We start from the raw sequence: 144,179 nt of genomic DNA on the forward strand, positions 1-144,179 counted from the left end.
GTTTATTTTTAGATTTGGTACAGGCCATAACCTGCTGTTGTGTATGCGTGCTCAGTACTGTCCAACCTTTGTGACCCCACGGACTGTAGCCCGCCAGGCTCCTCTGGCTCCCCATGGACTGTAGCCTGCCAGGCTCCTCTGGCCATGGGATTCTTCAGGCAAGAATATTGGAGTGGGTTGCCATGCCCTTTTCCAGGGGATTTTCCAAACCCAGGGATTGAATTTACATTTCCTGTGTTTCCTGCATTGGCATATGGATTCTTTATCATGTTAGCATTGGCCTCAAATTGCCTTTTACTCAGCCCTCACTGATCCATCCTCAGATAGGTGCTCTGGGGGATAGGAAAACAATAACTGATTCCAGGATCTTTTTTTTTTAATTTGAGATATAAATTATACATCATAAAACTCACATTTTAAAGTGTACAACTAAGTGGGTTTTTATATTTTCAGAAGATTGTACAACCACCAACACTATCTAATTCCAGAATATTTAATCACTCCCAAAGAAATCTGGATGGCATCAGCAACTCATGGAGATGAGTTTGAGGAAGATCTGGCAGATGGTGAAGGACCAGGAAGCCTGGCATGCTGCAGTCCATGGGATCACAAAGGGCTGGACATGACTGAGTGACTAAACAACAATAACTGAGAAATTTTGTGCCTATTAACCGTCCATTCCCACTTGTCTTAGTCTGTTAGGGCTGCTATAACAAAATATCATAAACTCTGTGGCTTTTAAACCACAACATATTTTTCTCACAGTTTTGATAGCTAGAAATTCTAAATCAGAGTGTCAGTCGATTGGGCAAGTTTCCTCTTTCAGCTTCCAGATTTTTCAGACTTATTGTATCCTCAGATGGCAGAAGGAATTAGAGAGCTCTGTGGAAAACTGGAGAAGGAAACGGCAACCCACTCCAGCGTTCTTGCCTGGAGAATCCCAGGGACGGGGGAGCCTGGTGGGCTGCCGTCTATGGGGTCGCACAGAGTCGGACACGACTGAAGCGACTTAGTAGTAGTAGTAGTGGAGTCTCTTAGAAGAGCTCTGATCCTATTATAAGAGCTCTACCCGTACAGCCTAGTCACCTTAAGGCCCTGCTTCCTAATAGGGAAGAATTTTAACCATGTGAATTTTAAGGGGGGATGTAAACCCATAATACCACTTATACTTTCTGTCTCTATGGATTTAATGACTCTGGAAATTTCATATAAATGGGAAAAAAAGGAATGACTTTTTGAATCTGATTTGTTTTACTCAGCATAATGTTTTTAAGTTTCATACATATCATTGCCTGAGTGAGTACTTTATTTTTTATGGTTAAATAATATTCTGTTGCATGGGCTGATAAGGAAGGATTTATATATGCTATTTCTTTTCTACTTGTCCTATGCTTTTTTTTTTTTTTTTTGGATCCTGTATTCTTCCATTACTGCTTTTTTTGTGTTAAAGATATTTCTTAGTGTACCATTTTAATTCCCTTGTCATTTATTTTACCTTTTTTTCATTTAATTCCTTAGGTATTTCCCTGGGAAATATCTTCACTTGTAATAATCTGGTTTGGATTGTGTGTGTTAAGTCACTTCAGCAGTGTCTGACTCTTTGCAACCCCATGGATTATAGCCCACCAGTCTTCTCTGTCCGTGAGATTCTCCAGGCAAGAATGCTGAAATGGGTTGCCATGCCCTCCTCCAGGGGCTTTTCTCGACCCAGGGATCAAACCCACGTCTCTTATTGATGTTCATTGGCAGGTGGGTTCTTTACCACTAGTGCCACCTGGGGAGATCAGTACCAACTTAATTACAATTGTATAAACAGCCTTGTTCCTATATAGTTCAGGTACCTCTCCCTCATTTGTGCTGTTATTGTCATAGAAATTACGTCTCTCTACACTGTGTGTCTCTCAACACAGATTTGCAATAATTACATTATGTGGTTTTCTTTCAATCATATGTGGGGAAAAAAAGAGGCAAGCAAAACATACACCTACATTTTATATTTATATATGTAATTACCTTTACCAGTGATCTATTTTTTTTTTTAATGTAGATTTGGGTTACTCTCTAGTGACTTTTCATTTAAGCCTGAAAGTCTCTTTAGTATTTTTTGTAGGACAAGTTTGCAGTTGATTGATCTGCTTAACTTTTGTTTACCAGGAAATGTCCCAGTTTCTCCCATTTTGAAGGATAGTTTGGCTGGATATAGAATTCTTGCTTGATAGTCTTTCTTTGAGCACTGTTACTATGCCATTTCCACTGGGTTTTGATGGGCTCTGATGAGAAATTGGCTGTTAATCGTACTGGAATCACTTGTATGTGATAAGTCAGCTCTGTCTTGCTGTTTTCAAGATTCTCTGTCTTTCTCTTTCAATAATTTGATTATGATTTGTTCCATGTCCAGTTCTACCTGTTGTTTCTTGACCTGCATACAGATTTCTCAGGAGGCAGGTCAGGTGGTCTAGTATTCCCATCTCTTTAAGAATTTTCTACAGTTTTTGTTGTGATGCACACAGTTAAAGGCTTTAGCATAGTCAATGAAGCAGAAGTAGATGTTTCTCTGGAATTTTCTTGCTTTTTCTATGATCCACTGGATATTGGCATTTTGATCTCTGGTTTCTCTGCCTTTTCTAAATCCAGCTTGAACATCTGGAATTTCTTGGTTTATGTACTGTTGAAGCCTAGCTTGGAGAATTTTGAGTGTTACTTTGCTTGCATGTAGATTCTTTAAATTATTCGTCTAGCAGTTCCAGTGTTGGTCTTCCATTTTTGTTTAATGATTTTTTGCTTGGTATGGCCATACTTTCTTTTTTCTTTTTCAAATATAGTTATTTTTGTTGAAAACTGAACATTTAAAATGATGTAATATGATAAATCTAGAAATCATATTCTCCTCCCCACTTAGGATTGCTGTTTGTTTGTTTTCTTTTTGCTTAGTATATTTTCTAAGCTAATTTTATAAAGTCTGTGTTCTTTGTTGAGTGTTGTCAATAAAGCCTATATTTGGCTAGCTTAATAATTAGTTAATGATTGGACAGAAATTTTCTGAAATGCCTGTAAACAATATCCCTGCATCTTGCTGAAGGGTGTGTGTGTGTGTGTGTGTGTGTGTGTGTTGCAGCAAACCTTCAACACTCAGGCAGTTAATAACTTTGCCTTCTTCCTTGGGCAGGTCTCAAGGTCAGCCTACAGTGAGAACATAGGGCCTGCTCAGATCTTTCCTGAGTGTGTGCACAGCCCTGGACATGTGTATAACCCTACTCATCTTGTGGGCCTCTAGATTCCCAGAAATATGGTGGGGCTTCTTAATGCCCCTGTGGGCATCTCATTCCTCAGCCTTTCTTTTTGAAATTTTTTGTTAGCTTATTCTTGATTGCAATGGTTATCCACTGCCTCATGCTGCCATGAAATTAATCAATTGCCTCTAGTTGTTTTTACAAATTCTCCTGGGAAAATAGCTTTTGCACTGAGTGAATTCTGAATCAGGTAAAATACCACAGCCTTGAATATGAGGTTTTTCCAAGAAACCATAAGAAGCATAGAATAATGGCATTCGTCTGGGAAAGAGGTTTTGATGGAGCTCCACTACCATTCTTCTCATTCTGGTTTTTGTTAGGCTGTCGGTTTACACTGTGATTGTAGGCTGTTGGTTTTCATCATGATTACTTTTAGCTTTTTAAAGCTGTCTCAAACCTGCAAAGTGAAGGATTGGAATAGGACAAGTAAAAATGCCACAAACCTTCCTCTTCTTACCAGAATTCAGCCATTTGCCTTGAATAAATGCTCCCAGCATTGATAAAACTTTTGGGCTTTTTTTCCCCAGAGTTTGGAAGAATTTGATTCTGAGTGTTTTCTGTTTTTGTCAGTGATTTTATGGTGGAGAGAATTTTAAGAGGTCCTAACTCTATAATTTTTGGTGACATCATCTCTCTAAAGATCTTATCATGTGACGATATAACATGTTCCAATTGATAATTATTTGAAAACATATTTGTAATACATTGTATTGCCTAAGACTGGAATTTTTCCAGCTGATTCTTTAAGTTAAGGAGTCAGAAAAACTCATTTCTTGGGTGTAATGTGCTCAATGACCTATTAGATGCAGAAGACTACTGAGAGAAAATTGAACATTTTTATTTCATTTTCAAAAATAAAGTGAATGGTTGTCTGTAATATTTCTTGCAGTTCTGGTTTCTATATGTTAAGAAATCATAATGGTAACACAGATATGCATATAAAATTAGAGTTTAGACAAATTTGTCTCATAGACAAAAGACAGGCTGTAGTCACAAATTATATCTTTGATTAATAAATTTATGGAAGTTGTTTTCTCAAGAACTAATGAAAGTGAAGTTTGTCTTATTGAAATTTTGCTTTTTAAAATTATCACATTAAAACTGCTACGTTTTGCTCTCATTCTTTTCAAGGAAAGTTGACAGAGCAGTAGAAATTAATTAACAGTTAAAAGAAGTTCTTGCCAGACTATAAAATATGGCAAGATTTAGATTTGATGTGTTTGAACTGTGGTGTTGGAGAAGACTCTTGAGAGTCCCTTGGACTGTATGGAGATCCAACCAGTCCATTCTGAAGGAGATCAACCCTGGGATTTCTTTGGAAGGAATGATGCTGAAGCTGAAACTCTAGTACTTTGGCCACCTCATGCGAAGACTTGACTCATTGGAAAAGACTCTGATGCTGGGAGGGATTGGGGGCAGGAGGAGAAGGGGACGACCGAGGATGAGATGGCTGGATGGCATCATGGACTCGATGGACGTGAGTCTGATTGAGCTCCGGGAGAAGGTGATGGACAGGGAGGCCTGGCGTGCTGCAATTCATGGGGTCACAAAAAGTCGGACACGACTGAGTGACTTAACTGAACTGAACTGAACCCAGTTTAAACTCTTGTTCCTGATGCTGTAACAGATTTAAAGGTTGTATTTTGATATATTGCTCCATTCAGAGGAACCATGATTTGACCCAGGGTATGACCAATGGCTATTCAAAAATGTATTTTTCCATTAGCAGGCCAGAATTTTTACAGGCTATATATTGAATAAAAATTAGAAATTACTTTATTGCTAACTTAAAGAAGATATCAAATCCTAGGTCCAATAGTTTAGCAATGGTTCTAAGACCCCTATGAAGATTTGACTTTGACCATGAGTCATGGGAAATTGTATTGTTCTAAGCCTGACTCTAAAAGCTCTAAATTGATTTTGGTGGTTGGAACTGAATCTTGGCATTTTAATTTAATTTTGGCCAGTGTGTTTCCTGTGTTTTCTATTATTGTATGTGCAGACTATGTATGTAACTATATTATATACATATACATGTATATATATATATATATGCATTTTGAGAGAAAAAAATGCAGAGACTTTTAAGTTTTGACTTTTTGTCACAAACAATAGCATCTTCAACTTGGGAGTTCTAAAATAAGTGTCAGCATGAAGGATGAAAACATCATAGGGCACATGCACTTAATTATATTATGCTCAGGGTGGTTGAAATTATGCATTAAAAAGTAAAACATAAAGCTGACTACACTGGGCCTGGTGCCCCCCACTTGGAGGGCTAGGGCACTATTCCAGGGCAGCATTGATGAGGCTGGGTTGCAGTGAGGACCTGAAGTGGAAGGATGAAAGATGTTAAAGAAGGTGAAACATCAACATTTTAAATTTATTTTTTCCCCACATAATATAATTCACTTCACTTAGACTGTAAAATTTTATGGCTTTAAGCATCAATTCCATTCTAATAAAATGAACTTTCTTTCCTGTCCATCTTCCTCAGAATAAATACTGTGCATTCCTCATAGATATTTTTAAATACTTCTAAAATATCTTAGGGAAGAAGTCTTCAGGTGGAGGGCTTAACACTAAAACTAGCACAAAAAGCGTTTTCAGACAGTGATTTAAAAAATTAAATTAGTTGTCAACTTTTATATGTAGGGAGTTTCTTCACGTGAAAATAGATTTTTAGCTTTTCTTGAAAGTATGGATGCTTGACCAGATGGATTATTTTATCATGAAGCAGTTCACTGGGGTTGTCCCATCACATCATGGCAAAGAGATGGGAAAACAGTGGAAACAGTGAGAGACTTTATTTTGAGGATCTCCAAAATCACTGCAGATGTTGACTGCAGCCATGAAATTAAAAGATGCTCCTTGAAAGAAAAGCTATAACCAACCTAGATAGCTTATTAAAAAGCAGAGACGTAACTTTGCCAACAAAGGTCCATCTAGTCAAAGCTGTGGTTTCTCCATTAGTCATGTATGGTTGTGAGAGTTGGATTGTCAAGAAAGCTGAGCACCAAAGAATTGATGCTTTTGAACTGTGGTGCTGGAGAAGACTCTTGAGAGTCCCTTGAACTGCAAGGAGATCCAACCAGTCCATCCTAAAGGAAATCACTCCTGGCTGTTCATTGGAAGGACTGATGTTGAAGCTGAAACTCCAATACTTTGGCCACCTAATGCAAAGAGCTGGCTCATTGGAAAAGACTCTGATGCTGGGAAAGAATGAAGGCAGGAGGAGAAGGGGATGACAGAGGATAAGATGGTAGGATGGCATCACCAACTCAATGGACTTGAGTCTGAGTAAACTCCAGGGGTTCATGGTGGACAGGGAGGCATGGCTTTCTGCAGTCATGGCATCGCAGAGAATTGGACATAACTGAGCGACTGGACTGAACTGAACTGAAGAATGTGGGCTCTGGATGGTTGGTTTGTATTTGATAAACATGCAATTTTAAAAAATTATACTATCTCCAGTAATTGACTAACCTTGAGATGAGCAGTCCAGCCATGATCAGCAAGGCTCTACATATCAGAGCATTAAAATGCAAAAATTAAATAAAATAAAATACAAAAAAAAAAAAAAGATTAGGTCAATACAGGGATTGTAAGTAAGTGATGGAGCTTGGCTACTGATTCCCTGACTCATCCCAAGTCCTTCCTATTCTGTGGTACTCATGGAAGAGCCTAGGTGAGGGATCTGAGGCCATGACCGGTGGACCTAGAATTGGAACCCAGTTCATTAATGACTATAATTTAGTTGAGCTGGTTTGTTGACTGAGACCGCAGTTCTGCCTCCCTGTGTATACACAAGCCTTCATATACTTGACGTGCAATTAGCTCTCCCCAGCAGACTGACAGAAGAGAAGTGTTGCGTGAGATTAGCAGAGGACACAGCAGAGATTCATAGAAGGAAGAGGGCCATGGTGAGTACGACCGGGCTTGGTAGAGACAATGCCCCCTGTCTCTCACAAGGAATTTCAAAGTCATCACTCGGAGGACTGTTTTGGACCCACTTTTCCAACATTTCCTAAAGTGAAGGGAAGTTTCTGGTCCTAATCGCTTCCTTTGAGGTCACCTCAGGCCTAGTGTGGGTCGACTTAGTCTGAGAAGAAGATGAGCAGGCCACAGGGAAGATGGCGCCATGCTGACTGTGCCCTGCAGCAGCAGCGTGGTTCCCCACAGCCCCCTCAGGCTTTCCTTTGTCACAGCAGCTGCACAGTCCAGGTTCATCGTCAGAGTCTCTGCCTCTTGGCCAGATGTTGTAAGCTTCACAGGATGCAAGAATTAAGGAGTGGGACCCCACCCTCAACAAAATTGCTTGTGCTTTTCTGAATTCAGGAGAGATCACCCCAGAGTTAGTTTAGAGAGAAAAATAACTGTAGCAGAACCTGCTTTTCATTTACTCTACAAATTAATTGCCTCTTTACACATGTAGCTCTGGATTGTTTACCAATATATGACATTCCTGAAATTTCACAAGCTCTCTTTAAATAGTACACTTTATTTTCAGGCACAATTGAAGAACTCAGTGAAAATCAATTTTTGCTTATAAAAGTAGATTCTATATTACTTATTTGCTATAACTCAATTATTTGTTATATGCAGCAATAACTTAAATATGTATAGTTGAAGAAGACTTTATTATCAATATGAACCCTGGTAAACAGGGATTTGTTTTAGTCTTATTTCATGGAATAGTAAGGTAATACCTTTTATATGAATGTGGAAGTAAGTATAAGTCACTTTTCAAAATACAAACAACATGATTTCTGGGGCTGGTGCACTGGGATGACCCAGAGGGATGGTACGGGGAGGGAGGTGGGAGGGGGGTTCAGGATGGGGAACATGTGTACGCCCGTGGTGGATTCATGTTGATGTGTGGCAGAACCAATACAATATTGTAAAGTAATTAGCCTCCAATTTAAATACATACATTTAAATTTAAAAATGTATAATTAAAAAAAGATATCTTTCACTAGAAAATTTGAACTCTAGAATGAAAGCTGCAGGAAATGAATATAATTCCTTGTAATGTGGTGAAAGATGGCCTTTAGAATGGAAATGGCAGATTTCCTCTGAATGAATCCTGGCCAGAAGATGGAGAAAATTTGCTAAAATGACAGTGATTAACTACAAATATCAGAGTCAGTTCAACACACTCTTAAAACAGAATGAAGTTCTCAGGGCAGCACGAACATTTAAATGATGAAGCCAAAGACTGACAACCATTGATTGTAGTGTGAGTTACTTTTTTTGCTAGTTTGTTTAGGCTTAACTATCTAATTTAGGTCAAATCTCTATTGTTTAGAACAAATTCTATTTTGTTAAGACTACTCCCTTAGAATTTTTTTTTTTTTTTTTTTTTTTTTTTACTCCCTTAGAATTTAATCGAAGAAGGATTGAAAGGAGATTTGCTTTTGTGGAATCTTCTGATGCAGGAGTCACTTTAAAAGGGACCCAGTGAGCATCCTATCTTATAGACCAGGCTTCCCTGTGGTTCAGATGGTAAAGAATCTGCCTGCAATGCAGGAGACCAGGGTTCTATCTTTGGGTCAAGAAGATCCCCCGGAGAACGAAATGGCCTCCCACTCTAGTATTCTTGCCTGGGAGAATTCAATGGACGGAGGAGCCCGGTAGGCTACAGTCCATGGCGTCACAAAGAGTCAGATATGACTGAGCTTTGACTTGTCGCTTCACTTTCATCTTATAGACCATTCATTTGATGGATGATGGGATTTGTAAACTGAAAAAAAAAAAGAAAAAAAGAATTGCTGGACCAAAGAGTGACTCCTCCCCTATAATACATATTTGCATGATAGTTCCCTGTAAAAATGTGCTTGATCTATAACTGAATTTTGGGTTGAAAAACTGTTAGAAAATTACCCTCTTTGGGGACTACTTGGCAGTCCAGGCATTTAAGACTGTGCGCTTCCACTGCAGGGAGCATGGATTCAGTCCCTGGTTGGGGAATTACCATCCTGCATGCCATGTGGCCAAAAAAAGAAAACTTGAAAAATTTAAAAAGAAAGTTACCCTCTTTGGAAAGACTACAGTGAAGAGCCAGTCCTGCATCCACAGAAGTGCTTTAAACATTTGCTTCCATTTTAAACCCAACTTGAGTCTCTTGTAAGATTTGGGTGGTATGGTTGAGTTTGGGGGTAATGGCTTCCTCACGTGTATGTTTTTGCTGGTGGCTTACTATCTCCAGACCATGGATGGATTTCCGTCTGGAAAGAGAACATCAGTCTTGAGTTAGAGGATCAAGCAGACTGAGGGAGGTAGGGAAAAAGAGCAATTCAGACAAACAGACGCTGGTGCAAAGGGGAGCTTGCTTCTCATTACTCAATGTCTGAATCCAGGATTAAGCTATTCTATTGTTTTCTGTTTTAGACCACGATGGTCTTCATAAATTTAAGACATATGTAGCAATTCTTTTGTAGTCTCTCAGAAATATACAGCTAAAAGGTTTTAATCACCTCCAGAAGTTTTAGAAAAGTTCCTGTGTAGTTTTCACATCACGTTGGTCAGTTAACAGGGCATCTCAAATTGGGGAGCATTTCAGTGGATGGTGAGGGGCCCCAAAACCAATCCAAATGTTTTATCGTTCGGCTGACTTTGACTCAGTAGAGACAATCCGTATCTATGCTCTGAGTAAGAAAGTCATGTCTTAGGAGTCCTCCCAGATGCATTTGTACTGCAGGGTCCTTGTTCACTGCAGCCACACATCTGTGATGTATCCATTTAGCTTTGTAACTTAGAGAGTGGCTGAGATGCCTCTTAGGAGTGGCGATGACCACCTAGCAAGAGAAACAATGCAAATGCTCCTGAGGAGACTGAGTGGAGACAAGCAGCTCTACCTTCCTGGGGGCCCTGGGAGCAAGAGAATGACTTGGGGTGTATTTCAAATTAAGAATGTTACCCATGGAAAACTCACCTATTCTTTTTGGTTGGATGCACTGATGTGACCTTGACTCTCTGCCCTGTCCCTTCTTTTCACTGTTTTCCTCTTGGTCATTCTCTCCAAATTTTCTCACCTATGAAATAAAATCCTACCATCTTGACACCCATTAACTCTCTGGTGCTTTTGGACACCCAGCAGCTATGCTCTGAGGCACATTAGTGTCTGATGTCATCCTCACTGATGAGATTCTTTTTTGTCCCTTTGAATCTCACCTTTTGTAGATTAAGTGTTTTCTATTTGTACAACGGGCTTCCTAGTTGGCACAGTGGTAAAGAATCCATTTGCCAATGCAGGAGATGCAGGAGATGCCTGTTGGATCCCTGGGTTGGGAAGATCTCCTGGAGTAGCAAATGGTAAGTAATTCCAGTCTTCTTGCCTAGGAAAATTCCATGGACAGAGGAATCTGTTGGGCTGCAGGCTGCAAGGTTGCAAAGAGCTGGACGCCACTGAGCATGCATGCAGTAGCATGTGTGCGATGCAATAAACACAGTTTGCTAATGCTGCTAGCTTGTTAGATCTCTTGTCACTCAGGAGAGTGTAAAACAATAGGATTTTACAACTTGGGAGGCTATAAATCCAAACTGCCTTTCTTTGTGCTTCATTTGGGTAAAAATAAGTGAGTATGCACGGCTTGTCTGTGCAGTGGTTTGTGGTGAGTATTGTCCTTACTATAAACATATGCTTTCTCTTTGAGTGTATGAGAAGGCATAAATAATTTCTCAACAGATAGAATGCTGTTTCAGCTTTTACTATACCTTTTTTGGATAACTAACCTATTATTTTAAGACAAAGAAGACTAGTGGGTATGTTTGGAAAGACATTTTCACAAACATTGCTCTTGGGAGTATAAATTGGTACAAAATTTATGGAGGGGTGTTCAACAATATATTTTAAAAGGCTTAGAAAAGCTCATACTCTTTGAACTCAATAATTTCACTGTTTTGAATTTATTCTAAAGAGAAAAAAGTCACAAATATGCAGAAAGATTTATATTCCAGGGTTTTTTGTGTCAGAGTTAAACATTATATAAACATAATAACAGTAAAACATTATATACCCTTCCTATTCCCAACAATTTAGAATGATTAAATTATGGTACACATATATATAATGAAATACACTAATGCATTTAAAGTCCTATTTATATATACAAGGCTCAAAAGAACAACCAACTCATAATAATTATTTCTTGGTAGTATTTCAGAACATTTTATTTCTTTTGTTAAATTTTTATTTATTTTACAACTTTTTCTGCCTTGAGCATTTATTAATTTTTAAATGAGGAATATAGTATATTCTGTGCTGTGCTTAGTTGCTTAGTCATGTCCAACTCTTTGAGACCCCATGGGCTGTAGCCCACCAGGCTCCTCTGTCCATGGGGATTCTCCAGGCAAAAATACTGGAGTGAGTTGCCATGCCTTCCTCCAGGGGATCTTCCGAACCCAGGGATCCAACCCAGGTCTCCCACATTGCAGGCGGATTTTTTTTTTTTACCATCTGAGCCACCAGGGAAGCCCAAGAATACTGGAGTGGGTAGCCTATCCCTTCTCCAGGGGATCTTCCCTACCCAGGAACCAAACCGGGGTCTCCTGCATTTCAGGCAGATTCTTTACCAGCTGAGCTACCAGGGAAACCCATAGTATATATACTGCTGCTAAGTCACTTCAGTCGTGTCCAACTGTGTGACCCCATAGACGGCAGCCCACCAGGCTCCCCTGTCCCAGGATATATATAGTATATACTATATATATAGTATAGTAATAGTATATATACTATGGGCTTCCCTAGTAGCTTATTATTACATGTGCTTTCCTGGTAGCTCAGACAGTAAAGCATCTGCCTGCAATGCGGGAGACCCGGGTTTGATCCCTGGGTCAGGAAGATCCCCTGAAGAAGGAAATGGCAACCCACTCCAGTATTCATGCCTGGAAGGGCTACGATCCATGGGGTCGCAAAGAGTCGGACACGACTGAGCGACTTCACTTCCTATTATTACATTGAACAATTAACTGTATTTCTAACTTGAATTTCTTAGGAACCGATTGTTATCTTTTTGACTATCTAAAAACTTTGGTTCTTTTCTTTTTTCATCCCTGAAGCTCTGCTCCTGTTGATTTCCCTACCTACTAGCCCAGTGATTTGAAGTGAATGAGGGGAGAAGAGGAAGCAGACTGATAGGACCTTCTTATAAGCTGGATTTGAATATAGTTTTATTAATGAGAGGTAAGAGAGTCTTTTCTTTTAGTAACAGGTTTTTTTTTTAACAAATCGTTTTTGTAGAAGTCGTTTAAACGTTGAGATTATTTGAGAACCAGTGGCAGAGTTTCCGAAGGGCTTCTTATTCTTTGTCCTAAAAGAGAAGTGAAAGCAGAGCATATGTGGGCAGGAAATCAAAGTGGTGTCCTCCTGGGTCAGGGTCGCCCCAGAGAGGGGCCCGGAGGAGAGGAGCTATGGACCTGACATGAAGCACTCAGTTTTGTTTGCATTGTCCTTAGTCTCTTTTTCCTGCAGCCTACTCTCTTCTGAAAGTTTCTCAGTCACATTCTGGGTATGTTGAATATTTAAAATGTTTCAACTAGAGCATACTGAGTGAGAATTCCTTCAGCAATTGCTTCATATAACGATGATGACCGTGAGCCTGATAATTAAATCCATGTGTTTGGTAAGAAGGATCATGTCCATATTGTGTATGTTCTACTTGTGAGGCACATAGATATTTCTGTTCCTGTCATCTTAAATAGACCATAGCATGGGCCTTTTCGTGCTTGGTTATTGGGTGTGAACAATGGAAAATGCAGTGTAAGAGATTACGCAAGGGCTCATGCTTCCTGGACTGGGCTTTTTGTCTTTTAAAATGTTTCCTGGTTAAAAATTTTTGTATTTTACTGACCTTTATGAAGGCTGAAATAAGCTGTTTTGTATCCAGTTGTTTAGCCCATGGGAAGTCATGGTTAATTGCTGCAGAGCTCAAAGCCCAAATTGTTTTATTAAAGTTGGAGAGTTTGAAATTAAAGTCTTACAATTGCTATCTCCTTCCCCACCACTCTATTCAGTCATGATTGCATCCAATCTGTGCTGGAAGAATGAACTTGTAGACATTTATAGGAATATGAAACTATCCTAGGAACGGCACTCTGATCCACCAAGACCCATTTAGGTAACATTTTAAAAAATGCATTGGCTACTATGTCAGATTGTCCTATGCGTACACTCAGGTATTTTAATGTCTTATTTTCTTTTTCTAATTATAGAAGTAAGTATTAGAAAACACATACAGGTTTTAAAATAGAAAATTAGAAATGCATGCTATTCCTAAGCATAAGGTAAATTTTGTTAGCATTCTGTTGTATTTTTGCTAGTCCTTTTTCCTCTGCATGTATGTATATTTAGCACAGTTAAAATCCTTAAGTATTGCATTTTGATTTTTTCATAAACAATAGTTTGTGATCATCTCCCTTAGCATTAAAAACCTTCAGAAATATATTCTTTATTTATAATATTTGATCAAGAATCTCAAGTATATCCTCTCCTTTCTGGACATTTTGGGTGTTCGTAGTGGTTAATTGTTATAAATAATGATGTATTGAACATCTTGTGCATACATTTTTGCTCATACACTTAGCTAATATTTTAGGACAGATTTTTAGAAGTGGAATTACTGAATCAAGTGATACATTTAAAAAGTTTAAAATTCATATTCTCTCGGATACTTCTGAAATCAGATTTGTAGAAAATCAGATTTACTTGTTAAGAAATGATAAGGCTGAAAGTGGAAAGATTGTAATTGTTCAACCAGAAAAATCTGGACTTCGTTCTAAGTTCCTGATTAAATGTAGGGTCCAGATGCTTGGCAATGTCACTTCGGGTCTCTGTGCCTTGATTTCCTCATCTTGAGGAACTGTTAAATAATACCACTCTTTTTCTTATTGCCCTTTTAGAAAACTTTAAAGTAGACTGATTGACAAGAGTTTTTAAAGTGTTTTGAACATTTAAAAAGGGATATGGAGGAACCGGCGATGACAGTCTGGTTGTTTACTTCGTGTTTGTGAACCAGAATCAGATGTTTGGACCTCTGTGTCTTAGAGGTTTGGCCGGGAAAGCAGGAGACAATGAGACTGGCCAAAGCAGCATTTACTGTTTGGTATAATTTCAAAGGTATGCTAAGAGAAAGAGAGCTCAGCCAAGAATTTATGACTCGGTCAGAGGCAAAGTTGAGAGCTATCACCTGCTTCAAGGAGGAGAGCTTTGGATGAGTTCATATATATGCATGGCACACTGCTGCAGTCTAACTTTATGACTTTTAATGACTCCGACCACCTAATCACTTGTGAAAGGATGTGCTGGAGTTTGCCTTCACTCAGCTTGACAAGGTGATGGGAGGCATATATCTTCCTTACATGAAAACACTTGTCAGTTGCATCATATTTGGTAAGACAAGCACCAATGTCACCTTGGGGGGAAGAAAAGTAACTCAGCTGACATCCAGTGCATATGAGTTTCCAATATGCTGCAACATAGCCTAATTTCAAGTGAAATATGCAAATACACCCTATTTTGTCTGTAGTTTTTATTTTCCTGATGCTTTCTCTAAGTGCCACATCTTCTGCTGATGGAAACATTGTGTAACTTCTTCTGAGCTGATGCATATTTAAATACGCAAGGCGAAGAATTTTCAGCCTTTGAGTGGAAGCAACATGGCAAACCAAATGCAAATCTCTCAGTCACCTGTTTCTGTTTGGTTTGTTTTCTATTTTATTTTGGTGCTTGGGATGCACTTATATAACCAGTTCATGTTAGTCCAAACTGCTGAATTTCAGACTTTTTATGGGTAGTAGGTCAGAAAGTGAAGTTGGCTTATTAGCTATGTGGGCAGCAGAGAGAAAACCGAGCGTATTTGATAAAGAGGAACAGATAAAGAAGTTAAGTCACAAAATGCATGTCTCTTTCCTGATTCCTTCATAAACTTTAAAGAATATTAAAGTGTTTAAAGAATATTAAAGTGTTTTGTAATCCTAATGGTTTTGGTTTCTAAATGACTTCTTCATTGGGACAGCATAACCAAAGTAGTCTAGGTATAAATGCCTCCAAGGGGCCAATATTATGGGTCAGGTGAATGTCCTGAATCATAATAGTGGGTCTGATGGCTTTCCTAAAGAAAGGAAAAGGTTAAATTGAAAACAGGACTGCTGTTGAAAACGCTTCAGTGCAAGCTTTGTCCATAACAAAAGAGAGCCATTAAGGTATTTTAGTGTGACTGCGGTGTTGATTGCTTGAACAGTGTCCCATAGAAAACTAAACAGCTCTTTGCACACTTTGCAGACTTTTCCTAATAAAACTCCCCTGTTTTATAAGAGGATAAGTGGTCTGTTTTGGAGGACAGATCTGCAACAGAGTTTAACTTGCATTTTCCAGGTTATTGGTAAATAACTTAAGTCCAAGATCCCATAGTGTGCTTTTTTCTAACCATGAATACGTTTATTATAGTTAGCATTTGCTAATAATAAGTCAGTCAACTGTTGCAAGTACAGTAGTCAAGGGTTCCATTTTATTTCATATATAGATTTCCTTCAGTAGCTGTTAGCTGCATTTATTTAATCATTCCTAGGAGGGCTAGAGTGGATTCTTTTTCCAACTGATTTGTGCAGTAAGATTCTGCCTATTGTGGTAGCAAAAATTGTGAATGGTTTGCTCATAAATGTGGAGCAAACCAAGGACTTGCTTTCAATTTGGTATTACTTTATTTAGATTTTACTGTTTCACACCATGGAGGAATGGAGACCAGGGGATGTGATGAGCCAAATTGTCTTCCCACCCAAGAAACAAAGAAAGTCTCATCATCTGAATCTGATTCTTCGTCTGAGTCTATCCACTGCAAATCAAAACAGTTGATGGTTACTTTATATAGTTTTTGGAAGATCGTAGAATAAAGAGTCAATTGCCTGTAACTGTCTCCATAGCAGCCTAAGAGAAACATGCAGGCAGTGATGTGGTGTAGTTACATTTACAATGCTATACATTCAGAGAGAGAGAGTTCTTGTACACTCAAGGAAAAGAAAAGTCCAAGTCTAGAATGGGATAGCCCATAGTGACACACTGTCCTTGCAAATAAGTAGGTACAAATCCCATTTGATTTTCCACTATAACTCAACAAGGGACAAAATACTGACTTTGTGGCCATCCACAAAAATACATTTTTCTTAAAACCATTTATCAAAACGTGACAGAAAGCCACATAGTTTACCATGTTAATGAAAACATAACTCTTTTGGAAAGGTAAGCTGTGTCAAAAAATTTCATTTTAAGTTTCAAACCTTTGTTCCTTCCTCAGCTCAACATTCATGACTATGTCACACTAGTTTTTCTTTCTTCCCATTTATTTTTCAAAAGTTGGTGAAAGTTGTGTTCCAGCGATCATCCAATTATGAGTTTGATTTTTTTTAAAAATTAGAAGTCATTTGAACAAAATAAGCAAACATGACTATAAATCTGAAATGAAATCGATGTTAGGAAAAGCACTTTCTTCTATCACACAATTGTCTCTTACAAGATGGCTAGGGAAAATGATCTCCTTTTAGCATTTATTATTGTATAGCTCCTTCTTCAATTGGTCCATCAGTTATAGGCTTCCTGCTCTTGCTATTGTTCAGTGGTGAAGAAGCAAACAAAGGAAACACACTGAATTGTCACATGACTATTTGGGATAGTCATGAGCAACATTTTATTCTCGTATGAAACAATAACATTTAAATTTTGTGGTTATGTATCATGAGTGTCTGACAGCAGAAACCATTGTGATTGGCAGGCAGTAGATTAAATTTATGGGTTTTAGGCTTTTTTTTTTTCTTAATAAGGATACCTTGAGAGAGTCCAAGGGAAATGAAAGTCAGTTTTGTCATCTCGCACAGATTTCAAAGGCAGGGGGCTACACCAGGGCTTGAAAGGTCTATATTACACTGCGGCTGTCTAGCCATACTTGACAATGAGACATACTGTATTTGCTCACGGTGCTGGAGTTTATCATGCAAGAAGAGTAATTATATTTGAATTGTGTCAGCCAGCCACCCTAAAATGAGGGAACGTCAACGAATGTTGCTCCAAGGAGAAGGAGATGATTAGTTATAATTATACTCAGTGTCCAAGAAAAATGCTTCATTCCCTCATTCTGTTTCGAAGAGGAGAGGGTAAAAAAAGAAAAAAACCAACAATTTTTTTTTAGTACTTCTCAGTGTTAAAAAAAAAACCAACAAAAACCTTTTAAGGTGGCCATTTATTAGAGAAATTTCAGATAAGTGCTCTGGTGTGACCATTTAACTATCTGAGGACTTGCTTGGTCTGTGCACAATTTTCTAGCTTTTGAAAACATAGCGTGTAGAGTTTTCTTCCTTATCATATGTAGACAATCTCCTAATGGGGGAAATGTTACACAATAGAAGTCAAATTTCTTAATTCACCTAACTGTGGTTTCATCTACATAGCGCCAAGACATAAAATATGGCTTTATAGCCATTTATAAATTTGATGATTTGATTTATAATTCTTGTCAAATGAATGGTTTGTTTGAGATGATAGGATGAATACCCTGGAGTGTTGATGCCTTTTTGGGTGTTTTTGTCAGTGAATGGTTACCTAAACTTAGCTTTCATGTCCTAAGAATACACGTTTTGAAGTTTACGCTTGGAGACGGTCAGACTTTTCAGGTGATGCATTTTGCCGCATATTCTCTTTTATTGGTTAGTGTTTCATATCTAGCTTAGAGTGATGGTTTGGTGGGTATTAGTTTGTTGGTCACCTCTAGAGTGGTTGATTTTTGTGACTTCCTATGTGTAACTTTTTTGGGGTAAAATTCTCACTTTAGTAATTTTTTTGATAATGTTAAGATGATGCTACGGTTGATGGGCTTGGATTATCTCTCGAATGATTTATTATTATACTTACAAGAATGGGCTTCATTTACAATTATTGACATTTTGTGTGGTTTCAGTAACTTCCCAAGACATTCTCATGAAACCAATGTTAGAAGTAATGGTAAGATGAGTAGAGATAATAGATTTAAAAAGGGGTGATATTTCCAAAATGTATTTGTTGAGAAGTCAAATTAGTACCAGCTATTTTTACATATTATTTAATTTGGCCTCCTTCTGTTATCAAAGTAATACAGTTTGGTTAACTGTTATGGATCACTCAGAATGGTTTTGAGTAGTTTAACACAATATTTCACTTTTCATAGAATTAGCAGACTCTAAGCAGACAATATGTAACATAACTATGTCTGATTCATGTAAAGTGATTTGGGACATGGCACAGTCTTCATACAGAGCAAACTCCACTATTTCACCTCAATGAAACAGCTAGATCACTGACACAGAATTTCATATATATTTATACACATATAAATTGCTCCTATTTGCGGCTGCTCAACACAGTCATGAAACTGTTGTCTGGTGTGACTGTTCCCAGTGGTGGAGGCCATCTCCATGATAACCCTGATTCCTTAAGTCACATCCCAGTGTGCCCTGTGAGCATGGTTGCTTCAGTGAACTCTTTAGATGGATTTTCCTTACTGTTATTTTATTTTTTTCATGTGTTTCTGTATAATCAGACCCATAAATAGATTTGCCAAATAAAAAATTTTCAGTATAGGAATGTTAAAATTTTTAAATCGTACTTGATGTATGTATTATAGCTTAAGAATGCCACCAATCTATAATCGTTTTTACAAATCATTTTCTTTCCCTTTATATGAATTTGTTTTAGATGTGGCTGGTTGTTTAGATATGTTGGTTTATCCCACTGCCCAGTGTCAATAACTATGGCTCCAAAGTCCTTTGTGCTTTTTTTGTCGAGGACACAAAACTGAGTCAATCATGGCCCTCATTCATAGCCTGCTATGTTATAGATTGGCTGGCACAAGCCTCTCTTTAAAAAAAAAAAACAGTCATTCACTTGACTGTGCTGGGTCTTAGTTGCAGCATGCAAGATCTTTAGTTGCAACCTGCGAACTCTGAGTTGCGGCATGTGGGATCTAGTTCCCTGACTAAGGATTGAACCCGGGCCCCCTACATTGGGAGCAGAGAGTCCTAACTACTGAACCACCAGGGAAGTCCCACAAGCCTCTCTTCTGTTTCATGCTGTTTTCTGATGTGTTCCCCCATCTCCAGTGCTGCTCTCTTTCCTGATAGAGTCTGCTTCAATGTACTTAATGTCACATTCTTGCAATTCTTGTCATGTATATGTATCTTGAATTGTTTTGTGTCTTGTGTAGCTTGTATTGTTTTGAGTATGTTTTAAGTATATAAATGCTATTATGCTATAAATATCACTCAATTTCTTGCTGGAAAAATGAAGCATTATGCTTTTGAGCTACTTCTGTATTGCTGAATTTAAGTCTGACTCATGAATCCTGCCTTTGACTTCATACTCACGGTGTGCACAGTTGATAGTTTGCCATTCCTGGGGATGGATATTGTGTTTCCTCCTTTATTTGCAATAATCAACACGTTTCTGTGAATACCCTCAGGCATATTCCTTTGTGGACTTGTGAAGGTATATGTTCAGGATTGCTGGGTTGGTGGGCCTGTGTCATTTCCTTTTGACAAAACCTTTCCATCTAAATTTTGCCCAGTGAATGAGCAAATGCTGGTTTGCTTCTGGGATCACCCAGAACTTCCCACACCCTCACTTGCTTAAATTTTAAAATCAAGTTAACAGATATTTTTTTGGAAGGAAAAATTTGACCCTATTTTTTTCTTTCATATTGGCTAATCAGAAGCTGTATAAAAAATGCCTCCAAGTACTGTCACTTTTTTAAACTTAGAAACAAAAATGATGGGTCTTTGTATTAAATTGTGTAAAATGTTTATTCTAACATTGTAATCAATAAGTCTGATTTTACAAGTAGAATGCTTATTTAATTTTTTTTGATGATTCTACATTTACTTAGATGACTGATAGAACAGCTTTAATTATATATTAACCATTTGAATACATTTCTTTACTATCTTGCCCCCTCATATAGTAAACAAGGAGCAAAAGAATGTCCAGGGTGCATAGCTGTGCTGTGTGTGTGCCTGAGATTTTCATTCTCTGGCTAGCTTGTCTTTATCAGAATTTATTCCTTACTTTATGCCCAAATTCTGTCACCCAAATTAAAACAGCAGTCCCAAATGAGAACTCCAGAAAGGAAGTGAAATGGATGTTAGAGGAATATTATTTGCTGACTGCTTTCGTCAAGCCCTGCTGCCCAAAGAACCCTTATTTCAGTGAGTCCTAGGCTGCATTGCAGAGCATCTTTTGTTTCCTGGTAATAGAGACCTTGTACAAGTTATCTTTCCATCCAAGTGGGAGGGTCTGTTTATATGGGAGAAGCAGTGACTAACTGGAAAGCTAACTGAAACTTTGTTGTCAGCGTCTTATGGGAAAATGTATACATTTATGAAATGCCTTTGTATGCATGCTCAGTTGCTAAGTCCTGTTTGACTCTTTGTGACCCCATGGACTGTAGCCCACCAGGCTCCCCTGTCCATGGGATTTCCCATGCAAAAACACTGTAGTGGTTTTCCATTTCCTTCTCCAGTGAAATGACTTTACGTGCTCTTTATTTCATGCTTCATTTTCCTATTTTTCCTAGGAAAAATATCTGTGTCCCAAATATCAAGAATTATAATAAACATGTAATTATTTTTTTCTTTGTAATTTTTTCTTTTGTATACGTTTTTCCTTTCTAGTTAAAGGAAAATGAATGTGCTATTTAACGGTCATAAGAGAGCTGTCATCTAGTTATTTAGATAAAACCTTAGTGACCACTTCTTAATTTAGGCAATTTGGTTATAATTTCAAACAATGTAATTTTTTTCCCTTAGAGATTCTGTTATATTGTTAGCCCTCCACCCTAACTTTATGTATTGTATAGAGACAGTAATTTCTTTTTATATTTCCATCATAACTTTTCTTAGTGTGTTTTGAAAAATTAGCTGACATGACCTGACATGACTCACTGATGTAAGATTTATTGAAACCATCTTTTAAAAACTTAAATATTTTAGAGGCTTCCACAGCAATAACCATAATAAAACCCCAATTTTTTAACTTTCAGTGCACATCTTTTAGTGATTCCTCATACTCTTATTTGAAATCGAACACACGTTGAGGCTGGGCGTGGTTATTTATTCATTAGGGAATGGTAGATACACTCTTCGCTCTTCTCCCTTCCTTTGGTCCTGGGAGCCAAGGAGGGAGAGGAGGAGGGATGGGGGTGGAGGGGGAGGGATGGGGGTGGAGGGGGAGGGATGGGGGTGGAGGGAGAGGGATGGGGGTGGAGGGGGAGGGATGGGGGTGGAGGGGGAGGGATGGGGGGAGGGGGAGGGAGCACAGTGAGGGGAAGAGGGAGACAGGGAGACAGAGGCTGAGAGGGAGACGATGACATTAGAGGTGACACATAGCTGTCCTGGCTTCCTCAGTCTGAGGGGAGAGTAATGAAGGGTTTTCCTGCCTTCTACAGCCTGAGGACAACCCTATGGCCACAGCACCTTTTCTAATCCCATTTTCTGTGTGCTGCATGTCATAATCTGTAAGGCACTGGTTCCAAGTGAGAACACCGAATCCAAACAGTGACTGTGTCTTGTATTTATTTGCACTTTAAAACTACAGTGTGTGGGAAAACTTACTCCTTAGGAAAAAAAAAATAGGAGGGCTGCAGCCAAACAGCTCTGGGAATATGTTGCCATTCAAGTGGAGTCACTGGACCCAGCAAGCCTTCAGATCTCAGTTCTGTGATTTACAGCAGCATTTCACCAGGGAGAGAAAAGTGTGTGTCTCTTTAAAACTTTTTGTTGAAATCTCCCCTCTTTGGATTATCTGTATTTCTTGCAGTTGAGGGTCCCGTGTAACAATAAGCAGTTCTCCTGGAGACTGGCTGACCCAAAGTACCCCACTGTCTATAGCAACATGGAAGGCTAGAGCAAAAAGATTCTGAGTGGAAAAAAGACAGCAGAGTTTTCCTAGATGCAGGGAGCTGGGAGGAAACAGGTCTAAAGCAGCAGGGTTATATCCTGTGTGTTGTTTTGGACATGAAGATCAATAGTAATAACCAGGAAGAAGAACCTGTACGCAGAGCACATTGAAATAGCCACTTGGTGACTTTCTCTGCCAACCTGGTGAGTAGGGCAGTCACTAGATTAAACGACTCTCATTCTGTAAAATATGAGTGTGTGCCATGTATTTATGGCGTAAGTGTGTGGAAGGGCTGTGTGCGCTTTTTTAAAGGTGTGAATAGCATTTGTAAACTTCCTGGGAATGAGAGGCAAAGAGGACCAGATAGGAGCCAGAGTGAGGAGATGATTCATTAGCCTGACAATAGGGAGGGCGGGCAAAGAGCATGGAAACGGAAACAGGCAGGTTTCCAGGGCTAGCATGCATATCGGCCTGTCTGTTGTGAGTGTTCTAACCAGAACTTAAGAAAGAAGCTATTTTAAAAAGCCTAACTGGGTTCGTTTACAAATATTGATTAATCATTATAGTACCAAATATCTTGCTGATATAGAAAGCATGTGATTATGGTTGAAAAAAATCATTATTTAGAACTGTAGTCATTCTAATTCTATGGGCAATACACACACTGTTTTACTCCTTCAAAACTTGGCTATTTGAAATGTGTTAAAAACATATAAGAACATTTTATTATGAAATTGCACTTATTTTTTACAAATATATAACAAAAATAACAATCCATTGGGAACTAGTTTAGCCTGCTATAAATAGGTTGTGACTATTGATCAATAATGTTATCTATATTTTAATAAAATAGTTAAAATACTAAAAAAAAAAAAGCTGCTGGAGGAGTGGTGTTTAAATGGATATTAATTTAGTTTTTAAAATTCTCTTTCTTCTGTTGACATTCTTTCATTTGCTTGTGGCCAACTCAGGTCATTTCTTTGTTCACTTTCTAGGATTACAAATTTATTCTATGTAATTATGTAAAAATTCGAAAAGAAAATATGTAGTTTACTTTTGGTTTTGATAGGACTACTTGGCTGAAGATTAGAGATTAAACTTTAAAATCCGCAAATGCATACTAAACATTTTACAGTAATTATGCCTATTGGAGCAGTAATAGGAGGCCTTCACTTTAAAAAAATATGAATTAAGGATATGGAGGAAAAAACAATTTGCCGATCCAACTAGGGACATCTACTAATTTGGTAAAAAATGCTGTTTGTTAGAATTCTCTAAATGTACCGTTTGGTTTTGGGGACTTCGTTATTATTAGATCTGGCGTATCAACTCAGAGGAAGAATGACGAGGTCATCCTTATCCTTAAGAAAACCATTTTTTAATCAGCATTTTTTTTACTCAAATTATAATTCAGCTTTCATATCTAATAGAATTTACATTTACTAGTTCCCACTTGAATATCATTATTTTTGCCCTTTTCTATCTGGTAGTTATTTATAAGAAAAACACAATAGCATTACAAAGAGATCATTTCAGGTCATTTATTATTGTTTGTTTTTGATGGAATTTTGGTTCATTTAGTATATCCTCATTTCAGAAGAATTAATGATACCCTAATGCGTAAATAAGCAGGATCATTTGTATGCTTTACTAAGCTCATTTCCTGTTTTTAAAATGATAATATTCTGGTGAGGTCTCTAGTCACTTCATCTCAGAATAATGTGAATACTGTAATAGGCATAATTTTATAATTTCTGGTAAATTATGGATGCAGACTTTGGTTTCATTCCAACACTGTCATACTAGCTGTACAATTTTGTACAATTTGCTTAATGTTATCAGACTTCAGATTTCTTACGTCTAAAGTGTGGTCAGAGGAAGAGGCACTACAAAATCCTTTTTCAATTCCAAAATTTTATGATATAGAAAGAATCCCCATGAACTTAACTGAGTACTGTATAGAAAGTGATAGTTAACCATGATAGCATGATTGAATCAAATTGAACTTTTTTGTTTTTTAGGATCTCAGAAATATTGTTGAAAAGAAAATTAAGTTATCCTTAATGATTCTGGCCATTTCATTTGATGTTGCTTCATATGATCTGATACTTGGTTAAAAGTAAAAAGATATACTGCACAGTAGATTGGAGTGATTTAGAAAATAATATCACACTTTTATTAATGAGGAATCTATTGATTGTAAGTGAGAGAATTCCAATTCAGATTTACTTAAGCAACATATAAGGAATATTCTGGAATCTGCAGTCATCCATCCAAGAATGGATCTACTTATGTATATAAGATATACTTATGTATATAAGATAGATTCAGGGTTTCAAGTAGCCTCCATAGAGCTTTGTTTCTCTACCCCTTTGCCCTATTTTCCTATTGATTTATTGCTTGGACAGGCAGGGCCTCAACCTAAGAGCAAAGGAAGTCCCAAGAATATATCCTTTTGAATTTTGATTAAAAGGAATAAAGACTGTCTCAATCCAAGCAACCACTCTGACCAGCTTTCATTAGGTCAGGTACTCATCCAATCACTGTGGTTGGGTTAAGGATGGAGTATTTTGATTGGCCAGCTGTGAATCATAGGATCATCCCTTAACCATAGGCAAGTCACTCCACCCAAATCACAAGAAATTGGCTTTCCCATGGAGAATAGGGTTCTATTTTTAGAATCGTGGTGGATGTGCAGAAACAACACAACAAAGTCCCAAGTCTAACACAAGTCTTAGAATGGATGCTTTTTTGGCAGCTGGAAAGTTTTAAGCAAAAAGATAAATTGTCAACACACTTGGAAAATAATAACAATAACAACCAGTAGCTGTGGCTTCTGCTCTTTCTTTAAACCATTCAGTCAGACAGATGTCAAGACCCTTCTTGATCAATTTAAAGTTGATCTGCCCAAAGATTCAGAACTTTGCTTTATTCACACATTTACTTCATTCTTTTAATAATTCATAGTGCTGAAGCTTTGCATTTCTCCAGGGTTCTCAAGACGAGCACCTTGATTTTCTTGCTTGTTAACATTTACATATTTCTAATATGGCTGCTCCATTCCTATCTATATGATAGAGTTGAATTTGAAATGGTTTTTAGGATTTTTTTTTTTTTTAAGAACAAGATGTTTTCTTTTCTTATGTGACAAAATGTGATTTAAACTTTCCATTTGGCACCAATTCTGATTGAATTTTATTCTGAATCACAGGAATATATTGAGTCACATGTTGTATAGATGTCTGTGCAATATTTAATTTTGTCATTTATCAGAAAAACATAGAGACTGGGGGACGTCACTTAATTCCTTATCAATTTTAAATGATTAGAACTGTATATCTTTTAATTGGTAAAAAGCTTTATTTAACAATCCATTTAATTGGATTAAAAAAAACTTGCTGGTGCTATGTCGCTAGATAATGATCAAGCCAACCAGTGAAGAGGAAAGAACATGTACTTTGGCAACAGATAGAGCTGGTTCTAAACCCAGCTCTTCCAATTACTGGTTCTCTGGTTCTAGGCAAGTGACTTAATATCCTGTGCCTCACCCTTATTTACAAAATGGGGAGTCATAATCCTTCTTCACAAGATTCTATCAAAATAAAAATGAGTCTAGGTGTCAATGTCTAGCATAATGCTAAAAATTTAATAAATACTATTTAGTTTTTCCTTCCTTACTGTTACTTCCTTCATTTATTTCCTCTCTTTTTCTCCTTCTTTCCTTTAAAAAAAAATCTAACCATCGTAGATTCACCCTTTGTCACTCATTTTAATTAAAGAATCAGTTCAGTTCAGTTCAGTTGCTCAGTTGTATCCAACTCTTTGCGACCCCATGAACCGCAGCACACCAGGCCTCCCTGTCCATCACCAACTCCCAGAGTATACCCAGACTCATGTCCATTGAGTCAGTGATGCCATCTAACTATCTCATCCTCTGTCATCCCCTTATTCACCTGCCTTCAATCTTTCCCAACATCAGGGTCTTTTCAAATGAGTCAGCTCTTTGCATCAGGTGGCCAAAGTATTGGAGTTTCAGCTTCAACATCAGTCCTTCCAGTGAATACCCAGGACTAACTTCCTTTAGGATGGACTGGTTGGATCTCCTTGCAGTCCAAGGGACTTTCTGCAACTCCACAGTTCAAAAGCATCAATTCTTTGGCACTCAGCTTTCTTTATAGTCCAACTCTCACATCCATACATGACGACTGGAAAAACCATAGCCTTGACTAGACAGACCTTTGTTGAGAAAGTAATGTCTCTGGTTTTTAATATGCTGTCTAGGTGGGTCATAACTTTCCTTATAAGGAGTAAGCATCTATTAATTTCATGGCTGCAGTCACTATCTTTAATTGAAATAATGATTGATTAAATACCAATTTACTTAAAAGGGAAAAAACCCATAGCTGATAACAAATAGGCAGATGTTTCTTTATGATAAATTAGGAATGATTTGGTTTAAATCATATGCTGTCAAGTGACTTCTTATTTTTTCCTGGACAGGAAAGTAGTCAAATAATTATTTTATTGATAAATCTTTACAAACTAATGGCTAATTATATGTTCATAGTCTAATCTAAGTGAAGGAAGAGTAAAAAGAGTCTAGTAAGCTAGTAAAATGCTGGAAGTCTTAAATAAATACATTTTAGCCTTGCTGTCTGAATTCTTCCATACAATTTGATGCTTGAAAAAGCTACAAGGAATGACAGAAGAGAATAAGTCTGTATCTTGGTACTAGAAATGGAAATAATCCTTACAAAGGTGATGTTCTACTAATGGAATCAACCCTGATGTATAGTGAATGCAAGAGTGTATTTAGTCCCCACTACACAGTAGTGAGTTGTTTTTTTTAAAAAATCCTTTTTTTCAATAATGGATAATGTCTTTTTTTTAATTGTTAAAGAAGGTAATGATTTGTCCTGAATCTTTTCTTTGATATAGGAAGAAAAAGCAGCTGTTTTTTGTTTTTGTTTTTTTTTTCCTTCCTGAAAGACTTTAAAAAAATGAGATTTCAAATAATGTATTTTTACAGATTACAAAAAGTTACTGACTTTTAAACAATTAAGCAGAACAAAGTCAAGTTCAAATGAGTTGTCTTCCATGGAAAAATGATATTAGCTTGCTAGACAATGGCATCAAAGTCAGGCTTCTATTAAGGAAATTGAAACTCAACAATTGTCCCTGCTAGGCTGCTGCTGCTAAGTTGCTTCAGTCGTGTCCGACTCTGTGCGACCCCAGAGATGGCAGCCCACCAGGCTCCGCCGTCCCTGGGATTCTCTAGGCAAGAACACTGGAGTGGATTGTCATTTCCTTCTCCAATGCATCAAACTGAAAATTGAAAGAAGTCGCTCAGTTGTGTCCGACTCTTAGCAACCCCATGGACTGCAGCCTACCAGGCTCCTCCACCCATGGGATTTTCCAGGCAAGAGTACTGGAGTGGGGTTCCATTGCCTTCTCCACCCCTGCTAGGCAGTGGGTAGGAACTGGAAATTGGGGTTTTAATTGCTGTTTTGTTCTAGGTCATGCCTTGCTCTTCCAACTAAATCTGGTGTAAAGAATCCCTGTTCTTCTTCTTCTTGCTTTTGATCACCTAATAGAAGAAGCCCATGTTCCTCAGGGAAATAACTGGGCAGTGTGAATCAATCTTTCTCTCTCTCTCCCCTCAGTAAAATCTAATTTTAGTGTAATGATAGCAAGTCAAATGTAAAAAAGGAATAGAATTGGTGTTCATTTCTCTGTGCCTCATTATTGCATTCAATGCACAGTTTTTAACCAGCAAGGGGAAGAGAGTTGATTTAATCTTAACAGTTTGAAATGTACATATAGGGAGAAAAAAATCAGGTGGAAATAAATGCTAAGTGCAGAAAGCACCTGGATTATTTAGCCCCTGCCTGTGTAGTTGAGTAAAAATAATAATTTGGAAAAAGTCTTAAGTTTTCAAATTTGTAACCTACTTCTTCTAATCCTAGGATTTTACTTATGTGGACTCTCAGTGGGCAGAAATACCAGCATCAAGACAGTTGCAGACTAGCACAGCAGGTGAAAAGTGTTCATAAATAACCCTAAACTCATAACTTATTATAAAAAGAGCTATAGAGACAAGCTTTCAGAGCTCAGAGAAAGGAGAGATGATTTCTACTGGAATATGAAGCAGGAGACGGTGAGGATTAGAAAGACCAAAAGAAGGATATTCAAGAAACTGATGATCTTTAAGCAAAACTGGGGGCTTCCCTGGTGGCTTAGACTGCAAAGAATCTGACTGCCAATGCGGGGGACCCAGTTTCAATCCTTGGGTTGGAAAGATCCCCCGAAGAAGGGAATGGCAACCCACTCCAATATTCTTGTCTAGAGAATTCCATGGACATAGGAGCCTGGTGGGCTACAGTGCATGGGGTCACAAAGAGTCAGACATGATTGAATGACTATCACTTTCACAAGCAAAACTTTGAAGATTAGTAAGATTTAAAAGAAAACAGAATTCCAGATACAATGTAATACATTAGAGATACTGGGCTGTGAGAAAAATTATGAGTGTAATTGAATTAATTTAAATGAGTTCTGACCATTTTTGTAGATGCTGCGCATGTTTTTACAGAGTAAAGTTAAAACTTTCTGTGTGTGCATTTGTGTCAGTGGATAGGGGTTTTAGAAGCCAGTATATGGATCTGATTATCAGAGTCTATTCTAGTTTTTATCTTCATGAGGAATTTTAATCTCTGCTTGTTCCAATCCTTTGCCAACTAAAACTCCAGCCATGATGGCTCCTACTCTGAGATTAAGCAAGCTGATGTTATAAAATTGGTGTGCCTAGGAAGGTGTACACTTAGAGGTATTTTTTACCATGTGGCCTATAAATGACTAATTTATTTAAGCTGATATCATTTAAATACTATTTGTAAGTGATTTCATATCCAGAAAAAAATGACATCAATTATCATAAACACTTAGCACATAATTCTTCTTTCTCCATTTCAACCCTAAGACATCACAGTTTGCCCAAATAAATATTTGGTGAGTCCTAAGAGGTTAGAGTTTGGTTTAAAACTTATTACTTAATGGGAATCTGTCCTGAATATTCATTGGAAGGACTGATGCTGAAGCTGAAGCTCCAATACTTTGGCCACGTGATGTGAAGAACTTTTTCACTGGAAAAGACCCTGACACTGGGAAAGATTGAAGGCAGGAGGAGAAGGGGATGACAGATGATGAGATGGTTGGATGGCATCACTGACTCAATAGACATGAGTTTGAGTAAGCTCCAGGAGTTGGTGATGGACAGGGAGGCCTGGCATGCTGTATAGTCCATGGGGTCGCAAAGAGTTGAACACGACTGAGTGACTGAACTGAACTGAAGAGGTTGGAGTTTGTTTTAAAACTCCCTACTTACAGATTTTACAAAAATCTCAAGTAACCTAAGCAAATAAGTTAATAACATCTTAGTGGATTCCCACCCCTCTCCCCACCCAAAAGAATACATCATAGTCCTAGAATAATATTAAGGGTAACTTAATTAGCTCACTGCTTTTGAAAGAACAAGTAAGGTTCAGATTTGTGGTTCAGAACAAAAAGTGGTGTAGTTGAGTTTAATTAGCTAGAGTTTAATTCATTATTTGTATAACTGAAATTTTATTTGAACTGTGATAAAGAACAGATAATTCTACAAAGGCATGCTGAGTAAAAATGTATTGGTTTACAGCTAGTGTAGCATAGGTGACTTTAAGGTAATTAAGTTCAGAGAGATACAGCTTTCAGTCATGCCCACATTTCCCAATGAGGCTACAGATGTGGACAAGTTACTCTTTTGGATCCTCACTTTCCTTAGACGTTGAATGGGAAGAATAATATTAATATTGGGAGGTTGTTAAGAATAAATGAAAGAGAGGATGTTAAGTGCCAAGCGTATAATTGATACTCTATAATTCATAGATTTTATAATAGGGCTGTATATAATCTTCAGAAGGAGTTTTGAGACTATCTTGGATCCTTGAGAATATTTGTTGATGTTCACTGAAAGAAGGAAAAATTCAGAGAAGTCCCTGTTACCAAGAGTGTTGTGAAACCAATTCTCACCCATTTCTGATGACAGAGCAGATTGGAGCATCTCTTGGAAAATGCCTTGGCCATTTGGTATCTATTGTGATGCTACCGGGGTACAAGAATGCACTATTTAAAAAGTGTGGGCTAGGAGAACTGAAAGGACTTGTAATGACTCAGTGGGAAAGAGGGAGTCCAGTGGAATCAGGAAACATGTTTCCGGTAAACACTGGAAAAAGGCTAGACACAAGAGAAAATAATTGCCAACCTCCACTGAATTAAAATCCTTCTCCCACTTTCAGCTCATGTTGACAGCATGACCTAACTCTTTGCAGAAGGCAGCGACTGTAGCAGATGGTGCGGTGACCACCTGGCATATTTGCCGTCAGAAACTGGGAGAGTCTAATTCTGTGGTCAAGATTTTTTCAGCTTACATTTGGGAGTCTGGGTCCTGTGCGCCAAGCCAAGGGATCAAAACACATTCTGATGAAAAGCCTTCCAGAGTCAGCACATTCAGGGAGTTCCACTGAGGCCAGGACCAGTAAATAACACCAACCCCAAGGAGTCACATGAGGCGTGTGATTGCGTCTTCCGGGCGGATGCTGCCCTGCCTTCCAGCTTGTGCACAATTCAGACATCTGTATGTGACGTATGACAACGATAGCTTCTTGTGTTATTTCTGTTTCCTGTCATCGCTTCTTGAGATAAGAGCTTGTCCTGTATTTTAAACAAAGCGAGCATGAGATGCATATTATCTACCAGCATTTCACAAAGCTGACTGACAAAGCCGTGACTTACCTAGATAGAGGCATCGCAGTAACAGATCCAGAAGATGTTTACACACTTTTGTTGCCATACTCCAGAAGGATCCCACTACCAGATTTGGAAAGCATGCAGAAAATATTGGGTGGGCCAAAAAGTTTGTTCGAACGAAAGAACAAACCCAATACATAACAAAGTTCAAAGGTCAACATTTTGAGATAGTATATATACCTCAAATAAGAAAAGGCTTAAGTAAATTAGTAGAATATTATGCTTCTAATAATATTACACATGTGAAAAATACCAGTGTCTTTCCCATGTGACAAAGATAAGGTACAATATTTGATATACATGGCACTTACAACAATATGCAAATCAGTCACAGAAAGAATGGAGAGACTATGCAAGCATCATAACATTTCTATTGGGTAGTATGCTTATGGGATTTTGTCTTACGTTAATTTCAAAATAAAGCAAGGAGACTTTTCCGATGGTCCAGCAGTTAAGAATCTGCCTTTCAGTGCCGGGGACTCAGGCTCCATCCCTGAGTCAGGGAACTAAGATCCCACATGCCATGAAGCAGCTAAGCTCATGAGCTGCAGCTGCTGAGCCCTGGTGCTCTGGAGCTGTGTGCCACAAAAAGAGAATCTGTGTGCCAACATGGATTCTGCGTACCGCAGCTAAGACTGACACAGCCAAATAAGGAAATACATATTAAAAGATAAAGACTTATTTATGCAGGATTTTTTTCTTTTAAGACCAACTCTTTATTATGCCTGTGTCTTCTGAAGAACTGTAAAGAGGGAGAGGAGAATTCAGTACTTTACTGTGAATGAAATACTCTTCACCTCACATTCCTAAGAGTGGGATTTATCTGAAAGTCAGTTATAATTAAATAAGGAACTAGACATATTCCAATGACTTTTAAGATTAAAAATAGAAAAAACTTTAAGGCATCAGCAAGTTAAAGATCTCAATCACACCAACTAGCTGTTTTATTTATGGCACAGTGTAAACACAAATTGTATATACTGGAAATGTGTGATCTCTGTCATCTAATATTTCTTGGCGAATTTTGCCTCTTCACCCTCGTCTGTGTTTCCAAAATAGAAAGTCTATCCTGATTCCTGGCATTACTTTACTATGCTGATACTGTTCCCCTAATTTTTTAAAACAGAAAATGATAGAGAAAATATCAAAGATTGTGTTTCCTAAGGAATATCCACCAGCTCTTAAGGAAAGTACGCCAAGTCAAAAGTCACAACTAATCAAATATGAAATCTCTTGGTTGATACTTGATGCCCCCAAGTATCATAGATATGCAAGGGAACATTTTATCCTTCTGTGCAGATTTATCATACTCATTTTTCATTTAGAATATACACACATGAAAAGTGCTCCTTCTCTGATACTTTTCCAATTAAATAACTTTGAAGACATTTTCTTCTTTTTTCCCTTTGCTTTTAAAGAGAGTGGAACCAGGGAACTTTTCCTCTAATCCCTTTGAAGGCACATTTCCAAGAAGCTTAAATTTGTTATTATTCTGTTGCTAAGTCATGTCTGATTCTTTTTGACTCCATGGACTGCAGCAGGCCAGGCTCCCCTGTCCTTCACTATCTCCTGTAATTTGCTCAGATTCATGTCCATTGAAGCCTAAATATTTAGGCACACAACTTGATAATCTGCCTAAATGAAGTCTTGCAAAGGATCATAGGATCCCTCTGCTTCATTTCCCCTTCTTTTCTGTGTATTGGATTAATTCCTAACAGGTTATAAACTCTGGCATAGTATATAAATAACTTAGTGTTAGAAATTTCCTTTATTTGGAAGCAACAATCTGAAACCAAAAGACTTGAAATTAGAGGTAGAATTAGAATCTACTGTACAGCATAGAGCTTATAGTTAATGATACTGTACCATATACTTAAATATTTGCTAACAGGGTAGATCTTATGTTGTGTTCTTATCACACAAAATAATAATAAATAAAGAGAGTGAGAAGAAACTTTTGAGGGTGATATTTATGGCATAGACTGTGGTGATGATTCATATGTGTATACTTAACTCCAAACTCATCATGTTGTATATATTAAATATGTACAGGAGGGAAATAATAAAGATTAGAGGTGGTTTGATGTTAAAGAATCTACCTGCAGTGTTGGAGACCCAGGTTCAATCACTGAGTCAGGAAGATCCCCTGGAGAAGAAAATGGGAACCCACTCTAGTATTCTTGCCTGGAGAATTTAATGGACAGAGGACCCTGGTGGGCTATATAGTCCATGGGGTTGCAAAAAGTTGGACACAACCGAGTGACAATATTTCACTTTCAGAGTGAAAATAAATCAGTGACAAAATATTCACTTTCAGAGTGAAAATAAATCAGTTCAGTTCAGTCTCTCAGTTGTGTCCAACTCTGTGACCCCATGGACTGCACCATGCCAGGCTTCCCTGTCCATCACCAACTCCCAGAGTTTATTCAAACTCACGTCCATTGAGTCAGTGATGCCATCCAACCATCTCATCCTCGGTCATCCCCTTCTCCTCCCACCTTCAATCTTTCCCAGCATCATGGTCTTTTCAAATCAGTCAGTTCTTCACATCAGTGGGCCAAAGTATTGGAGTTTCAGCTTCAGCATCAGTCCTTCCAATGAATATTCAGGACTGATTTCCTTTAGGATTGACTAGTTGGATCTCCTTGTAGTCCAAGGGACTCTCAAGAGTCTTTTCCAATGCTACAGTTCAAAAGCATCAGTTCTTTAGCACTCAGATTTCTTTATAGTCCAACTCTCACATCCATACATGACCACTGGAAAAGCCATAGCTTTGACTAGAAGGACCTTTGTTGGCAAACTAATGTCTCTGCTTTTTAATGTGCTGTCTAGGTTGGTCATAGCTTTGCTTCCAAGGAGCAAGTGTCTTTTAATTTCATGGCTGCAGTCACCATCTGCCGTGATTTTGGACCCCCCCCCCCAAAATAAAGTCTGTCACTGTTTCCATTGTTTTCCCATCTATTTGCCAGGAAGTGATGGGACACTTCAGAAGACAATAGAAAAGATCAGTGAAACTAAGAACTGGTTCTTTGGAAAGATAAATTTAACAAGACTCTCCAGGAAAAAAGAGAGAGCTCAAATAAAATCAGAAATGAAATAGGAGATGTTACAACTGATGCCACAGAAACACAAAGGAACATAAGAGACTGCTGTGAACAATTATACACCAACAAATTAGACGACCTAGAATGGGTACATTTCTAGAAACATACAACTTATCAAGACTGAGTCATGAGGAATAGAAAATCCAAACAGACTGATTACTAGTTAGGAGACTGAATAAGTAATCATGTCAATGTATGGCAAAACCAATACAGTATTGTTAAAAAAAAAAAAAAAAAAAAATATATATATATATATATATATATATATATATATATATATATATATATATATATAGGACCAAACAGCTTCATTAGTGAATTCTACCAAATATTCAAAGAGAATTAATACAAATCACTCTCAAGCTCTTCTGAAGTATGGAAAAGGAGAGAGGCTTTCCAAATTCATTTCATGAGGCCAACATTTCCCTGATACAAAAACCAGACAAAGACCCCTCAAAAAAAGAAAACTGCAGACCGATATTATTGATGAGCACAAATACAAAAATCCCCAACAAAATATTAGCAAACCAAGTTCAGTAGTACATTGAAAGGATCATGTACATTATCAAGTGGAATCTAGAATCACAAGACTGGTACAACATCTGCTGATCAGTCAATATGATATGCTACATTAGTGAAATGAAGATAAAATTTATGAGATTCTCTCAATAGATACAGAAAAAACATTTAGCAAAATTCAACATCCATTTATGATAGAGGCTGTCAACATTGCAGGTAGAGAGGGAACATACCTCAACATAATAAAGGCCATATATAAGCCTAAGTACACAGCTAGCATTATACTCAGTGGTGAAAAGCTGCATCTCTTCCTCTATGGTCAGGAACAAGGCAAGGATATCCCCCCCTGCCACTTTTATTCAACTTAGTACTAGAAGTCCTAACCAGAGCAATTAGGCAACAGAAATAAATAAAAGGCATCCAACTTAGAAAAGAAGTAAAACTATCACTATTTGCAGATGACATGGGATTATATGTAGAAAACCCTAAAGACATCATAGAAAAATGTTAGAACTAATAAACAAATTCAGTGAAGTTGCAGAATACAAAATCAATACACAAAAAACTATTGTGTGAGTACATTTATAAGAAACTGTCACAGAGAGGAATTATAATATCCCATTTATAGTCCCATCAGAAAACTGTAATACCTAGAAATAAACTTAACTGAGGAGGGGAAAGACCCGTATATTGAAAACTATAAGACAGTAATGAAAGAAATTGAAGAAGACATAAATAATGGAAAGATACTCCATTTATGCTCATGGACTGGGAGAATCAATATTGTCAAAATCTCTATAATGCCCAAAGCAATCTATAGATTCAGTGCAATCCCTATCAAAATGCACATGGCATTTTTCAAAGAAATAAATAATTCTAAATTTATATGAAACCATGGAAGACTCTGAATAGTCAAAACAATCTTTAGAAAGAAGAACAAATATGGGGGCAATATGTTCCCTGATTTAAAACTATCTTACAAAGATATAGTAATTAGAACAGTATGGCATTGGCATCAAAACAAACACAAATATCAATGAAACAGAATAGAGAACTCAGAAATAAACCCATGTATGTTCACATATGGTCATTTAAATTATGGCAAAGGAGCCAATAATATACAAGGGTAAAAGCACAGTCTCTGCAATAAATGGTGTTGGGAGACCTGGGCAGCAACATACAGAAGAATGAAACTCAACCACCATCATGCTCCATAAACACAAATTAAGTCCAAATGAATTAAAGACCCGAACGAAAGACCCCAAACCCTAAAGCTCCTGGATGAAAAAAAGTATGTGTTAGGCTCCTTGACAGAGGCCTTGGCAATGATTTTTTGAATCTGGCACCAAAGCCAAACAAACAAAAACAAAAATAAGTGGGACTACATCAAACTAAAAAGCTTTTGCACAGCAAATGAAATCCCTAAAACAAGGTGAAAGGGCAGCCTACCGAATGGCAGAGGTTATTTGCAAATCATACATCTGATAAGGGGCTAATATCTAAAATACATAAAGAACTCATACAAGTCAATAACAAAAAAATCCAGTCAAAAAGTGTATGGAGAATCTGAAGAAACATTTTCCCAGAGAAGACATACAGATAGCCAATGGATACATAAAAAGATGCTCAACATCATTAATCATCAGGAAAACACAAATCAAAACCAAACTGAAGTATGAGTGTGTCTGTGTTAGTAGCTCAGATTTCCAACTCCTTGTGACCCCAGGGACTGTAACTCACCGGGCTCCTCTCACACTATTAGAATGACATTTAGCAAAAAGACAAGAAATAACAAGTGTTGGTAAAAATGTGGAGAAAAGAGAATAGTGTATCCTGTTGATGGGATTGTAAGTTGGCTCAGGCACTGTGGAAAACAGTATGAAGTTTACTCAAAAAATTAAAAAAAATAGAACTACCATATGACCCAGAAATTCCTTCTGTGCATATTTATCCAAAAAAATCCCCAAGCCACTAGCTAGAAAAGATATATGCACCCCAGTATTCATTGAGGCATTATTTACAATAACCAAAATATGTAAGCAACTTAAATGTCCATCAGTGGATGAACAGATAAAGAAATTGTGGTATAGACAGGCATACCTCAGGGATGTTGCAGGTTCAGTTCCAGACCACTGCAATAAAGCAAATATCACAATTAAGCAAGACACATGAATACTTTGGCCTCACAGTGCATATGAAAGTTATATTGGCATTATATTGTAGTCCATTGAGTGTACAATAGCATTATGTTTAAAAGAGCATATGTCTTAATTTAAAAATGCTGTATTGCAAAAAATTGCCCAATTATAATAGTACCATCAAAGATTACTGATCTCAAGTCACCATAGAAAATATTGCAATAATAATTAAAAAGTTTGAAATAATGTGAAAATCACCCCCAAATGACACATATACACAGAATGAGCCAATGCTATTAGAAAAGATGGTGCTGATAGACTTGCTTGACACAGGGTTGCCACAAACCTTCACTTTATATAAAACACAATATGTGAGAAGTGCAATAAAGCAGAGTGCAATAATAGGAGTAATGCCTGTACATACAATGGAATATCATTCAGCTATAAAAAATGAGGCAGTCTTACCATTTGCAACAGTGTGGATTGACCTTGATGGAGTTAAGCTGAAAAAGTGAAACAGAAACTCATATATTCTTAAGTGTGGAATCTACAACAAAGAAAGAAGAGAAAAAACCCGGAAGATTGGTAGTTTCCAGGGGCAGGGGATGGGGGAGTGGTGGAGAAGTGGTTGAAAGAGGTCAGGAAGTGAAAAAGAAAAGAAATGTGAGTGGTGAAGATTTTCTTAGACCTGTCAGTGGGTTATGCATTCCCCACCCCAATGTGCCCCACAGTTGTATAAAGAAAGGACATGCTTCTGTTCCTCCTGGCCTCCCCGGTGGCCCCCCGAATAAACTCAGGTCAGTCTGACTCCAAAGCCCCAATTAGAATTTACTCTATAATCTACAACCTCTTAAAGTAATCATTAAAATTCCTGGTATCTAGACAAAACACATCTTTTAAAACTAGCCTGTAACTCACATACCATACAATTCACCCCATTTAAAGTGTACAACTTAATGATAAATATATTCACAGGGTTGTGCAACTGTTACCACAATCTAAATTTAAAACAGTCACCCCAGAGGAAGCCCCATAGTTATTAGCAATTTCAGGCATCTCTTAATCTTATTCTGTGACAAATCACTAGGTCATAATTGACTCTGAAAACAAAATGCCTCTATAAAATTTATGGTGGATGTTGGGAAGAATAATATTGGGATAAACATTTTCTATATCCTTTGTACTTTGCTTTCACCTGTCCTGTGTATTCATCATAGGCTTCTTGTTACCTCCCAGTGGGACAGTAAATCCATATTGTGACACTTTCTTAAAACAACTCCTAGGGTAACACAGACTGCTATGCCAACAATGCTAATCTAGGGTAATATCCTAGAGGAAGAAGGAAAAAAATATCAAAAACAAATGATTGAACAAATACACGAATGAATGAAGTACAGTTAATCATACCTCAATAGAGTGGTTTTTAAAAGCTACAAGAATTAGAATTTTTGGTTCATTCCCTTTTTAGAAGAAATTGAGATTTGAATAAATTTTGAGAACGTTTCTTACTGTTTATCATTCCTGTCTCCTGACTTAATGTGAAAGTATACTCATAAATATTTAGAGATAGATGCACGCAAACTTTTAAAATGTTAACTTATAAATAAATGCATTCAAACTTATAAAATCATGCATACTTCATGGAAGACTATGGTCAGGCTATTTTCAATAATTCAGCTACTTCAAGGCAGTCATCTAACAGAACTCAGGTTGAAATTTTTTATTTGAAAATGGAAAGTATGTTAGCAAAATTCAATGCTAGTTTCATCCATGAAATTAAGAGGTATCCAAAACAAGTGATACATTGGGTCTTATGAAAAAATGTGATACACCCTTTTCTACATTTTAGTATCAATATTTATTTTCTTTTTGGAATCTGTGTTCTGGGGTGATTGTTTGGGTTATGTCTACTGCTAGCTGAGACTTGCATTTTATCTGTCTCTTAATACGAGAAGCAATAGACAGACACAGTGACAATGCTAATATGAGTGAGTATTATTTTACTAATCAATTGGATTAATTAACACATGAATATATAATAACTTTTGGAAACCATTTGCAAGCTAATCTAGTAAGAAGAATGAACAGGTTTTATTTCAATGGAAACAAACTATCAAACCTCTCCTTAGTCTATTTGTTGGATTGCCTTCAAAGCTCCTGCAGTTTGCCTGAAAGGAAGAGAAAAACAATTGACTCTAAATTGAAATTTCAGTGAAGCTAAGGCAATGGAATGGCGACTGGTAAGGGCAGAGTTTCAGCAGACTGATTAATGCCCGTAAGTCTGTGATAAATACAGACTATACAGTCATAGATTTAAGGATGGAAAAGATCAGTGTCCTATCTACAGACTCTGCAGTATTTAAAATTTTTTTTTTTGTTGTTCAGGCCTATCTCAGGGAAAGCAAGTCTTTATTTTGACGTTTGGGAAGATCCCAATAATTGAAATTAGTTTATCACATTCATAGTGCATAAAATTTGAGACCCTATAAATAAACCTTCTCAGATCTTGTGCTCAGGGTCAATTCTTCACGCAGGACATAATTTCTTTTTCATCTAGTTGATGATGTTACCTCTTTACACACAAAGTATGAAACTCATAACATGAGTTTTCCTCAAAGCTGTTTGAACTTACTTTCCTAGAGTCAGAAATGAGATAGTGGAAGTTTTCTCGCTTGCTATATTACTCTTTCTGGACACGGAAGACCCACAGAGCCTTTCTTAATTTGCAGGTTCAGATCAGTTCAAACAAATTTGTCTTGAGGCTCTTCTTCCCTATAGTATTTGTCAGGTACGTGGCCAGACATGCCTAATGCTGGCAAAGTTATAGGTAGGAACTCTTGGCCAAGATACAAGATCCAGACATCAACAGCAACATTCTGAACTGAGCTGAAATTTTTGTTAAGTTTCAGCAGACATGCAAAATATTTATTCAAGAGGTTTCTCTTGTGTAATTTAGTTTTTTCACAGTTGTAATGTCCTATGCTGTTGTTATTTCAGAGAAAAATGCCTTCAGTTCACAAGCTGAAGTTTTCTTTAGCGCATGGAATATTCTTCTCTCTTAATGGTACAAGATGCTTCAGATGTCCTTTGAATTTCTTGATTTGCAATTCTAGTTGCCATAATTGCGTTATTTTTCATTGTTTCACTGGAGTCAGAGGAAAATCCACAGGCTGAGTGAGCCAAATGCAAAACTAGGTACTTTATGTTCTAAAACTCTAAATTTCCCCTTATTTGGTTCTTTGATGCTTAATTGTTGTTTTTTTATTTTAATTAAAAAATTTTATATAATTTTGAAAGGTTACTTTTCATTTATAGGTTCATTGTGGATTATTGTGACTGAGTTGTAAGCTCAGCCCAGTATTGCTACAGGACTGAATTTTATGCTTAAACATTCTAACGTGCATTGGGGATAATCATTAAATCTACCCCATCATCAATGCATATAAATCTCTAAGAAGAAGAGAACACAGTGCATAATCAGTATCTAAGATATACTGACTATTTTTATTCTAGAACCCATTTCACTTTGTGGTTGATTATGGTCCTTGTGGGCATTTTCCTTGTCAGAGAATGTAGGCACCATCAAATGTAGGCATCTTGGTTTTGTTCACTAATGTATCCCAAACATTTTTCAAAGTGCCTGGCAGAAAGTAAGGGCTCAATAATTTGTTAAATGAAAGAGTATTGACCTGGTTTCAATCAGGCTGCTGGTCTACCACCTCCCCTTTGACATCAACTTGACCCAACTAGGTTGGCAAATATGCTGGTGGGGTCAAACATGCTCCAGGAAGATGCTGTAAAGTCTCTTCTCTGTTCTGAGGAGCCATGATGACAGAAGGTGCCCATTTGTTTGGCTGAAGGTCATGGTCAAGAGAGTTCCTGGACCCTTGCTTTTTGTGCAGAAGGAGCATGAAGACTCTATAATTGATAAAGATTTCAGTGAAACTTTGCATGGTGGCTTTTGTTGGCTACATTTTATACTCTTTGAGTCTGGGAACTTTGCATTATAACTGTTTTCTTGGAGGGGAAAGTATAAACAAAAGGAAACCCCTATTTTAATTCATTTAAAAATTTATCATTTTTATAACAGATGGTAAAAACAGAGATAATGACAAAATACTAGAGAATTTAACAGATCTGGAATCTATCCTAAAGCAATTTTGGGAGCCTTTATCTTTCTAATGATGACAAAGGAATAGAAATTAAAGTCATTTCAGGGCAGATTTGCACTGCAATTTAATATGAAAATACTTTTCTGGTTCATATACTGTATATTTTCTTGTAGCCCCTTAGGAATTAACTTGTTGAATATTGAGAAAATAGCACAACTAAGCTGACTTGGATCATAAAAGTACAAATCTTCTATTTCTTTTGTGGTGCTACTCAGGAGAACATGCTTCAGTTAGACAATTTTTTGTTTTTTAATTCCAGTTTTTTAGAGCTTTCCAATTCTAGTCACATGTGAGATTTATGCTACCTTTTAAGTCTAAAGATTTTTGGATTTGTTTGGTGTTCTAAATAAATCCTGGATTTATTTCATTTGACTTCTTATAATCCCCTATGATTGTTTCTACTGTTACATTTACCAATTATTATCCCTGTTTTAAAGTGAAGTTTTCATTTGTGACTCAGTGGAGTAAGTAACATTATTAGTTTGCTCCATTTATTGTGTTTTGTACCTAGGCATGTACCTCCTACTCCTTAAATATTTTAACTTCTGTTAGTCATTGATTTAAATGTTCTTTCTAGTACTTTGGCCACCTCATGCGAAGAGTTGACTCATTGGAAAAGACTCTGATGCTGGGAGGGATTGGGGGCAGGAGGAGAAGGGGACGACAGAGGATGAGATGGTTGGATGGCATCCCTGACTCGATGGACGTGAGTCTGACTGAACTCTGGTAGTTGGTGATGGACAGGGAGGCCTGGCGTGCTGCGATTCATGGGGTCGCAAAGAGTCGGACACGACTGAGCGACTGAACCAGAGTCATTAGGGCTGATTGCTTTCCCATTGTAATCCTTACTATTTCCTGTCTCTTACTACTTCATGTTTCTATTGCTTTATTTTCCTATTAACTATGCCTCCGTATTAGTAGTGATCACATTGCATTGTTTTAATATATATATATATATCTCTCTCAAAGAGATTGTAAATTTCTTGAAGCAGTAAACCATGCCTTTACAACATTGGACCTCTATCTAGCATATGGCTTATAGTAGGCACTGGGTGCATTTTTGTTGAATAAATAAATAAAACTAAAATGTAGCAAGGTGGTATTTGTTATTTAAGCCACAGAATCTATACATAAGTATGGAGAAAAATAGCTATTACAAATATATATAAATAGTGTGAACTTTTTAAACATAAGTATAAAACACACCTCCAGTGGACCCTTGAAAACAAATTGGTCAGTCCTGCTTGCAAGAAGGACAAATTTAAATCTGAATTGAAATCATGCTGTTGTGAATCCTGAGACTTCCTATTATGGGACTATCTTATTGATGAGACTGACTTCAGCCGACATCCTCATAAAATTAGAGTAAATACACTGTTTTGGTTTGAGGCTAAGTCACATTTTATGGAATATTGTATCTTTTGTTTATTAGCTTTTATTTTGATGAAGTCCTTATATAAGTCCCTTCAATGGAACTGATTCTATATTCTTTCTTGATAAATATTATGATCATTAAAAAACAGTATTGTTATTTTTTAAAGTGAGTTCCTGAAGTTTGAGGATCTGGACTTGTGATAAGAATTACTTTTTTTGTGTAATGATGAAGGACAACTAAAATACTTCTTAAATGCCTTTAGAAAGTTATCTGTAGTCTTCCAGGTCCTAAGGAGCTAAAAAAGTGCCAGTTATTACAATAAAAATAAGTTAATTGTTTCTACTTTCACCTAGAATGTAAAAACCTGGAGAGAAAGCTGCTCCTACTCCCCCCACCAAAGGGGAAAAAATCAGATACACACCAAAATCGTAACTTTTCTTGAGTCCTTTAGAGAGCTAAGGTCACAAAGTAACATAAATTCCAGACTCAAAGGAATATGAGTGGTCTCAGCTAAGGGACGAGAAGATACCATAAAAGCAGGTCAGAATAAATACGCTAAAAATTTAACCAATTGTTCAAAGCCAAGTGTGGGCTGCCATACCAGTGTGAAATAGATGAGTTCTCACTTACTAGCAATATCTTTTCTTTTTTGAGTTTTATTTTATTGTTAATTGAGGGATAATTACTTTACAATATTGTGTTGATTTCTGCCATATATCAACATGAATCAGCGATAGGTATACATAGGTCCCCTCCCTATGGAACATCCTACCCCTTCCCACCCCTCTAGGTTGGCACAGAGCCCCAGAGTTGGGTTCTCTGTCATACAGCAAATTCCCACTGGTTATCTATTTTCCATATGGCAATGTATACTTTTCAATGCTTCTCTCTCAAATCACCCCATCCTTTTCTTCCCCCACTCTGTCCAAAGTTCTGTTCTTTAGGTCTGTGTCTGCTTTGCTGCCCTGCAAACAGAATCATCCGTCCCATCTCTTTGATTCCATGTATGTGTTAATATACAATATTTGTTTTTCTCTCTTACTTCACTCTGTATAAGAGGGTCTAGGTTTGTCTGCCTCATTAGAACTGACTCAAATGCATTCCTTTTTGTGTCTGAGTAATATTCCATTTCATATAGGCACCACATCTCCTTTATCCATTCATCTGTTGATGGACATCCAGGTTGCTTCCATGTTCTAGCTCCTGTAAATAGTGCTGCGATGAACACTGGGGCTCAGATGTCCTTTATGATTACAGTTTCCTTGGGGTATATGCCCAGTAGTGGAATTGTTGGATCCTTTTCTCCTTCACTGGGTGCTCAGGAGGGCAGGACAGGAGATTGCATTTCTCCTTGGGGGCACAGGCATGCAGGAGGTGACCTGTGCCCTCTGCGGAAAAAACTCAAAGCATCTCTGTTATTAGTTTCTTCTTGCCTATGAATAAAAAGGCTTACATCGCTGAGGAGAAGCAGCAAATATTGTCACTCACAGGCAGAAAGGGCCCTCCTCAGTGGCATGCACGTGAGGCAGCTGAGATGGGATATGGACACGGAGAAAAATTGCCCAGTGCCCTGGTCTCCAGCTGAGCGCAAATGGCAGTTGCAATCCACTGCTAGAGGAGGTCAAGGGTTGCTCTGAGTTTGGTGCACTGAGCTAAACCCGGAAAGAAACAACTCATCATTTGTCTAGATTAACTTAACCTCTTACTCAAGTAGCTTGACAGAAGAGGAGCATAAATATCAGCTACCTCAGACTCAGCTGTCCTACCTGTAATGATGGATATTCTTTAAAAAATTACAGGACAGAAACTGTGAAAAAATACCACCCACTGTCAAGAGGTAATGGAATCAAAGGATCCAGATGCAGAGCTGACAAAGCTGTTATTAACAGAACAGTCAGGTGAGGACTTTAAATAATGATAACAATTATGTTAAAGATTCTATTGGGAAAGGTAGGTGGATAACATGCATATACATATGGGAAATTTAAGAAGATGAAGCTATAACAATAAGCCATATATATATACAGAATTTTTTTTAAAAAAGAATATTAGAATTGAAAAATCCCTTTGACAAATTCTTTAGTATGCTTGATACAACTGAGGAAAGATTGAATGAGCTTGAGGATAGGCCCAGAAAAATTATGGAAGTTATTCAAACTGAATAATGTTGTTCAAACCGAAATGTAAAGTATAAAAAATATTTTAAAAGATAATATCCAATAATTTTGGAACAATAATAAGTGGTCTAATATGTGTGTTCTCGAGTTCTAGAAGAAGATAAAGAGAGAATGAGGTGAATGAAATATCTGAAGAGAAAGATTGAGAACTTTTCCCCAAACAATGGAAGATAGCAAACCACAGATCCAGGAAGCTTGAAGAACTGTGACAAGCATCAGTACCAAAACCAAAACAATTAAAGAGTAAGTAAACAGAAAATTTGAAACATTGTGATCAAATATAAAGAGATAATCATGAAAACAGTGAGAGAAAATGTTATTTTACAACTTTAAATAACAACAACAAGAAATTATGGTAGGCTTCTTATTAGAAATCGTGAAAGCCAGAAGACAGTGAAGTTATGCCTTTATGAAAGAAAGTTCTTCATGAAGAAGGGGGTATGAAAATAGGTGAAAACTTAGATTCATCAAAAAAAAAAAAGTGCAACAAAAATGTTAAAGATACAGGCAAACATAAGATATATTTTTTACTTATTTTAATCATTCTAAAAGCTAATTGACAGTTTAAAGCAAAAATAGTGAAAATGTATTATATATATGCTTTATAATATATGTAAAAATAAAATGTTAAGACAACGAAGCACAAATTATAAGAAGGAGAAACTAGAAATATGTTGCTTTTCTTATACAGTATGTGAAATAACAACATTGTTTTTAAACAGGTTGTGATAAATTAAAAATGTAGAGTATCAACTTAGGTCAACCATTAAAATTTTAAAGAAGGCAGTAAAACTAATAAGGCAATTGTGGAGAAAAAAATTTAAAAATGCACAATCTACATGGTTGATCAAAAGGGGAAAGAAAGGATCTGGGAAATAGGAACCAGAAAGACAGTGGATAGACTTAAAACTCACTTTATCAATAGTTATCTTAAATTATCTAAATATGCTGATTAAAATGCAGAGATTGTCAGGTTAGATGAAAATAAAAGAATCAATTGTATATTGTCTACAAAATACTATTTTAATATAACATAGATTTGTTAAAAGTAAAAAGATGGGAGAAAATATACCATATAAACAGAAATCAAAGGAAAGTGGAATGACCATGTTAAAATCAGACAAAATAGACTTCACTCAAGAGATATTACCCAGGTTTCAGAGGAATATCACTTACTGATAAAGACGTCAATTCACAAAGAAGACAAACAGTTTTAAATGTGTATTTGAAGCACAGTAGGACTTCAAAATACTCAAGGCAAAGCTGACAGAAATAGAAGAATCCGTCATTACATGTGTAGATGCCACCACTCCGCATATGAATTATCAATGAGCAGGTAGAGAGAAAGTAATTGAGAATGTATAAGACATAAACAACACCATCGGCCAATATGACCTAATTGACATTCATTAAAGTAAAACATATTCTGGACCATAAAACAAATCTCAATGGGCTTTAAAGAATTGAAATCTTAAAAAGAGTTTTTTCTGATCACTCAAGAATTAAACTAGGAATCAGTAACAGAAAGGTATCTGGAAAATTACACAATATGTGGTTAAACAAAATACTTCTAAACTACCCACGAATCAAAGAAGAAATCACAAGAGAAAAAAGAAAATATCTGAAATAGAATAAATAAGAAAATATAACATTAAAAATTGTGGGACTTCCCTGGTGGTCCAGTTGGTAAGAACCCTCCTTCTATTGCAGGGGACATGCATTCCTGGTCAGGGAACTAAGATCCCACATGCCACAGGGCAACTAAGCTTGCATGCTGCAAGTAGAGAAACCCAAGCTCTAGAGCCTGCTTGCCACAACTGCTGAAGCTGCCCACTGCAAATAGAGAGGTTGGCATGCCACGAAAAAAAGAGCTCACATGCCACAGTGAAGACCTAAAAAAATGTTTAAAAAGTCCAAAAAAAATTTTTTTAAAAGGCAAAAATCAAAAGTAAAGGTCAATTTAAAAACTTGTGTAAGAATTAAATGCATAAACTAATGAAAGAAAATGAATAAAAGGAAATTCTCAAAATTTTCATCTGCAGAAACTAGAAAAATAGCAAATTAAACCTAAAACATGCAAATAAAGCCTAGTTAGACAATCAAAATCCCGAAATCTGGAGTTGTTAATTTTGTTGAAGTGGGAGGGAGAAAGATACTTGAGTAGCTGACATTAAAATCTACTTGGAAATTATATGGAAAGAGCTTAGAATAGGCAAGACACTTAAAGAATAACAAAGTACGACAGTCTCTACTAAATATCAAGACTTATTATAAAAGGTGTTTTAACAGAACCAATGTGAAATTGGTGCAAGAATTAATAACAGGCCAATAGAGTAGAACTGCCAGCCTGAAGACCAACTCTCATGTATTTGATCCCTTAATTTATGACAAAGTTGACAATGGACAACAATAGGGAAAAGGCAGACAACCAGCGTGCTGGGAAAAATTTTATATATATGCAAAAAAGAAAAAGAAAACGTTGTGCTCCTACTTCCTACCACATACCTAGCTAATTTTAGACTACACATGAAAGGCAAGACAATAAAGCTTTTATAAGCTAACATCATCCTTATCTTCTCTAGATAAGGATGGAACACTGAAAAACATTTCCTTGAATTCTGTTAAGGGAGATATTATTTCGGCCAAGGTGGTCTGAAAAGCTTTTGGGAAAAGATGCAAGGTGAACTGGGCCTTGAAGAATGAGTTGGATTTGAACAGGTGCAAATTACAGGGGAGGACATTCAAAGCACAAATTAAATATAGTCTTTGGAGAACAATGATTAGACTGGTTTGGCTGGACAGAATGTCTTCTGTATTGAGAGGATGGAGAAGATGGCAAACAGTGGACTTTGAATGTCAGATATAGAAAGCTGATATTTGTCCCTCGGGACAATAGATGTGAATCTGTGACGTGATGCAAGTGCTAACATAGTGGCAGTGCCTAATACAGTTTGGAGAGAGGAAGTAAGAAAGATACAAGTGGCATATCTAACCCTAAAGTAGTAAGTATAAGCCTTCCTTGGAAAGATAGAGACGAATGTTCCCAATAGGGAGCCTTCCTATACGGGAGCCTTCCTTAGAAAGAGAGAGATGAATGTTCCCAATATTGCAAATAGATCACTGAATGTGGATATGAGTGAGGTGAGACAAAGATAATTAGGATTTTACCTTGCAGTATCTGTGGAAAGCTCTTAAAGAGATGGAAATACCAGACCATCTTACCTGTCCCCTGAGAAAGCTGTATGTGGGTCAAGAAGCAATAGTTAGAACCCTGCATGGAACAACTGATTGGTTCAAGATTGAGAAAGGAGTATGACAGGGCTGTCTGTTGTCACCCTGTTTGTTTAATCTACACGCTAAGCACATCATGAGAAATGCCAGGCTGGATGAGTTACAAGCTGGAATCAAGATAGGTGGGAGAAACATCAACAACCTCAGATATGTGGATGATACCGCTCTACTGGCAAAAAGTGAAGAGGAACTAAAGAACCTCTTGATGAGGCTGAAGGAGGAGAGTGACAGAGCTGGCTTAGAACTAAATATTAAAAAAACTAAGATCCTGGCATCAGCACTATTACTTTATGGCAAATAGAGGGAGAAAAGGTGGAAGTGGTGACAGATTTCCTCTTCTTGGGCTCTAAAATCACTGCAGACGGGGACTGCAGCCATGAAATCAGAAGACAATTGCTTCTTGACAAGAAAGCTATGACAAACCTAGACAGTGTGTTGAAACACAGAGACATTTCTCTGCCCACCAAGGTCTGTACAGTCAAGGCTGTAGTCTTCCCAGTGATCATGTACGGTTGTGAGAGCTGGGCTGTAAAGAAGGCAGAGCACAGAAGAATTGATGCTTTTGAACTGTGGTGCTGGAGAAGACTCCTGAGAGTCCTCTGGACAGCAAGGAGATCAAACCAGTCAATCTTTACTCGTTGGAAGGACTGATGCTGAAGCTGAAACTCTAGTATTTTGGTCATCTGATGTGAACAGCTGACTCATTGGAAAAGTCCCTGATGCTGGGAAAGATTGAGGGCAGGAGAAGAGGGCATCAGAGGATGAGATGGCTGGATAGCATCACCGATGCAATGGATATGAACTTGGGCAAACTTCAGAATGTGGTGAGGGACAAGGAGGCCTGTTGTGCTACAGTCCATGGCGTCACAAAAAATTGGACATAAGTGGGCAGCTGAGTAAAAACAACTGCAGGAATGGGGTGAAGAACGGTGGGAGATCACAGGGGAAAAGTTTTGGAGAAAATAATAACTTTGGAGCAAGCTTAAGGGATGAGAAACATAGTCCAAGTAGAAATGTTCAAGTGAGTATTAGAAATAGAGATGTGGGGTTCTTCAGGAGAGGTGATGTTTCTGTGTATGAATGAATCTAGTGAGGTCTGAAGCTGAAGTTGCGGATGAGATGTTAGAATAGGAAAGAGAACACTAGAGGGCTAGGGATTGTGTCTCTTGGAACACCCACATTTAGGAAATGGAAGAAAAACTGCTACTGCTGCTGCTAAGTCGCTTTAGTCGTGTCCGACTGTGCGACCCCATAGACGGCAGCCCACCAGGCTCCTCTGTCCCTGGGATTCTCCAGGCAAGAACAGTGGAATGGGTTGCCATTTCCTTCTCCAATGGAAGAAAAAGAAGGCAGCGCAAGAATCTGGGACAAGGTGATTAGAAACATGTGAAAAACCGGAAGAGGCTGGCTTTCAAAAAGAGGTGTTAAGGATTTGAATTGCTACAAACTGGTTAAGAATGAAGGCAGGGCAATTGCTTTTCGAGTCTGTGGTCGGGAGATCATGGGTAACTTTGGGGGCAGTCTCAGCGGAAGTGAAGGGAAGAAGACCAATCTTTAGGCCCCCAGCAGAGTATTAAAGGGCTTCCCAGGTAGTGTTAGTGCTAAAGAACCTGCCTGCCAATGCAGGAGACGTAAGAGAAACGGGCTCAACTCCTGGGTCTGGAAGATGCCCAGAGAAGGAAATGGCAACTCACTCCAGTATCCTTGCCTGGAGAATCCCAAACGAGGCTCCTGGAGGGCTACAGTTCACGGGATCTCAAAGAGTTGGACATGACTGAAGCAACTTAGCACACACCGACAGAGTATTATGTTCATTTCTGAACATTTTGAAGGTGAGAGAATAAGGATTATAGATTGAGGAAACAAAGCAGGTGGTTAAACTTATCTACAAAGATGGAAGAGGACTTCCCTGGTGGCTCAGACGGTAAGGCGTCTGTCTACAATGCGGGAGACCCGGGTTCGATCCCTGGGTTGGGAAGAACCCCTGGAGAAGGAAATGGCAATCCACTCCAATACTATTGCCTGGAAAATCCCATGGACAGAGGAGCCTGGTAGGCTACAGTCCATGGGGTTCCAAAGAGTTGGACACGACTGAGTGAATTCACTTCTACAAAGATGGAAAGGGGTAGTTATCTGAGATTGTCATCTAACAATGCCTGGGGCACCATGTTATATGGTCTTCAGGCCAGAGCACACCAGAAGATATTTTGTTATTGTTTGGACAATAATGTTCTTTAAAAATGACTTAGGTGTGAATGTTTAGAAATGAAAGGTTTTTGTTTTTGTTTTTTTTTCATAAAGAATCTGTGATTTCTAGCTTCTCTTGAAAAAAATTGGAAATTTGGCAACTGACCCTGTATTTCTGAATGTCATTCATTTGCTGGAGTTGAATAGTAACTTTCCCTTTGGAAGAGCATGGGTCCGTCACTTAGCCATGGGTCCCACTTGTATGTGGGTATCCCCATTAGACTACCAGCTACATCTTCATAGGTATTTCAGTGAGCAGTCCATAATTAAACCCAGCTCCCTCATTCTATAGAAGAGAATGAAATGGAGGGATGCCTTGTCCTAAAGTCACATAGCTTATCAGTGGGAGTCCACTTTAGAGCCCACATCTCCTGGTTCTTGTTTCACTCTGATTCCTACTCTATGAACGCATCAGGGTTTTCTCTGGCTGGGTAGCCTCTTGAGGACTGGCCCATGGCCATTTTCACCCCCTCCCCAGCTTATAGTACTGCCAGATGGTACCTACATGGTTTATTGGCACTGTCCCAACCAGGTTCTCAGTGCTTTTCATGTGGTCCAGATGATGATCAAAGCTATTTTTCCTTGAACACGAAGGAAACACTATTGGTCACCAAGTTCAAACTCACTTTTTTGAGAACTTTGGCATAATATAAGGCACGTAAAATTCCCCATAAGGTTTCTTTTCATGGAGATTTGTGAGGCCCAAGTGGAACGATGTTAAACAGTGACTATCATACATTTCTTCCCAAAGTGGAAAATTAAATTCAGCTCGCTGAAATGAATACCAGATCACATTTTCAAGCTTTTCCACCCCATATCTGTAGAGTTGGTCTTTCAGCAGAATTTGAATATTGTGTTTGTATTTATCTTTCTTTTGCCTTAAGAAGAAAGTTGTAAGATGATGGCCTTTTTTTCTTTCTTCCTGGTATAAAAATTCACTAAACATTCAAAAGAGGCCAAATGCTATTAACAAGTACTGCACTGTTAAGGAGAGCATAACAGACTCTAGCCCACTCACTCAGAAAGGATCTTCTTAAAGTCAGAATACAGCTGAATTAAGTTTTTCCTTTCTCCGCAACTCCAGCCTTTGCCCCTCTGCCAAATATGAATAGATGTGGCTTAACAATACAGCAGCTAATATTTAAAATAGATAACCAACAAAGACCTACTGGATAGCACAGGAAACTCTGTTCAAGGTTATGTGGCAGCCTGGATGGGAGGCGAGTTTGAGGGAGGTGAGTATATGTATGGCTGAGTCCCTTTGCTGTCCCACTGAAACTATCACAGCATTGTTAACTGGCTATGCTCCAATATAAAATAAAAAGTTTTAAGAATTTTTTTTTAATTAAAAAAAAAGAGCAGCTAATGATGTTTGGCTCGTGGATTTAAGATAGACAGTGTTAATCCTTAATGTTAAAGCTATAATGACCCTGTGGAAATTTGGAAATACTACTGGTTCAATGAAGTATGACTCCTGAGATGAAAATTGTATTATTTGAGTGTTCCAAACCAGCCAATTCTTTCCTGAATTCATCCCTTTCATTTAACGCATTGCCAAATACAGCCTATATTAACCATGATACCCTAATAACGATGTGATTATTTTGATTTAGGAGACTGCAGTACATCCATCAGATTATCACTGGTAACAGTTTTGTAGCATTTTCTCCCCACTGCACCACTAGATCACCATGTGTCCAGCCTGTGATGAATCAGCGTCTTTGCTGCCTAACTTCCTGCCACATCTTTCAAGTTCTGTGATGGTTTTCCCCATTGCTAGTCCCACTTGCTCAGTGTGGTTGGGCTGTCATTGTGCAATAGTAAACAAGGTCTTGAATCATAGAGTAACCAAAGGTTTTTTTCTCAAATCACTGTCCAGGGCAGTTGAGATTCCTCTCTTTCACGTTATGGTATTGTCATCTTCAATATATAATCTCCATGTTTGCCTGTATGAATGGTCATGCACTAGATTTTACAAGACAGGCATGAATGTGGTATATTACTTCTCTCAATATGTAATTAGCCAGACCCCAGTCTATACTTGAATCTAACCCAACTATAGGGAGCATTAGGAGTTTGTTCTTTTTTTCACTGGGAAAAAGAAAATAGAACGGGTGACTATATACCAAATCTTGCCATAACATGGATCTAAATATAACAATGCTTTAAACTGTGAATAGCTCTTTTTTTTTTTTTTTGTTAAACTAGAGGCTTCTGACCTTCTGACATAGACTTGGAGCTCTATAATTAAGTTTTATGATTTGACAAGCACATTAGATCATCCAAGGAAAAACTTTTGTTTGAAAGAGTCAGAGTCTCAAACATCATTTTCTTGTGATAGGCATCATCAAAAAAGAAAGACAATAGTATTTAAATGTGTATATGGACTTGTACGGAGAAGGCAATGGCACCCTACTCCAGTACTCTTGCCTGGAAAATCCCATGGACGGAGGAGCCTAGAAGGCTGCAGTACATGGGGTCGCTGAGGGTCGGACACAAGTGAGCAACTTCACTTTCACTTTTCACTTTGATGCATTGGAGAAGGAAATGGCAACCCACTCCAGTGTTCTTGCCTGGAGAATCCCAGGGACGGGGTAGCCTGGTGGGCTGCTGTCCATGGGGTCGCACAGGATTGGACACGACTGAAGTGACTTAGCAGCATGGACTTGTTTGAAATCTGACTGTTTGTTCCAGCAAGAATGTGATTACTGACAAGTCATAATCTTTCTCTATCTCAGCCATACATGTAACTTTCCAGTAGATTTCTATAAAAATGAAGAATTTCTTTGAGTTACTTCTGAATAAATAACTTGGCTGTAGCATTCAGTTCAGTTCATTTCAGTTGCTGAGTTGTGTCTGACTCTTTGCGATCCCATGAACTGCAGCACTCCAGGCTTCCCTGTCCATCACCAACTCTTAAACTTACTCAAACTCATGTTCATTGAGTCAGTGACGCCATCCAACCATCTCATCCTCTGTTGTCCCCTTCTCCCGCCTTCAATCTTTCCCAGTATCAGGGTCTTTTCCAGTGAGTCAGTTCTTTGCATCAGGTGGCCAAAGTATTGGAGTTTCAGCTTAAGCATCATTTCTTCCAATGAATATTCAGGCATGATTTCCTTTAGGATGGACTGGTTGTATCTCCTTGTTGTCCAAGGGACCCTCAAGAGTCTTCTCCAACACCACAGTTCAAAAGCATCAATTCTTCAGCACTCAGCTTTCTTATAGTCCAAGTCTCATATCCATACATGACTACTGGAAAACCATATCTTTGACTAGACAGACCTTTGTTGGCAAAGTAATGTCTCTGCTTTTTAATATGCTGTCTAGGTTGGTCATAGCTTTTCTTCCAAGGAGCAAGTGTCTTAATTTCATGGCTGCAGTCACCATCTGCAGTGATTTTGGAGCCCCCCAAAATAAAGTCTGTCACTACTTCCATTGTTTCCCCATCTATTTGCCATGAAGTGATGGGACCAGATGCCATAATCTTAGTTTTCTGAATGTTGAGCTTTAAGCCAACTTTTTCACTCTCTGCTTTCACTTTCATCAAGAGGCTCTTTAGTTCTTCTTTGCTTTCTGCCATAAGGGTGGTGTCATCTGCATATCTGAGGTTATTGATATTTCTCCTGGCAGTCTGATTCCAACTTCTGCTTCATCCAGCCTAGCATTTCACATGGTGTACTCTGCATGTAAGTTAAATAAGCAGGGTGGCAATATACAGCCTTGATGTACTCCTTTCCCAATTTGAACCAGTCTATTGTTCCATGTCCGGTTCTAACTGTTCTTCTTGACTGTTGCTTCTAACTGTTGCTTCTACAGCTTCTTGGCTGTAGCATTAGATATATATATTCAAATGATGGCCTAGTACAGTCAACTGTAGTATTATTCTGTTCACCAAGGAACTTTATTGATTTTGGAGATATTTTATTAAAATTAAAAATTTATATTTGGTAGGTCAATGATTTGAATTATTGACCTGAGGAAGTGTTGCAGTATAATAATTATAGAATGAGAGTGTCAATGATACAGAAAAGAAAATGTATGATCTTGTCCTCAGGGATTGGGATTAAGATGGTGGAGTAGGAAAATCCTGAATTTACCTTCTTCCACAGGCATACCAAAAGTGCAACTAAAGTTGACTTTGAACAATGGGAGTTTGAATTGCCTGAGTCCACTTATAAATGGATATTTTTCTTCTTTTCTTTTGGCCATGCAGTCTGGCTTGTGGGATCTTAGTTCCCCAATCAAGGATGAACCGATGCCCTCAGCAGTGAGAGCATGGAGTCCTAACCACTGGACATCCAGAAAATTCCCTCATATGTGGATGTTTTTCAATAGAAAATACTATGGTATTACACTGTCTGTGGTTGATTGAATCTGAAGATGCAGAGGAATCATGGATATGGAAAACTGACTGTAAATTATATGTGGATTAACCCCTGCTTTGTTAATTCCAGAGCAACTATCTCTGGGAATGACCTGTAAACTAGCAGGAAAGATTCCACCAATAAAGATATAAAGAAGTAGCCACAGTGAGATAGACAGGAAGGGAAGAGACACAGTCTGTTTAATGCACACAACCGCTGGTGTGGTGACTCGCAGAAAGGAGAAGTATCACAATTGCAGACATAACCCCTGAAGAGTGAGGCATCAGAGCCCCAAATCAGGCTCTGCAAACCAGGGGTCCTGTAGTGGGAAAACAAAGCCCCAGAACATTTGGCTCTAGAAACCAGTGGGCTGTACATTCAAGCGAACCACAGGGGTTTAGAAAACCTAGTCTATGCTTTTTAAAAGGCACACACAGCATCTCATATGCTGAGTCTCAGGTGCAGGGTCAGCAGTTTGAAAGGTGCTGAGTCAGACCCACTTGCTGATCTTGGAGCGCCTCCCAGAGAGGCAGGAGGTAATTGGGTCTCCTCTTGGGACTGAGATGCAGACAGCAGCCATTTGTGTGATCTCACTGTACTATGCTGATACTGCTGCTGCTGCTGCTAAGTCGCTTCAGTCGTGTACAACTCAGAGCAACCCCATAGACGGCAGCCCACCAAGCTCTGCTGTCCCTGGGATTCTCCAGGCAAGAACACTGGAGTGGGTTGCCATTTCCTTCTCCAATGCATGAAAGTGAAAAGTGAAAGTGAAGTCGCTCAGTCGTGTCCGACTCTTAGCGACCCCATGGACTGCAGCCCACCAGGCTCCTCCATCCATGGGATTTTCCAGGCAAGAGTACTGGAGTGGGTTGCCATTGCTTTCTCCAGATACTGATGCTAGAAGGTACCAATTTGGAATCCCCTCCCCCCTGTAGCCTATAAGCACAGTGGCTTGCCCCAACCACCAGCAAGCCTGCAGCAACCACACAAGTTAGGGCCTCATGGCCAATGGGGTTGAGGGTCAGATTAGCCTCCAGCATGCCCACAGTAGAAAGCCCCACCAAGACAGAATGGTGCATGCTGTCCACTCAGGGAAACCACTGGAGCATCTAGTTCTGGTGGCCAGAGGGGAGTGTGCTGCTGGGCCCCATAAAGCCACTTATCCAAGACTGGGAGATGTAATGAGATGTAACGGACATACCTAATATTACAAAGAAGAAAACACAAAGATTTAGACAAAATGAAGAGATAGAGGAATATGTTTCAAATGATGGAGCAAGATACAACCTCAGGAAAAGAACTAAATGAAACAGAGATAAGCAGTCTCCCTGATAAAGGGATCAAAGTAATGTTCATATAGATGCTCATCAAACTTGGGATAAAGATAGATAAGCACAGTAAGAACTTCAACATAGTTAGAAAATATAAAAAAGAACCAGTCAGAGCTGAAGAATACAATAACTGAAATGAAAAATAGACTAGAGGAAGTCAACAGTAGATTAAGTGATATGGAAGATCAAATCAGTGATCTGGAAGAGACAGTAAAATCATCCATTGTAAGCAGAGTAAAGGAAAAAGAATTTCACAAAATGTGAATAGTTTAAGGGGCCTCTGGGACAACATCAAGTGTACTAACATTCCCATTATAGGAGTCCCTGAAGGAAAAGAGATTGAAAAGGGCAAAGAAATTATTTGAAAAAATAGCAGCTAAAAAATTCCCTAACGTGGGGAGTGAAACAGACATCCAGGTCCAGAAAGCGCAGAAAGTCCCAAAGAAGATGAACTCAAGGAAGTTCACACCAGGACATATTATAATTAAGATGTCAAAAATTAAACAGAATCTTAAGAGCAGCAAGAGAAAAGCAACTAATTATGTACAAGAGAACTTCCATAAGACCATTACTGACTTTTCAGCAGAAACTTCCCATGCAGGCCAGAAAGGAGTGGCATGATATATTCAAAAGACTGAAAAGAAAAAAGGTACTCAACCTGACAAGGTTAGCGTTTAGATTTAGAGGAGAGAGAAAGAAATTTACAAATAAGCAAAAGTTAAAAGAGTTCAGCACCACCAGTGTTAGAAGAACTGTTAAAAGGACTTTTCTAAGTGGGAAAGAAAAGATACAACTAGAAATTAAAAAATTATAAAAGGAAAAATTCTCAATGATAAAGGTAAATATATAGTAAAAGTAGTGGATTAATTGCTTAAGAAATTAATAGGAAGGTTAAAAGGCAAATGTAGTAAAATCAACTATATCTATAATAGGTAGTTAAGGATGCACAAAATAAAAAGATTAAAAAAAAAAGGATATCCAAAACATGAAAAATAGTGAGTAGAATGAAAAAGGTTTTGGAATGCATTTAAATGTAGGAGATCATTAACTTAAAATAGGCACTTATATACATAGGCTGTTTTATAAGAACTTCATGATAACCAAAACCCCAAAACTTAGATATGCAAACAAGAAGAAGAAAGGAATCTAAGCATAACACTAAAGATAGTTATTAAATCACAAGGGAAGAGTACAAGACAGAAAGAATAGAAATGAAAACTATAAAAATAACCAGAAAATAATCAACAAAATGGCAATAATATCATCCCTATCAATAACTACTTCCAGTTCAGTTCAGTCGCTCAGTCGTGTCTGAGTCTTTGTTACCCCATAAATCGCAGCACGCCAGGCCTCCCTGTCCATCACCAACTCCCGGAGTTCACTCAGACTCACATCCATCGAGTCAGTGATGCCATCCAGCCATCTCATCCTCTGTCATCACCTTCTCCTCCTGCCCCCAATCCCTCCCAGCATCAGAGTCTTTTCCAATCAACTCTTTGCATGAGGTGATCAAAGTACTGGAGTTTCAGCTTTAGCATCATTCCTTCCAAAGAAATCCCACGGCTGATCTCCTTCAGAATGGACTGGTTGGATCTCCTTGCAGTCCAAGGGACTCTCAAGAGTCTTCTCCAACACCGCATTTCAAAGGCATCAATTCTTTGGCGCTCAGCCTTCTTCACAGTCCAACTCTCACATCCACACATGACCACAGGAAGAACCATAGTCTTGACTAGGCGGACCTTAGTCGGCAAAGTAATGTCTCTGCTTTTGAATATGCTATCCAGGTTGGTCATAACTTTTCTTCCAAAGAGTAAGTGTCTTTTAATTTCATGGCTTCAGTCACCATCTGCAGTGATTTTGGAGCCCCCCAAAAATGAAGTCTGACACTGTTTCCACTGTTTCCCCATCTATTTCCCATGAAGTGATGGGACCGGATGCCATGACCTTCATTTTCTGAATGTTGAGCTTTAAGCCAACTTTTCACTCTCTTCTTTCACTTTCATCAACAGGCTTTTTAGTTCCTTTTCACTTTCTGCCATAAGGGTGGTGTCATCTGCATATTTGAGGTGATTGATATTTCTCCCGGCAATCTTGATTCCACTGCATGATGTACTCTGCATAGAAGTTAAATAAGCAGGGTGACAATATACAGCCTTGACGTCCTCCTTTTCCTATTTGGAACCAGTCCGTTGTTCCATGTCCAGTTCTAACTGTTGCTTCTTAACCTACATACAGATGTCTCAAGAGGCAGGTCAGGTGGTCTGGTATTCCCATCTCTTGAAGAATTTTCCACAGTGTATTGTGATCCACACAGTCAAAGGCTTTGGCATAGTCAAGAAAGCAGAAATAGATGTTTTTCTGGAACTCTCTTGCTTTTTCCATGATCCAGCGGATGTTCGCAATTTGATCTCTGGTTCCTCTGCCTTTTCTAAAACCAGCTTGAACATCTGGAAGTTCACAGTTCATGTATTGCTGAAGCCTGGCTTGGAGAATTTTGAGCATTACTTTACAAGTGTGTGAGATGAGTGCAACTGTGCGGTAGTTTGAGCATTCTTTGGCATTGCCTTTCTTTGGGATTGGAATGAAAACTGACCTTTTCATTCCAGTCCTGTGGCCACTGCTGAGTTTTCCAAACTTGCTGGCATATTGCGTGCAGCACTTTCACAGCATCATCTTTCAGGATTTGAAATAGCTCTACTAGAATTCCATCACCTCCACTAGCTTTGTTCGTAGTGATGCTTTCTAAGGCCCACTTGACATCACATTCCAGAATGTCTGGCTCTAGATGAGTGACCACACCATCGTGATTATCTGGGTTGTGAAGATCTTTTTTGTACAGTTCTTCTGTGTATTCTTGCTACCTCTTCTTAGTATCTTCTGCTTCTGTTAGGTCCATACCATTTCTGTTCTTTATTGAGCCCATCTTTGCATGAAATGTTCCCTTGGTATCTCTAATTTTCTTGAAGAGATCTCTAGTCTTTCCCATTCTGTTCTTTTCCTCTATTTCTTTGCATTGATCGCTGAGGAAGGCTTTCTTATCTCTTCTTGCTATTCTTTGGAACTCTGCATTCAGATGCTTATATCTTTCCTTTTCTCCTTTGCTTTTCGCCTCTCTTCTTTTCACAGCTATTTGTAAGGCCTCCCCAGACAGCCATTTTGCTTTTTTGCATTTCTTTTCCATGGGGATAGTCTTGATCCCTGTCTCCTGTACAATGTCACGAACCTCTATCCATAGTTCATCAGGCACTCTATCTATCAGATCTAGGCCCTTAAATCTATTTCTCACTTCCACTGTATAATCCTAAGGGATTTGATTTAGGTCATACCTGAATGGTCTAGTGGTTTTCCCTACTTTCTTCAATTTAAGTCTGAATTTGGTAATAAGGAGTTCATGATCCGAGCCACAGTCAGCTCCTGGTCTTGTTTTTGTTGACTGTATAGAGCTTCTCCATCTTTGGCTGCAAAAATGTAATCAATCTGATTTCGGTGTTGACCATCTGGTGATGTCCATGTGTAGAGTTTTCTCTTGTGTTGTTGGAAAAGGGTGTTTGCTATGACCAGTGCATTTTCTTGGCAAAACGCTATTAGTCTTTGCCCTGCTTCATTCTGCATTCCAAGGCCAAATTTGCCTGTTACTCCATTGTGACCCACTCCAGTACTCTTGCCTGGAAAATCCCATGGACGGAGGAGCCTGGTAGGCTGCAGTTCATGGGGTTGCGAAGAATTGGACACGACTGAGCAACTTTACTTTCACTTTTCACTTTTATGCATTGGAGAAGGAAATCGCAACTCACTCCAGTGTTCTTGCCTGGAGAATCCCAGGGACAATCCCAGGGACAGAGGAGCCTGGTGGGCTGCTGCCTATGATGTCGCACAGAGTCAGACCCGACTGAAGCGACTTAGCAGCAGCAGCAGCAGCAGCAGCCAGGTGTTTCTTGACTTCCTACTTTTGCATTCCAGTCCCCTATAAAAGGACATGAAAAGGACATCTTTTTTAGGTGTTAGTTTTAGAAGGTCTTTTAGGTCTTTATTGTACAGTACAACTTCAGCTTCTTCAGCGTTACTGGTTGGGGCATAGACTTGGATTACTGTGATACTGAATGGTTTGCCTTGGAAACGAACAGAGATCATTCTGTCGTTTTTGAGATTGCATCCAAGTACTGCATTTCAGACTCTCTTGTTGACCATGATGGCTACTCCATTTCTTCTGAAGGATTCCTGCCCACAGTAGTAGTTATAATGGTCATCTGAGTTAAATTCACCCATTCCAGTCCATTTTAGTTCACTGATTTTCAGAATGTCAACGTTAACTCTTGCCATCTCCTGTTTGACCACTTCCAATTTGCCTTGATTCATGGACCTGACATTCCAGGTTCCTTTGCAATATTGCTCTTTACAGCATCGGACCTTGTTTCTATCACCAGTCACATCCACAGCCGGGTATTGTTTTTGCTTTAGGTCCATCCCTTCATTCTTTCTGGAGTTATTTCTTCACTGATCTCCAGTAGCGTGTTGGCAACCTACTGACCTGGGGAGTTCCTCGTTCAGTATCCTATCATTTTGCCTGTTCATGGGGTTCTGAAGGCAAGAATACTGAAGTGGCTTGCCATTCCCTTCTCCAGTGGACCACAATCTGTCAGACCTCTCCACCATGACCCGCCTGTCTTGGGTTGCCCCGCAGGCATGGCTTGGTGTCATTGAGTTAGACAAGGCTGTGGTCCTAGTGTGATTGGATTGACTAGTTTTCTGTGAGTATGGTTTCAGTGTGTCTGCCCTCTGATGCCCTCTTGCAACACGTACCTCTTACTTGGGTTTCTGTTACCTTGGGCGTGGGATATCTCCTCTCGGCTGCTCCAGCAAAGGGCAGCCGCTGCTCCTTACCTTGGACAAAGGGTGTCTCCTCAACCCCGCCCTTCCTGACCTTCAACGTGGGATAGCTCCTCTAGGCCCTCCTGCGCCTGCGCAGCCACTGCTCCTTGGCCACTGCCCCTGGTCTCAGGCGTGGGGTTGCTCCTCCCAGCCACCGCCCCGGCCTTGGACGCGGGGTGGCTCCTCTCAGCCATTCCTGCGCCGTCGGAGCCTGGCACTCTCGGTTGCTGCCCCTGACCTTGGACATGGGGTAACTCCTCTTGGCCACCGCCCTTCCGGCATGGGGTCCTCCTGGCTTCTGCCCCTGACCTTGGACGTGGGGTAGCTTCTCTCGGCTGCGCTTAGTGTGCTGGCCGTGGCCACCGGCGCTTAGTGCACAGGCGGCAGCCTAAAGATTTTAATTAAATGTTCCAGTCAAAAGAAGAGGGTGGCTGAATGGATAAAACCACAATACCCATGTGTAATGCTGTCTGTAAGACACTTCTAAAGTCACACACAGACTGGAAGTGAGAGAATTAAGAAAGGTAATCCATGGAAATGGAAACAGAAAGCTGGAGTAGCAGTACGTAAATCAGACAAAACAGATGATATAGAGAAACACTGTAATAAGAAACAAAAAAGGGCATTCTGAATGATACAGGGATTGAGCCAATAAGAATAACAGTTAGCTGCATATGTACTCAACACAGGAGCACCTAAGGGCATAAATCAAATACTGACAGGCATAAAGGGAGAAATTGACAGTAACACACAATAATAGTGGAAGATTTTAACACCCCGCTTACATAAATGGATAGATCAACCAGGCAGAAAGTCAACAGGTGACATTGGCCTTCACATTAGACCAGACTAACATGATAGGTGTATACAGGACATTTCATCCAAAAGCAATAGAATACACATTCTTTTCAAGTAGACATGGAACATTCTCCAGGGTATATCACATCCAAGGTCACAAAACAAGTCTTAATAAATTAAGCATCTTTTCTGACCACAATAATATACTAAACATCAACTGCAAGAAAAAACCCACATGTGGAGTCTAAACACATGCTACTAAAAGCCAGTGGATCATTTTAGTGATCAAACTGGAAATCAAAACACACCTTGAGATAAATGAAAGTGGAAGCACCACATTCCAAAATATGTGGGAGGCTGCAAAAGCAGTTCTAAGAAGGAGGTTTATAGCAATATAGACCTACATCAAGAAACAAGAAAGATCTCAAATATACAATCTAACCTTATACTTAAAGGAATAGAAAAAAAAAAGCCCAAAATTAATAGAAGGAAAGAAATTATGAAGATCAGAGTAGAAATAAATGATAAAGACTGAAATACACCAGGAAATAGCAATGAAACTCAGAGCTGGTCCTTTGGAAAGATAAAACTGATAAACTTTTAGCCAGACTAATCAGGAAATATTGTGCTGTTTTTTCACAATGGAGGAAACCATCAATAGAATGAAAAACCAACCTACTGAATGGGAGAATATATTTTCAGAGGATATATCCAGGCTAAACATTAAAAAATATATAAAGAACTCATACCACTCAGTATCCAAAAAATGAACAATCTGACTAAACAATGGGCAGAGGATCTGAGTAGACAATTTTCCAAAGAAGTCATCGAGATGACCCACAGATGCATGAAAAGGTGCTCAACATTACTAATCATCAGGGAAATGCAAAACAGTGAGTTATCACATCACTTCTGTCAGAATGGCTTTCATCAAAAAGATAAGAAATAACCAATGTTGGTGAGGATGTGAAGAAAACGAAACTCTTTGTGTACTGTTAGTGGGAAAGTGAGTGGGTGCCACTATGGAAAACAGTATGAAGGTTCCTCAAAAATTTAAATATAGAACTACCGTGTTGTTGCTGTTTAGTTGGTCAATTGCGTTTGACTCTTTTGCAACCTCCTGACTATAGCCTGCTAGGCTCCTCTGTGCGTGGGATTTCCCAGGCAAGAATACTGGAGTGGGTTGCTGTTTCCTTCTCCAGGGTATTTTCCCAACCCAGAGATTGAACCTGCATCTCCTGCGTTAGTAGGTGGAGTCTTTACCACTGAACCACCAGGGAAGCAGAATTACCATATGATCCAGCAATTCCACTCCTGGGTACTTACCCAAGGAAAACAAAAACACTAATTAAAAACATATATGCAAATCTGTGTTTATTGCAGCAATATTACAATAGCCAAGATATGGAAGCAACCTATGTTCATTGATAGAAAAATGGATAAATAAGATGAGAAGATGTATGTATGTATACATATGTATATATACACACATTCAGAAATAAAATAGAATGAAATATTGCCATTTATAACAATTTGGATGGATCTAGAGTTTCTTATGCTAAGTAAAATAAGTCAAAGTGAGAAAGACAAATACTTTATAATCTTACTTATATGTTTTGTTAAAAAAAAAAAAAAAACGAATAAGCAAACAGGGCAAAAACAGACTCGTAGATACAGAGAACAAACAAATGGTTGCCAGAGGGAAAGGAGAGAGGTGATGGGTGAAATGAGTGAAGGGAATTAAGATGTACAAACATGCAATTCTTAGATAAGTAAGTCATGAGGATGTAATATGCAACATAATAAATATAGTCAATAATACTGTAATAATTTCACATGGGGACAGATGGCTACTAGATTTATGATGGTGATCATTTAGTGTATTTAAAATGTCAACACAAGAGAAGACTCTACACATGGACATCACCAGAGGGTCAACACTGCAATCAGATTGATTATATTCTTTGCAGCCAAAGATGGAGAAGCTTTATACAGTCAACAAAAACAAGACCAGGAGCTGACTGTGGCTCAGATCATGAACTCCTTATTGCCAAATTCAGACTTAAATTGAAGAAAGTAGGGAAAACCACTAGACCATTCAGGTATGACCTAAATCAAATCCCTTAGGATTATACAGTGGAAGTGAGAAATAGATTTAAGGGCCTAGATCTGATAGATAGAGTGCCTGATGAACTATGGAATGAGGTTCGTGACATTGTACAGGAGACAGGGATCAAGACCATCCCCATGGAAAAGAAATGCAAAAAAGCAAAATGGCTGTCTGGGGAGGCCTTACAAATAGCTGTGAAAAGAAGAGAGGCGAAAAGCAAAGGAGAAAAGGAAAGATATAAGCATCTGAATGCAGAGTTCCAAAGAATAGCAAGAAGAGATAAGAAAGCCTTCCTCAGTGATCAGCGCAAAGAAATAGAGGAAAAGAACAGAATGGGAAAGACTAGAGATCTCTTCAAGAAAATTAGAGATACCAAGGGAACATTTCATGCAAAGATGGGCTCGATAAAGGACAGAAATGGTCTGGACCTAACAGAAGCAGAAGATATTAAGAAGAGGTGGCAAGAATACACAGAAGAACTGTACAAAAAAGATCTTCACAACCCAGATAATCACGATGGTGTGCTCAATCATCTAGAGCCAGACATCCTGGAATGTGAAGTCAAGTGGGCCTTAGAAAGCATCACTACGAACAAAGGTAGTGGAGGTGATGGAATTCCAGTAGAGCTATTTCAAATCCTGAAAGATGATGCTGTGAAAGTGCTGCACGCAATATGCCAGCAAGTTTGGAAAACTCAGCAGTGGCCACAGGACTGGAAAAGGTCAGTTTCCATTCCAATTCCAAAGAAAGGCAATGCCAAAGAATGCTCAAACTACTGCACAATTGCACTCATCTCACACACTTGTAAAGTAATGCTCAAAATTCTCCAAACCAGGCTTCAGCAATATGTGAACCGTGAATTTCCTGATGTTCAAGCTAGTTTTAGAAAAGGCAGAGGAACCAGAGATCAAATTGCGAACATCCGCTGGATCATGGAAAAAGCAAGAGAGTTCCAGAAAAACATCTATTTCTGCTTTCTTGACTATGCCAAAGCCTTTGACTGTGTGGATCACAATACACTGTGGAAAATTCTTCAAGAGATGGGAATACCAGACCACCTGACCTGCCTCTTGAGAAATCTATATGCAGGCCAGGAAGCAACAGTTAGAACTGGACATGGAACAACAGACTGGTTCCAAACAGGAAAAGGAGGACGTCAAGGCTGTATATTGTCTTCCTGCTTATTTAACTTCTATGCAGAGTACCTCATGAGAAACACTGGACTGGAAGAAACACAAGCTGGAATCAAGATTCCCGGGAGAAATATCAATCACCTCAGATATGCAGATGACACCACCCTTATGGCAGAAAGTGAAGAGGAGCTAAAAAGCCTCTTGATGAAAGTGAAAGAGGAGAGTGAAAAAGTTGGCTTAAAGCGCAACATTCAGAAAACGAAGATCATGGCATCCGGTCCCATCACTTCATGGGAAATAGATGGGGAAACAGTGGAAACAGCGTCAGACTTTATGTTTTTGGGCTCCAAAATCACTGCAGATGGTGACTGAAGCCATGAAATTAAAGGACGCTTACTCCTTGGAAGAAAAGTTATGACCAACCTAGATAGCATATTCAAAAGCAGAGACATTACTTTGCCAACAAAGGTCCGTCTAGTCAAGGCTATGGTTTTTCCAGTGGTCATGTATGGATGTGAGAGTTGGACTGTGAAGAAGGCTGAGCACCGAAGAATTGATGCTTTGGAACTGTGGTGTTGGAGAAGACTCTTGAGAGTCCCTTGGACTGCAAGGAGATCCAACCAGTCCATTCTGAAGGAGATCAGCCCTGGGATTTCTTTGGAAGGAATGATGCTAAAGCTGAAACTCCAGTACTTTGGCCACCTCATGCGAAGAGTTGACTCATTGGAAAAGACTCTGATGCTGGGAGGGATTGAGGGCAGGAGGAGAAGGGGACGACAGAGGATGAGATGGCTGGATGGCATCACGGACTCGATGGACGTGAGTCTGAGTGAACTCTGGGAGTTGGTGATGGACAGGGAGGCCTGGCATGCTGCAATTCATGGGGTTGCAAAGAGTCAGACACAATTTAGTGACTGAACTGAATTGAACTGAAGGTTAATTTTAATCTTTAAGAGTTTGAATGTGTGGGTACAGGATCTTTTCATATCTGAACAGTCAATGTGAAGTTGTAAATATTATCTGTAACTTTCTAGGACTTGAGTCCTTCATCTGTTAAGATAGAAATAATAATAATAATAAGATATTATTCATGAAGGAACTTGAAGAACAAAGTAAAGTTATCTGTATGCAGTGTATAGTGAGGTACAGTAGGACAGAGTAAGTATTCTGTTGCTGCCGTTGCTATGGGGGTGGTGACGTGATGGTGTGAAGTGAAGTTGCTCAGTCGTGCCCGACTCTTTGCAACCCCGTGAACTGTAGCCCACCAGGCTCCTCCATCTTATGGGATTCTCCAGGCCAAATACTGGAGTGGGTTGCCGTTTCCTTTTCCAAGGGATCTTCCCAACCCTGGGATCAAACCCAGGTCTCCTGCATTGCAGACAGATGCTTTAACCTCTGAGCCACCAGGGAAGCCCAGATGACTTGATGGTAGCAGTGGGCAAAAAGTTAAGCTAATGCTTTAGCTACAGAGAAGCATGCGTGTAGAATGGGCTTGCTTCCTCTGTTTCCTCAGAACATTGTTACTTTGTCATTATCCATCCTTCTTCCAAGAATCTTACTGTTTCTACTTTCTGGAACATAAAACTTGTCAATATAGTTTCAGAAAAGAATATCACTTCTTCCTCTAACCAGGACTTCTCTCCTATCTCTTCACCCTTTAGTTCCTGCCCATTTTGCTGATAATTCTGATGAGTGTTATTTTTTTAGGGCCTTGTCTTCTGTTGGTCCTTTGGTGAAAAGCACTGGGAATATAGGAGCTTTTCCTGTTCTAATTGATTGAGGGATCTAGAGGGAAAGGCAATGGTGCCCCATTCCAGTACTCTTGCCTGGAAAATCCCATGGACGGAGGAGCCTGGTAGGCTGCAGTCCATGGGGTCGCTAAGAGTCGGATACGACTGAGCAACTTCACTTTCACTTTTCACTTTCATGCATTGGAGAAGGAAATGGCACCCCACTCCAGTGTTCTTGCCTGGAGAATCTCAGGGACAGGGGAGACTGGTGGGCTGCCGTCTATGGGGTCACAGAGTCGGACACGACTGAAGAGATTTAGCAGTAGCAGTAGAGGGAAAACTAGGCAACTCTAACATTTGTCTTTGCTTCTATTTTCCATTCTCTCTTTTAATCATTGTGGGCTTCTGCTTTTCAAATTGATGAGTTATTAGTTTTCATTTTAAACATATTTTCTTTGTTTCCTAACATCTTTCATGATCAAATATTTTTTATAAGTGAAAATTTGCCTAGAAGGATGTATCTTCAGTATTTCTTAAGTGAAAGTGAAAGTGAAGTCGCTCAGTCGTGTCCAACTCTGTGATCATGGACTGTAGCCCACAGGCTTCTCTGTCCATGGGATTTTCCAGGCAAGAGTACTGGAGTGGGTTGCCATTTCCTTCTCCAGGGAGTCTTCCTGACCCAGGGATCGAACCCAGGTTTCCCTCACTGCAGGCAGACCCTTTACCTTCTGAGCCAGTAGTTCTTGCTTCCATTCTTTCTTCTCTTTCCTTTTTGCCTCTTCTCTTTTCATCCAGGGCCGCTTGGCTGCCCTGCTCCAGGGGGCAGTTTTCACACTGAATTTGATGTGAATGGTTTCCAGTGTCTTGCAACTATCCTACCCCCATCTAAGAGTGTTTGTCTTAGTAAAATAATACTCTTGCAGTATTGTATTAAATATTATTATGATAAAAATATAAACAAACTGGAAATTTCTATTACAGAGATATTGGAGAATAATAATATATATATATATATATATAAAATAAAGAGAGAGGATGTAATTTTATGACCTATGTGCATATGATAACTTTTTGCAGCTAAAATGACAGTAAATCCACCTAATTTCATTTTTTTCTCAGCAAGAGAATAAAATTTGAGCTTCTTGCCTTGTGGGTCTTGTTACTATTATATATTTACAGAGTGCCTCCCATCTTGTAGGCAAATTTATTGTAAGTTTATCAATACAGTTGGTGTTTAAAGTAATATTGTAGGTCCAGAATGGAGTCACTTATGCTAAGCTCTGCCACAGCAAATTAAAACAATTTAATTACAACGTCTGCTGTCTAAGAAACAGACTCTTAAACCAGTCAGTCAGGAATCATCTGATCAGCACTAGTTAGAAAATCTGCCTGACAGACCCCTGCTATTCCCTAAAGGAAAGAAACTTTGGAAGAACCAATCTGCTTTTTTGCCTCGTACTGTGTCCTTATGATACCTGGTCTCTTCTGTCTATAAAAGTTTTCCATTTTGTACAGCTCCACTGAGCTCTTTTTTATCTGCTGTATTGGATGCAGGCTGATTCAAATCAATATTTGCTCAAATAAACTCTTAAAATTTTTAAATATGCCTCAGTAAAGGACCTACCTGCCAATGCAGGAGACATGGGTCAGTCCCTGGGTCAGGAAGATCCCCTGGAGAAGGAATGGCCACCCACTCCAGTATTCTTGCCTGGGAAATCCCATGGACAGAGGAGCCTGGCGGGCTACAGTCCATGGGGTCGCCCAGAGTTGGACACAAGTTAACAACTGAGCATGCATACACACGATTTATCTTTCAGCGCTGTGGACCCTACCCCTTCAGAAACCATTTTCTCACATGTCTCAGTATGTCTAGAATCCCATGAGTGGTTGCATCACAAGGAATAACAACAGTAATTATTATTTTAAGAGTTACAAGTGGTGCGTTTGGACAGAGCTGTTATTGAGATAACTATAAAAATGACTCATACCCTCTCCAGCTTACACACTTGCTTTTTATCAGTGGCAGTTTCAGATGGTTAGTATTATTGCCTTTTCGACCACTTTGACATTTTTGTTTAGAAGTTTGCTAAGATGGTATGCTGCCTGCTCTTTTCAGCTAAGGTCAGTGTAGCTGAATTGCTAGAGTAAGCATTTCAGAAAGTGGTTGAAGATGTTTCCCAGCCTGCAAATGCTTTGTAGAAATCATCCAATCTTGGAAATTTTTTTGGTATGTCAGTTATTTCTATCTCAACCACATTGTCATGGATGTTTTTCTTACTTTTTTCTTAGTGATTAGGAGAACTCGGAGAAAATCAGTCCACTCTGTTTTTTATTTTTTCAAATGTATTTTTGACTGTGCTAGGCCTTTGCTACAGCACATGGAATTCTTCTAGTTGCGGTGAGTGGGAGGCTACTCTCTGGTTATGGTATGCGGACCTCCCACCACAGTGGTTTCTCTTTTTCAGAGCATGGGCTCTAGGGCTGTGGGCTCAGCAGTTGCAGTGCATGGGCTTAGATGCCCTGTGGCATGGAATCTTCCCTGAGCAGGGGTCAAACCCATGTTCCCTGCATCGGAAGATGGATTCTTAACCAATGGACCACCAGGAAAGTGCCATTTGCCCGCTTTGAATGCACTTCCTGTTTTTTGCATCATTGATGATAATGAAACAAAAGTATAAAAGGAGTTGCGTTACCTATCATCTTTCTTTTAAGTTTATTTTATGTTTGTGCGTGCTAAGTTGCTTCAGTTGTGTTCGACTCTTTGTGACCCTTTGGACCGTAGCCCACCAGGCTCCTCTGCCAATGGAATTCTCCAGGGGAGAACATTGGAGTGGGATGCATGCTCTCCTGCAGGGGATCGCCCCAACCCAGGGATTGAACCCGTGTCTCCTCTAGCTCGTGTAGGCAGATTCTTTATTGCTGAGACCCTGGGGAGTTTCAAGTTTATTTTAGACTTTTACCTTGCTTGTTTTTAGGTCTGGAGTGGTAGATTATGTCTGATTTGTATATCCCTGGCAGAGATCAAATTTGCATAATCAGGTGTTTGTATTGGTACATATTTAAATAATTAATATGGTAAGCAAATATTACTGGAGCACCTACATGTAGGCCCCTTTCCTATAATAAGACTCAAACTTCCATGAACAGTTCCTCCTGATGTGTGTGTGTGTATGTGTGTGTGTGTGTGTGTGTGTGTTGTTTTTTGGTGGTGTGTAAGGTCATGTAAAGATAGATAGCAACCAATATAAAGGGTATTGCTAGAGCTTGAGAAGTCAAATGTCACAGGACTTGAACATAGTAATTGCTCCGTGAAGATGATTTATTTATTTATTTTTAACTTATTACTTGAAATGATTCAGGCAGAGTCTTAGAAGAGCAGGGAGCTGAATTGAATTAAATGGCTATATTTCCTGTTTGTTCCCATCATATACCCTTTCCTCCTTTCTCTAGTTTTGAGAGAGAAAAGGTAACAGCCTGAAAAGGAGGGAGGCAGCAGAGTATTTCTGAGTAAAAAGCTAGGCGAGGAGGCCGAGGCAGGTGACAGAGGGAAGATGATAGAGGCTAACACAATGCAGGAAAAAGGAGTAACATAAGGTAACAGATACGGGGAATTTAATACTCAGAGTAGTAATTCTCTTCTGTGGAGAGGATGTGAGCTAATGTTTAATGAATATCTATTTCTCTGTGCTACTATTGCAGGAAGGGGGACCCCTTCCAGGGCCCGAAACTGGGCTCTTGTCTAACACTTGGAAATGAATTGTCCGAGGAGACGCATGCACTGACAAAGCAAGAGATTTTATTGGGAAAGGGCACTCGGGTGGAGAGCAGTAGGGTAAGGAAACCCAGGAGAACAGCTCTGCCGTGTGGCTCACAGTCTCGGGTTTTATGGTGATGGGATTAGTTTCCGGGTGGTCTTTTGGCCATTCTAATTCAGTCTTTCCTGGTGGTACACGCATCGTTCAGCCAAGATGGATGCTCGCGAGAGGGATTCTGGGAAGTGGATGGACACACAGTGTCTCCTTTAGACCTTTCCCGAACTCTTCCGGTTGGTGGAGGCTTATTAGTTCTGTCTTCCTTATCAGGATCTCCTGTCATAAAACAACTCATGCAAATGATTACTATGGTTCCTGGCCAAGGTGGGCGGTTTCAATCAGTGTGCTTCCTCTAACACTACCAGCTTTTCAAAGTTAAAGTCATAACTATTTTTTGAAGTAGGCATTATTCCCATTTAATGCAGACAACCAAGGCTCAGAAAGGGTGTGGGATCTGTCTTTGGCCATATGTGTGCACAATGAATATTTGTGAGGAGGACTTTTTCACTCTAAAGCCTCTGTGATTTCCACGACATTCATGCCAAGCCCTTAGAGAGTTAAGCGATGAAAATGAGTCCTAAGTGACTGTTTTGTTTGTGAAATAGCAGCCAACATTATTTAAACAATGGATGAAACATAGTTAGATATGTAAAAGTATTGCCTTTTGATAAATAACAGTGACTCTAGTCTCCTGGGCTTCCCTGGTGGATTGGTTGATAAAGAATGTGCCTGCAATGCAGGAGACCCAGGTTTGATCCCTGGGTTGGGAAAATCCCCTGGAGAAGGGAATGGCTACCCACTCCAGCATTCTTGCCTGGAGAATTCTATGGATCCATGAGCCTGGTGGGCTACTGTTCACGGGGTCGCAAAGAGCTTCAGGTACCACTGAGTCACACACACACACACATACACACACACACACGTCTCCTATTTCATTACATAAAGACTAACAATACAGCAAGGGCCTCAGAATCTTACTTGTTTTGTCAAGAGAACACTGGAAACATCCACACTCTTTAAGGCATTGTCTCCCTGGCAGATGCTGTGATGAGTTCTTGGACCATGGACCCAAAGCGCAGGCTGGTATGGCGTGAATTAGGGTCCCTGAACTCCTCACTCTCACTTTCTTCTCCTCCTCCAGCTAGGTCCTTTTGGAACCCGCTGCCTAATCTGTTTATTGTAGTGTATGAATACTATCCCTTTCTCTAAGTGACTAGATATGGGCAAGTTGGAAATTGCTGGCTTTAAATATTAATACCACCAGACCTAACTTTCTCCAGTAAGGTAAACATGAAATTCTGTAGGCAGATCCCAGATCTGGCTGAGTGCGTGGATGGGCTGAGGTTCTAGGTTGCTTGCATTTCCATCGTGTCTCACTCTTTTGATCCTGTGGACTGTAGCCCATCTGGCTCCTCTGTCCATGGGGTTTTCCAGGCAAGAATAGTAGGTTAACATTTCTACTCCAGGGGATCTTCCTGACCCAGGGATCGAACCCCATCTTTTGCGTATCCTGCATTGGCAGGCAGATTCTTTACCACTGTGCCACCTGGGAAGCCAGAGGTTCTAGATTAAGAATCTATTATTGTATCAGAGTACTATAAGTGGAACCAAACCAAATCGGTCAATATTTATAGACTGTTGGTTATAGCCACATTTGCTGGGAGGAGCCGTAGGCAAACATGGAGAGTTTCAGTTACTAAATCCAAGAGGATGGCTTAATTGTGAGAAGATAAATGTATTGGTTGCCCTTTCCCAGTGTTCTTAGGGCTGAATATTTACCTTTTAATTCTAAAGTGACAGATTTAAGGACCTTCTGGACTAAAACATCACATAGTTCACTGCTCTATAATTTTCTTTGATTAAATCCAGGAGTTTGATGTTCATTCTTAAAAATGCACACATTTACCATTAAACAAGCAGTTAATTCTATGAAGGCTGGAATCCATTAAACTATTGCTTCAGGTGAAATTGTCTAAAATAGGGTGGCTCCCAGGAGTATTGAAAAAAGCAATGAGACCTTGACTTGTCCAGACATATATTGTAAACCACGTCTTGCAGCCTATGAAGTCAAGTACTTACTTCCTCACAGGGGGCAGTTTTTCACTGGGATTTGTTTCTTGGCCTTTCTTCCCTTGTTGGATATTTCTGTTGTGGAGTGTTTTGGCTGTTGGTTTAAATTAGTGCTTTAAGGAACATCGTAGAATTTCTGGAATTTCTGAAGTTCTTTGGAACGCTCTGGCTATTTGCAGGAATGTTCCTGCTTCCAGCTTGATTGTTTTGCTGACAGGTGCTGATTTTCGCCAGGTTTACAACTTCCTTTAATGCTAGGGAAACCTGAATGTGTTATTCTCAGATCATAGTAACAGGTAACGTTTGCTCAGCACTGCTTTACATCTCGCGTAACTGGTTTAATCCTCATGAGAAGCTTTTGATCTAAGTCCTAATATGATCTCTTTGCAGATGAAGAAACCGAGGCTTTGAGAAATGGTTCAGTCGGCCTGGGTGACTCAGCTAACAAATGCTGGAAGATTCAGTGGTTGGTCTTCTCTGATACGTGAGCTTGAGCTGGCAAGTTTTCAAGCTTTATAAATGTTTGGTATCGTAGAGGAAGTCATGTATAAATAAATGTGTCATTTGTTGATTCTCCTGAGAAGCTAGTGATTCTTCTCTTAGTGGCTTGTGTTTCTTTGTTCCTTTGGTGTCTGCGTACCATGGCATATCTGACTGTGTCCTTCAGAGTGACTTCAATGCTCTGCTTACGTATGTTAGCCTGTAATTTCCGCCCCTGGGGATGCTGTCTCCTTCTCCTGACATCCGTCCTTTCAGGCGCCCATGCCCAGTCCAGCTGTTACCTTTATTTTGACACTTCTTCTGAATTCCCAACACTGGGTCAGTCTCTCCACATTCTTTGCTCTGCTGTTAACTCTTTTGGGCTTCCCTTGTGGTTCAGCTGGTAAAGAATCCACCTGCAATGCGGGAGACCTGGGTTTGATCCCTGGGATGGGAAGATCCCCTGGAGTAGGGAAAGGCTACCCACTCCAGTAATCTGGCCTGGAGAATTCCATGGACTATATAGTCCATGGGGTCGCAAGGAGTCGGACATGACTCAGTGACTTTCACTTAACTCCTTTAGAGCAGTTATCAAGCTACTGTATAATTGTTAGCATTCATGTCTTTTTCCTCAGTAGGCTCAAATCTATTTGAGGCAGAGGTGTTATCTATGTATCTTATATTCTCAACATGAACCACAGTTGTGAATATATTCATAGACAGAAAAATGGTAGGGGGGGGGGTCAGGAAAATGAGATAAATGAGAGGGATTACTGTCATTTAGTGAGATCTGAAAAATGATATCTCATTTTTATTATCCAGCAAAACACTTGAGTTGATAGTCTGTATTCCTAACATGGAAGAGCTAGTGAATAATTAATAGGATACAAGTTTGGGCAGGTCTGAAGCTTCTACAACTTTGGGAAACCCTCCTTAAAAATCTTTCCACAGGATTACAAACACAAAAGTATATAAAGAGTAAATATTTATTACAAACAGAAAACTGTGAGAATGTATGAATTGACAAAATCTGAGAAATATGACAAAAATTATAAATGTCAAAAACTGTGTTCAATTTTATAACTTGTTCCTCATAATGTCATGTTACTATTAAGATTGATGTCAAATTTTAGAAGACTTCTATCAGGTTTCATTCATATATGAGCTATATGGAACTGAGGAATTTTCCAGAAACTAGCTGTATCTTCATGTTACAATGCTGACTGAGTTGGCAAAGCAGGTAGTGGATGATAAATGGAAGGAAGTGGATGTTGAGTGGAAAACTGGAAACAGTGGGTATGGACTATACATTTGAGACTTGTATAAAGTAAGATGGTAGAAGAAAGATGGATAGGATTGAATAATACACTGAGTGGAAAAAGGCTGTTTGCATTTATAAGAGAGTTGCTTGAAGTCAGATTTGGAAATCTGTCTCACGCGCTCTGTGTTGTCTCTGATATAACTATGCTGAGGCGTGGTTTGTGGGAAAGGGTTAACCTGGCATCAGCCATCAGTGTGTAGAAATGTCCCCTGTGATTCCTTAGTGTGCATATGTCAATCATGTTTAGATGAGCCAATATTTTAAGTTATTCAACTTGTACCATCTTTCAGGGGAATATTAATAATACTTTCTATTAATGGATCACTTCCTTTTTTGAGGTACTTTCACATCATCATCTGATTGGAGCATACCTGTCCAATTATTTATAAATAAATAAGTTATTTACAACATATAAGAAAGAGAGATGAAATCTTAAATATTTTATAGATGCCAAGTGAAAGTTTAGAAATTTTCAGTTATCAAAAAATTCAGCTTATCAATTCTGGGAACTGAATGAAGGAAATGGCATTGAAAGCACCATTCCTGACTTGACAATATGGAGCTAAAGGAACAATGTGGATATTTGTGGGGAATTTTAAAGTAGTTTCTGCTGCAATATGCCATGTATTTCCCTTCCTCTTCTATATCTCTTACAGAAGGTTCAGAAAAACAAAATTTATCATTCCAATGTTTGTATTTATTTTTATTTTTTCCTCCAATTTTATTGAGATGCAATTGACATACAGCTCTATGTAAGTTTAAGTCATATATCATGATGATTTGACTTACATACGTTAACAAATGATTATCACAATAAGTTTAGTGAATGTCCATCCTGTCATACAAGTACAAAATTAAAGAAAGGAAAAAAAATTTTTTCTTGCAGTGAGAATGCTAAGGAATTACTATCTTAAAAGCTTTCATATATAACAGATAGCAGTGTTAATAGTATAATTACATTGTACATTACATCCCTAGTATCTATTTATCTTATAACTGTATGCTTGTACCTTGTAACCAGCTTCATCACTGTACAAAGATAGTTCCCATGTTTTTATATCAGAGGATCTTTAGGGGAATCATGATTACGTTTTGGGGTAAATGACAATCATTTGGATAGTGAGTTAAAATGAAGATTCCAGTTCAGTTGCAGCAAGATGGGATGGGGAACTGAGAGCAGTGTTGAACCCTGCATCTAGGTAGGCATGGGATGAAGGCTGGAGGAGGAGAACACGGGCAGAGCCAATGTCTGGATTTCACTTATTTTCCCTTTGATTTCTTCGGTGGTTGTATCTTCAGTGAAGTCATTTCTCCATTGGTTGTATAATAGCACACTGTTTAGTCGCCACATGTTTGTGTCTTTTACAATTTTTTTCTTATGCTGATTTCTAGTCTCATAGCACTGTGGTCAGAAAAGACACTTGATATAAATTTTCTCAAATTTACTGAGGTTTGTTGAGTGGCCTGTATGTGGCCTACCCTGGAGACTGGTTCAGATGCATTTGAAAAGAATGTGTATTCTACTGCTTTCAGGTAGAATGCTATATAAATATTAAGTTCATCTGGCCTAATGTGTCATTTAAGACCAGTGTTTCCTTATTGATTTTCTGTCTGGATGATTTGTCCATTGATGTAAGTGGGGGTATTATCGTCTCTTTCTATTGCTGTGTTACTTTCAATTTCTCCTTTTAGGTCTGTTAATATTTGCTTCGTGTATCAAGGTGCTCCTATGTTAGGTTTATGAATACTCCTATGTTCATATATCCTAAATAAATATATATTTATTTTAGGAACCTGAGGCTTTGAGAAATTAAATGCCCTTTGTTCACTTATAGCTGCTAATAGAAGGTGGCTCTGGGACATGAGCCTTAGGCTTCAGGCCTCCAGTCCCACTCTGTCTCTATAACTGTACCCTGAGAGATGGTGTGCCCGTGCGGCTAAGAGTGGGGAGTTTTAGAGTCTGAATCTTGGTTCTTCCACTTATTAACTGTATTATCTTGGGCAAAATCGCTCACCTCTGCATGCCTCTGTTTCCCCATTGGAAAATGGGTATAATTTGTCATAGAATTAAATAAGTTACTATTGCACCAGGCAACCGTTTGTAAAATAATTAAGAAACTCCTCCGTCACGGTCTCTGATGTAGAGAACAGTAATCTGCTTACTCATTAGTTTGCCCTGAGTGTGCATATTGCCCTTCAGCCTCCTTCCAGCCTGCATCCTTGCCCATGATGTAGATACATATGCTGGTTCCCCAGCACTGACTTCACTGAATCTTGTCTTTCCACTTTAAGAGCTCCAAGCGAGGACAGAGCAGCCCAGTTACATGCAGGCAGTAGCTCTCTTTTATGCAAAGCAGGCAACCAGAGGACGAGACATTCTATCTCATTCTATTGCATTGCCCTAGCTTGCATCTGCAGAGTTATCCAGGTTATAGTTTTTAAATCTTCTGCTAGGAAACAACTGAAATTACCCAGGCAAAGGAGAAAACTGGATTTTGTCCTTTGGATCTTCTGATAGTCTACTGTAATTGGCCAGTAAATTTGTAGCAGATTTTGCAAATCTGTAGTGATTTGCAAAATCTGCCCCCCCCCCCACCTTTTTTTTTTTCCAGTATTTTTAGAGGAAAAAATATTCTTACTTGCTAAATGTAGCTAGACGTTTTTTCCCCGGTCCTATTTGTTAAGGCAAAACAGATAGACATTTCAAAACTGAGGCTTTTCTCTCTGGTAGTATCCAGCAGCTCTCAATTGCCTTGTTATATTTGGCTGGTTTTCCTTCGATAGCCTGTGACTTCACGCTAGACGTGGGTGTTGCCAGCAGCTGTTAGCCATCGGGTGGGGCAGAAAGGCCTCCCAACAGCTGGATGTTGTCTCGTCTTTCTCTTGTGTCACAAAGGTAGCACTGATGAGAATGTTTTCGTAGACTTTTTCTATTGGAAGCCAAGGCAAGCCGCAGGCAAGCTGCAGCTCACTCGGCTGTAAAGGGCAGTGGGGCAAGCTTGCTTACACCCACTGCTGAAGTGCAAATCAGAGTATTGGTTCTGTAGAGAAATATGTCAATATTTATGTATACATAGTATGAATCCATGCATAGTACTTAATACAAAGTATGTGTTAATAACCCTTAAAAATGTGCAGTATCTGATTTAGAAATTCCATTTCTAGAATTTTTTTATATCTAAGGAAATACTTAGACAAGTGTGCCAAAGTATGTAAACAAGGATGTTTATAAAAGTGTTGTGACTGCAAGAAATTGTAAACAACCCAACTATTTCTGAACAGCAGATTGACAACTGACTTATGGTGTATTAACATATGGATTGTCAGGCAGCTATTTAAAACCATGGGATGGAATGTAATTATTCTATGTACTGTATATGAAAATATATTTATTATATGTTGCTATGGGGAAAAGGACTATAGTTTGATACATTTAAAATGTGCATATTTACTTCCATATGGAGTTTTATTTGCTTAGAAAAAGAAAATATAAACAACAGTATTACAAATCACTATCTCAGATTGTGGGATTTAGGGATGATTTTCATTTTCTTAATTAGTTAATTTTGTAAAATTTTCACACTAATAACATATGTTTCTTGTGTAATAAAAATGATTATGAGGAATGGTTTGTGTATGACAAAGAGTGTTACAAAGTATTCTACTATGTATCTCTGTTTAGAAATGTTTATACATTTGACCCTGTGCTAATCCCATTTCACTGTGTCAAATGGAGAAGAGAGAAAGATGGCTTCTTTCTAAGCTGAAATCCCCTCACAGAGCTGAGATTCCTCTAGATCTGTTATTTTGTTGATTTTAACAGAAATGGCTCTCCATGAAATTAGACTTCTGTTGAGTTAGCTCATGGGCCCTGTGTCATCACACTCTTGAATCTATGCTACAAAATTCAGAAGGACTGACAGTCTTCAATGCGTTCACAGTACACATGCAGAACCCTAATGAAATAAAAAATAAAGCCAAGCCTAATATGTACACTTGACCCTTATTTTCCTTGGAGAATATTCTACAGAAATCTTAGTGCCCAAGATTTCATGGCATTGTGTTCGCTTATTTGTGCCCTATGCCGTTTACATTATTGTTATGTCTTTATCTGCAACTTTATGGCCACGTTCTGAATAATCTTTTGGATGCCAAAGATTTTTACTGAATGCTTTCTCAGGTTGGATTTTAATGCTGTTTGTATAAGGAAGAACATATGTCACCATGTTAAGTTAGGCAACAAGATTTTAAATATGTTTCTGTAATTGACAGCTGTGTGATCTAGCATGATGATAATTATGCTGATGATGTAATAGAAGGTGTAATCATAGTAGTAGTAACTACTAGGTAGTAGTAGTAGTACAAGTAGATATTAGTAGTAACTACTGCTATACTGGCTACTACTACTAACAATAAATCTAGTAGCAATTTTATCTATCGATCCATTATTGATGTAAGGAGCTCTCCTCAATGCTTTATATCCATTGTCTTATTTAATCCTGAAATCTCCCTGATAAGTAGATATTACTATTATAATGACACAGGTGAAGAAATTGAGCTTTAGGAAAATTGAGTAATCTGTACAAATGACACAGTTAATCAGTGGCAGAGGTAGGGATCAAGCCCAGATTGTTTGTTACTTATCCTGTATTTATTTTCAGATATGCATACTATCTTCTTATATCTCTCATACTCCTCTGGTCTTTAGTTTGCTCTTAGTAAGTCGTGTCCAACTCATGGAGACCCCATGGACTGCAGCATTCCAGGCTTCCCTGTCCCTCACTGTCTTCCAGAATTTGCTCAAATTCTTGTTCACGGATGCTCTCCAAACATCTCATCCTCCACTACCTCCTTCTCCCCTTGCCCTCAATCTTTCCCACCATCAAGGTCTTTTCCAATGAGTTGGCTCTTCGCATCAGGTGGCCAAAGTATTGGAGCTTCAGCTTCAGCATCAGTCCTTCTAATGAATATTCAGGATTGATTTCCTTTAGGATTAACTGGCTTAATCTCCTTACTGTCCAAGGGGGGCTCTCAAGAGACTTCTCCAACACCACAGTTTGAAAGCATCAGTTTTTCAGCACTCACCCTTCTTTATGGTTCAACTCTCACTAGTTTACCATTAATTAAATGAGTATGTTAGGCTAAGAAGAAGTAGTTATGGTTTCCTGTAACTTTAACATTCTTGCTGTCTATATGCATTGCAGTAGAGAACTGTGGTCATTAAATGGATAAAACCAAATTGCCTGGGTTTGTAGCTTGGCTTTACACTTTGCTAGTTTTGTGAGCTTACCTATCTGTGCTTCTGTTTGCCCATCTGTAAAATGAAGCCTGTAAGAACTGCTCCATAAGATAGCTGTGAGGACTGAAAGAGACAATATAGGTATGTACAGTGTCTGACACAGAGAAGGTGTTTTATAAATGAATTCTGACCTTTACACATTTTCTCATATATATGATAGAAAATCTAATATTCTTTCCTTTTTAGTCCAATTCTTTCATATTCCGAATCTTTGATTCAGTACAGCTCCAAACAATTTCAAGTTCTAGAGTGGCTAGTTCATCAAGCATGTCAGGAAATTTTCCAATTTGAGCCCTGAAAGTCCCATTCCAGGAACTCCTCAGTCCCAGAAAACTGGGACAGTTGGTCACCCTACTTTTAAGTCTCTAGCCAGTCTCCAAGGTCCCAACTTGCAGGGCTTATCTGTCTCTTTTTTCATCTTTCCATTTCCAGTAGTCTTGTCTCTCCAGTCCATGTGGGCAAACTTCAGAAATCCATGCATTCATAAATGTCTTTCCTGCTTCACATCTTAATGTGTTTTCAAAGTGCTTAAGTCAAAGCATAGGAGAAGGAAATAGCAACCCACTCCAGTTTTCTTGCCTGGAGAATCCCATGGACAGAGGAGCCTGGTGGGCTACAGTCCATGGGGTCACAAAGAGTTGGACATGACTGAGTGACTAACATGCACACACACACACATACACACACACACACACACAAGTCAAAGCATTGCAGAACTTTTTAGCAGTGTCTTAGCCTAATTTTGAGGTATGACTAGACATAGTCCAGTTCAGTTGAGTTGCTCAGTCATGTCCAACTCTTTGTGACCCCATGGACTGCAGCATGCCAGGCCTCCCTGTCCATTATCAACTCCCAGAGTTTACCCAAACTCCTGTCCATTGAGTTGGTGATGCCATCCAACCATCTCATTCTCTGTTGTCCCCTTTTCCTCTTGCCTTCAATCTTTCCCGACATCAGGGTCTTTTCAAATGAGTTCTTTGCATCAGGTGGCCAAAGTATTAGAGTTTCAGCTTCAGCATCAGTCCTTCCAATGAACACCCAAGACTGATCTCCTTTAGGTTGGACTGGTTGGATCTCCTTGCAGTCCAAGGAACTCTCAAGAGTCTTCCCCAATACCATAGGTCCACTTCAGTTGCTCAGTCATGTCCGACTCTTTGCGACACCATGAATCGCAGCATGCCAGGCCTCCCTGTCCATCACCAACTCCCAGAGTTCACTCAGACTCAAATCCATCAAGTCGGTGATGCCATCCAGCCATCTCATCCTTGATCGTCCCCTTCTCCTCCTGCCTCCAATTACCCCCAGCATCATTGTCTTTTCCAATGAGTCAACTCTTCGCATGAGGTGGCCAAAGTACTGGAATTTCAGCTTTAGCATCATTCCTTCCAAAGAAATCCCAGGGCTGATCTTCAGAATGGATTGGTTAGATCTCCTTGCAGTCCAAGGGACTCTCAAGAGTCTTCTCCAACACAACAGTTCAAAAGCATCAATTCCTTGGTGCTCAGCCCTCTTCACAGTCCAACTCTCACATCCATACATGACTACTGGAAAAACCATAGCCTTGACTAGACGGACCTTAGTCGGCAAAGTAATGTCTCTGCTTTTGAATATGCTATCTAGGTTGGTCATAACTTTTCTTCCAAGGAGTAAGCATCTTTTAATTTCATGGCTGCAGTCGCCATCTGCAGTGATTTTGGAGCCCAAAAACATAAAGTCTGACGCTGTTTCCACTGTTTCCCTATCTATTTCCCATGAAGTGACGGGACCAGATGCCATGATCTTCGTTTTCTGAATGTTGCGCTTTAAGCCAACTTTTTCACTTTCCTCTTTCACTTTCATCAAGAGGCTTTTCAGTTCCTCTTCACTTTCTGCCATAAGGGTGGTGTCATCTGCATATCTGAGGTTATTGATATTTCTCCCGGCAATCTTGATTCCAGCTTGTGTTTCTTCCAGTCCAGCATTTCTCATGATGTACTCTGCATAGAAGTTAAATAAGCAGGATGACAATATACAGCCTTGACGTACTCTTTTTCCTATTTGGAACCAGTCTGTTGTTCCATGTCCAGTTCTAACTGTTACTTCCTGGCCTGCATACAGATTTCTCAAGAGGCAGGTCAGGTGGTCTGGTATTCCCATCTCTCTCAGAATTTTCCAGTTTCTTGTGATCCACACAGTCAAAGGCTTTGGCATAGTCAATAAAGCAGAAATAGATATTTTTCTGGAACTCTCTTGCTTTTTTCATGATCCAGCGGATGTTGGCAATTGGATCTCTGGTTCCTCTGCCTTTTCTAAAACCATCTTGAAGTTCACGGTTCTCATATTGCTGAAGCCTGGATTGGAGAATTTTGAGCATTACTTTACTAGCATGTGAGATGAGTGCAACTGTGCGGTAGTTTGAGCATTCTTTGGCATTGCCTTTCTTTGGGATTGGAATGAAAACTGACCTTTTCCAGTCCTGTGGCCACTGCTGAGTTTTCCAAATTTGCTGGCATATTGAGTGCAGCACTCTCACAGCATCATCTTTCAGGATTTGAAATAGCTCAACTGGAATTCCATCGCCTCCACTAGCTTTGTTCGTAGTGATGCTTTCTAAGGCCCACTTGGCTTCACATTCCAGGATGTCTGGCTCTAGATGAGTGATCAAACCATCGTGATTATCCGGGTTGTGAAGATCCTTTTTGTACAGTTTTTCTGTGTATTCTTGCCACCTCTTCTTAATATCTTCTGCTTCTGTTAGGTCCATACCATTTCTGTCCTTTATCGAACCCATCTTTGCATGAAATGTTCCCTTGATATCTCTAATTTTCTTGAAGAGATCTCTAGTCTTTCCCATTCTGTTCTTTTCCTCTATTTCTTTGCACTGATCACTGAGGAAGGCTTTCTTATCTCTTCTTGCTATTCTTTGGAACTCTGCATTCAGATGCTTATATCTTTCCTTTTCTCCTTTGCTTTTCGCCTCTCTTCTTTTCACAGCTATTTGGAAGGCCTCCCCAGACAGCCATTTTGCTTTTTTGCATTTCTTTTCCATGGGGATGGTCTTGATCCCTGTCTCCTGTACAATGTCACGAACCTCATTCCATAGTTCATCAGGCACTCTTATCTATCAGATCTAGGCCCTTAAATCTATTTCTCACTCCCACTGTATAATCCTAAGGGATTTGATTTAGGTCATACCTGAATGGTCTAGTGGTTTTCCCTACTTTCTTCAATTTAAGTCTGAATTTGGTCCAGACAACTGTAATAGCATGAGGCTGGAGACAAAGCTCAACCCATCCATTAGTGCAATGGTGCTCCTGGAGGCCAAAGCCAGGTGAAAAGAAAAGATGGTCCAGATTGTGGTATCTGAAGCCTCTGGTGATAAGCAATAGATGGTAGCCGTGATTCAGGGGAAGCAGCAAAGATACCAGGCAACTGACAGTTCTCATAGGTGAGCGTCAGATGGTAAAAGATAACTCAGGGGTGATGATTCTCAATTTCCTGTGGGGCAGGCAGGCCAGTTCATTAGAAAGGGGGATTTCAGCCACAGAACATTTCAGGAATAGACTTCCAACTAGGGGGCCACAGAACTGATCTTCTGAAGGGGACCAGGGTTTTAGGTAGCTTGTAGGCAGGGAGTCAAGGACTGAGACAACATCCCAATTATGTGGACTAAGATACAAGATGGAGACTGTGTCTTAACAGAAAGGTGACATTCACTGCTCAGACTTGGGACGCTAAGTCAGTGTGAGAAGATCAAGAAGGGTGACTTGGTGCTGAGTTCCAGAATCTTTAACCCTGTCTCCTCAATTTTAGTTGCTGCCTAATGTCAGGATTGGCACCAAAGTAGTGGTTCTCACTCTTTACTGTGATTGGGAATCACTTGGAGTATTTACAAACATCAACTTTGAATGATTGTTAAATGACTCATTCTTAATGATTCTGACCCACTAGCTTTGTGATTTGTCCAAGGACTGTGTGTTGTTTATATGGCCACACCCTGCCACGTGGTTGGCTAGGGTTGGCCAATGTGAGGACCGAGGCACTAGAAGATACATAGATGCCAACTCCAGAGGCAGGAACTGAGGTGCAGCCTGCGATCCCTCTACGCCGCAGCCCCCACATTGTCTCTCTGAACCTGAGGCCCAGATCCAGGACCAAACCCCATGGCTCCTGGTGTTGATTTGGCTGCTCTGTTGGTTGTGTGTAGGATTGCATGTCATGTATAAACAGTATCTTTTGTTTCCTTTATGTTGTCTTAAATATCTGCTAAGGCAATATGTCTTGTTGCATATTCCCCTATATCTCTGGGAATCCAGGGATTTTGGTTTGTTCCTAATAAGGAAGTTTCCTCATAACTCTGAGGAGGCACACACACAGGCGCAAAAATGCCATGAACGTATCTGTCAACAAATTTTTCTTTACAACCACCTGGCAATCTTCCAATGCTCTGACAGCCTAAACTTAAGCCAGATTCTCCCTAGAAATATGAGCTGGACTCTTCCTAAGCTTGGTTTGTAACAGAGGGAGGTTGGTTCAGCAGAACAAAGTCAGGACAACTTAGCAAATATATGTAGCGCTTTTTTTTTTTTCTTTTAGATATTCTAAATGTGGACTCTGAATGCACAGGTAATCTATTTGAAACTTGAAGATCAAGGAGTGAAGAGGGCCAAGTGCAAATTTAAGGAGTGACTTTAAGAAATCCCGGGTGTTGTGTAGATGAAAGTTAAGAACAGTTCTGGTTTCCAAGAGCTAAGTCTGACACATGTGTTCTTAATTTGGTTATAAAGCTGAGCAATGCTGATGTTTGAAAGGTAGGAAGGAATGCGGTGTTATATATGATGATGTTGGATTTGCAAAACTAAGAGTTTATTTTTAATAATGAAAAGCTAGTGTGATTAAACTGAGTACGTAATTAGCTTGTACCTTGTGAGAGACACAGAGGAAAGCATAGTTCCTGAGACCTCCCAGCCTTTTTAGAATGCAAAGAATTTTGGAGCAATACAGTAAAGTTTCCTAAGCTAAATAATCCCAGTAAGAATAAATATTATATGAGACATGCAGTTTTGAAAGCAACCTATAGGTTCTGAAATTCTCATGTGGTTTCCACATAGGTTGAAAAACAAGTGATTTTATTAAAATGTACTCTATTTATTATAATGTACTCATTATCTTCACATTTGCCAAGCACATAATGGAGGAAAAATGTGTTAATCTTTTAATGTGCTTAGGACATTTTTTCCACTTTTCTGTTACTCTCTCTCTTTCTCATTTGGTGGGTAATTTTCAAGGGGAACATTGCTTTGGAATAGGCTACAAGGCTTTAAAGATAAGGGAAGCTACAAACAGCTTCATCTCTTAGATACAGAGTGAGATATCTGTATAACACACACATACACACACATTTTATTAGCCTGGGAAATCAAAGGTCTCTTACTGATCAAAAATAATCTCTAGCTCTTTACTGGATGAATACAGTTGTATATATAAATAAATATGCAATTGTGCTTTAATGGCTATTCAATCTGATTAGAGAGGGTTATAAGTATTTCCAATAGAAGAGCCACTTTATTAGAGAGTAATTAAAATCTTGTATTTAATTCTACTCCTCAATTAGTTCCATGCTGTTCAACTAAAAACATTTATGAAACCTGTCCCGGGCAAAGTATGGGGTAGCTGCTAAGGATACAAAGATACAAGAGGCTTTTGCCTTTAATGGGTACTGAATCTAATGAGGAAAACGGACACATCAAGAGCTAAAAGTAAGTTATCTATTTGCAACATTAATAAAACGCCACATTCATGCAATGTTCATGGGTACTAGGGACTCATTTTCCTGGTAATTCACTAAAGAATGAGTAAAGTTTCAGTATATGGATTTATTGATCCAGTAGATGAAAGTATAGTATCCAGGCAAATATAGATAGCTACAGATATGATGAACAGGGTAGAGGTGATAAAAAAAAATCAACTTGATGCTTTTGATCGGAGGGAGAGTTTAACATATCAGTGTATCCTGAGCGTGGGATTAGGACAGGTGTGTCAGTTAAAGGAAAGACAAATCTTGGGCACCATAGGTGCAGGGTAGCAGACAGTATTACGGAATCCTACTACATCATTCTTTAGCACTCTTTATTGAATTCAACTCACCAGTCTTCAGGAAGAGCCTACCCTATGCTGGGCTCAAAACTCAGGGTACAAGTAATCCACAAGCAAGCAAGTAAGGGAGACAAACATGTGAAAAATAAATGTCATTCTGTAAGGACGGTATTAAATAGAGTAGAGGACAAAGTTCATCTTTTAAGATATGAGAAACTACTGTCAAAAAGAACTCCAAATCCTGGCTTAGTACAGAGAAAATATATTTCTTGTTTATGTAAAATCCAGTGCTGACGACCCAGAATGGGCAGCTCTCCTGGCTGGCTTCCCTCCAAGCAATGAGTCAGAGGCTAGGGTTGCTTCTACCTTGTATCTCCACCGTCTTGTACTATAGAGGTCACCCTGGGGTTACCCAGCGGGCGGGTGGAGGGAGCAATTCATGGAGGATATTCAGATTTCTCCCTGGAAACGATGTGTGTCACTTACATCCACATTCCATTGGCAAGAACCAGTTACATGGCTCCACCTTGATGCAAGGCAGCTGGAATATTGGCAGCTGCTTCTAAGAGTATCAATGTAATCTTCACAGTGAAGTGGAGAAGCAGTCTTTGGTGGGCTCTAGCAGTCTCTGCAACAGTGCAGTAGGGGCCAAAATGGAGATCTCTGTTCAGAGACAATGATCTGTATGATGTCTTGATGGAAAAAGTCGTTTGACTAACAGATTGAGGGGATGTAGGGAGAATAAAGGATTCAAAGCAGCTACATGTCTATAAGGATGGAAATATGAAACCCCATAGCAGTGGCAGGAAAGACCATTCCGTGTTAAAGCTGGGGCATACAGAGTAAGGCTAGAGGTGATGGATGCAGAAGGAGACTTTTGCAGTTATCCTCTCACGAGGAGACTTTGAATCTCTGTGTAGGAGCTCTGAGCTATTCAGTTCAGTTCAGTTCAGTTCAGTTCAGTCGCTCAGTCATGTCCAATTCTTTGTGACCCCATGAACCATAGCACTCCAGGCCTCCCTGTCCATTGCTGCTGCTACTGCTAAGTCGCTTCAGTCATGTCTGACTCTGTGCAACCCCACAGACGGCAGCCCATCAGGCTCCCCCATCCCTGGGATTCTCCAGGCAAGAACACTGGAGTGGCTTGCCATTTCCTTCTCCAATGCATGAAAGTGAAAAGTGAAAGAGAAGTCCTGTCTGTTAAGACTATGTAATTAAACCTGGGAATTTGAAATCTGGCTTCACATTAAAATGATAAAGGAAGTTTTTTCTTAATGCTTAGTCCCAGGCCACCCTAACTCACTTAGATCAAAATCAGAAGAAATCTATAATTTTAAAAGCTGCATAGAGGAATAGGATGTATCACCTAGATTGAAAATACCTGAACTAAAGTTATTGTTAAAGTGCAAGCAAGTATTTTATAGACTCCAGTAGCTGTGGAGAGATGAAACACATAAATGCTGAAAATAAGTTTAAAAAAGTCTCGTCGTAGAACAGGTAACACAAAGATTGATATTGTCTGAAAATGTAGTAATGATTTTCATTAATCAAGAACCTAGAGCCCATTATACAGATTGAAGTAAGTCAGAATGAGAAAAACAAATATAGTATATTAACACATATATATGGAATCTAGAAAATGGTATTGAACCCATTTGCAGGGAAGGCATGAGACATTTGTGGACACATTGAGGGAGAGAGATGGTAGGACGAATGGAGAAGGTAGCATCAACATATACACTCTATCAGGTGTGAGATGGCTGGCTGGTGGGAAGCCGCTGTGCAGCGGAGGAAGCCCAGTCTGGTGCTCTGTGATGACTTGGAGGAATGGGATGAGGGAACAGAGGAGGGTCACTCAGTCCAGTCGCTCAGTCATGTTCAACTCTTTGCGACCCCATAGACTGCAGCACGACAGGCTTCCCTGCCCATCACCAACTCCCAGAGCTTGCTCAAACTCATGTCCATCAAGTCGGTGATGCATCCAACCATCTCATCCTGCGTTGTCCCCTTGTCCTCTTGCCTTCAATCTTTCCCAGCATCTGGGTCTTTTCAAATGAGTCAGTGCTTTGCATCAGATGGCCAAAGTATTGGTATATTCAGGACTGATTTCCTTTAGGACTGACTGGTTTGAGCTCCTTACAGCCCAAGGGACTCTCAAGAGTCTTCCCCAACACCACAGTTCAAAAGCATCAATTCTTCAGCACTCAGCTTTCTTTATAATCCAACTCTCACATCCATACACGACTACTGGAAAAATCATAGCTTTGACTAGATGGACCTTTGTCGGCAAAGTAATGTCTCTGCTTTTTAATATGCTGTCTAGGTTGGTTATAACTTTTCTGCCAAGGAGCAAGCGTCCTTTAATTTCATGACTTCAGTCAGCATCTGCAGTGATTTTGGAGCCCAAGGAAATAAAGTCTGTCAATATTTCCATTGTTTCCCCATCTATTTGGCATGAAGTGATGGGACCAGATGCCATGATCTATTTTTTGGATGTTTAGTTTTAAGCTAACTTCTTCACTCTCTGCTTTAACTTTCATCAAAAGGCTCTTTAGTTCCTCTTCGCCTTCTGCCATAAGGGTGGTGTCATCTGCATGTCTGAGGTTTTGATATTTCTCCCGGCAATCTTGATTCCAGCTTGTGCTCCATCCAGCCTGGCATTTTGCATGATGTATTCTGCATATAAGTTAAATAAGCAGGGTGACAATATACAGCCCTGATGTACTCCTTTCCCAATTTGGAAACGGTCTGTTATTCCATGTCTGGTTCTAACTGTTGCTTCTTGACCTACATACAGATTTCCCAGGAGGCAGGTAAGGTGGCCTGGTATTCCCATCTCTTTAATGTGCAATTATGGCTGATTTGCATTGTTGTACGGCAGAAACTAACACAACATTGTAAAAACTAAAAAAATAGAGTTCTATTACTAATATATATATACGTATATATATATATGTATATATATGTATGTATATATGAGATGCCTATTTCAGGCAAGACAGTTTGAGGAACAAATTTTCACCTGAAAACCATCCAAAGGCTTATAATGAGAGAGATCGTCCAATGTAATAGAAGGCTAAGGGAATGTGGACTCAGACTATGATTTGAATTCCTTTTACCATTTTCTCGCTAAATTATTTCCTCTGAAAGTTACTGAATGTCTGCTGCGGCTGCTGTTGCTGCTACGTCGCTTCAGTCGTGTCCGACTCTGTGCAACCTCATAGACGGCAGCCCACCAGGCTCCCCCGTCCCTGGGATTCTCCAGGCAAGAACACTGGAGTGGGTTGCCATTTCCTTCTCCAGTGCATGAAAGTGAAAAGTTATTTAACTCCTCTGAGACTTTGTCTCATTATTTGAAAAGTAAGATAACCATTTGTGCCTGGTATTGCTGGGTACCTCCCTAATATTCACTTCTCCTCTCCTGATTTTGTTGGGTGGCAATGTGCCCACCTAAAACACTTGTTTTCTCAGGCTCCCTTGAAGTGAGCTGTGGCCAAGTGACAGGTTTCTGACTGATGAGGAGTGAACACGGGGGAGAGTAGCAGGCCTTGGCGTCAGAGGACTGATGGCGGTAGGTAGATCCTGGAGGGCTTTGGGGCTGTGTTGAGACTTTGGGTTTTACTTTGTGGGAAATGGAAGGTGGGAGGAATCTTGAGAGACAGATGATTACCTTGGAGGCTGTGCTGAGAACAGACTGTAAAAGGGCAAGGATAGAGGAAGGGAAGGATAAAGAGCTGGTAAAAAATTGTTGCAGTAGTTTAAGTGAGAGATGATGGTGGCTGAGACTAGGATAGTGAACTGTGGAGATGATACAAGCTGTCAGGTGCCAGATAAATGTTGACTAGAGAGCCAATGGGACTTAAAGATGGAATGGATGTGGGTATGTGTGTGATTAAGATAATCAAGAAATAATTCAAATGTTTTTTTGGTTTGAGTAACTATAAGGATTGGGATGTTTTTAAGAGGAAGAAGGCTACCAGATGAAATGTATTTGAGGGGAAATATCAGGAGGTGAGTCCTGTACTTTTTGAATTTGGTACATCTATTCAAAATTCAAGAGGACATGTGAAGTAGGCAGTTTTGTATATGAATCTGGAGTGGAAGACCGTTGAAAATATAAATCGAAGGATTCCAAAATATCTTTAAAATCATGAGATTGGATTAAATCACCAGAATAACTGTAAATAAAGGAGAGGTGTGTGTGCCATGGATCATTAATAAATCAATTAAAAGAGAAAACAGAAAGGAAACTGAGGAGGATCCAGTGAGACAGAACAACAACAAAAAGGAATGTTGTTCTGGAAGCCAAGAGGTGAAGAGAAGCAACAGATCCAAGACTACGAACCAGTCACTGAGTCAGATGGGAACTGCGGAGAATCCACCGTTGGTTTAGCACCGTGCTGGTCATGGGTATTCTCAGGAGAGAGTAGTGTGTGCTCCAAGTGCCTGGGAGGAGATAGAAGGAGAAGAGCTGGGCACAGCAGTAGAGATGACTCTTGCACAAACTTTTAAATCAAAGGCATAAGATAGTTGCTAGTGGCAAAGTGAAATGAGGGGCAAGAAAGTTGGGGTGTATATGTTAAGATTTGAGAGGTAATATGCTTCCCTGGTGGCTCAGAGGTTAAGGCGTCTGCCTGCAATGCGGGAGACCTGGGTTCGATCCCTGGGTTGGGAAGATCCCCTGGAGAAGGAAATGGCAGCCCACTCCAGTATTCTTGCCTAGAGAATTCCATGGGCAGAGGAGCCTGGTGGGCTACAGTTCACGGGGTCACAAAGAGTCAGAGACTGAGCGACTTCACTTTCACTTTCACTTTCATCCTGATAATATGCTGTTGGGAATAATTCAGAGAGAGCGAGAGAGCAAAAAAGTTGATAACATTGGAAAGAGGAGACATTGCCTAGGGGATAACTTTACATGGGGTAGAAGGATCCAATCTAAGGCACTTTTAGAGCAGTATGGAAATCTTGACCCATGCCATCTACAGTGTAAGGCACCAGGGAGGATGTGAAAGAAAGAAAACAACCTCAAAGTACTTAGAATCTCACCAGGGAAACAAAGACGTTTTGGACCTGATGGAGCTTTGCCCCACCTGATCATCTTTCTTTCATGCATCATAAAGACTCTTCGAAATTTTAAGATTTAAAATCCTTAAAATTACAGCCAGATGAACACACCACTGTCCTTCTTCATCATTTCTGTTAGACAGAGAATTCTACACCACGTGTGCACTTCCCCACCAAATTTGCTAAACCAGAAGACTCCTGTAATCAACCTTCGTTTTATGATTGGCTCATGACTGCTTCACCGTGGTCTTTCAGACTTTCAGCACACATTGGCTGATTCCCTGTCTAATTCCAGGTCCCTTGCTAGGTGCTGGGTTTAGAGAAATGAGAGTACTGAACTCCTTGTACTTAAGCAGGTGATGAGCACCTGAGATAAAGTGGTGGTGTTGATGTAGGGTGGAGGGAGGGGCATGTAACAGAGATTGAGAGAGTAGAGTCAGCAAAATATGGTGATTGACTGGAAAAGGAAGATGAGAAAGGTTGAGGAGTTCTTTCCTAATGTTCTAAATACTAATCTCAATTTCTATAGTGTCTAGATTGACAGCCGTGTACTACTATTCATTTCATTTGACTTTTTCTTTAATTTGTATTTCCCAAGAAATCAATTTTATATACATTTCTCATCTGTTTACCATAAAGTTTTGCAGAACACTATTTGCATAACACTACATGTATTTGCATACCTAAGATATTACACCTGTGTTTTTCTAAAAATGGACATTTATTTAAAAAGAAAACTTACCTTGTGATATTCAACAGTTCTACTCTTTTCAGTTTTCTTTTTTTTTTAATTTATTATTATTTTTTTTACTGATGGATAATTGCTGTACAGAATTGTGTTGTTTTCTGTCAAACCTCAACATGAATCAGCCATAGGTATACATATATCCTCTCCCTTTTGAACCTCCCTCCCGTCTCCCTTCCCATCCCACCCCTCTAGGTTGATACACAGCCCCTGTTTGAGTTTCCTGAGCCATACGGCAAATTCCCCCTGCCTATCTATTTTACATATGGTACTGTAAGTTTCCACGTTACTCTTTCCATGCATCTCACCCTCTCCCCCCCTCTCCCCATGTCCATAAGTCTGTTCTCTATGTCTGCTTCTCCATTGCTGCCCTGTAATAAATTCTTCAGTACCATTTTTCTAGCTTCCGTATATATGTGTCAGAATACGATATTTATCTTTCTCTTTCTGACTCACTTCACTCTGTATAATAGGTTCTAGGTTCATCCACCTCATCAGAACTGAATCAAATGCGTTCCTTTTTATGGCCGAGTAATATTCCACTGTGTATATGTACCATGACTTCTTTATCCATTCATCTGCCAATGGACATCGAGGTTGCGTCCATGTTCTAGCTATTGTAAATAGTGCTGCAATGAACAATGGGATACATGTCTTTTTCAGTTTTGGTTTCCTCAGGGTATATGCCTAGGAGTGGGATTGCTGGGTCATATGGTGATTTTATTCCTAGTTTTTAAAGGAATCTCCATACCATCTTCCATAGTAGCTGTATCAATTTATATTCCACCAACAGTGCCAGAGTGTTCCCTTTTCTCCACACCTGCTCCAGCATTTATTGTTTGTAGACTTTTTGATGAGGGCCATTCTGACTGGTGTAAGGTGATATCTCACTGTAGTTTTGATTTGCATTTCTCTAATAATGAGCGATGTTGAGCATCTTTTCATGTGTTAGCCATCTATCTGTCTTCTTTGGAGAAAGATCTGTTTATGTCTTTCCCCCACTTTTTGATTGGGTTGTTTGTTTTTCTGGCATTGAGTTGTATGAGCTGCTTGTATATTTTGGAAATTAATCCTTTGTAAGTTGTTTCATTTGCTATTATTTTCTCCCATTCTGAGGGCTGTCTTTTTACCTTGCTTATAGTTTCCTTTGCTGTGCAAAAGCTTTAAAGTTTAATCAGGTCCCACTTGTTTATTTTTGTTTTTATTTCCATTACTCTAGGAGGTGGGTCATAGAGGATTTTGCTTTGATTTATGTCATTGAGTGTTCTGCCTATGTTTTCCTCTAAGAGTTTTATAGTTTCTGGTCTTACATTTAGGTCTTTAATCCATTTTGAGTTTATCTCTGTGTATGGTGTTAGTAAGCATTCTAATTTCATTCTTTCACACATAGCTGTCCAGTTTTTCCAGCACCACTTATTGAAGAGGACCCCCGACCCGCTGAGGGCAGGTCCAGTCCTTCTAACACTCTCGTTTCCCCCCTAGTTCCTTCATCCTACCGAGTTTTGCCTGCTTCTATATATTCTTTTCCTCTGGTCGGGTACTCCTGTTGGCTCTCAGCTGGTGTTCTGCATGCCCTTCTGTGTCTGAAGGTGTATTCCTGATGTATCCATGGAGAGAGAGGTACTCCACGTCCACCTGCTCTTCCATCATCTTGTTCCTGTTTTCAGTTTTCAATTGCAGAAAAATGTGCATTATTCTTAATGTAATTCTCTGCTGAATTAGATCTCCCATTTCCAGGCTTCTTGATCTTGGAACAAAAATGCTTAAACAATAGCATCAATAACAATATAACTATAAACACAAGTACTAGTATCTTCCCGGCCTTGTGTTCAATTCTAACACTGTGGGTATTACATTTCCTTTATTGCAGGATGTCACTGACAATACACAAGCCTTACTGTCTCACTAGTGTAAGGTAACAGCTCCTCCTATGATATAAATGAGCAGGTGATTGGAGTACAAGGCAGGGAGAAGGCCTGCTATAAAAACTTTTCCAGGGTAATAGGAAAACAGTTTTTCTGGTTTCTGTTTGGCAAAAACCTTGAGTTCTGAAATTGGATGCAAGGGGTGCGGGGATATTCTTATTGACCTTTGGGTGGGCAAAGCATAGGTGGGACACTGATGGTACTTTTAATACAGTTTTATTGGCCTCCTAGTTAGTATAAAATCACCTCAGATTCTGATATAGGATACTACGAGTTTTCCTTTCTTTTTCTGTCTTTGAAATATACCCATTTGATATATTTATAAACACTTATATGTTGAAATATCTGTGTATAATATAAACAATATATTTTACTTATATACATATATCCAATGGGTATATGTAAATAATTGTACCATATCATGGCATCCATTTAAAAAATATAGAAGAATATTTAGTTAATATGAGAAAACACACAATATATTCTGAAGTGGACTATTCAAATGACACACAATATTTATCAAATGATCACACTTTTAAAAGGTATCTTCATTATTATTGCTCTTTACATAATATAATAATACAGAATATAGTGAACAATATAGAAATATATTTTATATTTTTAGGGCTTCCCTGGTGACTCAGATAGTAAAGAATCTGCTTGCATTGCAGGATACCTGGGTTCAAACCCTGGGTTGAGGAGATATCCTGGCAAAGGGAATGGAACCCACTCCAGTCTTTTTGCCTGGAGAATTCCATGGCCAGAGGAGCCTGGTGGGCTACAATCCATGGGGTCACAAAGAGTTAGACACGACGGAGTGAATAACACTTTACTTCATTATATTTTTATATAGTATATTTATATGTTTTTATATAGTGTACTTGAATATATTATATACCCATGATATATGTAAATATGATACATGTGTATGTATATAGTCCCTCCAGTTTCCTTAGGCTGAATGTCCTGAGTGGCGTTTCTGGGGAAAAGAACATCAGCTCTCGGATGCACTGGCTCTAGGTTGCAGACTGCCCTTGAGAACAGTGGTACCAGTTTAAACTCTCACCAGCTGTGCACTTAGGCTCAGTGGGTATTGCCATTTGTCATTGTCTTTTGTTTTACTTTGCCAGGGTTGCCATAATTAAATACCACAAACTCAGTGATCTAAACTACCAAAATTAATTTTCTCACAATTGTGGAGTAGAAGTCTGAGATCAAGATGTCAGCAGACTCATTCCCTTAATACCAACTGTATGTGTTAAATAAGAAAGTGGGGAGAGAGACTGCTATTTCCAAAAACTTAGGGAAACCAGGGTGGCTGGGGTGTTATGGAGGAAGAGGGTGTGAGGTCAGGGGACTTCTGTGAGCAAGACTAATCTAGTTGTATGTATCTTGCTTTCTTTTGAAAGTCAGATACCTATGTATATATCTTTCAATGCTTTGGTTCGTAAATGACTGATAACACTAGTTGGCTAATGATAAAATCACAAGATCTAAGGTTTTTCTTAAAAATCTCTGTAGATATTGTCCTGTTGTCAATGGCTTATAAGGGTGAGGAAAATAAATCTTAGGTAAACTCTTTCCCTCCACTTGGACTCTGGTTATGTTCTCTATTCTTGGAATTTAATCCTGTTCCTCTAGAATATATCTAAAGGTTCATCTTTCCTTAGTATCATTACTTCATCTATGGTAAATACATTTCTTTTGCACATTAATATCTTTTTTCAGTTCAGTAACATATCTGGTGATTACATGTTAATTATAGTACTTATTTTTTTTTTGTCTGTTTTAGACTCTTCTTTAAAAATTAATCACCATTTGTATGTTGAATCTCTGTTTTCTGTCCTCTGTGCCATTTATTTGGTCTCATTTTCTATTTCATTCTCTTCTGATGAGTATTTTAATGTCACCAACAGATTTTGTTTCCTTGGAGGAAGATTTTATGTACTATCCTTTAACAGTTCATTTTTCGTGTCTTGTCTGCTGTTTCTTCATCTTGTATTTTATTTCACATTCTGCATTTTGAAAGCATAGGGTATCTTTCTGACTAATATTTCTCTCTTTCTATAATGCCTCTGTATCTTGCATGATATATGCTATTCAGACCCACAAGCAGCAAGGGAAGCTGTGTCTTGCAGCCTTTGGCTGTCTCCGTTCATACATCCAGCATCTGGTTGATGTAAGTTGGCCTGACTTGTTCAGTAGAGGGGCTGCCAGAGGAGGGGTGGGGGTGGCAAGCTGCAGCTCTCAGGCCTTCCCAGTAGGTGAGCATTCTGTTTTGGAGAAGCAGTTTTCTGTATCCATCTTTCTGCTGGGTCATTCCACATCAGCTATGTGGCTTGTTTGTGTTTCCTTATTTGTAATGTGGCCATCCACACCCAGGTAGAAATACCACCCTCCCCCCCAAGTCTTGGAGAGCTCTCACTCCACTCTTGGCTTTCTCTGATGTTCTCAATCTATAAGGTGTTGGCCCTTTCATCATACTTGTTCTGAATGCTGATGATTCCAGGGGCAAAGGGACTTTCCCAGCTGGATGCTGCTGCTTTTCTGAAGCTTCTCTTGTTTTCAGAGCTTTGTCCTCCAATCAGGAGCTCCCGAAAAGATCATTTTATTGTTTTCGGGCTCTCCTCTATCTGTTTCTGTGCTTCTTTCTTAAGAGGCCTTTCTATTAGTTTCCTACTGCTACTCCAAACAAGCTACCACAAACTTAGTGAGTCATATCCCACAAACGATTAGTTCCAAAGGTCAGAAGTCTGACATACCTCTTCCTGGGCTAACACTGGGCATTGGCAGGGCTGCATCCCTTTCTGTAAGCTCCGTACAGGTCATGATTCCTCACCTTTTTCAGGTTCTACAGGCCTGCCTTTCTCAGTTTGTGGTCCCCTGTCTTCATCTTCAAAGCCAGTAAAGATGAGTCAAGCCCTTCTTACTCTTTTAAAAAAATAATTAAAAAAATTGGAGTATAGTTGCTTTAAGATATCGCATTAATTTCTGCTGTACAACAAAGTGATTGTTATACATATTAATATATGTACATTTATTCTCATATGCGTGTCCATTATGACTTATCACATGATATTGAATACAGTTCCATGTGCTACACCGTAGGACCTTGTGGTTTATCCATCCTGTGTGTAATAGTTTACGTCTGCTAATCCCACACTCCCAATCCTTCCCTCACCCACCCCCTCCCTTCTTAGCAAACAAAGTCTGCTCTCTGTGTCTGTGAGTCTGTTTCACAGATAAATTCATTTGTGCCATACTTTAGATTCCACGTGTGATGCCATATAGTATTTATTTGTATTTCTGTGTATGACTTACGCACTCAGGATGACAATCTCGAGGCCCGTCCATGTTGCTGTGAATGGCACCGTTTCATTCCCGCTTATGCCTGGGTAGTCAGCCAGTATGCCTGTATGCACCGCATCCCCCTTGCCCGTTCACCTGCTAATGGACAGTTAGGTTGTTTCCATGTCGTGGCTATTGTGTATAGTGCTGCTGTGAGCCAGGGGTGCATGTACCTTTTTGAATTATGGTTTTCTCCAGATACATTCCCAGGAGTGGGACTGCTGGCTCATGTAAGTGATCTGCATCACTCTGACCTCCTCTTCTGCTCTCTCTGCTACTTTGAAGGACCCTTGTGAGTACATTAGGGCCATCTGGACAGTCTCACTAAAGATCAGCTGTTTGGCAACTTTAATTCCACCTGTGAATTTGCTTCCCATTTTTTTAATGTAATGTAAGGGGATGACAGAGGATGAGATGGCTGGATGGCATCACGGACTCGATGGACGTGAGTCTGAGTGAACTCCGGGAGTCGGTGATGGACAGGGAGGCCTGGCGTGCTGCGATTCATGGGGTTGCAAAGAGTCGGACACGACTGAGCGACTGAACTGAACTGAACTGAACACATCTACAGGTCCCGGGGGCTAGTGTGTGCTATCTTGGAGGGGACCATCATTCTACCTACCGCAGCCTCTTCTTCCACGGTGCTCTTTGCACATGATCTCTAGTAACACTTCCTCACCATTACTGGCGTGATCTTCTTACACTTCCCTGCTTTTTAATCACTTGTCACTTTTTGTCTTATGTTCCATGGGAGCGTCACCTACAGATACTGTTTTTATCTACAGGTATTTTCCCTGAGAGTGCAGATAGAAATCATATGACTGCCTTAGAGATTTTCCCATGATCACGGTTATATATGATAATTAAATTGTCTTATTCAAGTTACGTTTTGTCTGTTTCCCTTGCTTCATGCCTTTCTCTTCTAAAATGTCATTTTCCAGGAATTCCCTCTTTTATTGGCATTACCAATAACAAGTAAAGAAACTAAATTTAGTCAGTGTTGATTCTCACATTAAAAATACATGGATTATGGAATAGGTCCAAAGCTTCTCTTCTCATGATCACGTGTGCTTTAGGCAAACTGGTTCTATTTCTCCTTTATTGAGCATTCAGATATATTTATCAAATGCTTTTCACATATGTTTCCCGTTAGTCTTGAACTTTGGTGAATATTTGGAAGATATCATAGCTTTTGATGGTCCCTGAAGGAAAATATTGAATTTTTTTCCAGTTCATTTTGCATACATTTTATGGTGTGAAAACTATGTTATATTTTACTTTACATTGTGTTTTATAAATGTCAAGGGTTTAAATTCTGTGATCAGTTTTTTTTTAATTTTGTCTCATGAATTAGGATTCCCACAGGCATCTTATTTTCTTTCAGTGTTTTACATTTGCAAGATTATGTGGCAATGTGATGTTAAGTTAGTCTCCAAGGATGAGCTCTCCAGAGAAATTGGAGAGGCTTTTTTTGTTTTTACATAAAAAATCCCTACTTGGCTCGTAGAAATACACTAGATCCCTCCCAGAAGGTTTTAGTTCAAATAACCTAAAGAATAATTTGCCCAAATGGTACTAAAATGATGTATATAAAGCAATACTTTTCTTTTTTTAGGTAATAAAGAAATAGTCACTGTTTCTTTATTACCTAGACTGCAAGATTAATTTCTTTGGTTCTCACAAAACAGAATTTTATTTAGATTGGAGTCATTGTAACCTTTTCTTTGCTGCACTTAATGACCTAGATTTTTGTTTGGCTCCATGATCTAAACTCTATTTAGACCTACTAATGGTATAAGCCTTCTGTGCTGACAGAACACCCCATGTGCTAACTTTCAGCTCGAGTCCTCTGATATAATGTCTGCTGATAAAAGTTGCCCAGTTTATCAACGGACTTCAGTGAGGAGTGTGGCATTTCAATGACACCAAGCCAGGGACCGAGCTGTTCAGACATACCATTCATCGCCTCCCTTCACAGGGCCTGAGCAAGCATTCCTGCTTTTAATCGGTACATATATGGTCTTGGGAGCAAAATAAAAGGTGTCTGCTGCCCCTGAGTAGGCAGTCATCATGTCCAGTGGCTGTTGGATTGGTCGTGTAATAATTGCCTTCACTGAGATATACGTTGCTCAGGAAGCAGCAGGAATGCATAAGTAAGGCCTTTACAGACCCGTATGCTAGGGGTTTCAGAGGAACTAACTGCTGAGAATAGACTGTTAAGTGTCTGCCTTAGCATGCCAGATGAACACGTAAACTATGGCCTTCTGCACAGGACATCAGACAACTGAACTAGCAGGGCTGCATCAAAATCTGACCTGGGGTGGCCAGACAGGCCTCATCATATTTCTACACCTGCTGGGGGTGAGGGGGAGGCAGATGTGGCCCTGTGCCCGACGGGCAGAAGGTGAACTGGTGACGTCATGTGTGGCAGTGGCCTTATTCCTACTACTGGTTGTTCTCACTCTCTGAAGGAGAGGAATTGAAGGAAAACACGGTTTATAATTAAATAGATTATGAGCCAGTGATTGACCATCACGTTCTCTAGGAATATATCTAATAACATGGTAAAATACTCATTAATAGCAAAGAAGGGTAGGCAGTAGGATGCAGAAGTTATTAAAATGTAATACCAAAATGCTTTTAGTTTTTACCTGAAGGTCTTAGTATTAGAGTAAGTTTAAAATATTCCTTTGACTTTTTTTTTCTATTTCTTGAATATTCTACATTGACTATATAGTCTTACTATAATAGGAAAATGTTATCTTTAACAGAAAAAGAAAAAAAATGCTTAAATATTTCATGTCTGAATACACCAGATCTGTTGAGTAAGATTTAAAGTTATATAGGGAGTGCTTAAACCCACTCCAGTGTTATTGCCTGGGGAATCCCAGGGACAGGGTAGCCTGGTGGGCTGCCGTCTATGGAGTTGCACAGAGTCGAACACGACTGAAATGACTTAGCAGCAGCAGCAGCAGAGAGTGCTTAATTTTCAGATTTGGATTATGATGGACAGGGAAAATATTGGTTAAATATGCTTTTGTAGAAATTAATTCTTGTATTATTTCAAAGGGCCATCTTGAAGATGAACATGAAAATAACATAATAATTTCCAATATGTGAAACTATCTAAAAAGTTTTACATTTTATATTTTTTTCAGTAAGAAAATTGAAAAGTTAGGCCACTGCAACAATATTGTAGAATTATCACTTTTTATTTACATAAGTCAAATTTGAGCCATACTTGTAGAGGTCTTGTGAATCACAGTTAAATTTTATTTAGAATAAAAGACTATGGATATTTGTTTATTTGTACAATTTGGTTGTTTGATGTATTTGGTACATATAATTTCTTAAGTATTTTTCAATGAATGGATGAGTGTTTCCAGTCAATAAACTATAGCACCAGAGACTAAAGTCATTGTTTATTTGCCCTAAATAAAAGTAACTAAAATGACTAAGAGTAACAAATGGACAGAAAGCTGAACTCACTGGTGTAAGACTGAGCTATGAATATGTGCATGGAATTATCCAATGCCCTATGACAGCCATGATATTGTCTTTTAGCGTTTGTTTCTAGGACATACAAAATTCAAGAGGTAGGCTTTTTGAAATTCAGCTCTTATTTTTATTTTATTTTATGATCTAGAAGAAGAACTATGGATGGAGGTTCATACCATTGTATAGAAGGTGGTAATCAAAACCATTGCAAAGAAAAAGAATTGCAAAAAGGCAGAATGGTTGTCTGGGGAGGTCTTACAAATAGTTGAGAAAAGAAGAGAAGCAAAAGACAAAGGAGAAAAGGAAAGATAAACCCATCTGAATGCAGAGTTCCAAAGAATAGCAAAGAGAGATAAGAAAGGCTTCTTAAGTGAACAATGCAAAGAAATAGAAGAAAAAAAAAATAGAATGGGAAAGACTAGAGATCTCATCAAGAAAATTAGAGATCAAGGGAATATTTCATGCAAAGATGGGCACAATAAAGGGCAGAAATGGTATGGACCTAACAGAAGCAGAAGATACTAAGAAGAAGTGGCAAGAATACACAGAAGAACTGTACAAAAAAGATCTTAATGATCCAGATAACTGTGATGATGTGATCACTCACCTAGAACCAGACATCCTGGAATGCAAAGTTGAGAGGGCCTTAGGAAGCATCGCTATGAACAAAGCTAGTGGAAGTGATAGAATTCCAGTTGAACTATTTCAAATCCTAAAAGATGATGCTATGAAAGTGCTACACTCAGTAGGCCAGAAAATTTGGAAAACTCAGCAGTAGCCACAGGACTGTAAAGGTCAGTTTTCATTCCAATCGCAAAGAAAGGCAATGTCAAAGAAGGTTCAACTACCGCACAATTGCATTCTTCTCACACGCTAGTAAAGTAATGCTCAAAATTCTCTAAGTCAGGCTTCCACAGTACTTGAACCAAGAACTTCCAGATGTTCAAGCTGGATTTAGAAAAAGCAGAGGAAGCAGAGATCAAATTGCCAATATCCACTGAATCATAGAAAAAGCAAGGGAGTACCAGAAAAACATCTACTTCTGCTTCATTGACTATGCTAAAGCCTTTGACTGTGTGGATCACAACAAACTGTGGAAAATTCTTAAAGAGATAGGAATACCAGATCACCTTACCTGCCTCCTGAGAACTCTGTATGCAGGTCAAGAAGCAACAGTTAGAACTGGACATCGAACAGCGAACTGGTTCCAAATTGGGAAAGGAGTACGTCAATGCTATATATTATCACCCTGCTTATTTAACTTATATGCAGAGTACATCATGCAAAATGCCAGTCTGGATGAAGAACAAGCTGGAATCAAGATTGCTGGGAGAAATATCAATAACCTCAGATATGCAGATGACACAACCCTTATGGCAGAAATTGAAGAAGAGCTAAAGAACCTCTTGATGAAAGTGAAAAAGGATAGTGAAAAAGCTGGCTTAAAAATCAGCATTCAAAAAACAAAGATCATGGTATCCAGTTCCATCACTTCATGGCAAATAGATAGGGAAACAATGGAAACAGTGACAGACTTTATTTTCTTGGGCTCCAAAATTACTGAAGATGGTGACTGCAGCCACGAAATTAAAAGATGCTTGCTCCTTCGAAGAAAAGCTGTGACAAACCTAGACAGCATATTAAAAGGCAGAGACATTACTTTGCTGACAAAGATCCTTCTAGTCAAAGCTATGGTTTCTCCAGTAGTCATGTATGGACATGAGAGTTGGACTATAAAGAAAGCTGAGCACCGAAGAATTGATGCTTTTGAACTGTGGTGTTAGAGAAGACTCTTGAGAGTCCTTTGGACTGCAAGAAGATCAAACCAGTCAATCCTAAAGGACATGAACCCTGAATATTCATTGGAAGGACTGATGCTGGACCTGAAGCTCCAATACTTTGGCCACCTGATGTAATCTAGAGCCGACACTTTAGAGAAGATCCTGATGCTGGGAAAGATTGACGGCAGGAGGAGAAGTGGATGACAGGGCATGACAGAGGACCAGATGCTTGGATGGCATCACCGACTCAATGGACATGAGTTTGAGTAGGCTCTGAGAGATGGTGAAGGACAGGGAGCCCTGGTGGGCTGCAGTCCATTGGGTTGCTATGAGTTGGACACGATTTAGTGACTGAACAAAAAGAAGAAGAAGGGGACAGGGGAAGCTGGGGAGCATATATCATAATTGAATAACAGTAATCTCTTACTGAAGGCAAGATGGAACAAGGCTGTAAGCCCCCGAATTAGGAATCAGATTGTCTTCTCCTCTGCTTTGTAATTGACTTGAGTCTGTTCATCACTCTGTGGATCTTAGTATTTTCATGTGTGTATTCAAAGAACTGGTCTAAAATTCGTGGTTGTCTAATTAGAGGCCCATGAGAGATCTGGACTCTGGCAATGAAAGGCATTGGTGAGGGGAGAAGCAGGGGTCCCTCTGAGTCATTCTCACCTTTCTGATCAGATCCCACGCTTTTAATTCATTTTTGCCAACGAGTTTAATTTTTTGATAGCTTCCAAAATAAACCAAACACGTGTAGACTCATTTAGGAAAAATAGGCATGGAACCACTTGTTACAATGGGTAGGTCTAATCCACACTTTGTTTTAATACATATAATGATGTTTGAGAATTATTCTTAAAGGCTTACTCATGCCACAGGATTACAATTAGTTTTTTGCAATATGCTTTGTTCTGGAGATGTGGTTTTATACTCACATGTCATTACTGTGTGTGGTTACTTCAGTGTTAGGATGAAATCAGAGTCATCAAGTGTAAGTGCTGAGCATCCCTATAATTGAATGGGATCTGGTGGCTGAAAAAAGGATCTCTGATGAGAGACCAGAAGACATGCATTCACTTCTCATCACTCACAGGCTAGAGGAAGAGGGCCTATAGGATTTTATGCATTTTGATTTTCCCATCAGCAAAATGGAATCAACACAGGTCAATAATTAATCTCCAATGGGGTTGTCTGAGACTCAACCATGAAGACCTCTCAGATACTCTCTGAGAGTGACATCTTTTTTTTTTTTTTTTAAATCTGTATATATTTAAGGACTGATGGTCATCTTGAGGAACAGCTTCCCTTGGCCTTCTAGTGAGCGAGCCAAAAAGATGTTTGGATCACTTTTCATTACTCATAACTAAATTACTAATAACTGACCATTTTCTCTAAATGATTATTTCCTTTGTGAGCTCAAGTGAGAGAGAAGGAAAGAGAATATGGCCGTATTACAGGAAAGGCTCCATCTGTGAATGCTTTCTTTATTTCCTTCTTTTTTCTCTTCATCTTTCTTTCTTTTCTTTCCCTCTTCCTTTCTTTCTCTTCCAGTTTTATTGAGATATAATTGACATATAGCATTGTGTAAGTTTGAGGTGTACAACCATAATGATTTAACTTACATACATCATGAAATGATCACTACAATATATCTCGTGAAGGTATATGTATCATATACATACAAAATAAAAGAAATAAAAACAAATATTTTCTTTGTGATGAAAAATCTTAGAATTTACTCTCTCAACAACAATCATACAGCAGTGTTATCCTTATTATGCTATACATTATATCTCTAGTATTTACTCATCTTCTAGCTGAAAGTTCGTACCTTTTGACTGCCTTCTAAGTGTTTTAAGTAGTAAAACATGATGGTTTTGCTTCTAGCTTCAGGTGACCAGTTGTTCTGAGACTGGGAAACCCTGTCCAGACCTACATCCATGACAGTGAGATCTTCCCACATTTCCATGTGTCCTTGGCGTCATAGGTGGCCTGAGGTCCCCTTGTGACCACAGGACATAATTATTGCCTTTTTTTCCTGCTGAAAAGTTTGTGTTCTCTTAGATTTATACCAGCACTTAAAAACTGTGAAGCCAATATTTTACAAAGAACTCACCAGCTGTTTATTTGAGTTAAACTTCCAGTGCACAGAAAAATATTTACTTTGTTCAAATAATCAAGAGCTTTCCAATTGGTAGAATGTAGACTGTAAACAAGCCGCACTTTTCAGAGGAAGCAACTTGATCTAAAGTTGTAGTAATAGATTCACAAATTTCAAAAAACAGAAAAAAATGCCCCAATACTATACCTCAGCACTCCATGTCACTACTCTCTAGTCATTGGGTGAGGTGTGCTGTGTGGGTTTTTGTTTTTTTTTTTTAATGTTCTCAGGAATGTTAATTCCTTTTCACTAATTGTGTGGAAATTTAAAACATGTGTTTATCCTAAACTGACTCATAAACAAAATACTATAGGTAATGAAGGATGGCCTACAGACGATTAATGGAAGTGGTTAAATCTTTTGTTGCAAGTGTAGAATTTTCCCTCTACCAGCGTGATCGGATCATTTCTTGACCGTATTTGACTGTAGTTATTTTGAGTGTATTCATGTTCTTCTACATAGATTTTCTCATGCTGCTTATGTCTCCTTCTTTTGAAATCTCTGCATCATTCAAGGTCTTGCTCAAACCCCACCCTTTCCAAGGAAGCTCTCTAGCCATGAATGGCCCACAGTGTTCCCTCCCTTCTGTGAACTCTGTTTGTATATGGTTAAGAGTTTTCTTGGTGTTCATTTTTGGGTAGGCATTACATCTCCTATTTCTTTGGTAACTCCCACAGCATCTAGCTCAGTGCTAGTGTTTGGTGCCAAGTAACAAGTAAGTGCTTACTGATAAATACTTTTTGAATGAATGAATGAACAGGGCTTTAACTAGCACAAAGTTGTTTTCACTGATTTTTAACATAATTTCCTGAAGTTTAGTGGAGATGTTCTGGGAGTAATCACAGGGAGCTTAGGACACAATGGTAATTTTATAAGCAAAATTCTAGTCTTTTGTATTATTTTGAGAACTGGGTAAACAGGAGGAGGATAATAGCTAAGAATATAGAAGATAACACAGCAGAATCAGAGGTTAGCAGTTATAAGTGGGGTTGGTTGGAGCTTCCCCAGCTTTGGGACATAAGCACCTAGGACTTTGTGGTTGATGTTATATATAAGACCACTGGATAATCTTCAGTTCATTCTTTAAGTTCATTATTTACTGAGCAACTTCTGATTATAACCAGACATTCCAGGTGTTTTCCCTAAAGAGAAAAGTACTAATTGATGACTCAAACATTTCCATTTGAGCACTGTTGGCATTCTGAGTATACACTGGGATGTTGCTAATTTTCAGGTTTTTAAGACTACAAGGTTGAGGACCACACTCATTATGGTGCATAGAAGATACTTGTGGTGGTGGGAACTTTCTAGTGGTCCAGTGGTTAAGAATCAGCATTCCCAATGAAAGGGGCCTAGGTTAGATCCCTGGTTGGGGAACTAGATCCCACATGCCTCAGCTAAGAGTTTGCAGCTAAGACCCAGGACAAATAAATAAATAAATAAATAATTTAAAAAGATTATTGCCATGGAAACTTCCGTATTTCCGGTACCACATACCATACCATACCATTTCTGGTACCGTAACATATCATAACATTAAAAGCATTAAAAGGAGGTAGAATTCTTTTTTGTGTGATTCAGTTATACATATACACATCTATTATTTTTGAAATTATTTTCCATCATAGATTATTACGAGATATTGACTATATAGTTCCCTGTGCTATAAAATAAACCTTTGTTGCCTGTTTCATATCTATTTTATTAAATTAGAAATCTAGCATTCTATTTATACTGTCAAATAAGTGAACTCAAAATGTCATAAAAATTTTTAGTAGGCAAAAATTCATGTTTTCTAAAATATATATATTATACATATATATATGTATGCCAAAGCTTTTCTACTATACTTGATAAAGGTTTGAGAGAGAACATGAAAAAAGGAAAGAGATGGAGAAATTGGAAAACATAAACTAAAGGAAATGGAAGCACTGAATATGAAATAGGAAAAGTGAAACAAACTAGGTAAAAGTGAAAGATCCTTGTATTTTTCAAAAAATTCCAAGATAATTCTAATATGCAACTGGATTTTAAAAAGTGATTACAAGTTTTTGAAATTTAGTAATTTTAATCTTTTTTTCTAAAAAAAAAAAAACTATCACTTTTTCTAAATGTCCTATGGAAATCTAATAACAAAGTGTGAGATACAAAATTTTAAATATGTTTGTATAGGATATAAGATTAATATAAATTAATATAAATATATTATACTTAAATTATTAAAGACATCATTCAAGATGCTCCTATTCTTATTTTGTCTGCACTTAATAAAATATCCTCAGAAAATGTTAACATAGCTTTCACTATGGTTATATATTTTTTTCTTTTCCTTTATATTTCTTCTGAATTTGGCTTTATGTATCTTTGTTTCTTTGTTGTTAGGTGCCTAATGGTTTATGATGTCTATCTTATTTGTGAATTATATCTTGGCATTAAAAATATTCCTTTTTTCATTTAAAAATAAATTATTTTAAAATAAAAAGCATTAAAAGGGCTAAAAAGAGACAAAGCCTTTTTATCAAAAACTTTAGAGCATGTTTTAAGCACAGGGAGCATAGAAGCACATTTTAAAGTATAGAAAATAGCAGTTTCCTCTCAAATTTTTGTGATCATTTTTGATAGGGATTGTGTTTGACCTCAAAATGATTCTGAGGAATGGCACTTAATTTCTTATTTGAAGCATTTAAAGAGATAGATAGAGGAAAAGAGGAAAGAAGAAAGTTCAGTAAAAGTCAAAGGAACTAACTGATTTCACATTTTTTTCAGATGAAGTAAGTCTCATAAACACTAAACAACCTGAACTTTAAAATGCTTTCATTTGCTTAATAACACACTTTGCAATTATGTAAAAGCAAGAGCCAGAGAGGAAAGGAGATAATTATGGTGACCTGAGATGGCTAAAATTTAGCATCTTACTTTTTTTAAAATTTTAATTAGTGTTTTCATGTCCAAGGGACTTAGGTCAGTTGGCTATTGCAATCCCAATTATTTATCAAATTTGCACACTGGGTTGGAGGAGTGTTGTGGGAACTTCGACTCTCCAGAGAAAACTGAGGTCTGTAGGGGGAATCATAGATAAGGAGATTTAAAGCTGTAAGAAAGGAAAGCTGGTGTATATTTGGGAAGGATTTCTTGCTCAGTGATATAGCCACCACCAGCATGTAACCATGCTTTTAATGTGTTGTTTACCTACAAGTGACAAAGTCCACTCATTAATATATAGGTAAGGGCAGTTGCAGTTTCGAATCTGAAGGGTTTGAGGAAAGTTGAAATGAAAAATGAATTAAAATTGCTTCTCTAAATGTTAAGTGATGACACTGATGGAAGAACTATACTGGTTTCTCACATTTCCCTATTTTCTGATGGAAATTATCTGTGGAGCTGAAACTTGGAAGTTTGTGCTTTACCTAGACGTATGTATTTTTTTGTGGCTTTGCATGACAAATATTTGGCTTTAGAAAGCAGCATTTAAAGACATTTGCTTCCTTTGAAAGGAGAAAAATCTGGAGGTATCATGCTCCTTAATTTTAAACTATACTAAAAAACTAGAGTAATCAAAAGAGTATGGCACTGGCCTAAAAATGAATCAGGGATCAATGGAAGAGAGTAGAGAGCCCAGAAATAAACATATGCTTATATGACAATTAATCTATGACCAAGAAAAGCAAGAATATACAGTGGCAAAGACAGCCTCATCAATAAATGGTGCTGGGAAAACTGAACAGCTACATACAAAAGGAAGAAATGGGACCATTTTATTACACCATATACAAAAATAAACTAAATGGATTAAAGACTTAAATGCAAAACCTGACACCACAAAGCTTATAGAATAAAACGTAGGCAGTACACTCTTTGATATTGGTCTTAGCAGTATTTTCAGTTCAATTCAGTTCAGTTGCTCAGTCATGTCTGACTCTTTGTGACCCCACGGACTGCAGCACGCCAGGCTTCCTTGTCTGTCACCAACTTCCAGAGCTTGCTCAGACTTATGTCCATCACGTTGGTGATGCCATCCATCTCATCCTCTGTCTTCCCCTTCTCTTCCTGCCTTCAATCTTTCCCAGCATAAGGGCCTTTTCTAATGAGTTGGTTCTTCGCATCAGGTGGCCAAAGTATTGGAGTTTCAGCTTCAGCTTCAGACCTTCCAGTGAATATTCAGGACTGATTTCATTTAGGATTGACTGGTTTAATCTCCTTGCAGCCCAAAGGACTCTCAAGAGTCTTCTCCAACACCACAGTTCAAAAGCATCAATTCTTTAACACTCAGCTTTCTTTATAGTCCAACACTCATATCCATACATGACTACTGGAAAAAATAGTTTGATTAGACAGACCTTTGTCAACAAAATAATGTCTCTGCTTTTTAATATACTGACTCAGTTGGTCATAGCTTTTCTTCCAAGGAGCAAGAGTCTTAATTTTGTGACTGCAGTCACCATCTGCAGTGATTTTGGAGCTCAAAAAAAGAAAGTCTGTCACTGTTTCCATTGTTTCCCCATCTGTTTGCCATGAAGTGATGGGACCAGATGCCATGATCTATTTTTGAATGTTGAGTTTTAAGCCAACTTTATCACTCTCTTCTTTCACCTTCATCAGGCGGCTCTTTAGTTCCTCTTCACTTTCTGCCATGAGGGTGGTGTCATCTGCGTATCTGTTATTGATATTTCTCCCAGCAATCTCGATTCCAGCTTATGCTTCATCCAGTCTGGTGTTTTCCATGATGTATTCTGCATATAAGTCAAATAAGCAGGGTGACAGTATACAGCCTTGATGTACTCCTTTCCCAATTTGGAAACAGTCTGTTGTTCCATGTCTGGTTCTAACTGTTGCTTCTTGGCCTGCATACAGATATCTCAGGAGGCAGGTCAGGTGGTCTGGTACTGCCATCGCTTATAGAATTTTCCACAGTTTATTGTGATCCACACAGTCAAAGGCTTTAGCGTAGTCAATGAAGCAGAAGTAGATATTTTTCTGGAATTCTCTTGCTTTTTCAGTGATTCAGCGGATATTGGCAATTTGATATCTGGTTCCTCTGCCTTTTCTAAATCCAGCTTGAACATCTGGAAGTTATTGGTTCAAGTGCTGTTGAAGCCTGGCTTGAAGAATTTTGAGTGTTACTTTGCTAGCGTGTGAGATGAGTGCAATTGTGCAGTAGTTTGAACATTCTTTGGCATTACCTTTCTTTGGGATTGGAATGAAAACTGACCTTTTCCAGTCCTGTGGCCACTGCTGAGTTTCCAAATTTTCTGGCATATTGAGTGCAGCACTTTCACAGCATCATCTTTTAGGGTTTGAAGTAGGTCAACTGGAATTCCATCACCTCCACTAGCATTGTTCGTAGTGATGTTTTCTAAGGCCCACTTGACTTCACATTCCAGGATGTCTGGCTCTAGGTGAGTGATCACACCATCGTGATTATCTTGGTCGTGAAGCTCTTTGTTGTACAGTTCTTCTGTGTATTCTTGCCACCTCTTCTTAATATCTTCTGCTTCTGTTAGGTCCATACCATTTCTGTCCTTTATCGAGCCCATCTTTGCATGAAATGTTCCCTTGGTATCTCTAATTTTCTTGAAGAGATCTAGTCTTTCCCATTCTGTTGTTTTCCTCTATTTCTTTGCACTGATCACTGAGGAAGGCTTTCTTATCTCTCCTTGCTATTCTTTGGAACTCTCCATTCAGAGGAGTATATCTTACCTTTTCTCCTTTGTCTTTAGCTTCTCTTCTTTTCTCAGCTATTTGCAAGGCCTCCCCAGACAACCATTTTGCCTTTTTGCATTTATTTTTCTTGGGGATGATTTTGATCACTTCCTCCTGTACAGTGTCTTGAACCTCCATCCGTAATTCTTCAAGCACTCTGTCTATCAGATCTGATCCCTTGAATCTATTTGTCACTCCCACTGTATAATTGTAAGGGTTTCGATTTAGGTCATACCTGAATTGTCTAGCAGTTTTCCCTACTTTCTTCAATTTAAGTCTGAATTTTGCAATAAGCAATATTTTTTTCTGGGGGGTGGGGCATAGCCTCAGATAAGGGAAACAGAAGCAAAATAGGTAAATGGGACTACATCAAACTAAAAACCTTTTGCACAGTGAAGGAAAGCATCAATAAAACAAGAATTTAGACTACTGAATGGGAGAAGATATTTGTAAACAATATATCTGATAAAGGGTTAATGTACATAATATATAAAGAATTAATACAACTGAATGTCAAAAAAAAAAAAAAACGAACCAAACAATTGATTAAAAATTGGGTGTGCATGCATGATAAGTCATTTCAGTTGTGTCCAACCCTTGCGACCCTATGGACTGTAGCTTGCCAGGCTCTGCTGTCCATGGGATTCTCTAGGCAAGAACACCACAGTGGGTTCTTTGCCCTCCTCAGGGGAACTTCCTGACCCAGTGGTCGAGCTCCATGTCTGTTAAGTCTTCTGCCTTGGTTGGTGGGTTCTTTACCACTAGCGCCACCTGGGAATCCCCCCAAATTGGGCAGAGGATCTGACTAGATGTTTTTCCAAAGAAGACATACAGATGGCCAACAAATGGGAAGATGTTCAACATCACTAATCATCAGGGAAATGTAAATCAAAACCACCATGAGTATTACCTCACATCTGTCGGAATGGCGATCATCAGAAAGTGACGCATAACAGATATTGTCAAGGATGTGGAGAAAAGAGAATCCCTGTATACTGTTGGTAGGAATGTAAGTTGGTTCAGCCATTATGGAAAGCAGTATGGAAGTTCTTCAGCAGTTAAAAATAGAACTACCGTGTGATGCAGCAATTCCTCTCCTAGGTATGTATCTGGGGGAAAAAGACTAATTAGAAAAGATACGTGCACCCCAATGTTCATAGCAGCATTATTTACAATAGCCAAGATATAGAAGCAACCTAGTGTCCATCAACAGATGATGGATAGAGAAGAGGTGGTATATTACTCCACCATAAAAGAGAATGAAATACTGCCATTTGTGACAACATGAGTAGACCCAGAGGGTATTATGCTAGGTGAAATAAGTCAGACAGAGGAAGACAAATACCATATGATCTCACTTATATGTAGAATCTAGAAAACAAAAGAGAAACAGAGCAAGAGATAACAGAGAGCAAACTGGTAGTTACCAGAGAAGAAGAGGATGAAAGGATGGACCAAACAGGTGATGGGGATTCAGAAGCACAAATTTCAAGACGGAAAAGAAAGAAGTCATGAAGATGTAATATACAGCATAAGATAATGTCAATAATACTGTAACAATATTATATGGAGACAGATGATTATTAGACTTACTGTGGTGATCATATTGTAATATATTTAAATGTCATATCATGATGTTATACACCTGAAACTAACGTTAATATTGTACATTAACTATATTGCAATTTTTTAAGAAAGTAAATCTGTTAGAAATTTAAAATAAATAAATAAGGTGTAAAGACATTTACTTACTCCAGATTCTTGAGGCTATTAACACACCACAGTGAGAATAACCAATATTTCCAAATGCTTCTTGAGTTATTAGGTGCTTTATGTATGTAGTCCCCCAATCGTACTGAATCTGTGTGAAGGGTACTGTTTATTGTTGTTGTTTAGTCACTAAATCACGTGCGACTCTTTGTGACAGCTTGGACTGCAGCACGCCAGGCTTCCCTGTCCTTCACTATCTTCTGGAGCTTGCTCACACTCATGTCCATTGAGTTGATGATGCTACCTAACCATCTCATCCTCTCTTTCTGGCTCTATTGCAATATAATTTAGGTATAACATTGTGTAAGTTTAAATTGTACAGTGTGTTGGATTGGAAGAATACTACAAAAGGACAATCACCATAGATTTAACTAACATCTACACCATGTCACAATCACTGTTTCCTTTTTGTGGTGAGAGCATGTAGAATCTACTCTTTTAGTAACTTTCAAGTATATGATATAATATTGTCGACTATAGCTACCATGTTCTATATTAGATGCCCAGAACGTATTCTTCTTATAACTGAAAGTTTGTACACTTTAGTTAATATCTCCGTATCCCCAAAACCCCCAGCCAGTCCCTCACAGCCAGCATTCTACTCGATGTTTCTATAAATTCAGCTTTTTAAGATTCTCTATATAAGTGAGATTATACAGTACTAGTCTTTCTCTATCTGACTTATTTCACTTAGCATAATGTCCTCAAGATCCATCCATGTTGTTGCAAATGGCAAGATTTCCTTTTGTTTCCTGGCTGAATTGTGGTTTTGACTTGTATTTCCCTGATAGTTAGTAACATTTAATATCTTTTCATGTGTCTGTTGGAGAAGGGAATGGCGACCCACTCCAGTATTCTTGCCTGGAGAATCCCAGGGACGGGGGAGCCTGGTGGGCTGCTGTCTATGGGGTTGCACAGAGTCGGACACGACTGAAGCGACTTAGCAGCAGCAGCAGCTGCATGCATCTGTTGGCCACTTGTATGCTAGTACCATACTGTTTTGATTATTACACCTTACAGTATAGATTGAAATCAGGAAATGTGAAACCACCGGCTTTGTTCTTCTTTCTCAGAAATGCTTTGGCTATTTGGGGTCTTTTGTGGTCCCATAAAAATTTTCGGACTGTGTTTTAAATTTCTATGAAAAGTTGCATTGGAATTTTGGCTGGGATTGCGCTGAATCTATAGAATATATTAGGTAGTATGGGTATTTTAACAATATTCATTATTGGTTTCCATAAACACTGGATATTTTTCCATTTATTTGTGTGTTGTTACTTCTTGTATTGAAGTCTTATAGTTTTCAATGTATAGATCTTTACTTCCATGGTTCTATTTATTCCTATGCATTTTTTAATTGCTATTGTAAATGCAATTATCTTACTTCTTTTTCAGATAGTTCACTGTTAGGAGGTAGAAACACAACTGATTTTTACATAATGATTGTATTCTACAACTTTACTAAATTCATTTATCAGTTCTAACAGTGTTTTGGTGGAGTCTTAAGGATTTTGTAGAGGGCTTGCCTGGTGGCTCAGATGGTAAGGAATCTGCCTGCAATGCAGGAGACCTGGGTTTGATCCCTGGGTTGGGAAGATACCCTGGAGAAGGAAATGGCGATTTGTACGTGTAAGATCATATCATCTGCAAAGAGAAATGATTTTACTTCTTCCTTTCTGATTTGGTAACTTTTATTTCTTTTCTATTTCTAAATTGTTTGGCTAAGATTTCCAGTACTACCTTGCATGAAAATGGCAAGAGTGGGCACCCTTGGCTTGCTCCTGATCTAGAAAACTTTCAACTTTTCACCATTAGTATGGTGTTTGTCATATGTGGCTTTTATTATGTTGAGGCATGTTTCTTCTATACCCCATTTGTTGAGAGTTTTGATCATAAAAAGATGTTGAATTCTGTGAAACGTTCTTCTGCATCTAATTGAAATGATCTTATGATTTTTATCTTTCGTTCTGTGAATATGATATGAATCTATCTGCTGTGTTGAACCTTCATTACATCCCAGGGATAAATCTCACTTGATCGTGATGTGTGATCTTTTTAATGTGCTGTTGAATTTAGTTTGCTAGCATTTTGTTAAGAATTTTTGCATCTATATTCATCAGGGATGTTGGTCCATACTTCTTTTGAAGCTCAGGGTCTTTACTGCTGCTTTGCTAGAGATATCTTCTCCGCATCTCTGAACAAAACCAGCTGTCTGCTTTAGTGACCCCACGGGAATGTTTACTGCTGAATTTTCTGCCTCTCTGATGGTGGCTGTATTTCTGGGTTTGTACTCTGTTATCATGTAGAAAAGATAGAGGCAAATTAGACTTTCTTTAACTTGTGTCTGTTCCATGTGGACAGTGTGTGGGAAGATACAAAGAAGAGCAGCTGTGGGTTTTGACCAGCAGCTGGAGGTTGTGTGGATTAAGCAGGTTTTTTATTTGCTAATTGGTAGGTTATTTCTTAAAAGGAATGCTCATGTCCAGGGAAGGACTTACCTAGTCATGGGCTAAAGGGTAAAATGTTAAAGGTTAGGTAGAGCTTTATACCTCCCTTTAATTTTGCTGTCTCAGAAAGATATTGCTTTGACTTTTACAAGCTAGGGGGTTTTTAAGAAAATACAGTTTTTCAGACACTGCACTCATGCAGTTGGCCTGGGGCGATTGCAGTGATAAGTTTAAAAACCACAAATAGCATTTATTATGACCCAGAGGAAGCAGGGCAGGAAAGTGAATTCGGAGTGGAAGGGAATATCCATCATATCTGTGAGAGCCTGCTGTCCTCTGTAAGAATGCTCCTAGGAAATGGTTCATACACGCAGGGTGCTTTATTTTTGTAACTTGAAGGGTCATGGAGGTTTGTTGAAAGGCTAGCAGATGGATGCTGTGCCCTTTGTTATGTGTGTAGTGTGCATCCTTGCCAGGCTCCTCCGTCCATGGGATTTTTTCAGGCAAGAGTACAAGATTGGGTTGCCATTTCCTCCTCCAGGACTCCAGGGCATCTTCCCCACCCAGGGATTGAATCCGCATCTCTTGCGTATCCTGCATTGGCAGGTGGATTCTTTACTTGCTGTACAAGTTGCTTCTCTGTTGTCCAGGGTGCATCCATATCCATCTAAATACCTCTCTCTGTTCTTTCTCTTCTGGGTTGTCTTTCTGCTGGGAGCACCATGGGATTCTAAATAGCAATGTTTGTTCAGAAGGAATTGGACTTGAAATAAGCTAAGAAAAACATTTCTTTTTATTTGTAAAGCTCTATACATGTTTGGTGTATTGTTATTACTACTACTAACAAAAATAGTAACTATTATTGCTGAATCTTGTGGACTCTCTGAGGGATGTAGTTGGCAACTTGGACATGGGAAGTAGAAAAGCCTGGTTGTGGCTGGTGCATAAACCTTGGGTAAATGCCAACTATGTAAAATAAGTTGACTTTGCTTATGTTCTAAAGTCCCATGAGGAAAATCTTTCACATTGTATCCTTTGGCAATATTGAAAAAAATTTTCCAGGCCTTTTACTTTTAAAGTTTGGAGGCCTGGAGTACTGCAATTCATGGGGTCGTGAAGAGTCGGACACGACTGAACGACTGAACTGAGTTGATAATCCCTCTAAAACCTATGCCTTATCAAATACATTGTTTTTCTATCAGATTTCTTTATCTTTTTCTGTATACATACATATTTTATACAGTTCTATTCATGGTACAGACACAGTTTCTTCTATTGCTTCTAATCTTGCTCATTATAATGACTACATAATATTTACTATTTTATTTGGTTCTTCTATGATTACTTAAGTCAGATTGTTTCCAAATTCTGCTGTCATAAATAACCCTGGGATTAATAAGATACCTTCATGTCAACAGTGCAAAGCTCTTGACTTCTCCCCTATTTGAATCCTTTTCTTTGTCCACACTTTCACATATAAGATGATAGTTGCAAAAGAGAGAGATATGTTTCCAGCCTCCAGATAACTACTGGAAGAATCATCTGTGCCTAGTTCACTCATCCTTAAAGTGAGATGATAATAAGTGTTTAGCACCGGGCATTTGTTAGATGCTAACTACCCTTGCTGCCCCTGCTGCTCCATCACCAACTCCCCCCCGCCCCATCACTACCACTATATATTGCTTTTATTATCATTTAGGGGAAGACAGGCTTTATTTTAATGAAAGAAAACAGGTATCTTAATACAATTTTAATCGTCAGATTGCTCACATAGATATTTTTTGCTTTCTCCTTGTCTTTTTAGAAAACTGTTTAATATTGTCTTATTATTTTATTTTTTGGCTGCGCCATGGCATACTGGGTCTTAGTTCCCTGGCCATGTCCCCTTCAGTGGAAGCACAGAGTCCTAACCACTGGACCACCAGGGAATTCTCAATTATTTTATTATTAATGTTATTATCATTTGCTTTCTCCTTGTCTTTTCAAGATGATTTGTAGGCTGTTTGGTTTTTGCCCTTCCTCCTCAGTATCAGAGCTCTCCCCCTTAAAAGAATGCTTTCTTAATTTTCTCCTTCTCTTTTTTTAATGAAACTGTTTCTACCTGGGAATGTAAAAATATATATATATATATATATATATATATATATATATATATATATATATACTTATTATGTTTATATATAACCTTCAATTGTTGATGATGAAACTAATCTGAAGATGATAATGGAGTGCTGAGAAAAAGAAACACCATGATCTCAGGCAAGTTCACTGTCTATTAGGGACAGATGTCAAAGTCTGCCCTCTGGTGGCTGTGGGCTGCAGCTGTGGATCAGATGGACCGAGTCTGAAACGTGATCCTCCGGCAGGAGCTAAGCTGGTATATAACTGATGGGCCTTTAAAGCTCTTTTGTATTAATTAAAATGGTTCCTTATGTCAATCAAGACACCTTGCTTTCTGGCTTGCAAAATAATTGTCTCAGAGATTAATCCTTTATCAGTTGTTTCATCTACTATTATTTTCTCCCATTCTAAGGGTTGTCTTTTCACTTTTTTATTGTTTCCTTTGCTGTACAAAAGCTTTTAAGTTTGATTAAGTCCCACTCGTTCATTTTTGTTTTTATTTTCCTTACTCTAGGAGGTGGGTCATAGAGGATCTTGCTGTGGTTTATGTCATAGAGTGTTCTGCCTATGTTTTCTCTAAGAGTTTTATAGTTTCTGGTCTTACATTTAGGTCTTTAACCCATTTTGAGTTTATCTTTGTGTATGTTATTAGTAGATCCAAGGAATCCATCCAGTCCATCCTAAAGGAAATCTGCAAGGAGATCCAACCAGTCCATCCTAAAGGAAATCAGTCCCGAATATTCATTGGAAGGACTAATGCTAAAGCTGAAACTCCAATACTTTGGCCACCTGATGTGAAGAACTGATTGATCTGAAAAGACCCTGATGCTGGGAGAGATTGAAGGCAGGAGGAGAAGGGGATGACAGAGGATGAGATGTTGGATGGCATCACCGACTCAATGGATATGAGTTTGAATAAACTCTGGGAGCTGTCGATGGACAGGGAGGCCTGGTGTGCTGCAGTCCTTGGAGTCGCAAAGAGTTGGACATGGCTGAGCGACTGAACTGAATTGAACTGATGCTGTTAGGAAGTTTTCTGTTTTCATTCTTTTACACATAGGTGTCCAGATTTCCCAGCACCACTTGTTGATGAGAATATCTTTTCTCCATTGTATAGTCTTGCCTCTTTTGTTAAAGATAAGGTGCCCATAGTTATAGGGGTTTATCTCTGGGCTTTCTATTTTGTTTCATTGGTCTATATTTCTGTTTTTTTGCCAGTACCATGCTGTCTTGATGACTGTAGCTTTAGACCAAAACAGACAGTTCACCAAAGAAGACATATAGATAGCTAATAAACACATGAAAAGATGCTCAACATAGCTCATTATTAGAGAAATGCAAATCAAAACTACAATGAGGTATCACCTCACGCCAGTCAAAATGACCATCATCCAAAAAAAAAAAATCTACAAACAATAAATGCTGGAGAGGGTGTGGAGAAAAGGGATCACTCTTGCACTATTGGTGGGAATGTAAATTGATACAGCCACTATGGAAGACAGTATGGAGATTCTCTAAAAAACTAGAAATAAAACTACCGTGTGACCCAATAATCCCACTGCTGGGCATATACCCTGAGAAAACCATAACAGAAAAAAATACAGGTACCCCGGTGTTCATTGCAGCACCATTTAGCTAGAACATGGAAGCAACCTAGATGTCCATCGGCAGATGAATGGATAAAGCAGCTGTGGTGCATACATACAATGGAATATTACTCAACCATCTGAGTAAGTTCTGATGAGGTGGATGAACCAGACCCTATTATACAGAGTGAAGTAAATCAGAAAGAGAAAAACAAGTGTCGTATATTAACACAGATAATAGAATCTAGGAAAATGGTTACTGATGAACCCATTTGCAGCGCAGCAGTGGAGATACAGACATAGAGAACAGGCTTGTGGACACAGAGAGGAAGGAGAGGGTGGGACGGATGGAGAGAGTGGCATGGAAACATCTACATCACCATATGTAACATTGATAGCCAGTGGGAATTTTCTGTATGACTTGGGGAGCTCAAACCGGAACTCTGTGACAACCTAGAGTGGTGGGATTGGTGGGAGGGAGGTTCAACAGAGAGGGGACATATGTCTACCTGTAGCTGACTCATGTTGATGTATGGCATAACCCCACACAAGATTCTGAAGCAATTATCCTTCAATTAAAAATAAATAAATTAGAAAAGAATTACCTTAAAACTGTGTTCCTAGAATATAGGACTTTAAGTAAATGTTGCAAGAATCATAGTCTCCAAAATATATTTTCTTAAAACCACTAATCACCATCACCACTACCACCACCTGATGAAATATATATATATATATATATATATATATATTTCAAGGGGAAAATGAATTCTTAAATATTATAAAAAGGGAACTTCAGAGGATTAAAATTCTATTATTCTTAATCTTCAAAATATCTTTAGATCAAAATTATCTTGTTTCCTAATCAAATATTGTCAAACTTTTCACCTTCCAGGATTTAGTTTCTTTTTAAGTAAGCTAAAAGTCTCAAAAATTATTTCTATGTTATTTATTTATCATATAATTAAAATAGAGTAATATGAATGAAGAAAATAAAAATTAGATTTAAGAAGTCACATAGAGTTTGTGAAAATACACTTAGGATATTTTTATGCCATAAATTCTTATTAAAAATAATGGGGATGTAGTATCTTTTTGTTAATGCTTAAAAATAAATGTTTATGTTACATTTTAATTATTTTGCCTTTAGAAAAATCTCAGTTTTTAAGGTGATTGAATTGACAGGCCACAACTAATAGTTAATAATTTGATATTGTATGTTTGTATTGGTGCATCAAAACTAGTTAGAAAATGAAGAATTTAGTTGACCTTAGCTACTGGTTTAATTAACACAAAATTATAGAATTTGATGCAATTAACATTGAAAATGGTAGGTTCTTCCATGATTTCTAGATGTATGACACATTCTTTTTTGGTCCCAACCCTAAGTAGGTACCAGTGTCCATCTTATTGTCTGCAGTCAGGAAGGGACTCTTAGTAGTGACAGTGTAGTGATAGTTGCTCAGTCATGTCCTACTCTTTGGGATCCCACAGACTGTAGTCCTCTGTCCTCCTGGGTCCGTGGGATTCTCCGGGAGAGAATACTAGAGTGGTTTGCCATTCCCTTTTCCAGGGGTCCTGACCCAGTGATCTCCTGCATTGTAGGCAGATTCTTTACTATCTGAGCTACAAGGAAGTCCATTAGTAATGACATGATCTTAGCAAATTGGTTCATCAACCCTCACCAGCATTTGTACCAGTGACCTTGACTTTGAACAAGCAGGATTAATGCCTTCCTGCTAATATAGGCTCTAAGTGTCTCTCAATCTTGTAAATACCAAATTTTAAAAGCCAAAATTTATTTTCTAAAAGCTTATTAATGATTTCTGTTATTTGAATGTGCTTTTTCTAATTATCGGAGAAGGCAATGGCACCCCACTCCAGTCCTCTTGCCTGGAAAATCCCATGGGTGGAGGAGCCTGGTGGGCTACAGTCCATGGGGTTGCTAAGAGTTGGACACGACTGAGCGACTTCACTTTCACTTTTCACTTTCATGTACTGGAGAAGGAAATGGCAACCCACTCCAGTGTTCTTGCCTAGAGAATCCCAGGGACAAGGAAGCTTGGTGGGCTGCTGTCTATGGAATCGCACAGAGTCAGACATGACTGAAGCGTATATATTTTAATTATAGGGCATTTTTATATTTGCATGCAAAAAAGTTCAGAAAATACCAAAATATGTCAAGAGGACAGTAATATTCCATTTCAAAAGTATTTCAAGAGAGAATTGCCTGATGATCTAGTGGCTAGGATTCAGTGCTTTCATTGCTATGACCCAGGTTCACTCCCTTGTTGGGGAACTGAGATCCCATAAGCTGTGCAACAAAGCCAAAAAAAATTTTTTTTTGACATTACTATAATATAGTTGATTTGATGGTCCTTGATTTTCTTATCATTCAGTTCAGTTCAGTTCAGTCGCTCAGTCATGTCCTACTTTCTGCGACCCCATGGACTGCAGGACGCCAGGCTTACCTGTCCATCACCAGCTCCTGGAGCTTGCTCAAACTCATGTCCATCGAGTAGGTGATATAATCCAACCATCTCATCCTCTGTTGTCCCCTTCTCCTCCTGCCTTCAATCTTTCCCAGCATCAGGGTCTTTTCCAGTGAGTCAGTTCTTCACATCAGGTAGCCAAAGTCTTGGAGCTTCAGCTTCAGCATCAGTCCTTCCAATGAATATTCAGGACTGATTTCCTTTAGGATTGATTGAATGGTTTGATCTCCTTGCTGTCCAAGGGACTCTCAAGAGTCTTCTCCAGCAATTAATTAGCATATATAAATAACTACTATTTACTGCAAGTGACTCTGTGCCAGGCACTTCTTCAGCCTTTGCATGTGCATACTGCATCCTATAACGCTTACAACGATAGAATGAGGTAGGCACAGCAGTGCCCTCTTTCATGCAGTTCTGCACTTTCAGTTATCTGCAGTCAATCCAAGTCCAAAAATATCGAATAGAAAATTCCAGACAAAGAATTCATACATTTTAAACTGTGTCATTCTGAGTAGCATGATGAAATCATGTGATTTAGGGACGAACACCAGGGTAGAACTCATCCCTTTGCCCAGTGTACCCAGCCTATATACGCGACCTACCCATCAATTTTGGAAAAAACATAGTATATAAAGGATTCTATACTATCCACGGTGCTTCCCAGATGGGGCTAGTGGTAAAGAATTTGCCTTCCAGTTCAGGAGATGCAAGAGGCACAGGTTTGATCCCTGGGTTGGGAAGTTTCCCCTGGAGAAGGAAGTGGCAGCCCACTCCAGTACTCTTGCCTGGAAAATCCCATGGAACGAGGAGCCCAGCGATCTATAGTTCATGGAGTTGCCAAGAGTCGGACACAACTGAGCGCAAGCACTTTCATACACTTTCATACACTCCACGGTTTCAGGCATCCTCTTGGGGGTCTTTGAATATCCTCTGTGGATAAGGAGGAGCCATTGTATTATGATGGTGATCCACAATTTTATAGCTGAAAAAAAAACCCCTACAGGAATGTTGCCCCAGATGAGAGAGTAAATGGTTGAGTGACGTTGAACCCAGGTCACCTGACTATAAAGCCCACCTGTTACAACAAAATGCAATTTAAAGTTATAAGATCTGCATGTAGACACTGCCCATGGGCTGTGTCTTAAAACACCAGACAGGTGGGACAGCTTAAATTAGTTGAGCCAGGACTTCCCTCAAGGTCAGTGGTTAAGACTTCGCCTTCCAATCCATGGGGTTTGGGTTCAATCCCCAGCCAGGGGGCTAAGATCCCACATGCCTCATGGCCACAGAAACAGAATACAAACCACAGAAGCAATATTGTAATAAATTCAATAAAGACTTTAAAGAAAAAGTAAATCAGTTGAGATAAATTGCAAGGTACTCTATACTATTAGTGAATTTTACTAGTATATAATTTATTTATTTAAAATTTTTATTTTTACTTTATTTTACTTTACAATACTGTGTTGGTTTTGGCATACATTGACATGAATCCACCACGGGTATACATGAGCTCCCAAACAAGAACCCCCCTCCCACCTCCCACCCCACATCATCTCTCCGGATCATCCCCGTGCACCCAGCCCCAAGCATCCTGCATCCTGCATCGAACACAGACTGGCAATTTGTTTCTTTCATGATAGTATACATGTATATAATTTATTTAAAGCAAATCAGAAACATATACATATTTTGACAGTATATGGTCTACATCATTTCTTTCATACCGTAATCTATCCGGGGTAATTTGAAGAGCTAGGAATTGATTTACAGAAGGAATTTCTTTTTTATTTAAACCTTATTCTAGTTCCAGTCTTTTCAGTTGACTGAACTTAAAAAAAAAAAAATCACCATCAGCCATTTTCTACTTCTGCTAAAAATTAATTGCTCTTCTGGAAAGTGGTTTCCTTTTCTTCTCTTTCCTGCTGCCTTTTCCCTAGAATGCACATCCAAACCCCCATCCTGCCAGTCCTGTGGGAACGAGCAAGAGGAGAAGGCAGCCACCGCAGGGACCCGTGAGCAAGCATTCCAGGCAAGGGGAGATTTAGGAAGGGCAAGAGAGGCTCCTTCTGATCTGGCATAGCATCACAGGCGAGAACGCTTTTATCCCCCGGGGTCTGCAGGCTGTCAGTGAGCAGGGATCACTCTTCCTGAGTGACAAGCCCATCTCCCAGCTGACCTGCCTGTATACCTGCCTCCGGAGCGGCCAGGAGCAGCCTCCTGCCTGCCAGCCACAGCGCAGAGCTCCATCCAGGGCGCCGGGGCTGCAGCTCTCGTCCTCAGAGGGGCGAGGGACGCGGCGGTTAGGAAGAGCAGGGACGCAGTCAATGGGGTTCAGCTATGGGATCGCCTGTGACGGATGACAAAGGGTAACACTGATAGCGCAATGTCTCCTCTCTGGTGTGGTAAATCTCGCCCCTCCTTCCGAATAGAGTCCAGCTGCCTGGTGTCCGTTCAAACTAACGTTTGCAGTTCCTGGTCACAAGCTGACCTCAGCTGTTCCACCTGAGTGGCTGTGAGCAGTAACTGGTTATTTCACTGATTCAGCAAATACTTATTTGATGCCTCCTGTGTGCCATAGAAGGTTCCAGATACTGGCAATTTAATGCTGTTCAGGAAATTGTTTCAGATGCTGGGGGTATAATGTGTTCAGTAATCGCTCCAGCTACCAGGCAGATAAAGCTCTCCTGGAGCTGACAGTTCATAGAAATCAGTCTTTTCCATCTTGTCCCTGACCCCCCCTCCCCCAACCCAACACACAGTTAGCATGGGGTCTGTTACATAGAATAGGCACCCTTGATTCACTGATATAAATCCAAGAGTGAAAAGCACACTTGGTTCACTGGTAAGAGTCAAAGCGGTGAAAGGTGCCGGGGCAGAGAGGAGTCAGAAAGGGTCAGGAGTCAAGTGTTCCACCTGATGAATCACATCACCTTGCTGTTTCCAGTTTCTGAGCTGTGCTGAGATCCATTTACCTCCCACCTGGCTGCCCCGTCAACCCGTAGTGACTTCTCCATCAGGGTTTTAGGTGAGCCTTTCCCTTTGGCTTGCTTGGGCCTGTCTTCAGAACCTGATGGATGCTCCAGGGGCTTGGAGCCGACTGTGAAAAGCTGGAGAGGTCTGTGGTCCAGTGGAGAAGGGTTGGATTGAGAACACCCGGGAAAGAGAAAGTCAGGGTAAGTAGTTAAAAGCAAGCATCCCAATTGTAAAGGGCTTTCCTTGTGGTTCAGTCATAAAGAATCCGCCTATAGTGCAGAGATGGCCTGCAGTGTGAGAGATGCAGGTTTGATCCCTGGGTCGGGAAGATCCCCTGGAGAAGGAAATGGCAATCCACTCCAGTATTCTTGCCTGGGAAATCCCATGGACAGAGGAGCCTGGCAGGCTACAGTCCATGAGGTCACAAAATAATCGGACATGACTGAGTAACTAAACCATCACAATTGTCGAAAGTGCCAGGAGACCCCCAGGAAAGGTCTCTTGGGTAGTCAGATGGCTGTGCTATGTTCTGTTTCAGGAAATGTGGGCTTCCAGAGTCTCTCAGTAGAGATGTGTGAGTGATTTCCACAGAGACAGCTTCATTTTGCTATTTGCCTATTCAAATTAAACATTCTGTCCCTTGAAATACATCACACAGGTGTTTCTGTTGCAGAGTCATTTAAAACAATCTTTTTATTGGAGTATAGTTGGTTTACAATGTTTTGTTAGTGTCAGCTGTACAGCAAAGTGAATCACTTATATATATATATATATATATATATATATATATATATATATATATATACATACATATATATACATATATCCCCTTTATTTTAAAGATCCTTTTCCCACATAGGTCATTACAGAGTTCCCAGTGCTATACAGTAGGTCCTTTTTAGTTATCTGTTTTACAGATAGTAATGTGTACATGTCAATCCTAATCTCCCAATTTATCTCTTCCCTCACCCCACTTTCCCCTCTGGTCACCTGCAGTCATTTGGAAAGTAGATCACTGTAGCCCAGGGGAATCCCTCTAGGTGCCCACAGATCCTGGCCGTTTCCCTTCTGGGAGGGCACAGCAGCTGCTTCCTGGTCATCTTGCTCTTCTAAGAGCGAAAATTTGGGCAGGCTGAAATTGCTACTCCTGCCAGCATGGCTGTGCAGGTGAGGAGCTGCTTAGACAATACATCTGTCACAGTTCATGCTATGTACGGAAAGGTCATAGTAAGCTGTCTTGGCTGAAACCATGACAATGAGAACTGTGGGTGTTTTCTTATTCTGCTTTTGCCAAGGGCAACCTCGGGAGTAGATTCCTCTAGACCGAGAGGCTATTCCTGGTATTTGGAAAGTGGTCCAGGGATGAAGATGAGCGTGTCTGCTATAGCAAAAGACAGAGTTCTTGGTCCAGGAGGGCTTCCCCCTCCACACCTGATGTGTGGCTGTGCCGTCTGTATTCTCCCCCAGTGGCCAAGTTCTAGAATGGCTGGAGAATCTAGGGCTACAAAGAGCACGTCCAAGACCTGGGCCTGTGGCCTGGATGGGTCTTCCACTGGATACCCAAAGCAGTTCCTACTCAGAATCTTTGGGTTACACTAAACTCTCCAGTAAGTGGATTTTTGCCTGTTTTAGTGGTAGTGGTTACTCTGTGGTTGTTATTTCAGAAATGTGGGCTCAGTGAGCACACTAAGAATGAAACAAAGTTGGGACCCATTTTTCTCCATTAGTAACAAAACTACCTGAGGATATTTACATGTCTGTTGTTACTGTCTCCTCTGAGAGAGGAGAGGAGAGGTTGCAAGCTCCTCATTTGAGGTCCTGTTTGGTCCAGCTGATTAGGTCTGCTGCTGCTGCTGCTGCTGCTGCTGAGTCACTTCAGTTGTGTCCGACTCTATGGGACCCCATAGATGGCAGCCCATCAGGCTCCCCTGTCCCTGGGATTCTCCAGGCAAGAACACTGGAGTGGGTTGCTGTTTCCTTCTCCTAATGAGATCCAAAGAGTTTGTGCTGCTGGAAAGCCACCGGAATGTAACTGAAAGTGGGGTCGGGGTGCTCAGTACTCAAAGGCCAATAAAGAGGCGAGGCTGGTGGAGAGGAATGTTTGCTTTATTTTGGATGCCAGTTGTGGGGGTAGGGGGAGGGTATGCTCTTGTCTAAAAGGCAGGGACTGCAAACAGCTCTGACAGTTATCTTGAAATTGGTCATTGGTGGTCTGACCAGCATAATGACTAAACTATTATTATTTGGCCTCCTCTGACTATTGGTTTCTGCATTTCCTCATTTCTCTGATTAAACATGTTTTTTTGGCTAAAGTTTTTCCAAGGTAGGCAGAGGACATGGGGGACAAGGACCATATGGTCCTGCTCCATTTCAAGAATACGTTGAATGACCTTTCTTAGCTGGGGACACATGATGGCATGTGAGCAGATTAAATGAGCTGCATTTGTGACTCAGAATTTAGGTAGATTTGACCAAACTACAGGACTAAGGGAGAGTGATTTTTTAAAAATCAGATTTATATAGTCTGGCTCTGGGAAAAATTATAAAAATGAAGGAAAGTGAAAGTGAAGTCACTCAGTCATGTCTGACTCTTTGTGACCTCATGGACTGTAGCCCACCAGGCTCCTCCATCCATGGGACTTTTCCAGGCAAGAGTACTGGAGTGGGTTGCCATTTCCTTCTCAAGGGGATCTTTCTGAACCAGGGATCAAACCTGAGTCTCCTGAATTGTAGGCAGACGCTTTTACCATCTGAGCTACTAGGGAAGTCATTTTTTTAATTAATAGATTTAACTTTTAGAGCAGTTTTAGCTTTACAGAACTATCAGGTAGGATGTACAGAGTGTTTCCTTATAGTCTATCTTCCCTGAATATATTTGTCACAACTGATAAACCAATATTGATTCATTATTAACGAAAGCCCTTGGTTGGTTTTAGGGTTCACTGCATGTGTGTGTGTTTAAGAGTTTTAGGTACCCAGAATTGTATTGGGTTGGCCAAAAAGTTCATTAGGGTTTTCCTGTAAGATCTTATTGGATCTTAATGAAATTTTTGACCAACCCACTATTTTGACAGTGCTTCCAGATCGTGCAGTGGTAAATAATCACATACCAGTGCAGAAGATGTAAGAGACGCAGGTTCTATCCCTGGGCTGGGAAGATCTCCTGGAGTAGGAAATGGCAACCCAGTCCAGTACTCTTGCCGGGAAAATTCCGTGAACAGAGGAGCCTAATGGGCTACAGTCCATGGGGTCAGGAAGAGTCGGAAACCACTGAGCAACCACATCTGGATAAACTAGAGTGATCACCCCCAAAAGTCTAGGTATCATCCACTGCTACACAGTTGACCCCCCTCACCCATTTCACCCACCCTTGTATCACCTTAACTTCTGGTAACCACTGGTCTGTTCTCAGTATCTATGGGCTTGTTTTTATTTTGTGTGTTGTTGTTTAGATCCCACATATGAGTGAAATCTTGCTGTAGCTGACTTTCTCCTTTTGACTTATCTCACTTAGCATAATACCTTCAAGACCTTCCTTCCATGTTACAAATGGCAGGATTTCTGGAAAGAGTTAAAGTTTGTCTCTTTTCCCCTGTGTGTCTTGTACTTGCTTTGCCAACAAAATTCAGGGGTGTGTGTGTGTGTGTGTCTGTGTGAATGCATGTGTGAGTCTGTGCATGTGTCTGCTGGTGGGTTCAGCCCAGTCTTCCAAAAGTGATAATTACTGATACCTTCAGTGTGTCGCTGGTGAAGCATTCTAAATTCCTTACCTAACAGTGGTTTCATACACATAGACTGTTGTTTGTATAAGAAGTGTATGTCTGTTTTCCCTCACTTAGGTCATATCTTTTTAAGAGTCCTCAACTCTGCTATGCCTTGGTTTAATTTAGGCCTCTTTCAAATTTCTTTACTAAGTGACAGTCAGCAGCACTTCTAACCCTTTATAAAAAGAAAACATCCAAGTAATGCCCAAGGGAAAATAGTGACCAGGGTACAAGGTCAAAGGGGAAGTAATTCTGTTTATATTGAACCCTCAAGAAGATCGGTTGAATGACCAGAGGTGACCATTATATAACTCACAACCAAGGGGGACAAGGAAAAGTCAGCTAAGGAAATATCATGCTTATCTTAAACTATCATGCTTTCTTTCTTAAACTATCATGCTTTCTTAGAAATGTTTGAATCCTGGCAAAGTATGATTAATTTTAAAATATCCACAAAACTTATAGGCAAATTACAGAAATATTTCAAAAATTGCTCTGCTGCTGCTGCTGCTAAGTCGCTTCAGTCGTGTCCAACTCTGTGCGGCCCCATATATGGCAGCCCACCAGGCTCCACTGTCCCTGGGATTCTCCAGGCAAGAACAATGGAGTGGGTTGCCGTTTCCTTCTCCAATGCATGAAAGTGAAAAGTGAAAGTGAAGTCGCTCAGTCGTGTCTGACTCTTTGAGACCCCATGGACTGCCAGCCTACCAGGCTACTCCATCCACGGAATTTTCCATGCAAGAGTACTGGAGTGGAGTGCCATTGCCTTCTCTGAAAAATTGCTCTATAATCTCCTATATGTATGTATCTACCTAGCTGCCTATCTCTATGATAGCAATGATGTAAACTGGTTTTCCTCAAACTGTATTCCATCTGCAAGATGCTCAGGGCAAAATGGTTCCATAGTGATTAAGTGTGGGCATCACCATCTGCTTTCTATATGCCTCTCTCATTCAAAGATTCAAAGGACTGTCTTAGAGAATTCTGGGAACTGCAGTAAGCAACCCTACCAAACTCCCCAATTTACTTGAATCCAATTACTCTTTTATCAGCAATACCTCCTTTGCTTTCTTCTTTTTGACAAATGAAAGAAAATAGACAAATCTGTTTTAATGGGGAGCTAAATTTTATGAAAATTGACACCAAAAATTTTAAATATCAACTTTTAAAAGAAATCTTAACAGATCAATAATTATGAAATGAAAATTTCCACTTATCAGAAAGTTGCTTACAGGCTCCTAGGTAACATATTCATGTGGTTAATTTATAGAAATCTTTAAGGACCTAATATTTCTTATTCTGTGTATTAAAATAATAAATCATTCTGGAGCATACAATCTGATAGATAATATCCTCACTACAAACACCCAGAAAAGATTTCCCTTTTCTTCCCCTCCCTCCCCAACCAAAGAAAATCTCAGAACAGTTGTTGGGAATGTATATACAAAATATCTTAAGTGATAGTGAATCATATTCCTTGGTATTTTTAAGAAGAAATCCAATGTAATTAACTCATATTAGCCAGGAATGTAAGGGTAGTTTACTTATTAGGATATCTATTAACACAATTAATATAATTATTTCAAAAGGTTTATAATGATATGATCATTGAGAAAGCTTTTGAAAGCCCATGATAAAATGAAACCTCTGATTCTGCATAAAATTGTCTGTGATCTCAGACTTGAAGAATAATTCCTTAACAAGATAATTAGGCCCCACCTCAAAGCTGTTGCCAACATTTTATTTAACAGTGAAAAACTACAGTCATTTAACATCAAAAATGGGATAAATATGTCATTATCACTAACATTTATATTTCAAACCAATAAAAGATATAAAGCAAAAACAGGAGGTTTAGCAATCAAAATTATAATTAAAACACAAAATTAGTATTATTTTAAGATAATATAAATTAGTCTAGAAAACCAAAGGAAATTAAAAAAAAAATTCCAATAGTTCACGTAACTGGTCGGTATACAGTAAACGTAGAGAAAAAAACAGAGTTTTCTCTAAATACCTAAATATCCTATTAGCTGAAGATCTCATTAACAGTATTAACAACAGCAACAGTTTTCCATATAAAGGAAACTTTAAATATGTATTGAGTAATTTTCCTTCCCATAAATAGTGACTCTAACAAATGAAGATGTGATTGGTTCTTAAACAGTAGACTTATTCAGATAAGGATATTGATTCTTCCCTACTAATTTAAAGTATTAATGAATTCTAATTAAAAATTCAGTGTTGCTTTAACTTGGACAAAATTCTAATTTTAATTTGAAAAACTAAACAGATAAGGAAGAGCTAAACTATTTTGAAGATGAAAAAGAATGCCTAATAAAGGAATTTTACTGTACTGGAATAGATAAGCAGATGAATGGAAAAATCTATTCATTTAAAAAAATTGTATATTGCAGAATAGTTGTGCTGTTATAGGAAATTATTAGGATTAAATACAGGAAATTGTTAGGGTCACATAAATGAAACTATTTTAAATGGGTTTTCAAAAATTGTATAACTGCATAACCTTAATTTTGTTCACATATATTGTGAATGTCTGAGATTGAAGTTTTATATGCCACATTCTCACACTCATTTAAACATGAAACCTTTTTTTTTGTAACCAGAGCATCGCTGGAACCATTGTTTCTTGAAATGTCATTTGCAGAAGGCTGGCAAAAACCATCTGGAGACCGAAAATATTTGTTAGATAAGAAAGCCTCTCTTCCTCACTGCATGAATCTGTGAATGTATCTCCTTACTGAGTGCTTCCTGCTAACCTCTGAATATGTCCCTCTCAGTCTAGAACAACAACTTCCTCTGTGTCTCACAATTTCTGCCACTAGCAGAATGCCCAGCCTCCTCTTTGTGCTATTAATACTCTTTGGTCACACTGGGAGAGTGTATAACAGCATTTACCATTTAGATCTTATTTTTGATTATTAGTTGTACAGTGTACCATGTGAAGAACATATGAACATAATTAGCATTAGAATATAAAGAGCATTAGAATGTAAGTGCACAAGAAATATCCTTTTTAAACAAACTTTTATTTATTTCTTTGGCTGCACCAGGTCTTAGATACAGCACATGGGATCTTTTAGTTGCAGCTTGTGGGATCTAGTTCCCTGACTAGGGATTGAACCTGGGCACCCTGCATTGGGAGCATGGAGTCTTAGCCATTGGACCACCAGGAAGTCCCATAAGAGCTATTCTTAACCTAAGTATGTGTGTGTGTGTGTGTGTGTGTGTGTGTGTGTATATATTTACAATGTGTGTGTGTATATATATATAGAGAGAGAGAGGGAGAGAGAGTTCACAAGCTGGGTCTACGGAGGTTAGTTCATTCTAAATGAGCATGGTTCATTAGGCGGGTCCTGAGAATAGCCAATAAGTCTGTGAGTTTAGGATCCTCTGCTGCTGCTGCTGCTGCTAAGTCGCTTCAGTCGTGGCCGACTCTGGGCGACCCCACAGACAATTATAATTTTATAATCCTGGAAATTATAAAATGAATATGAAGGTTTGGCCAGAACTAGCAGTTTACTTATTTGTTGTAGGTTTTTTGGTAGAAGACAAACCCTTATGGAGGTCTGACTTTCAAAAAATAGCAGCAACGAAGCTCGTTTTCCCATTTTAATTTAGACTGTAAGATAGTACCAAAGACCAATGAAATCAGTTGTCTTATGTAGTGGTGTCATTGTGGCTATCTTAGTAAAGTAAAAAGATCCTCCTGGACACTGTTTCCCACCAGCCCCTCCTCATCCCCATGCATGCATACTCAGTTGCTTCAGTTGTGTCCAAATCTTTGTGACCTCAGACTTGGGGACTGTAGCTTGCCAGGCTCCTCTGTTCATGGGATTCTCCAGGCAACAATTCTGGAGTGGGTTGCTAATTCCCATAGATGTAGCTTTTTCAGTTGAGTTTAATTCAGTCTCTCAGTCATGTCCAACTCTTTGTGACCCCATGGACTGTGCACGCCAGGCTTCCCTGTCCATCAAAAACTCCTAGAGCTTGCTCAAACTCATGTCCATCAAGTTGGTGATGCCATCCAACCATCTCATCCTCTGTCATCCCCTTCTCCTCCTGCCTTCAATCTTTCCCAGCATCAGGGTCTTTACCAATAAATCAGTTCTTTGCATCAGATGACCAAAGTATTGGAGTTTCAGCTTCAGTATCAATCTTTCCAATGAATTTTCATGACTAATTTCCTTTAGGATGGACTGGTTGGATCTCCTTGCAGTCCAAGGGACTCTCAAGAGTCTTCTCCAACACCACCACAGTTCAAATGCATTAATTCTTCAGTGCTCAGTTTTCTTTATGATCCAACTCTCACATCCACACATGACTACTGGAAAAGCCATAGCTTTGACTAGAAGGACCTTTGCTGGCAAAGTTATGTCTCTGCTTTTTAATATGCTGTGTAGGTTGGTCATAGCTTTTCTTCCAAGGAGCAAGCATCTTTTAATTTCATGGCTGCTATCACCATCTGCAGTGATTTTGGAGCCCCCCAAAATAGTCTCTCACTGTTTCCATTGTTTCCCCATCTATTTGCCATGAAGTAATGGGACCAGATGCTATGATCTTAGTTTTTTTAATGTTGAGCTTTAAGCCAGCTTTTTCACTCTCCTCTTTCGCTTTCATCAAGAGGCTTTTTAGTTTCTCTTCACTTTCTGCCATAAGGGTGGTGTCATCTGCATATCCGAGGTTATTGATATTTCTCCCGGCAATCTTGATTCCAGCTTGTGCTCCATCCAGCACAGCATTTTGCATGATGTACTCTGCATATAAGTTAAATAAGCAGGGTGACAATATACAGCCTGACGTACTCCTTTCCCGATTTGGAACCAGTCCGTTGTTCCATGTCTGAGTCTAACTCTTGTTTCTTGACCTGCATACAGGAAGTCATACATTTTTCAGGAGGCAGGTAAGATGGTCTGGTATTCCCATCTCTTGCAGAATTTTCCAGTTTGTTGGGATCCACACAGTCAAAGGCTTTAGTGTAGTCAGTGAAGCAGAAATAGATGTTTTTCTGGAATTCTCTTGCTTTTTCTATGATCCAACAGATGTTGGCAGTTTGATCTCTGGTTCTTTTGCTTCTTCTAAACCAGCTTGAAACATCTGGAAATTCTCGGTTCATGTACTATTGAAGCCTAACTTGAAGACTTTTGAGCATAACTTTCCTAGCGTATGAGATGAGTGCAACTGTGCGGTAGTTTGACACCTGGTAAATACCATTTTGTCCTCTGATATTTCGTCTGTGTTCACTGTTGAAATTTAATCCCTTCCTGGTTTTTAATAACTCCTTTTCTCTTCATCCTTTCATGCCAACCTTATAACCAAACCGTCACAGATTCTCTCCTTTTTTATACACACTAGTTCATTGTCCCACAAGCAGGGTCACTGCGGAGGAACACAGCTGTCCCTTCCTTTCCCTTTTTCCTCCCTCGGGCTGCCTCAGAGTCACACATCTTTGGTTTAACATATCTCCGAGCTGAATGCAGCCTAAAGATACAGTTAGCTGAGCAATTTTCTTGCATATCTAAGCATTTAAAAATCATACCCTCCATTGGTGTTTACTGCCTATATGGCAATATAATTATCATGTCCAGTGAATGTCAAGCAGCTGACCAAATGGTTCTCATTAGCATACCCCAACTTTTCCACATTTATACAGAGCCTTACTCTATCCTGGAAAGATGGACTTAAGTCAAGAGTTCAACCAAATGGACACATGGATTATGGAAATTAAACAAGTTAATTCCAGTTCCTCTATAGCATGCTTCCTCTAAAAGCTTCAAACAATTTAAATTAGGGGAGGGAAAGTCTAATCCATCACACCGAACTCCAAGTGTCGCTCTAATTAAGACTTTAATTGTAGATGAGATACATTTACCCAGGGGAAATTTATTCATTTGAGTTTGGGGAATAAAGTTTCAGAAGAAGTAGGACCATATCTAATAGATATTATTTTGATTACAATACTATGGTTCATCTGCTTCATACCAAATATTACAACACATTTCTCCAGACTTAAAAATCAGATAACATCTGTCTTAATTTATTCCTTTTCTAGACTGTCACAGACTACATCACCTTTTATAATAAAACCTATATGCAGAATTTAATGACATTATATTTTAAAATGTGAAAATGTACGTTTTGTCTTTTTAGTGAAAGGCAGAATTCACAATAATTCAGTGAAAACAAACATACACTCAGTGATGAGATTGGTAAAAGTATTAAAGCATTTGAAGTGAAAAATATAAATTTTTATGAGTTGGCCAACGGAAAAGCTTCAGTGGAATGAGAAATTATATGGCAAAAATCTTGCATTTCTCCTGACGTGGTGCTATAAAGCAGGCCATTTATGAGATTTGCTGTTTATTCCTGATCCCCACATGACATGAGGTGTGCCTGAGATTGTGGCCTCAGAATATGCCTTCAGAGGGAAGAATACTTGACAGGGCCAGGAGCTATGGCATTATTAAATCATAAACCACACTCTGGGAGGGGGACACGTTCATTGTCATTTTGTAATGCAAGCAGAAAAGAAGAAATTACTCCTGAATCTCATAGATTAATAGAATAAAGATGTGTTGTTTCAAAATAAGAAGATAAGAAAAGGCAATGTAGAAAAAATTGGTTTCCAGCAAGGTTGGGGATTGATCAGTACTTGTTGGCATCTCTCATACAATCAAACCCATTGTTTAAAGGTGTGATTAGTAAAAGTAACAAATTGTATAACACAGTACTGTAGCCTTTACTGAAATCTGTATGTCACATTATATTGCAAAAGCTTTAAGTTTTGTGTATTGTCATACTTTTTTTAAAAATAATGGATTTCTGAAAAATAAATACAAGTAAAATATAATGCTAAAATTACTGCAGTTGTAGCATTCTCAGAAAAAGGAAATGCCTATAAAATGTGTGGGTTAATATCAGAGAAAATTAATGAATTTCTTTCCAGTTACATCAGGGAAGAAGAATTACCCTGTCCCTTCCAGAAGGAAAATGACATTCTAGTTTGGCCAGTATTGAATTTCAAAGCAGCTTATTTTAAATCGAGCTTCATGCAGAAATAGGGTGAAATGGCTAGTTTTAAGAAATGGCTACACATATATTTTATAAAAAATAAAACCTTCAATGGAAAAAACTAAATTCAGTAATACCTGGCTTATTCTTTTTTGAGCTACACAGAAATAAATAATTAGATCAACAGTTTCACTTTTTAACTGGTTATTTTTTAAACAGGTCCATGCTATTGAAATGAAAAAATGAAATATAGAATTGGTAGCTCATCCATGCCTAAATTGTGAATGTTTTAAAATGACAAGAATAAATAACTTCATCAAATGTGAACCATTAATAAGGGATTTCACTTGAAATCTACTAAAATAAAACTATATAGAGAAAGTATCACATTTCTACACAAAATCTGACAGTGAACATTATAAAAAGAATGAGTTCTTATTTAAAGTTAACTTTCTTTTGTAAATTGATTTTCTGCTCTTGTTAATAATTATAAAAATGCCATCCATATTCTTAGTCTACATCAGTATCCAATAATGTGCATGAAAAATTAAAAGAATTGAAAAAAAAGGGCATTTTCCAGGCAGTAACTGTAGTCCAAAGAGTTGGTTCTATCATGACTGAAGCCAGACTTTCCTTAAAGCCATGGTGATTACAAATAATTTTTAGAATTTTGCATGGTTTGTTATTAATTTATGAAACAATTGCTATAAACCTACAATCCTCAAAAACTTTTCAATCATAATCTTCTTCAAAATGACAGAGATGTTGTAGGTTGGCCATTCTGTCTGCTTGTGAGAGATACATAATCAGATAAAATAAATCTTTCCTCAAAATTGAAAGACTATTTTTGAAATTGAAAAGGCTAGTTTTATATTTTATGAGATGCAAATAAACTCACTAAGTATTATTCATCTCTGATAAATTAATAGCACAACTGTCCTAACTAGTTATCATTAGTATCATAACAGTGGTAATAGCTGGGATAATGATTAAGATTAAAAATGATAAATCACAAGTCTTAAGACATCTTGAAGCCCTTCATTGTCTATGTCAAAAGCATTTCAGAGCCCTTCTCCACCTCCCCTGAAAAACTCAGTCCTCAGTCCATTAGGTAAGCAAAGCAGGCATCCTAGGTGTGTGTGAGTCAGGAAGGGATAACAGGGGCTGAGACTGCAGGCAGAGTGATGGTGGTCCACACTAGGGCTTCATGGTCAGAGCCCTAGCAGAGCAAGCAGGGTATGCCTGAGAAAGGGAGGGGAGGCTTTGCTGGGGAGTCAGAGCCCAGACTGAGTAAGGAGGGCATCCACGCAGAGGGGATGAGAAACTGGCGTCAAGGGTTGGAGCTTGAGCAGGGTAAGAGGTGTCCCAGGGCAGAGTGGGAGCCCAAGAAAGATAAGAAGAACATCCTTAAGGAGTGCTTGCCTGGTGCTGGTGGAAGAGCTCAAGCAGGGACAGGAGACTCTCCATGCGGAGAAAGACCTTGGCTGGAGTGCTGGAAACCAAGAAGAGGGGAGAAAGAGGACACAGTGAGGGATATCAGAGCTCCAGGAAGAGGAGTAGGGTCTCTTTGCAAAGGGGAGATAGGAAGTGTCAGGGCCCAGGTGTGGTGAGAAGCTGTCCACGTGGAGGTGCAACTTGGAATATGGAATCAGAGCTACGGCAGAGAGAGGAGGCAGCCACACAGGTGAAGACCTGTCAGTGGGGTTGACCCGCTGAGTAAATACGTTAACAGTAAGTGGAGATGACTTTCTCACTTTAGGAGAAGGGAGTTAGGACTATGAAAAGGAAGGAAGCGAGAATAAACCCTGTTATGTTGGACTGGACTTGGGAGTATCCATGTGAACTCAGGGTCTGTGACAAGTAGGTAGGTAGGTAGGTAGGTAGGTAGATTGATGGAGAAATAGTAGATGGATAGAAAGATGATAGATGAGTAGATAGATAATCAGTAAATAGATATAGAAATAATGAAAGGTGTAACTAGAGGGATATGGAAGTGATTTGGATACTACCTACATGTATTTCCTGGTTCTTTCCAACAAAAGAGGCTTGGAGCACTGACACCTCAATAATAGTGAGCACATCTAACATTCAGAATGTGGCTTTTAAATATTCTTTTCCATGCAAAGGAACCAGGGATCCTTGAAGAAGTGGCTAATTCCAGAGGCAGGTAGGGAAAATACAAGATTACGACATATTGTGTTAGAAAGCAAGGAAATACTAGAAGGATGTTGGGTTCATGTCAAAAGGAAACAGAATTAGCCTTGAATGGGCTCCTTCTAGCCAAATTTGGGACAATTGGAGCATAAAAATTATTATAGTAATGGGTTAAAGCCCATTGAACAAAATTGGCGATCCACTTAGTTACAAACAAACTCATGAATAACTCAAACATTTGAAGAGCATCAGGATATCCATATAGTTGCAAAGTATCTCTCTACAAAGTAATGATTAATTTCTAAGGGGAAAGGAGGGACTTTTTACAAAAGAGAAGTCTTGCAGGCATGGCTTCACTCAAAAGATCAAAGTAAACATCGTCAGTAATGGACAAATAGAAACCATTTGCCATCTGACAGAATTAAGTGAGAAGTACATGTTTTCACTTCTGAAATATTCTTGCCAGAAATTCACAGTCTGAATCTAATCAAGAGGAAACACCCAGTGAAGCCAAACTGAGGGACATACTACAAAGGAGCTGCTTCGTAAGTGTCCAAAGTGTCAGGGCAGTCAAGCAAAGACTGAGAATCTGGATCAGCCTGAAGGAGGCTGGGGACGGCACAGCCAAACGTGGTTCTGGACTGAATCTTTCTGTTGCAAAGGATATTGTGGGGGAAATGTATAAAAAAAATAAGCAGAATCTGAGAATTAAAGTGGTAGTACCCCTGTTAAGGGCTTCCTAGATGGCGCTACTGGTAAAGAACCTTCCTGCCAGTGTAGGAGACGTGAGAGACACTGGTTCGACCCCTGGGTCAGGAAGATCCCCTGGAGGAGGGCATGGCAACCCACTCCAGTATTCTTGCCTGGAGAATCCCGTGGACAGAGGAGCCTGGTGGGCTACAGACCACGGGGTCACAAAGAGTCGGACACTACTGAAGCGACTCACTTCTCAAGTGCATGATCAGTTCAGTTCAGTTCAGTTCAGTCGCTCAGTCGTGTCTGACTCTTTGCGACCCCATGAACCGCAGCACATCAGGCCTCCCTGTCCATCACCATCTCCCAGAGTTCACTCAGAGTCACGTCCATCCAGTCAGTGATGCCATCCACCCATCTCATCCTCTGTCATCCCCTTCTCCTCCTGCCCCCAATCCCTCCCAGCATCAGAGTCTTTTCCAATGAGTCAAGTCTTCGCATGAGGTGGCCAAAGTACTGGAATTTCAGCTTTAGCATCATTCCTTCCAAAGAAATCCCAGGGCTGATCTCCTTCAGAATGGACTGGTTGGATCTCCGTGCAGTCCAAGGGACTCTCAAGAGTCTTCTCCAACACCACAGTTCAAAAGCATCAATTCTTCATGCACTTGGTCAAAAGTCCAGTGACTCCTGCCCTTCCTGACAGGTGAGGCTTGAGGACAAGTAATCCTTTCTTTGTCTAGCCTCCTCACTTCAGCTGGGCTCCCTAGTAAACAAAATTGAGTCCAGTCTGTAACTAAATCTTTCTAAGCAGCCTGAAGTGTCTACACGTCCAAGGGGGAAGCTGTGACTCATTCTTTGGAAACCCTGAGACTAGCTGAACCCACCATGCCTCCAATCTCTAATGTCCTTGATCAACATGCAAGACATAAGCTCTTCCAGTTCTTTCTTATCTCAAGTATTCTTCCTCAAGTCAATCTTGAACTAGCCTCCACCCTCTCTGATTTGATCTGTGACTTGTGGAACCCTTCTCTGTAGTTAACCGACACCATTCCATCCGCAGCCTGCCTCTGTTGGTGCCGTTCACCTCCTGGCTCAGGTATCTGGCTGCTCCTGAGGAAATGGCTTCCCCCAGAGCTCTCTCGAGTCAGGTGGCTTGTCCGACTTTTTCAGGCTGAGCATCCCTCTCTTGGGCTTATTTTAAACCACTACTCATCCACCCTCACATAAAAACTCCTGCCTCTTTGGGGCTCACGCTCTTTGACTGTGTGGTCTTTATCCCTCTTCACTGACCTTATCTATGACTGTGCCTTGCTTCTTAAGAATCTTCTTGTCTAACCTGGGTTTGGCTGCTCCTGCAGCACCTTGCCTCTTGGATCCTTAACAGTTTCAGCTCCAGTGACCTTCTCCTCCAGACCTCTTCAGCTGCTCCCTCTCCTGAATACAGCTGGACTATCTCCTGGAACTTCTCTGCCCCTCTGAATGTTTACATCCATCACGCCACTCTCCCACATCAACCTCGCTTTCTGCAGTCTCTCACTCTTAATGACCCGCATTATACTTGACCTGCTACATCATAGAGTTTCTTGCCCCTTTTGTTATCTCCATCTCTCTTCTTCATCCTGATTTCATTTCTTTTCAGCTTTCTTTTAATGCTTTCTCCCTTTGGCTCAATGTCCTCAGACCCTTCTGCTCTTTTGTTCTTCCTCCATACCCGCCTTAAAGCCAAGTCATTCCAAACGTCTGCTCTCTCAGAGCATGCGCAGGACTGAGCAGATCCATGCCACTGGAAGGGTGTGGCTTTGGTCTCAAGCAAACACTCGGCGTCACCCAGACACTGTGTGTGTGCGGGATCACTCTGCGCTTTCTTCAAGTGTGGTGATTTCAGATCCCTTTCTTTTCTCACACTTCTTACCCTAATTCCTTCCCTTTTCACTCTTGGCAGCAAATCTTGCCAGCGGATCTCAGAGAAAACAGAAGCAAAAGAGTTTCCTCAATTCCTGCCTCCAAATTTCAGACTTGACCTTATCCACGTCTGCCATTTCCTCTGTCCTCCTGTCCCACTGGGAGATGTGTCTCCTTCAAGGCTGCTTCTCCAGTCTGCTCTCTGGATCCCAGTGCATCCTATGTCCTCAAGGACTGCTTTACTGATTGTCTTCTCTCTTTATATTTTAAGTCTTCCGTATGGATTTGTTAATATCAATATTTGACATGCTCAATTTTCTCCCTTCCTGATAAACAGTCCCTCTCTTGGGCAATGACACCATTGCTCTGACCATCTTCAACTTTTATGTGGGCTACTATAATCCATGTTTTCCTCAGATCTGTTTTCTTTTTAAACATAAAGGTCAGCATTTTAATCTTTTAATTAAAAACAATTAAAAAAATTTTTTTTGACTGCACCATCAGACATGTGGGATCTTAGTTCTCCAACAAGGGCTTGATTCTTTACCCCCTGCAGTGGGAGCACAGAGCCTTAACCACTGAACTGCCAGGGAAATCCTGGAATCTGTGCTTTAGTCTGCAGTCAGTGTTACTGTTTAAAATAGAAATTGATTTTCACAGCTTCCCTGCCTAAAAACTTGCAAAAGCTCCCAGTGCCCTAGGGATGAAATTAAAAATATTTAATATGACTTATGAGACTCTTTACCACTTTTCTCTTGCTCACCTCCTTTAAAACGTGAGCACCAGCCACACCTCCCACTGCCCCCCATTCCAGTTGCTACATACTTGTAATTTCTGAAACATATCTCTCATCTCTGGAATTTTGAAACTATGTCTAGTTCTGATTAGAACATTCTTCCCTCTGTTGTCTACTTGGGTAAATTCTTGTCATCCTTGATGTTTTAGTTTGATGTTGTTTCCCCTGTAAAATTTTCCTGACACCCCAAGACTGTCTGGTGACATGCCCTCTTGGTTCCTGGTACTTATCTTCTGTGTTGGTCCTTAGTCCTCTTGGAATTCGCTGTTGACTGGTGTTCACTAGGAAGTCCGTGCCTGAGGGCAGGATCAGTTATGCTTGCTTGCCTTTCTCTTCCCATCACCTACTTCCGTAGCTGGCACAAAGTGGAGGCGCAAAGCGGTAAACATCTGTTGAATGAATGGTTGGATCCAACCAGCTTTAATCCAAAAATCAGATACTGGTGGCAAAGAAATTTGAAAGTTAAAAAAATTTAGGAAACGTATTCAAATGCACCTACAAACTACATGCACAAAGCATCAAAGTTGGTGGGCAAGAACTTCTTTTTTAATATTTTTATTTATTTATTATTTAATATTTTATTTATTATTTATAGTAGTAGCACGTGGACTTCTGATGCAGGCTCAGTAACTGTGGCATGCTGGCTTAGTTGCCCTTCAGTATGTGGGATCTTAGTTCCCTGAGCAGGGATCAAACTTGCATCCCCTGCACTGGAAGGCAAACTCTCAACCCCTGGGCCACCAGGGAAGTCCTAGGAGCTTCTTATTTAATTCAATAATAATTAAAATTAAGAGAAACATCTCACTTTGGTAGGGGGATGTTGTAGAGATGCTGGTGAGGAGGATTTGGGGAGAAGACATTGATACTATTTTAGAGACCTGTCTAGAAGTTTCTTGCCTTGTCTTTAGGGATTAGAACACCTTTTCAGAAAAGGGATGAATTCAGTTCTACTTTAGCAGAATTCACTGAACTGTGATGGAGGTGTAAGTGGAAAGAAAAAGAGGTGTTTGATCAATCTTTCCAGAAAGAACCTAAGGCCTTAACATGCTCCTGTTTCTCCCATTGTCTTGTCAACGAGTCCTTCCCTTGGCCTGACACCACTGCTTCCATTACTGCCTAGTTTACACAGGTTACTAGAGTCCACATTTTCCTGAAATCTGTTTTCAAAATGTGTAATTTATCTATCTTTATCTCCACAGTGTCTGATGTAGTACTTGGCACAAAGTATGGCCCAATAAAGACTTTTTAAATAAACAGATGAAAGACAGTAATGGCTTTTTTGATCCAAGTCTATAATTTTCTTTTTCAGTCTATTCTTCAGAAGAAATTGCCATCCTCTTCCTTATCATATACTTCCCCCGTGAGGTTTTGGGAATATATAGATGCTTATCATGATTTTGTTGTTGTTGTCCAGTTGCTAAGTCGTGTTTGACTCTTTGTGACCCCGTGGACTACAGAATGCCAGGCTTCCCTAGCCTTCACTGTCTCCTGGAGTTTGTGCAAACTCATGTCCATTGAGTCGGTGATGCCATCCAACCATCTCATCCTCTGTCATCCCCTTCTCCTTCTGCCTCCTATCTTTCCCAGCATCAGGGTCTTTCCCAATGAGTTGGCTCTTCACATCAAGTGGTCAAAGTTATCATGATCAACACCTCGTGTTTTTACACATTTCTATTGTGTTAGTTAGTTAGTTCCATCGCTCAGTCGTGTCCGACTCTTTGCGACCCCATGAATCACAGCATGCCAGGCCTCCCTGTCCATCACCAACTCCTGGAGTTCACTCAGACTCACGTCCATCGAGTCCGTGATGCCATCCAACCATCTCATCCTCTGTCATCCCCTTCTCCCTCTGCCTTCTATCTTTCCCAGCAACAGGGTCTTTCCCAATGAGTTGGCTCTTCACATCAAGTGGTCAAAGTTATCATGATCAACACCTCGTATTTTTACACATTTCTATTGTGTGATCAATGGTAACATGACATTTTTATGAGAAGCTCTCTGCTGATTGCTAATATTATCACACTCCGGTTTCACTTTGCCCCATGGAAGCATGAATCTTGGGAAAATGGTGCCTCCTGGAAACTCTGTTATTTATAAAGTTGGGGCTAGTTGACTTCCCTTCTTTCCTTATCAACAAACTGGTCTTTATCTGCAGTCTCCCAGAATGACCTTACCATGATCTTTACCTTTTTTCTTATCTTTACAACCATATTCTAGTGTGTTTGCTCACCCAGGGCCCTTTGCCTTTTTCTTCTTATTCTATTTACAGGTCATGAGAGCAAAATTATATAAGATTGAAGCAAACCCAGCTCCCAAGGCTGCTGACCCAAAGCAGGTCACAGCTCTGGGGACATCTTCTCCGCAGCACTCAACCTCACATTCCATTCTGACCATGCTTTCCCTTGTTAATCCTGGCGCCACATGAAACCCGCTTTAGAAGCCAAAGTTTGGTTAAGCACATTTCCAGTGACCGACTTTGGCCCTGATCTTTGTTGGCAGATATCATTTTCAACCTATGTATGTGAGTCATCTCAGTTGGCTGTTTGCTGAGAAGTGAGAACTCTGGTACTTTACTGAATGGTATTTGTAAACTTCTTAATGAGTCATTGTTATTTAGGAGAAAATCTGCAGTAATTTCCCTTAATACATTAAGGAAAAATTATTTATTCTCTGCTTAAGGGCATTTCTTCTCAGAACATTGCCTTGCAAAGCAATAACTTAAATTATACCAAACATGTCCAAAACACAGCCTCCTGGTAAGGTTCATTTCCCTGTGAGTGAAGACAAATATAACTCTCTCTGTTTATATCAATAACTGTTATTTTCTCTGGTTTAGTTTGTAAAGGCTCACAGTCCATCCTAAGACATTGATTAGGATTTCCAACCCCTGACATGCTCTTACCCCAAAGCACCTGCTCACCGGGTCTTGTCACATTTTCCCATGCCTGGGCCATGGGAGCTGAGAGAGGCACCCAGTTTTCACTTCTTAGCCTACTCATGTATTCATTTCATACCTATTTATTTGGTCCTGCTGGTGTCCCAAGCATTATTATTATTATTATGTGGACCAAAGGTAGGTGTATGCTAGTAAGTTCTTCCTCATGTCCAGTGGAGGGAATCAGAAGACAGGTGGTTGATGAGTGGAGAGCTAGGCAAATATTGGGCAACAGAAGTGCAGTGTGGTATATTAAAAGGGGAATCTGAGTGAGAAGTGAGGCTTTGGGTAGAAGGGTTTTTTAGACTGTGAGATTAAGGAAAGGCAGTGGGGTACTAGGCAGACCAGGCTTAAGCAGAGAGTTAATGACAGGGAAGAGCCGCCCTACAAAGATGAGGAGATGGCTTGCCCCGTGTGGATCCCTACCGCAGGTATGAAAGTGAAATGAGAATGTTAGTCATTCAGTTGTATGTCTTTGCAACCCCATGGACTATAGCCTGCCAGACTCCTCTATCCATGGAATTCTCCAGGCAAGAGTACTGGGGTGGGTAGCCTTTCCCTTCTCCAGGGGATCTTCCTAACTCAGGAGTTGAACCCAGGGATCCAACCCAGGTGTCCTGCATTGCAGGCAGATTCTTTACCATCTGAGCCACAAGGAAGCCCTGCAGCAGGAATAAACTTGGGGTCTTTGCAGGCAAGAAAGAAGACACCTGAGTGGCTGGAGTCTGATGGGAGAGGAGGAGATGGTTCAAGATGAAGATTTTGAGAAGTGCCTTATGAAGCAGGATAAGACGATTGTGTTTTTATTCTAAGGCCTGGCATCTCTGCGGAGAATGGAGGCAGAGGGTAGAAAGAGAGGCCAGCTAAGGGGCCATGGTGGGGGTCCAGGTGAGGGTGGAGGCTGGAACTGGAGAGGTGGTAGTGAAGATGGACAGACTCAGCAAATTTGGGAAACCTTCTAGCAGAGACAGAGAAAGCACTGACGCTCAGATGGAATGTGGGGAACTGGCTGACTCAAGGATGAGTCGCAGCTTACTTGCTTCCTTTCCCTTCAATATCCTTGTTGGGTGGGCTTGAGAACCTCAGAAGCATCTTTTGTGAGAGTAAAGAGGCATCTGCTGTTCTTGGAAATAACCCCAAGAAGGCTTTCAAAATGAGGGCACTAGGAAACAGTATTTCATATTTTCCTCCAGATGAGGGAGGTTGTGATTTATTTTTATTTGTTGAGGGAAATTTTAGGAAACTTTTTGTTAACAAAAATTACTGCAATGAATAAGAGCTTCGTTTTAGAAAGATATTGTATGAAAAGCTTCTAGCATTTCATCTTAGAACAGACTACATTGACTCTTTGTCCCCAGCTCTTTTTGATTATGGAGAGATGTGTGATTAACATTTGTTTGGGGTTCTTAGCAGCACTATGGTTACAGAGTGATGGTTGAAAATGTTCTATCCAGCACATTATTAGTTATTCCATTTCTTGATAAAACAGACATTTAAGAACAAGGCAGAGTCTGGGAGTGCAGTGGGGGTGGGGCCGAAACTCTGTGAAATGTTTAACCTTTTCACATAGTTCAACAAAGTTTAGATTTCTGGCAAAACGCCTAGACTTTGCAAAGCAGTTCATGGTTGCAAAACCCGACAAGACCCTAGTGCTTAAATTATTCTGGCTCAAAAGTTGAGACAATGTGAAGAGAGCAAAAGGAAAGAAACACACACACACACACACACCACACACACACACACACACACCACACACACACACACACACACACACACACACCCTGATAGTTGGGCCCATGGCACAGAGTAAGTCATTTGGAAAAGGATGCT

Source organism: Ovis canadensis, chromosome 17 (assembly GCF_042477335.2).
Source record: "Ovis canadensis isolate MfBH-ARS-UI-01 breed Bighorn chromosome 17, ARS-UI_OviCan_v2, whole genome shotgun sequence".
NCBI lineage: Eukaryota > Metazoa > Chordata > Mammalia > Artiodactyla > Bovidae > Ovis > Ovis canadensis.